The sequence below is a fragment of the Salmo trutta genome, chromosome 19 (assembly GCF_901001165.1).
Source record: "Salmo trutta chromosome 19, fSalTru1.1, whole genome shotgun sequence".
Lineage (NCBI taxonomy): Eukaryota > Metazoa > Chordata > Actinopteri > Salmoniformes > Salmonidae > Salmo > Salmo trutta.
This window is the reverse complement of record NC_042975.1, coordinates 1,633,543-1,777,721: the sequence shown is the minus strand read 5'-3', so window position 1 is coordinate 1,777,721 and position 144,179 is coordinate 1,633,543.

Genomic DNA, 144,179 nt, shown 5'->3' with positions numbered 1-144,179 from the left:
GAGGCTATATACAGTAGATAGGCTATATACAGTAGAGAGGCTATATACAGTAGAGAGGCTACATATAGTAGAGGCTATATACAGTAGAGAGGCTATATACAGTAGAGAGGCTATATACAGTAGAGAGGTTATATACAGTAGAGAGGCTATATACAGTAGAGAGGCTATATACAGTAGAGGTTATATACAGTAGAGAGGCTATATACAGTAGAGAGGCTATATACAGTAGAGAGGCTATATACAGTAGAGAGGTTATAACAGTAGAGAGGCTATATACAGTAGAGAGGTTATAACAGTAGAGAGGCTATATACAGTAGAGAGGCTATATACAGTAGAGAGGCTATATACAGTAGAGAGGTTATATACAGTAGATAGGCTATATACAGTAGAGAGGCTATATACAGTAGAGAGGCTATATACAGTAGAGGCTATATACAGTAGAGAGGTTATAACAGTAGAGAGGTTATATACAGTAGAGAGGCTATATACAGTAGAGAGGCTATATACAGTAGAGAGGCTGTATACAGTAGAGGCTATATACAGTAGAGAGGCTATATACAGTAGTGAGGCTATATACAGTAGAGAGGCTATATACAGTCACCGGTTAGTCAGGCTGATTGAGGTAGTATGTACATGTAGATATGGTTAAAGTGACTATGCATATATGATGAACAGAGAGTGGCAGCAGCTTAAAAGAGGGGTTGGGGGGGCACACAATGTAAATAGTCCAGGTATCCATTTGATTCCCTGTAGCAGTAGCGTAAAAAGAGGGGTTGGCGGGTGGTGGGACACAATGCAGATAGCCCGGTTAGCCAATGTGCGGGAGCACTGGTTGGACGGGCCAATTGAGGTAGTATGTACATGTAGATATGATTAAAGTGACTATGCAGGTATGATGAACAGAGAGTGGCAGCAGCTTAAAAGAGGGGTTGGGGGGGCACACAATGTAAATAGTCCAGGTATCCATTTGATTCCCTGTTCAGGAGTCTTATGGCTTGGGGGGGTAATACAATTTGATTTGATTTGATCCTTGTTTGAAACCAGAAACCAGTAACCAGTGAGGGGGGCAGTGGACGTGATAGAGTCAAGACGGGGTACAGCGGACGTGATAGAGTCAAGACGGGGTACAGCGGACGTGATAGAGTCAAGAAGGGGGCAGTGGACGTGATAGAGTCAAGAAGGGGTACAGCGGACGTGATAGAGTCAAGACGGGGTACAGCGGACGTGATAGAGTCAAGAAGGGGACAGTGGACGTGATAGAGTCAAGAAGGGGGGTAGTGGACGTGATAGAGTCAAGACGGGGTACAGTGGACGTGATAGAGTCAAGAAGGGGACAGTGGACGTGATAGAGTCAAGACGGGGTACAGCGGACGTGATAGAGTCAAGAAGGGGACAGTGGACGTGATAGAGTCAAGAAAGGGTACAGTGGACGTGATAGAGTCAAGACGGGGGGTAGTGGACGTGATAGAGTCAAGACGGGGTACAGCGGACGTGATAGAGTCAAGAAGGGGTACAGTGGACGTGATAGAGTCAAGACGGGGTACAGCGGACGTGATAGAGTCAAGAAGGGGACAGTGGACGTGATAGAGTCAAGACGGTGTACAGCGGACGTGATAGAGTCAAGAAGGGGGGTAGTGAACGTGATAGAGTCAAGACGGGGTACAGCGGACGTGATAGAGTCAAGACGGGGTACAGCGGACGTGATAGAGTCAACACGGGGTACAGCGGACGTGATAGAGTCAAGACGGGGTACAGCGGACGTGATAGAGTCAAGACGGGGTACAGTGGACGTGATAGAGTCAAGAAGGGGACAGTGGACGTGATAGAGTCAAGAAGGGGACAGTGGACGTGATAGAGTCAAGACGGGGTACAGCGGACGTGATAGAGTCAAGAAGGGGGGTAGTGAACGTGATAGAGTCAAGAAGGGGACAGTGGACGTGATAGAGTCAAGACGGGGTACAGCGGACGTGATAGAGTCAAGAAGGGGACAGTGGACGTGATAGAGTCAAGACGGGGTACAGCGGACGTGATAGAGTCAAGACGGGGTACAGCGGACGTGATAGAGTCAAGACGGGGTACAGCGGATGTGATAGAGTCAAGAAGGGGGGTAGTGGACGTGATAGAGTCAAGACGGGGTACAGCGGACGTGATAGAGTCAAGAAGGGGGGTAGTGGACGTGATAGAGTCAAGACGGGGTACAGCGGACGTGATAGAGTCAAGACGGGGTACAGCGGACGTGATAGAGTCAAGAAGGGGGGTAGTGAACGTGATAGAGTCAAGAAGGGGTACAGCGGACGTGATAGAGTCAAGAAGGGGGGCAATACCCCACAATACCACATCACACCATATTCAACATGAAATCATAAGGCTCAGTCCACAGCTACAAACCAACTTATTTTCAATGTTGACAAAGTGTTCTGACAAGAAGAAGCCCACCCCACTACCTGGCAGACATCTCAGCTTGGGTGTCAGCCCACCCGACTACCTGGCAGACATCTCAGCTTGTATGCCAGCCCACCCCACTACCTGGCAGACATCTCAGCTTGGGTGTCCGCCCACCACCTCACGCTCAACCTCGACAAGACAGAGCAGCTCTTCCTCCCGGGGAAGGCCTGCCTGCTCCAAGACCTCTCCATCATGGTTGACAACTCCACGGTGTCCCCCTCCCAGAGTGCAAAGAACCTTGGCGTGACCTTGAACAGCACCCTGTCGTTCTCTGCCAACATCAGAGCAGTGACTCGCACCTGCAGGTTCATGCTCTACAGCATCCGTAGAGTACAACCCTACCTCACACAGGAAGCGGTGCAAATCCTAATTCTAGACACTTGTCCTGTCCCGTTTGAGGTACTGCATCTCGCTCCTCTCTTGTGCCATCAAACCGCTGCAATTTATCCAGAACGCTGCAGCCCACCTGGTTTTCAACCTTCCCAAGTTCTCTCATGTCACCCTGCTCCTCTGCACACTCCACTGACTTCCAGTCAAAGCTCGCATCGACTACAAAACCACAGTGCTTACCTATGGAACAGCAAGAGGAACTGCCCCTCGCCATACCTTCAGGCTCTGCTCAAACACTACACCCCAACCTGAACACTCCGTTCTGCCACCTCTAGTCACTTCGCCTTCCAAGCTCTTCTCTGTCTTGGCACCCCGATGGCGGAACCAGCTAGGACAGCAGAGTCCCCCCCTCCTCCCATGAAGCTAGGACAGCAGAGTCCCTACACCACCCCCTCACCCTCTCCTCCCATGAAGCTAGGAGAGCAGATTCCGGGCTCTGTGATGTCACAACATTCTCTCTGGGCTCTGTGATGTCACAACATTCTCTCTGGGCTCTGTGATGTCACAACATTCTCTCTGGGCTCTGTGATGTCACAACATTCTCTCTGGGCTCTGTGATGTATTCACTAACTAATTTTGAGTTCGGATGTTAACACCACCTTTTCACATGAGGAGAATTACATGATTCACCTCACGTCTCAAAAAAAATCACACTTGAAAAATCACATTTGCAGTTTTTTGTTTGTCGCACCATTCTCGGTAAACCCTAGACACTGCTGCGTGTGAAAAGCCCAGGAGGCCGATTCTGAGATACTGGATGTGGCGCACCTGGCACTGATGACCATACCACCCTCAGTCACTTAGGTCCATACCATCCTCAGTCACTTAGGTCCATATCATCCTCAGTCACTTAGGTCCATATCATCCTCAGTCACTTAAGTCCATACCATCCTCAAAGTCACTTAGGTCCATATCATCCTCAGTCACTTAGGTCCATATCATCCTCAGTCACTTAGGTCCATATCATCCTCAAAGTCACTTAGGTCACTGATTTTGCCCATTGTTACATTCAATGGAACAGTAACTGAATGCCTTGATGCCCGTCTGCCTGCTTTACATAGTAAGGCCACCAGCCATGTGACTCACTGTCTGTAGGAGCGATCCATTTTGGTGAATGGGGGAGGTGTACCTAATAAACTGAGTATAGGTATGTAAGATTGAGACATATTTATGTAGTATTACTCATAACTGAACAGTAATCACAAAACATCCACACTGTCTGTCTTTAAAATCCCAATGTATCATTACCATGAGTAATTCCACTGTTAATTAATAGATACATCTGTCTGAAATGAACACTGTTAGATTAATAACAGAATCATTCATTTTCACAACACACACACACACACACACACACACACACACACACACACACACACACACACACACACACACACACACACACACACACACACACACACACAGAAACACACACACACACAGAAAAACACACACACACACCACAGACACACACACACACACCACAGACACACACACACACACACACACACACACACACACACACACACACACACACACACACACACACACACACACACACACACACACACACCACAGACACACACACACACACACCACAGACACACACACACACACACACACACACACACACAGCGACGTATTCAACACGTCAAAATGATCTGCTAGTGAGACATTAATATTCCTTCAGCAGATGTTTTTTCTACGGGGAGAAGAATAAAGGCTGGTTAGAAAAGGAAGCCAGTTGGAAAGAGAAAACTAATGGACAGAAAGTGACCCAATACTCACAATGAATTACAATTACCTGTCGTGCTACAGAAAGACACACATACAAATACACCAATCTATTACAAACTGTTATGAGATTTGTAGAAAAGGTGTGTTTCCATACAAGGACCTGACAGGCATGTTAGCACCACACTAATGCCACAAAGGCATGGAATCCTAATGATACACCTCCATCTCTTTAACTCTCTATCCCTCCTGTCCCTACAGCCCTATAGCTCTCCTTTCCTCTGTCACAGTGGCATGTCGTGCCTGAGGAGGTAAACAGAGGACAGGAGATGAGAGAGGGAAGGTAAAGAGCGGACAGGATATGAGCGAGAAGAGAGTAGGCCAAGGAAACAGAGAGGAGAGGGGAATAGAGAGAAGGCCAAGCAAACAAAGAGAGGAGAGGAAAGAGGAGAGTTGAGAGTAGACCAAGGAAACAGAGCGAGAAGAGGAGAGTAGAGAGTAAGCCAAGGAAACAGAGAGGAGAGAGTAGAGCAGAGAGAAAGCCAAGTAAACAGAGAGAGGAGAGGAGAGAGGGGAATAGAGAGTTGGCCAAGGAAACAGAGAGAGGAGAGGAGAGGAGAAAGAAGACCAAGGAAACAGAGAGAGGAGAATAGAGAGAAGACCAAGGAAACAGAGAGGAGAGGAGAGAGAAGACCAAGGAAACAGAGGAGAGGAGAGAGGGGAGTAGGGAGCAGGCCAAGGTAACAGAGGAGAGGAGAGAGGGGAGTAGGGAGCAGGCCAAGGTAACAGAGGAGAGGAGAGAGGGGAGTAGGGAGCAGGCCAAGGTAACAGAGGAGAGCAGAGAGGGGAGTAGGGAGCAGGCCAAGGTAACAGAGGAGAGGAGAGAGGGGAGTAGGGAGCAGGCCAAGGAAACAGAGGAGAGGAGAGAGGGGAGTAGGGAGCAGGCCAAGGAACCCTGTTACATGAACTGAACTCTGTTATTATTGTGACTATTCCATTTTAAAAATGTTTTTCTAAAGAAACATTGAACATCTAATAGTCAGATCATAGTGTTAAAGCAGGTGATGTTAAAGCAGGTGAGCTGGTTCGACGCAAACGCCCCATCAAGTTTCAAGTTTCAAGTTTTGAATGTTAAATGCACAAGTACAGCGAAATGCCTTTATTGCAGCTTTAACCCCTATTAGAGATCATCCTGACCAATTTGCCCTCTAAATACACCTCTGCTGTCTTCAACCAGGATCTCAGCGATCACTGCCTCATTGCCTGCGTCCGTAATGGGTCTGTAGTCAAACGACCACCCCTCATCACTGTCAAACGCTCCCTAAAACACTTCAGCGAGCAGGACTTTCTAACCGACCTGGCCCGGGTATCCTGGAAGTATCTTGACCTCATCCCGTCAGTAGAGGATGCGTGGTTGCTCTTTAAAAGTGCTTTCCTCACTATCTTAAATAGGCATGCCCCTTTCAAAAAATGTAGAACTAGGAATAGATATAGCTCTTGGTTCACTCCAGACCTGACTGCCCTCGACCAGCACAAAAACATCATGTGTTGTACTGCATTAGCATCGAATAGTCCTCGTGATATGCAACTTTTCACGGAAGTTAGGAACCAATATACACAGGCAGTTAGGAAAGCAAAGGCTAGCTTTTTCAAACAGAAATGTGTTTCCTGTAGCAGTAATTCCAAAAGGTTTGGGACACTGTAAAATCCATGGAGAATAAGAGCACCTCCTCCCAGCTGCCCACTGCACTGAGGTTAGGAAACACTGTCACCACCGATAAATCTACGATAATCAATCATTTCAATAAGCATTTTTCCACGGCTGGCCATGCTTTCCACCTGGCTACCCCGGCCAACACCTCAGAACCCCCTTCAGCAACATGCCCAAACCCCCCGCTTCTCCTTCACCCAAATCCAGATAGCTGATGTTCTGAAAGAACTGCAAAATCTGGATCCCTACAAATCAGCCGGGCTAGACAATCTGGACCCTCTCTTTTCTAAAATTATCAGACGAAATTGTTGCAACCCCTATTACTAGCCTATTCAACCTCTCTTTCGTATCGTCTGAGATACCCAAAGATTGGAAAGCTGCCGCGGTCATCCCCCTCTTTAAAGGGGGAGACACTCTAGACCCAAACTGTTATAGACCCATATCCATCCTGCCTTTCTAAAGTCTTCGAAAGCCAAGTTAATAAACAGATCACTGACCATTTCGAATCCCACCGCACCTTCTCCTCTGTGCAATCCGGTTTCTGAGCTGGTCATGGGTGCACCTCAGCCACGCTCAAGGTCCTAAACGATATCATAACCGCCATCGATAAAAGACAGTACTGTGCAGCCGTCTTCATAGACCTGGCCAAGGCTTTCGATTCTGTCAATCATCACATTCTTATCGGCAGACTCCACAGCCTTGGTTTCTCAAATGACTACCTCGCCTGGTTCACCAACTACTTCTCAGATAGAGTTCAGTGTGTCAAATTGGAGGGCCTGTTGTCAGGACCTCTGGCAGTCTCTATGGGGGTGCCACAGGGTTCAATTCTCAGGCCGACTCTTTTCTCTGTATATATCAACAATGTCGCTCTTGCTGCTGGTGATTCTCTGATTCACCTCTAAGCAGACGACACCATTCTGTATACATCTGGCCCTTCTTTGGACACTGTGTTAACTAACCTCCAGACGAGCTTCAATGCCAAACAACACTCCTTCGGTGGCCTCCAACTGCTTTAAATGCTCGTAAAACTAAATGCATGCTCTTCAACCGATTGCTGCCACCACCTGCCCGCCCGTCCAGCATCACTAGTCTGGACGGTTCTGACTTAGAATATGTGGACAACAACAAATACCTATGTGTCTGGTTAGACTGTAAACTCTCCTTCCAGACTCATATTAAGCATCTCCAATCCAAAATTAAATCTAGAATCGGCTTCCTATTTCGGAACAAAGCCTCCTTCACTCAGACGCCAAACATACCCTCGTAAAACTGACTATCCTACCGATCCTCGACTTCAGTGATGTCATCTATAAAATAGCCTCCAACACTCTACTCAGCAAATTGGATGCAGTCTATCACAGTGCCATCCATTTTGTTACCAAAGCCCCATATACTACCCACCACTGCGACCTCTATGCTCTCATTGGCTGGCCCTCACTACTTATCCGTCGCCAAACCCACTGGCTCCTGGTCATCTACAAGACCCTGCTAGGTAAAGCCCCGCCGTATCTCAGCTCATTGGTCACCATAGCAACACCCACCTGTAGCACGCTCTCCAGCAGGTATATTTCACTGGTCAATCCCCAAAGCCAATTCCTCTTTGGCTGCCTCTCCTTCCAGTTCTCTGCTGCCAATGACTGGAATGAATAGCAAAAATCTCTGAAGCTGGAGACTTATATATCCCTCTCTAACTTTAAGCATCAGCTGTCAGAGCAGCTTACCGATCATTGCACCTGTACATAGCCCATCTGTAAATAGCCCACCCAACTACCTCATCCCCATATTGTTATTTATTTTTGCTCTTTTGCACCCCAGTATCTCTACTTGCACATCATCATCTGCACATCTATCACTCCAGTGTTAATGCCTCTAGGGCCTATTTATTGCCTTACCTCCCTACTCTTCTACATTTGCACACACTGTAAATAGATTCTTTCTATTTTTGTTTTGTTTTGTGTTATCGACTGTACATTTGTTTATGTGTAATTCTGTGTTGTTTTTGTCGCACTGCTATGCTTTATCTTGGCCAGGTCACATGTAAATGAGGACTTTTTCTCAACTGGCCTACTTGGTTAAATAAAGGTAAAATAAATGTAATAAAATCCCAACAATGTAATCAATACTACAAATAACAAGGTAGAACAAAAACACACAAGAAAATAAATAAGAAATAAGAAGAACACGATAAGTAAGTAATCAGACTATATACAGTTCCAGTACCATATTAACAAGGAGGTAGGTATGTATAGGGGTAAGGTGACTATATACAGTTCCAGTACCATATTAACAAGGAGGTAGGTATGTATAGGGGTAAGGTGACTATATACAGGGTCAGTTCCATATTAACAAGGAGGTAGGTATGTATAGGGGTAAGGTGACTATATACAGTTCCAGTACCATATTAACAAGGAGGTAGGTATGTATAGGGGTAAGGTGACTATATACAGGGTCAGTTCCATATTAACAAGGAGGTAGGTATGTATAGGGGTAAGGTGACTATATACAGTTCCAGTACCATATTAACAAGGAGGTAGGTATGTATAGGGGTAAGGTGACTATATACAGGGTCAGTACCATATTAACAAGGAGGTAGATATGTATAGGGGTAAGGTGACTATATACAGGGTCAGTTCCATATTAACAAGGAGGTAGGTATGTATAGGGGTAAGGTGACTATATACAGTTCCAGTTCCATATTAACAAGGAGGTAGGTATGTATAGGGGTAAGGTGACTATATACAGGGTCAGTTCCATATTAACAAGGAGGTAGGTATGTATAGGGGTAAGGTGACTATATACAGTTCCAGTACCATATTAACAAGGAGGTAGGTATGTATAGGGGTAAGGTGACTATATACAGTTCCAGTACCATATTAACAAGGAGGTAGGTATGTATAGGGGTAAGGTGACTATATACAGTTCCAGTACCATATTAACAAGGAGGTAGGTATGTATAGGGGTAAGGTGACTATATACAGTTCCAGTACCATATTAACAAGGAGGTAGATATGTATAGGGGTAAGGTGACTATATACAGGGTCAGTACCATATTAACAAGGAGGTAGGTATGTATAGGGGTAAGGTGACTATATACAGTTCCAGTACCATATTAACAAGGAGGTAGGTATGTATAGGGGTAAGGTGACTATATACAGGGTCAGTTCCATATTAACAAGGAGGTAGGTATGTATAGGGGTAAGGTGACTATATACAGGGTCAGTTCCATATTAACAAGGAGGTAGGTATGTATAGGGGTAAGGTGACTATATACAGGGTCAGTTCCATATTAACAAGGAGGTAGGTATGTATAGGGGTAAGGTGACTATATACAGGGTCAGTACCATATTAACAAGGAGGTAGGTATGTATAGGGGTAAGGTGACTATATACAGGGTCAGTTCCATATTAACAAGGAGGTAGGTATGTATAGGGGTAAGGTGACTATATACAGTTCCAGTACCATATTAACAAGGAGGTAGGTATGTATAGGGGTAAGGTGACTATATACAGTTCCAGTACCATATTAACAAGGAGGTAGGTATGTATAGGGGTAAGGTGACTATATACAGGGTCAGTTCCATATTAACAAGGAGGTATGTATAGGGGTAAGGTGACTATATACAGTTCCAGTACCATATTAACAAGGAGGTAGGTATGTATAGGGGTAAGGTGACTATATACAGTTCCAGTACCATATTAACAAAGTAGATATGTATAGGGGTAAGGTGACTATATACAGTTCCAGTACCATATTAACAAGGAGGTAGGTATGTATAGGGGTAAGGTGACTATATACAGGGTCAGTTCCATATTAACAAGGAGGTAGGTATGTATAGGGGTAAGGTGACTATATACAGTTCCAGTACCATATTAACAAGGAGGTAGGTATGTATAGGTGTAAGGTGACTATATACAGTTCCAGTACCATATTAACAAAGTAGATATGTATAGGTGTAAGGTGACTATATACAGGGTCAGTTCCATATTAACAAGGAGGTAGATATGTATAGGGGTAAGGTGACTATATACAGTTCCAGTTCCATATTAACAAGGAGGTAGGTATGTATAGGGGTAAGGTGACTATATACAGGGTCAGTTCCATATTAACAAGGAGGTAGGTATGTATAGGGGTAAGGTGACTATATACAGTTCCAGTACCATATTAACAAGGAGGTAGGTATGTATAGGGGTAAGGTGACTATATACAGGGTCAGTTCCATATTAACAAGGAGGTAGATATGTATAGGGGTAAGGTGACTATATACAGTTCCAGTACCATATTAACAAGGAGGTAGGTATGTATAGGGGTAAGGTGACTATATACAGTTCCAGTACCATATTAACAAGGAGGTAGGTATGTATAGGGGTAAGGTGACTATATACAGGGTCAGTACCTTATTAACAAAGTAGATATGTATAGGGGTAAGGTGACTATATACAGGGTCAGTACCATATTAACAATGTACAGGGATACTGGAGTGATGGAGGTAGATATGTATAGCGGTAATGTCACGTCCTGGCCAGTATAAGGGTTAATTGTTATTGTAGTTTGGTCAGGACGTGGCAGAGGGTATTTGTTTTATGTGGTTCAGGGTGGTGTTTTTGTTGTAAGGGCATTTGATTTAGTATTCCGGGGTTTTTGGGCACTGTTTGAGTTTCACGTATTTCTATGTTGATCTAGTTAGTTGTATGTCTATGTTTGGTTATTGGGGCGGACTTCCAATTGCAGGCAGCTGTGTGGTGTTGCCTTTGATTGGAAGTCCTATATTAGTTGGGTGTGTTTGCCTGTTTAGGTGTGGGAGATTGTTTCTTGTTTTGCCGAGTGAGCCTTTCAAGACTGTGTCGTTGTTCGTAAGTTCGTTTCGTTTTGTTGTTTTTGGTGTTCACTTAGTTTGTAAATAAATACACAAGATGAGCATCAACATTCCTGCTGCGTTTTGGTCCTCCTTAACCCACGACAACCGTGACAGGTAAGGTGACTATATACAGGGTCAGTACCATATTAACAATGTGCAGGGATACTGGAGTGATGGAGGTACATTTATACACAATAAAAAAACAGAAGGATAACATACATAAGTATTCAGACAGTACTTTGTTGAAGCACCGTTGGCAGCGGTTACAGCCTCAAGTCTTACATTTACATTTTACTCATTTAGCAGACACTCTTATCCAGAGTGACTTACAGTAGTGAATGCATACATTTCCTACATTTTTTTTTTCTGTACTGGTCCCCCGTGGGAATCGAACCCACAACCCTGGCGTTGCAAACACCATGCTCTACCAACTGAGCCACACTCTTCTTGGATATGATGCTACAAGCTTGGCACACCTGTATTTGGGGAGTTTCTCCCATTCTTCTCTGCAGATCCTCTCAAGCTCTGTCAGGTTGGATGGGGAGCGTTGCTGCACAGCTATTTTCAGGTCTCTCCAGAGATGTTAGATTGGGTTCAAGTCTGTCCTCTGGCTGGGGCACTAAAGGACATTCAGACAGTTGTCCCGAATCCACTCCTGTGTTGTCTTTGCTTAGGGTCGTTGTCCTGTTGGAAGGTGAACCTTCATCCCAATCTGAGGTCCTGAGCGCTGGTTTTCATCAAGGATATCTGTGTACTTTGCTCCGTTCACCTACCCTCATACCTGACTAGTCTCCCAGTCCCTGCCGCTGAAAAACATCCCCACCACCATGCTTCACCGTAGGGATGGTGCCAGGTTTCCTCCAGACATGACGCTTGGCATTCAGGTTCAATAGTTCAATCTTGGTTTCATCAGACCAGAGAATCTTGTTTCTCATGGTCTGTGAGTCCTTTAGGTGCCCTTTGGCAAACTCTAAGGGACTGTAATGTGCCTTTTACTGAGGACTGGCTTCTGTCTGGCCACTACCATAAAGGCCTGATTGATGGAAGAGGACTGGCCACCTCTCAGAGCCTAGCCACCGTACTTCTACATCTGCATTGCTTGCTGTTTGGGGTTTTAGGCTGGGTTTTTGTACAGCACTTTGAGGCATCAGCTGATGTAAGAAGGGCTTTATAAAAAAAATGATTGATTGATTGATTGATTGATTGGTGGAGTGCTGCAAAGATGGTAGTCCTTCTGGAAGGTTCTTCCATCTCCACAGAGTAACTCTGGAGCTCTGTCAGAGTGACCATCAGGTTCTTGGTTTCTCCTCCGATTTAAAACTTTCCACCTTCTCCACTACTGTCCCGTCGATGTGGATAGGGGGGTGCTCCCTCTGCTGTTTCCTGAAGTCCACGATCATCTTCTTCGTTTTGTTGATGTTCAGGGAGAGATTATTTTCCTGGCAACATTCCGCCAAGGCCCTCACCTTCTCCATGTAAGCTGTCTCGTCATTGTTAGTAATCAGGCCTACTACTGTTGTGTCGTCTGCAAACTTGATGATTGAGTTAGAGGCGTGCATGGCCACGCTGTCGTGGATGAACAGGGAGTACAGAAAGGGGCTGAACACGCACCCCTGAGGGGCCCCAGTGTTGAGGATCAGTGTAGCAGAGGTGTCGTTTCCTACCTTCACCACCTTAGTCACCGTGTCCGTGTCGATGTTATTCTCAGAGGCAACCCAGAATATATCCCAGACCACGTGATCAAAACAATCTTAAAGCATGGATTCTGATTGGTCAGACCAGCATTGAATGGAGCTTACCACGGGTACTTCCTGTTTGAGTATCTGCCTATAGGAAGGGAGGAGCAGAATGGAGTCGTGATCTGATTTGCCGAAGGGAGGGCCTTGTAGCCTCCCGGAAGGGGGAGTAACAACGACCGAGAGTTTTCCCAATGGGGTTTTTGCTGCGCGAGTGCTACAGGCAATGTGGTTTTTGCTGCGCGAGTGCTACAGGCAATGGGGTTTTTGCTGAGCGAGTGCTACAGGCAATGGGGTTTTTGCTGAGCGAGTGCTACAGGCAATGTGTTGATTGAACTTCGGTAGCGTTTTCCTCAAATTTCCTTTCTAAAAAATGTTTTTATGGCAGAATGTACACTTCTCAAAAGGCACCAGAGGAGAAGATAGGAAAGAATAGGGCAGGGAGAGAGAGGAGAGAGAGAGGGGAGGAGAGAGTAGGGCAGGGAGAGAGGGGAGAGAGGGGAGGAGAGAGTAGGGCAGGGAGAGAGAGGAGAGAGAGAGGAGAGAGTAGGGCAGGGAGAGAGGGGAGAGAGGGGAGGAGAGAGTAGGGCAGGGAGAGAGAGGAGAGAGAGAGGAGAGAGTAGGGCAGGGAGAGAGAGGAGAGAGAGAGGAGAGAGTAGGGCAGAGAGAGGAAAGAGAGGGAAGGAGAGAGTAGGGCAGGGAGAGAGAGGAGAGAGAGAGAGAGGAGAGAGTAGGGCAGGGAGAGAGGAGAGAGAGGGGAGGAGAGAGTAGGGCAGGGAGAGAGGGGAGAGAGGGGAGGAGAGAGTAGGGCAGGGAGAGAGAGGAGAGAGAGAGGAGAGAGTAGGGCAGGGAGAGAGGGGAGAGAGGGGAGGAGAGAGTAGGGCAGGGAGAGAGAGGAGAGAGAGAGGAGAGAGTAGGGCAGGGAGAGAGAGGAGAGAGAGGAGAGAGTAGGGCAGAGAGAGGAAAGAGAGGGAAGGAGAGAGTAGGGCAGGGAGAGAGAGGAGAGAGGAGAAGAGAGGGTAAAGGAGAGAGGAGAAAGCAGGGCAGGGAGAGAGAGGAGAGGATAGATGAGAAGAGAGGGTAGCGGAGAAAGGAGAAAGAAGGGCAGGGAGAGGAGAGAGGAGAAAGAGGAGGGAGTAGGGCAGGGAGAGAGAGGAGAGATGAGAAGAGAGGGTAGCGGAGAAAGGAGAAAGAAGGGCAGGGAGAGGAGAAAGAGGAGGGAGAAGGGCAGGGCGTGTATTAATGAATTAGCATGCATGGGTGATCCCTGACAATAGCCAGCTCAGGGAGCAAACTGACACAGAAACACTGAAACCAGAAGTGAAACCCCACATTATTATCTTTCCATTATACACATTAGCCTTTCTACACCTCTCTCTCTCTATCTCCTTCTGCCTCATCCTCTCTCTCGTCTCCCTCCCTCTATCTCTCTCTCATTCTCAGTCTTTGTGGTGTTGTGGAGGAAGGATGGTGTTGCCACTCTCCCTCTTTCTAGCTCATTCTCAGAAGGAAGATGTTTTCTCTCTCTCTGTCTCTTGTCCCCCTCCCTCCTTATATCTCACTCTCATTCTTAGTCTTGTGGTATTGTGGAAGAGGGATGATGTTGACTCTCTCTCTCTCCCTCCCCCTCTCTCCCTCCCTCTCTCTCCCTCCCCCTCTCTCTCTCCCCCTCTCTCTCTCCCCTCCCTCTCTCTCCCTCCCCCTCTCTCCCTCCCCCTCTCTCCCTCCCTCTTTCTAGCTCATTCTCAGAAGGAAGATGTTGCCTCTCTCTCTGTCCCTCACTCCCTCGCTCACAAACACACACACACACACACACACACACACACACACACACACACACACACACACGCACACACACTATTAACACCCTATTAACACACTATTAACACAATATTAATACACTATTATCACACTATTGACACACTATTAACACTACTAACACACTATTAAAACACTATTAAAACGCTATTAACACCCTATTAACACACTATTAACACACTATTAACACACTATTATCACACTATAGACACTATTGACACACTATTAACACTATTAACACACTATTAACACACCATTAACACACACACTATTAACACACTATTAACACACACACTAACACACTATTAAAACACTATTAACACACTATTAAAACGCCATTAAAACACAATTAATACACTATTAAAACACAATTAATACACTATTAAAACACAATTAATACACTATTAAAAAGCTATTAAACCACAATTAACACACTATTAACCTGTTGAGGTATAGGGGCAGTATTTTCACTTTTGGATGAAATGCTTGCCAATAGTAAACTGCCAAATACTCAGGCCCAGAGTCAAATATTTGCATATTATTAGTAGATTTGGATAGAAAACACTCTAAAGTTTCTAAAACTGTTTGAATGATGTCTGTGAGTATAACAGAACTCATATGGCAGGCCAAAACCTGAGAGGTATCCAACCAGGAAGTGGGAACTCTGAGGCTTGTAGTCTTTTCAAATGATTGTCTATACAAACTACAGTGTCTGTGATGTCATATTGCACTTCCTAAGGCTTCCACTAGATGGCAACAGTCTTTAGAACCTTGTTTGAGGCTTCTACTGTGCAATTTGATTGAATAACAGCCGGAACAAGAAGTGGCCTGGCTGGGGTCACTTTAGTTACCTCATGCGGGGTCACGCAGGGCTAGCCATTTTTTCTTTTTCTTCTGTAATGAATACGCTATTGTTCGGTTGGAATATTATTGAAGTTTTATGTTAAAAACACCCTAAAGATTGATTGTAAACATGGTTTGACATGTTTCTACAAACGCTAAGTGAACTTTATAACTTTTCGTCTATGATGGATGGACACGCATCATGCCTTTTGGAATAGTGATCTGGACGCATGAACAAAACTGATTTATTTGGACATAACTAATGGACTTTATCGAACAAATGAACATTTCTTGTGGAAGTGGGAGTCCTTCCGAGTGCATTCCGCCGAAGATCAGCAAAGGTAAGAAAATATTTATAACAGTATTTTAGAGTTTTGACGACGCCGTGGCTTGACGGCTAACTGTATAGCTTGCATTGATGGCCGAGCTCTGTACTCAGAATATTGAACAATGTGCTTTCTCCGTAAAGTTATTTTGAAATCTGACACAGCGGTTGCATTAAGGAGTAGTTTAACTATAAATCTTTAAATAATTGTTTTATATTTTGTCAACGTTTATGATGAGTATTTCTGTAAATTGATGTGCTGATCCACCGGAGGGTTTTGGGAGGAATACATTTTCTGAACGTCACTCGCCAATGTAAAATGGGTTTTTTGGATATAAATATGAACTTGATCGAATAAAAAATGCATGTATTGTGTAACATGATGTCCTAGGAGTGTCATCTGATGAAGATCGTCAAAGGTTAGTGCATAATTTTAGCTGGTTTTCTGGTTTTGTGACGCCTGTCCTTGCTAGGAAAATGGCTGTGGTTTTTCTTGTGTTGGCACTGTCCTAACATAATCTAACTTTATGCTTTCGCCGTAAAGCCTTTCTGAAATCGGATAATGTAGTTGGATTAACCTCTTATGGCTAGGGGGCAGTATTTTCACGGCTGGATAAAAAACGTACCCGATTTAATCTGATTATTAGTCCTGCCCAGAAACTAGAATATGCATATAATTATTAGCTTTGGATAGAAAACACTCCAAAGTTTCTAAAACTGTTTGAATGGTGTCTGTGAGTATAACAGAACTCATTTGGCAGGCCAAAACGTGAGAAGATTCTGTACAGGAAGTACCCTGTCTGACCATTTCTTGCTCTTCTTTGTCATCTCTATTCATTACAAAGGATCTCTGCTGTTACGTGACACTTCCTACGGCTCCAATGGGCTCTCAGAGCCCGGGAAAAACCTGAATGACGTAATTCAAAGCCCTGGCTGAAACACACGAGCGCTTTTGCTAAGTGGTATATCAGAGGACAAAGGGCTTCATGCTCGTGCACTGGCCGCCCCCGCCTTTCTGTTTTTCCCTCTATTTACCGAAACACAGATTCCCGGTCGGAATATTATCTCTTTGTTACGAGATAAATAGCATAAAATTGATTTTAAACAGAGGTTGACATGCTTCGAAATACGGTAATGGAATATTTAGAATTTTTTTGTCACAAAATGCGCCATGCGCCCAACCCTGATTTACCATTTCGGATAGTGTCTAGAACGCACAAACAAAACGCCGCTGTTTGGATATAACGATGGATTATTTGGGACCAAACCAACATTTGTTATTGAAGTACAAGTCCTGGGAGTGCATTCTGACGAAGAACAGGAAAGGTAAGACCATTTTTCTTATAGTAAATCTGATTTTGGTGAAGGCTAAACTTGCCGGGTGTCTAAATAGCTAGCCCGTGATGGCTGGGCTATGTACTTAGAATATTGCAAAATGTGCTTTCACCAAAAAGCTATTTTAAAATCGGACATATCGAGTGCATAGAGGAGTTCTGTATCTATAATTCTTAAAATAATTGTTATGCTTTTTGTGAACGTTTATCGTGAGTAATTTAGTAAATTGTTAGTAAATTCCCCGGAAGTTTGCGGGGGGTATGCTAGTTCTGAACGTCACATGCTAATGTAAAAAGCTGTTTTTTGATATAAATATGAACTTGATTGAACAAAACATGCATGTATTGTATAACATAATGTCCTAGGTGTGTCATCTGATGAAGATCATCAAAGGTTAGTGCTGCATTTAGCTGTCTTCTGGGTTTTTGTGACATTATATGCTAGCTTGAAAAATGGGTGTCTGATTATTTCTGGCTGGGTACTCTGCTGACATAATCTAATGTTTTGCTTTTGCTGTAAAGCCTTTTTGAAATCGGACAGTGTGGTTAGATTAACGAGAATCTTGTCTTTAAAATGCTGTAAAATAGTCATATGTTTGAAAAATGGAAGTTTTCGGATTTTAGAGGAATTTGTATTTCGCGCCACGCCCATCATTGGATATTGGAGCAGGTTTTCCGCTAGCGGAACATCTAGATGTAAGAGGTTAAGGAAAGGTTTATCTTTAAAATGGCGTAAAATAGTTGTATGTTTGAGAAATTTGAATTATGACATTTTGTTGTTTTGAATTTGCCGCCCTGATATTTCACTGGCTGTTGAATAGTGTGAACCGTGGGTGGGACAGTAGCGTCCCACGCAGCCCTGAGAAGTTAACACACTATTAACACACTATTAAAACACAATTAACACACTATTAACACACTATTAACACACTATTAACTTCTCTAGGGTAGGGGGCAGTATTTTGACGTCCGGATGAAAGGCGTACCCAAAATAAACTAGTTGCTACTCAGGCTCAAAAGGTAGGATATGCATATTATTAGTGGATTTGGATAGAAAACACTCTGAAGTTTCTAAAACTGTTTGAATGATGTCTGTGAGTATAACAGAACTCATATGGCAGGCAAAAACCTGAGAAAAATTCAACCAGGAAGTGTGGAAATCTGAGGTTTGTAGTTTTTCAAGTGATTTCCACTAGATGTCAACAGTCTTTAGAACATTGTTTCATGCTTCTACTGTGAATATGGAGCGAAGAAGAGGGCCTGGAAGTAGATGAGTGAGAAAATGACATGAGCTCAGAGGGGTGCGATGACATGAGAGTTAGCTGTGTTCCTTTTCTTTTCTGAAGACATTGGAATTGTCCGGTTGGAATATTACTGAAGATTTATGTTAAAAACGTCCTAAAGACTGATGCTATACATCGTTTGACATATTTCTACGAACGTAAATAGAATTGTTTTTGACTTTTCGTCGTGAGATTTGCGTGCACTTCCTGCATTTGGAGTAGTGGACTGAACGCGTGAACAAAAGGAGGTATTTGGACATAAATAATGGACTTTATCGAACAAAACAAACATTTATTGTGGACCTGGGATTCCTGGGAGTGCATTCTGATGAAGATCATCAAAGGTAAGTGAATATTTATAATATTATTTCTGAGTTTTGTTGACTCCACAAAATGGCGGGTTTGGTTTCGTGTCTGAACGCTGTACTCAGATTATTGCAAAATTTGCTTTCGCCGTAAAGCTTTTTTGAAATCTGACAGCGGTTGCATTAAGGAGAAGTGTATGTATAATTCTTTGAATAACTGTTGAATATTTTATCAATGTTTATGATGAGTATTTCTGTAAATTGATGTGCTCATTCACCGGAAGTTTTGGGAGGCAAAACATTTCTGAACATTACACGCCAATGTAAAATGTGGGTTTTGGATATAAATATGAACTTTATCGAGCAAAACATACATGTATTGTGGAACATGAAGTCCTATGAGTGCCATCTGATGAAGATCATCAAAGGTTAGTGATAAATTTTAGCTGTATTTCTGGTTTTCTCCTTGCTTGGAAAATGGCTACCCCAGAGAAGTTAACACAGTATTAACGCACTATTAAGACACTATTAACACACTATTAACACACTATTAAAACACTATTAACACACTATTAAAACACTATTAACACACTATTAACACACTATTAAAACACTATTAACACACTATTAACACACTATTAACACACTATTAAAATGCTATTAAAACACTATTAACACACCATCTCGGTTTACAACAGTCTTCCACAGTTTATAATAGTGTTTCACGGATTATAATAGTGATATAATAGTGGTTTAATAGTGGTATAATAGTGGTGTAATAGTGGTGTAATAATGGTGTAATAGTGGTGTAAAAGTGGTATAATAGTGGTATAATAGTGGTATAATAGTGGTGTAATAGTGGTGTAATAGTGTTATAATAGTGTTATAATAGTGTTGTAATAGTGGTAAAATAGTGGTGTAATAGTGGTATAATAGTGGTATAATAGTGGTATAAGTGTTATAATAGTGGTGTAATAGTGTTATAATAGTGGTGTAATAGTGGTGTAATAGTGGTATAAGTGGTATAATAGTGGTGTAATAGTGGTATAATAGTGGTATAATAGTGTTATAATAGTGTTATAATAGTGGTGTAATAGTGGTGTAATAGTGGTGTAAGTGGTATAATAGTGGTATAACAGTGGTGTAATAGTGGTATAATAGTGGTGTAATAGTGGTATAATAGTGGTATAATAGTGGTATAATAGTGGTGTAATAGTGGTATAATAGTGGTGTAATAGTGGTGTAATAGTGGTATAAGTGGTGTAATAGTGGTGTAAGTGGTATAATAGTGGTATAATAGTGGTATAGTGGTGTAATAGTGTTATAATAGTGGTATAAGTGGTATAATAGTGGTATAATAGTGGTATAATAGTGTTATAATAGTGGTGTAATAGTGATATAATAGTGGTGTAATAGTGGTATAATAGTGGTGTAATAGTGGTATAAGTGGTATAATAGTGGTGTAATAGTGGTATAATAGTGGTGTAATAGTGGTATAAGTGGTATAATAGTGGTGTAATAGTGGTATAAGTGGTATAATAGTGGTGTAATAGTGGTATAATAGTGGTGTAATAGTGGTATAAGTGGTATAATAGTGGTATAAGTGGTATAATAGTGGTGTAATAGTGTTATAATAGTGGTATAAGTGGTATAATAGTGTTATAATAGTGTTGTAATAGTGGTATAATAGTGGTATAAGTGTTATAATAGTGGTATAATAGTGGTGTAATAGTGGTATAATAGTGGTATAATAGTGTTATAATAGTGGTATAATAGTGGTGTAATAGTGTTATAATGGTGGTGTAATAGTGGTGTAATAGTGGTATAAGTGGTATAATAGTGGTATAAGTGGTATAATAGTGGTATAATAGTGGTATAAGTGGTATAATAGTGGTGTAATAGTGGTATAATAGTGGTATAATAGTGGTATAATAGTGGTGTAATAGTGGTGTAATAGTGGTATAATAGTGGTATAATAGTGGTATAATAGTGGTGTAATAGTGGTGTAATAGTGGTATAATAGTGGTATAAGTGGTATAATAGTGGTATAATAGTGGTGTAATAGTGGTGTAATAGTGTTATAATAGTGGTGTAAGTGGAATAATAGTGGTATAATAGTGGTATAATAGTGTTAAAATAGTGGTGTAATAGAGATATAATAGTGGTGTAATAGTGTTGTAATAGTGATATAATAGTGGTGTAATAGTGTTATAATAGTGGTATAAGTGGTGTAATAGTGATATAATAGTGGTATAACAGTGGTATAATAGTGGTGTAATAGTGGTGTAATAGTGTTATAATAGTGTTATAACAGTGGTATAATAGTGGTATAATAGTGGTGTAATAGTGTTATAATAGTGTTATAATAGTGTTATAATAGTGTTGTAATAGTGGTATAATAGTGGTGTAATAGTGGTGTAATAGTGGTATAAGTGTTATAATAGTGGTGTAATAGTGGTATAATAGTGGTGTAATAGTGGTATAATAGTGGTGTAATAGTGGTGTAATAGTGTTATAATAGTGTTATAATAGTGGTATAATAGTGGTGTAATAGTGGTATAATAGTGGTGTAATAGTGGTATAATAGTGGTGTAATAGTGGTATAATAGTGGTATAAGTGTTATAAGTGGTGTAATAGTGGTATAATAGTGGTATAAGTGTTATAATAGTGGTGTAATAGTGGTATAATAGTGGTGTAATAGTGGTGTAATAGTGGTGTAATAGTGGTGTAATAGTGGTATAATAGTGATATAATAGTGGTATAATAGTGGTATAGTGATTAGTGTTATAATAGCAATATAATACTGTTTCACAGTTTAAGTGTTGTAAAAGTCTTATAATAGTGAAACAATAGTGTTACAGTTTATAACACTGTTATATTAGTGTTCCAAGGTTTATAATAGTGTTTCAAGGATTCCATTTTTTTTTCACAGATTACAACAGTCTTCCACGGTTTATAATTTGGTTTCACGGTTTATAATTTTGTTTCTGGGTTTATAATAGTGTTTTACATTTTCAAATATATTTTTTCAGTTTCTAATAGTGTTTAACAGTTTATAATAGTGTTTAACAGTTTATAATTGGTATTGGTATCGAAGTCAATACTCTGGTAGGGTGACAATAGTTTCTATATCTTACATAAACAGTACTTGCTGTGTGGCTAAGTACGTTACATCAGATTTCCCACAGCAGGATATACAGTTCCCAGACAAAGGAGGAGGAGGATGATGAAGAGTAGAGGAGGAGAGGAGGAGGAGATGATGAGGAGATGAGGAGGAGATGAGGAGATGAGGAGGAGGAGATGAGGAGATGAGGAGAGGAGGAGATGAGGAGGAGATGAGGAGATGAGGAGGAGATGATGAGGAGATGAGGAGATGAGGAGGAGAGGAGGAGATGAGGAGGAGATGAGGAGATGAGGAGGAGGAGATGAGGAGATGAGGAGAGGAGGAGATGAGGAGGAGATGAGGAGATGAGGAGGAGATGATGAGGAGATGAGGAGATGAGGAGGAGAGGAGGAGATGAGGAGGAGATGAGGAGGAGATGAGTGTAGACAGAGGGTTCTACAATGTCAGTTCCATGTGTGGGCTCCCTGCCTGTGCCATTAAACCCCTACAACTCATCCAGAACGCCGCAGCCCGTCTGGTGTTCAACCTTCCCAAGTTCTCTCACGTCACCCCGCTCCTCCGCTCTCTCCACTGGCTTCCAGTTGAAGCTCGCATCCGCTACAAGACCATGGTGCTTGCCTACGGAGCTGTGAGGGGAACGGCACCTCCGTACCTTCAGGCTCTGATCAGGCCCTACACCCAAACAAGGGCACTGCGTTCATCCACCTCTGGCCTGCTCGCCTCCCTACCTCTGAGGAAGCACAGTTCCTGCTCAGCCCAGTCAAAACTGTTCGCTGCTCTGGCACCCCTATGGTGGAACAAGCTCCCTCACGACGCCAGGACAGCGGAGTCAATCACCACCTTCCGGAGACACCTGAAACCCCACCTCTTTAAGGAATACCTAGGATAGGATAAAGTAATCCTTCTAACCCCCCCCCTTAAAAGATTTAGATGCACTATTGTAAAGTGGTTGTTCCACTGGATATCATAAGGTGAATGCACCAATTTGTAAGTCGCTCTGGATAAGAGCATCCACTAAATGACTTAAATGTAAATGTAATTCTAAAACCAGGGAGAAGTGGAAGATGAGGGGAAGAAGAGAGGAGAGGAGGAGCAGGAGTTAGATGAGTGTAGAGAGGAGAGGGAGATAAGGATAAGAGAGGAGAGAGAGAGAGATAAGGAGGATGAGGAGGAGAGAGAGAGATAAGGAGGATGAGGAGGAGAGAGAGAGATAAGGAGGATGAGGAGGAGAGAGAGAGATAAGGAGGAGGAGAGAGAGAGAGATAAGGAGGATGAGAGAGGAGAGAGAGAGATAAGGAGGATGAGGAGGAGAGAGAGAGCGATAAGGAGGTAGAGGAAGAGAGAGAGATAAGGAGGATGAGGAAGAGAGAGAGAGATAAGGAGGTTGAGGAAGAGAGAGAGAGAGATAAGGAGGATGAGGAGGCGAGAGAGTGAGAGATAAGGAGGATGATGATGAGGAGAGAGAGAGATAAGGAGGATGAGGAAGAGAGAGAGATAAGGAGGATGAGGAAGAGAGAGAGAGAGATGAGGAGGCGAGAGAGTGAGAGATAAGGAGGATGATGATGAGGAGAGAGAGAGATAAGGAGGATGAGGAGAGAGAGAGAGAGATAAGGAGGATGAGGAGAGAGAGAGATAAGGAGGATGAGGAGAGAGAGAGATAAGGAGGATGAGGAAGAGAGAGAGATAAGGAGGAGGATGAAGAGTAGAGGAAGAAGAGAAAGAGACAGATACATTATATTTTCAGGTGTTTTTGTACTTTATTGTAGAAGATGGTATTCTGTCTGAAAATCTACTAGGTTTAAAACCTGTTAAGGAGCCACGCCTTTTCTTAATTTTCGAGTAAAATGACCAACCCAAATCTAACTGCCAGTAGCTCAGGCCCTGAAGCAAGGATATGCATATTCTTGGTACCATTTGAAAGGAAACACTTTACATTTTGACATGTGTGGAAATGTGAAAGGAATGTAGGAGAATATAACACATAGATCTGGAAGAAGATAATACAAAGAAAAAATCAACCGTTCTTTTGCATTTTTTTGTACCATCTTTGAAATGCAAGAGAAAGGCCATAATGTATTATTCCAGCCGAGGTGCAATTTAGATGTTGGCTACTAGATGGCAGCAGTGTATGTGCAAAGATTTAGACTGATCCAAGAACCATTGCACATCTGTTCAAAATGTTGTATCGAGACTGCCCAAATGTCCCTAATGCGTTCATTAATAACTTTTCATGTTCAAAATTGGGCACTCTCCACAAAAAATAGCATGACACTGTAATAGCTACTGTAAATTGGACAGTGCAGTTAGATAAACAAGAATATAAGCTTTCTGCCAATATCAGATATGTCTATGTCCTGGGAAATGTTCTTGTTACTTACAACCTCATGCTAATCGCATTAGTCTACGTTCGCTCAACCGTCCCGTGTACGGGACACCGATCCCGAAGAATTAAAGAGTAGTATGTAGCTAGTTCTAAACTTCCAGCGCACCACCCTGAATCCCACTGCTTGCCTCTGAAGCTAAGCAGGGTTGGTCCTGGTCAGTCCCTGGATGGGAGACCAGATGCTACTGGAAGTGATGTTGGAGGCACTCTGTCCTCTGGTCTAAAAATCCCAATGCCCCAGGGCAGTGATTTGGGACATTGCCCTGTGTAGGGTGCCGTCATTCGGATGGGACTTTTAAATAGGTGTCCTGACTCTCTGTGGTCATTATAGATCCCATGGTACTTATCATAAGAGTAGGGGTGTTAAACCCCGGTGTCCTGGCTAAACTCCCAATCTGGACCTCATACCATCATGGCCACCTAATCATCCCCAGCTTCCAATTGGCTCATTCATTCCCCCTCCTCTCCCCTGTAAGGATTCCCCAGGTCGTTGCTGTAAATGAGAATCTCAGTTCTCAACTGACCTGGTAACATAAGGAAGTAGACTCCTGACCTCAGCGACACTTTTCACTGTCTTTTGAGAGAGATATGAACGTAAACCATGGCAACAAAGTGGCAGTTGTGCTTTGAAAACATTTATTTTGACATTTACCGTACCTGCTATTAGATACACGAGCACAAATGCCGACACACACACACACACACACACACACACACACACACACGCCGACAGACACGCGCAAACACACACACGCACACACACAAACACACACACACACACACGGCAGGATGTCAGGAGACACATTAGTGTGTTGTGGTTGAGTCAGAACACTAATAGAATCTGTCTTCAACTACCTTGATTACCTGAGGTTAATCAACCCTGTCCCCGACCTTAATGAGGTTAATCAGCTCTATCCCCAACCTTAATGAGGTTAATCAGCTCTATCCCCAACCTTAATGAGGTTAATCAGCTCTATCCCCAACCTTAATGAGGTTAATCAACTCTATCCCCAACCTTAATGAGGTTAATCAACTCTATCCCCAACCTTAATGAGGTTTATCAACCCTGTCCCCAACCTTAACTCAAACAATAGGAAGTAATACCTAAACGGTTAACCAATTGGAAATAACGTCTTAACTTAACCCCCGAGTTGTTTCTGTAACCCTTAACCCCCGAGTTGTTTCTGTAACCCTTAACCCCCGAGTTGTTTCTGTAACCTTTAACCCCCGAGTTGTTTCTGTAACCCTTAACCCCCGAGTTGTTTCTGTAACCCTTAACCCCCGAGTTGTTTCTGTAACCCTTAACCCCCGAGTTGTTTCTGTAACCTTTAACCCCCGAGTTGTTTCTGTAACCTTTAACCCCCGAGTTGTTTCTGTAACCCTTAACCCTACAGTTGTGTACCTAATATAATAAATACAGGGCGTCGTCCTAGGGGTCCATTGCCTCTAAGTAGCCTTGGGTTTTGCGATGTGGATGGGTGTGGAGGATAGGTGTAATTTGCGAGCTCTGGATCCGAGGGTTGCATATTCAATCCCAGTGAAAGGGACTTGTTCTTACAACTTCTAAATTTGACATTTGGAGAAATATGGATAAACATCTAATTTTGCAGTAAGCCAGAGCTTGTTGCTTATACACTATGTGTTAGCATCATCATATCAGCGTCTGGTCTGGTCTGGTCTGGTCTGGTCTGGTCTGGTCTGGTCTGGTCTGTCTGTCTGTCTGTCTGTCTGTCTGTCTGTCTGTCTGTCTGTCTGTCTGTCTGTCTGTCTGTCTGTCTGTCTGTCTGTCTGTCTGTCTGTCTGTCTGTCTGTCTGTCTGTCTGTCTGTCTGTCTGTCTGTCTGTCTGTCTGTCTTCTGTCTGTCTGTCTGCCCTACTAGCCTGCTGATAGCCAGTCGTTGTGCTGTACTCCACCAAACCAAAGACCAACCTCTGAGCTCCCCAGGACACACACACACACACACACACACACACAGTTTTAAAAAGTGTATAATGACAGCTAGATATTAGTATTGAGACTAATATAATCCCTTTAGAGAGAGACCAGGGAAATTCACTCACCAAGCTGGAGGAGAGGACAGACAGACAGACAGACAGACAGACAGACAGACAGACAGACAGACAGACACAGCAGAATTTACCCCCTTTAGACAGCAGAATGTACCCCCTTTAGACAGCAGAATGTATCCCCCTTTAGAAAGCAGAATGTACCCCCTTTAGACAGCAGAATGTACCCCTTTAGACAGCAGAATATACCCCCCTTTAGACAGCAGAATGTACCCCCTTTAGACAGCAGAATGTACCCCCTTTAGACAGCAGAATGTACCCCCCTTTAGACAGCAGAATGTACCCCCCTTTAGACAGCAGAATGTACCCCCTTTAGACAGCAGAATGTACCCCCTTTAGACAGCAGAATGTATCCCCCTTTAGACAGCAGAATGTACCCCTTTAGACAGCAGAATATACCCCCCTTTAGACAGCAGAATGTACCCCCTTTAGACAGCAGAATGTACCCCCTTTAGACAGCAGAATGTACCCCCCTTTAGACAGCAGAATGTATCCCCCTTTAGACAGCAGAATGTACCCCCTTTAGACAGCAGAATGTATCCCCCTTTAGACAGCAGAATGTACCCCCCTTAGACAGCAGAATGTATCCCCCTTTAGACAGCAGAATGTATCCCCCTTTAGACAGCAGAATGTACCCCCTTTAGACAGCAGAATGTACCCCCTTTAGACAGCAGAATGTACCCCCTTTAGACAGCAGAATGTACCCCCCTTTAGACAGCAGAATGTACCCCCCTTTAGACAGCAGAATGTACCCCCTTTAGAAAGCAGAATGTACCCCCTTTAGACAGCAGAATGTACCCCCTTTAGACAGCAGAATGTACCCCATTTAGACAGCAGAATGTATCCCCTTTAGACAGCAGAATGTACCCCCTTTAGACAGCAGAATGTACCCCCTTTAGACAGCAGAATGTATCCCCCTTTAGACAGCAGAATGTATCCCCCTTTAGACAGCAGAATGTACCCCCTTTAGACAGCAGAATGTATCCCCCCTTTAGACAGCAGAATGTATCCCCCTTTAGACAGCAGAATGTACCCCCTTTAGACAGCAGAATGTACCCCCTTTAGACAGCAGAATGTACCCCCTTTAGACAGCAGAATGTACCCCCCTTTAGACAGCAGAATGTACCCCCTTTAGACAGCAGAATGTACCCCCTTTAGACAGCAGAATGTACCCCCCTTTAGACAGCAGAATGTACCCCCTTTAGACAGCAGAATGTACCCCCTTTAGACAGCAGAATGTACCCCCTTTAGACAGCAGAATGTACCCCCCTTTAGACAGCAGAATGTACCCCCTTTAGACAGCAGAATGTACCCCCCTTTAGACAGCAGAATGTACCCCCTTTAGACAGCAGAATGTACCCCCTTTAGACAGCAGAATGTACCCCCCTTTAGACAGCAGAATGTATCCCCCTTTAGACAGCAGAATGTACCCCCTTTAGACAGCAGAATGTACCCCCTTTAGACAGCAGAATGTACCCCCCTTTAGACAGCAGAATGTACCCCCTTTAGACAGCAGAATGTACCCCCTTTAGACAGCAGAATGTATCCCCCTTTAGACAGCAGAATGTACCCCCTTTAGACAGCAGAATGTACCCCCCTTTAGACAGCAGAATGTACCCCCTTTAGACAGCAGAATGTACCCCCCTTAGAACAGCAGAATGTACCCCCTTTAGACAGCAGAATGTACCCCCTTTAGACAGCAGAATGTATCCCCTTTAGACAGCAGAATGTATCCCCCTTTAGACAGCAGAATGTACCCCCTTTAGACAGCAGAATGTACCCCCCTTTAGACAGCAGAATGTACCCCCTTTAGACAGCAGAATGTACCCCCTTAGACAGCAGAATGTACCCCCTTTAGACAGCAGAATGTATCCCCTTTAGACAGCAGAATGTATCCCCTTTAGACAGCAATATGTATCCCCCTTTAGACAGCAGAATGTATCCCCTTTAGACAGCAGAATGTACCCCCTTTAGACAGCAGAATGTACCCCCTTTAGACAGCAGAATGTACCCCCTTTAGACAGCAGAATGTACCCCCTTTAGACAGCAGAATGTACCACCTTTAGACAGCAGAATGTACCCCCTTTAGACAGCAGAATGTACCCCCTTTAGACAGCAGAATGTACCCCCTTTAGACAGCAGAATGTACCCCCTTTAGACAGCAGAATGTACCCCCTTTAGACAGCAGAATGTACCCCCCTTTAGACAGCAGAATGTACCCCCTTTAGACAGCAGAATGTACCCCCTTTAGACAGCAGAATGTACCCCCCTTTAGACAGCAGAATGTATCCCCTTTAGACAGCAGAATATACCCCCCTTTAGACAGCAGAATGTACCCCCTTTAGACAGCAGAATGTACCCCCCTTTAGACAGCAGAATGTATCCCCCTTTAGACAGCAGAATGTATCCCCCTTTAGACAGCAGAATGTACACCCTTTAGACAGCAGAATGTATCCCCCTTTAGACAGCAGAATGTACCCCCTTTAGACAGCAGAATGTACCCCCCTTTAGACAGCAGAATGTACCCCCTTTAGACAGCAGAATGTACCCCCTTTAGACAGCAGAATGTACCCCCTTTAGACAGCAGAATGTACCCCCCTTTAGACAGCAGAATGTACCCCCTTTAGACAGCAGAATGTACCCCCCTTTAGACAGCAGAATGTACCCCCTTTAGACAGCAGAATGTACACCCTTTAGAAAGCAGAATGTACCCCCTTTAGACAGCAGAATGTACCCCCTTTAGACAGCAGAATGTACCACCTTTAGACAGCAGAATGTACCCCCCTTTAGACAGCAGAATGTACCCCCCTTTAGACAGCAGAATGTACCCCCTTTAGACAGCAGAATGTACCCCCTTTAGACAGCAGAATGTACCCCCTTTAGACAGCAGAATGTACCCCCCTTTAGACAGCAGAATGTACCCCCTTTAGACAGCAGAATGTACCCCCTTTAGACGCAGAATGTACCCCTTAGACAGCAGAATGTATCCCCCTTTAGACAGCAGAATGTACCCCCTTTAGACAGCAGAATGTATCCCCCTTTAGACAGCAGAATGTACCCCCTTTAGACAGCAGAATGTATCCCCTTTAGACAGCAGAATGTACCCCCTTTAGACAGCAATATGTATCCCCCTTTAGACAGCAGAATGTACCCCCTTTAGACAGCAGAATGTATCCCCCTTTAGACAGCAGAATGTACCCCCTTTAGACAGCAGAATGTATCCCCCTTTAGACAGCAGAATGTACCCCCTTTAGACAGCAGAATGTATCCCCCTTTAGACAGCAGAATGTATCCCCCTTTAGACAGCAGAATGTACCCCCTTTAGACAGCAGAATGTATCCCCCTTTAGACAGCAGAATGTATCCCCCTTTAGACAGCAGAATGTACCCCCTTTAGACAGCAGAATGTATCCCCCTTTAGACAGCAGAATGTATCCCCCTTTAGACAGCAGAATGTATCCCCCTTAGACAGCAGAATGTATCCCCCTTTAGACAGCAGAATGTACCCCCTTTAGACAGCAGAATGTACCCCCTTTAGACAGCAGAATGTATCCCCCTTTAGACAGCAGAATTATCCCCCTTTAGACAGCAGAATGTACCCCCTTTAGACAGCAGAATGTACCCCCTTTAGACAGCAGAATGTACCCCCTTTAGACAGCAGAATGTATCCCCCTTTAGACAGCAGAATGTACCCCCTTTAGACAGCAGAATGTACCCCCTTTAGACAGCAGAATGTTCCCCCTTTAGACAGCAGAATGTACCCCCTTTAGACAGCAGAATGTATCCCCCTTTAGACAGCAGAATGTATCCCCCTTTAGACAGCAGAATGTATCCCCTTTAGACAGCAGAATGTACCCCCTTTAGACAGCAGAATGTACCCCCTTTAGACAGCAGAATGTATCCCCTTTAGACAGCAGAATGTACCCCCCTTTAGACAGCAGAATGTACCCCCTTTAGACAGCAGAATGTACCCCCTTTAGACAGCAGAATGCACCCCCTTTAGACAGCAGAATGTACCCCTTTAGACAGCAGAATGTATCCTCCTTTAGACAGCAGAATGTATCCCCCTTTAGACAGCAGAATGTATCCTCCTTTAGACAGCAGAATGTACCCCCTTTAGACAGCAGAATGTACCCCCTTTAGACAGCAGAATGTACCCCCTTTAGACAGCAGAATGTACCCCCTTTAGACATCATCTTCCTCTCTCACACACACTTACACACAGTGGGAGTAGAGTCTCTCTCTCTGTGTGTGTGTGTGTGTGTGTGTGTGTGTGTGTGTGTGTGTGTGTGTGTGTGTGTGTGGTGTGTGTGTGTGTGTGTGTGTGTTGTGTGTGTGTGTGTGTCTGGGGAAAGCAGCTCTGTGATCATTTAATAGCCCTGGCTCCTGACAGGCACTCAGCTCGTCAGCCTGTGTCACTACCAAAGCTGACCCCGAGGAGACATTTTAAACCTGCATGGCTATACAGTGTGTCTGTAGTTGCACGCAGCCTGGGAAAGGGATGCTGGGAAAGACGGCCACTGTGGATGATGTGAGTGAGTGAGTGAGTGAGTGAGTGAGTGAGTGAGTGAGTGAGTGAGTGAGTGAGTGAGTGAGTCGGGCGGGCGGTCAGTCTCTCTCGCTCTCTCTCATCATCATGTCCTTACGTAACCAGTCTCAATGTTCATATCATCAGATACACACACACATGCTTATGTAAGTGACAACCACTGTAGGAGATATCTGTCCTCTCGAGTCCGTGCATCCATCCCTCTAGCATAACTCAGCAGAGGAGGGAGAGAGGGGGATGAAAGAAGTGGATTAAGTGATCATAAGCCATCATTAATGCTGAGTCCTGAAGAGAGAGAGAGAGAGAGAGAGAGAGAGAGAGAGAGAGAGAGAGAGAGAGAGAGAGAGAGAGAGAGAGAGAGAGAGAGAGAGAGAGAGAGAGAGAGAGAGAGAGAGAGAGAGAGAGAGAGAGAGAGAGAGAGAGAGAGAGAGAGAGAGAGAGAGAGAGAGAGAGAGAGAGAGAGAGAGAGAGAGAGAGAGAGAGAGAGGCTTGAAAGAGATGATTATAGACTGTTGGAATAAACAGAGTGAATGAGAGAAGATGAGGATTGATTCCTCAACGTGGTAAAAGTCATGCTAGAAGGAGGAGGAAAACAGGTTATCAGAATACTCTATTAGGTTAACTGGGCTGAGAGATGGAGAGAGATACTCTATTACGTTAACTGGGCTGAGAGATGGAGAGAGATACTCTATTAGGTTAACTGGGCTGAGAGAGATACTCTATTAGGTTAACTGGGCTGAGAGATGGAGAGAGATACTCTATTAGGTTAACTAGGCTGAGATATACTCTATTAGGTTAACTGGGCTGAGAGATGGAGAGAGATACTCTATTAGGTTAACTGGGCTGAGATATACTCTATTAGGTTAACTGGGCTGAGAGGTACTCTATTAGGTTAACTGGGCTGAGAGATGGAGAGAGATACTCTATTAGGTTAACTGGGCTGAGATATACTCTATTAGGTTAACTGGGCTGAGAGAGATACTCTATTAGGTTAACTGGGCTGAGAGATGGAGAGAGATACTCTATTAGGTTAACTGGGCTGAGAGATGGAGAGAGATACTCTATTACGTTAACTGGGCTGAGAGATGGAGAGAGATACTCTATTAGGTTAACTGGGCTGAGAGAGATACTCTATTAGGTTAACTGGGCTGAGAGATGGAGAGAGATACTCTATTAGGTTAACTGGGCTGAGAGAGATACTCTATTAGGTTAACTGGGCTGAGAGATGGAGAGAGATACTCTATTAGGTTAACTGGGCTGAGAGATGGAGAGAGATACTCTATTAGGTTAACTGGGCTGAGAGAGATACTCTATTAGGTTAACTGGGCTGAGAGATGGAGAGAGATACTCTATTAGGTTAACTGGGCTGAGAGATGGAGAGAGATACTCTATTAGGTTAACTGGGCTGAGAGATGGAGAGAGATACTCTATTAGGTTAACTGGGCTGAGAGAGATACTCTATTAGGTTAACTGGGCTGAGAGAGATACTCTATTAGGTTAACTGGGCTGAGAGAGATACTCTATTAGGTTAACTGGGCTGAGAGAGATACTCTATTAGGTTAACTGGGCTGAGAGAGATACTCTATTAGGTTAACTGGGCTGAGAGAGATACTCTATTAGGTTCACTGGGCTGAGAGATGGAGAGAGATACTCTATTAGGTTAACTGGGCTGAGAGATGGAGAGAGACACTCTATTAGGTTAACTGGGCTGAGATATACTCTATTAGGTTAACTGGGCTGAGAGATGTACTCTATTAGGTTAACTGGGCTGAGAGAGATACTCTATTAGGTTAACTGGGCTGAGATATACTCTATTAGGTTAACTGGGCTGAGAGATGTACTCTATTAGGTTAACTGGGCTGAGAGAGATACTCTATTAGGTTAACTGGGCTGAGAGAGATACTCTATTAGGTTAACTGGGCTGAGAGGTACTCTATTAGGTTCACTGGGCTGAGAGAGATACTCTATTAGGTTAACTGGGCTGAGATATACTCTATTAGGTTAACTGGGCTGAGAGATGGAGAGAGATACTCTATTAGGTTAACTGGGCTGAGAGATGGAGAGAGATACTCTATTAGGTTAACTGGGCTGATAGAGATACTCTTTTAGGTGTACTGGGCTGAGAGATGGAGAGAGATACTCTATTAGGTTAAATGGGCTGAGGGATGGAGAGAGTTACTATATTAGGTTAACTGGGCTGAGGGATGAGACGGGAGAGAGATTAGAGATATGGAGGTATGAATGGAGGAGAGAGAGCAAAGAGAGAGAGAGTGAGGTAGTGATGGAGGAGAGAGCAGAGAGATTGAGGTAGTGATGGAGAGAGCAGAGAGATTGAGGTAGGGATGGAGGAGAGAGCAGAGAGAGCAGAGAGATTGAGGTAGGGATGGAGGAGAGAGCAGAGAGATTGAGGTAGGGATGGAGGAGAGAGCAGAGAGATTGAGGTAGTGATGGAGAGAGCAGAGAGATTGAGGTAGGGATGGAGAAGAGAGCAGAGAGAGCAGAGAGATGGAGGGATAGAGAGAGTAAAGAGAGATATTGAAGGATAGAGGAAAGAGGGAATAGAAACCCAAAGAAACCTAAAGAAACCCATGAAAAATGACCCCTTTTACAAACCCAATACTGTGTTACTTAGATGTTCTTATCTGAGCCCAAAGTAGACCATAAATTATATTGCTCTTTCTGTTCCACTGGATATATCTCATTCACATCCTCTGTCGCCTCTTCATCATTTCGTTTTTTCTACAAAGCATCTCTTATCACTTCTAATTCAGGTGACATAGTGGGTAGAGAGTAGGAACGAGAGCAAGAGAGAGAAGAGGAGGCATGTTAACTTCTTTGGGATAGGGGGCAGTATTTTCACGGCCGGATAAAAAACATACCCGATTTAATCTGGTTACTACTCCTGCCTATAAACTAGAATATGCATATAATTAGTAGATTTGGATAGAAAACACTCTAAAGTTTCTAAAACTGTTTGAATGGTGTCTGTGAGTATAACAGAACTCATATGGCAGGCCAAAACCTGAGAAGATTCCATACAGGAAGTGCCCTGTCTGACAATTTGTTGTCCTTCTGTTGCATCTCTATCAACATTACATGTTGTGCTGTAAGGTGACATTTTCTAAGGCTTCCATTGGCTCTCTAAAGCCGCCAGAAAGTGGAATGGGGTGTCTGCTGTCTCTGGGCAAAGTATAGGAGCAGAGTTTGTAAGTGGTCAGCTTAGGGACAGTGACACTGGAGATGCGCGGTCATGAGAACTCGCAATGTTTTTCTTTCAGTCTTTGAATGAATACAACGTTGCCCGGTTGGAATATTATCGCTATTTTACGAGAAAAATAGCATAAAAATTTATTTTAAACAGCGTTTGACATGCTTCTAAGTACGGTAATGGAATATTTTGAACTTTTTTGTCACGAAATGCGCACGAACAAAACGGAGGTATTTGGATATAACTATGGATTATTTGGAACCAAAACAACATTTGTTGTTAAAGTAGAAGTCCTGGGAGTGCATTCTGGCGAAGAACAGCAAAGGTAATCCAATTTTTCTAATAGTAATTCTGAGTTTAGGTGACCCCGAAGTTGGCGGATGTCAAAATAGCTAGCCGTGATGGCCGAGCTATGTACTCAGAATATTGTAAAATGTGCTTTCGCTGAAAAGCTATTTTAAAATCGGACATAGTGATTGCATAAAGGAGTTCTGTATCTATAATTCTTAAAATAATTGCGGAATGTCTGTCCTCAACAGGTTAATGTACAGGAGAGGAGAGAGAGACACAGCGAGAGAGAGACAGAGAGACACAGCGAGAGAGAGACAGACAGAGAGAGAGAGAGAGACAGAGAGACACAGCGAGAGAGAGACAGACAGAGAGAGAGAGAGAGACAGAGAGACACAGCGAGACAGAGAGACACAGCGAGACAGAGAGACACAGCGAGACAGAGACAGACACAAAGAGAGAGAGAGAGAGAGAGAGAGAGAGAGAGAGAGAGAGAGAGAGTGAGAGAGAGAGAGAGAGAGAGAGAAGGAGCTCTGTCACACGCTGGGTCTGTACATAGTCAACGGTAGACTTCGAGGGGACTCCTATGGTAGGTACACCTATAGCTCATCTCTTGGCAGTAGTACTGTAGACTACTTTATCACTAACCTCAACCCAGAGTCTCTCAGAGAGTTCACAGTCAGTCCACTGACACCCCTATCAGACCACAGCAAAACCACAGTCAACTAGAACAGAGCAATACTCAATCACGAGGCATCAAAGCCCAACAAACTTCATACTATTAAAAAATGCTATAGATGGAAGGAAACCATAAAACAATTAGGCAACAACAAATTCAATCCCTTTTAGAGAACTTCCTGGACAAAACGTTGCACTGTAATAGTGAAGGTGTAAACTTGGCAGTAGAATATCTAGACAGTATATTTGACCTTTCAGCTTCCCTATCAAATCTAAAAATGTCAACCTAGGAAAATGAACAACAATTCTTTTTTTTACCAGGTAAGTTGACTGAGAACACATTCTCATTTACAGCAACGACCTGGGGAATAGTTTCAGGGGAGAGGAGGGCCAATTGTAATGAGCCAATTGTAAGCTGGGGATGATGAGGTAACCATGATGGTATGAGGGCCAGATTGGGAATTTAGCCAGGACACCGGGGTTAACACCCCTACTCTTATGATAAGTACCATGGGATCTATAGAGACCACAGAGAGTCAGGACACCCGTTTAACGTCCCATCCGAAAGACAGCACCCTACACAGGGCAATGTCCCCAATCACTGCCCTGGGGTATTGGGATATTTTTTTAGACCAGAGGAAAGAGTGCCTCCTACTGGCCCTCCAAAACCACTTCCAGCAGCATCTGGTCTCCCATCCAGGGACTGACCAGGACCAACCCTGCTTAGCTTCAGAAGCAAGCCAGCAGTGGGATGCTGCTGCCTAACAATAACAAATTGTTTGATGAAGAATGCACAAACCTAAAAAGGAAATTGAGGAACCTATCCAACCAGAAACCCAGACTCTGACAACCCCCAAATATCCACTGAGGACAGACAAAAGCCAGTGATTGTGCCCCTCTTTGACTCAAATGGGAAATACATTCAAGAGAATTAACATTTTTCCAAACACAAAAGTGGCTAAACTCTGGTGCCCAAACACTAGGCATGCCCTGGAGCTGTTGTCAGGGGACAGACTAGCCACATCATAATTCACACGGGCACAAACAATCTGAGGGCTCAGCTGGAAAGGGTGGCCACAGCACTAAAGGGAGTGATTGAAAACACTTTCCTCAACACACAAGTGGTTATCGCCACCCTGCTACAATACAGCGGGTCAATGCAAGCATTTCCCGGGACTGTGCTTCAAAACCTAATGCCCACCACTACACCCTGGACTTGAACAGCCTTTTATGACCAGGTCCACCTCTACAAAGAAATCCCAACTTTTGCCAGGACCCTGAAGGACATCACCCTCAACCGCAGCCCCAGCACCTCATACAAGAGCATCAGAACAACAGACATCCCGCTCAGACCAGCGAGACCCCTTTCCGAAGGTCCTACACTGAGAGAACCCACGGCTAGAGGACCTACTGGATACCCAGACCGCAGTATCACAACCCCCCGAACAGCAAACTCCAGCCACAGCCTACAGTGCATTCGAAAAGTATTCAGACCCCTTGACTTTTTCCCACATTTATTTACGTTCCAGACTTATTCTAAAATGGATTAAATTGTTTTTTTCCCCATCATCAATCTACCACATTACAACATAATGACAAAGCGAAAACAGGTTCTTATAAATGTATGCACATTTATTACAAATAAAAAACTGAAACATCATATTTACATAAGTATTCAGACCCTTTACTCAGTACTTTGTTGATGCACCTTTGGCAGTGATTACAGCATCGAGTCTTCTTGGGTATGACGCTACAAGCTTGGCACACCTGTATTTGGGGAGTTTCTCCCCATTCTTCTCTACAGAACCTCTCAAGCTCTGTCAGGTTGGATGGGTAGTGTGCTGCACAGCTATTTTCAGGTCTCTCCAGAGATGTTCGATCGGGTTCAAGTCCGGGCTCTGGCAGGGCCACTCAAGGACATTCCTGCATTGTCTTGGCTGTGTACTTAGAGTCGTTGTCCTGTTAGAAAGTGAACATTCACCCCAGTCTGAGGTCCTGAGTTCTCTAGAGCAGATTCTCATCAAGGATCTCTTTGTACTTTGCTCCGTTCATCTTTCCCTTGATTGCCAATCGTTGGTTGAAAACTGTTTTCAGACCCTTCCAAAAGATAGAATTTTGTAGATAATTGGTCCTTTTTCTGGGACTCACCCACAAACAGGACCAACCCTGGCCTGTTGAGGAGTGACGGACTCCATCCTAGCTGGAGGGGTGCTCTCATCTTATCTACAAACATAGACAGGGCTCTAACTCCTCTAGCTCCACAATGAGATAGGGTGCAGGCCAGGCAGCAGGCTGATAGCCAGCCTGCCAGCTTAGTGGAGTCTGCCATTAGCACAGTCAGAGTAGTTAGCTCAGCTTTCCCCATTGAGACCGTGTCTGTGCCTCGATCTAGGTTGGGCAAAACTAAACATGGCGGTGTTCGCCTTAGCAATCTCACTGGAATAAAGACCTCCTCCATTCCTGTCATTGTTATTTTGAAATCTGTCACAGCGGTTGCATTCAGGAGATGTTAGTCTATAATTCTATGAATAACAATTTCATATTTTATCAATGTTTATGATGAGTATTTTTTTGTAAATTGTTGTGCTCATTCACCGGCAGTATTGGAGGCAAAATATTTTCTGAACATCATGCGCCAATGTTAAATGCTGTTTTTGGATATAAATATCAACTTGATCGAACAAAAAATGCATGTATTGTGTAACATGATGTCCTAGGAGTGTCATCTGATGAAGATCGTCAAAGGTTAGTGCATAATTTTAGCTGGTTTTCTGGTTTTTGTGACGCCTGACCTTGCTAGGAAAATGGCTGTGTGGTTTTTCTTGTGTTGTACCTGTCCTAACATAATCTAACTTTATGCTTTCGCCACAAAGCCTTTTTGAAATCGGACAATGTGGTTAGATTAAGGAGAAGTGTACCTTTAAAATTGTGTAAAATAGTCGTTTGTTTGAGAACTTTGAATTATGACATTTTTTTGGTTTTTGAATTTGGCGCTCTGATTTTTCACTGGCTGTTGAATCGTGTGTCCCGTTGGTGGGACGATAGCGTCCCACCTGCCCGAGAGAGGTTAAGCCTGATGAATTTGGTTACACTAGTGACCATATCCCCCGTGCATTCCGCAAAGGCGGAGGTGTTGCTAACATTTATGATAGCAAATTTCAGTTTGAGCTTCTAGTCATGAAATCTATGCAGCCTACTCAATCACTTTTCATAGCTACTGTTTACAGGCCTCCTGTGGTGTATACAGCGTTCCTCACTGAGTTCCCTGAATTCCTATCGGACCTTGTAGTCATGGCAGATAATATTCTAATTTTTGGTGACTTTAATATTCACATGGAAAAGTTCACAGACTCACTCCAAAAGGCTTTCGGAGCCATCATCGACTCAGTGGGTTTTGTCCAACATGTTTCCGGACCTACTCACTGCCACAGTCATACTCTGGAACTAGTTTTGTCCTGTGGAATAAATAAATAAATCCTGGACTATCGGACCACCATTTTATTACGTTTGCAATCACAAATAATCTGCTCAGACCCCAATCATCAAAAGTCGTGCTATAAATTCTCGGACAACCCAAAGATTCCTAGATTCCCTTCCAGACTCCCTCCACCTACCCAAGGACATCAGAGTACAAAAATCGGTTAACCACCTAACTGAGGAACTACATTTAACCTTGCGCAATACACTAGATGCAGTCGCACCCCTAAAAACTAAAAACATGTATTATAAGAAACTAGCTCCCTGGTATACAACAGAAAATACCTGAGCTCTGAAGCAAGCTTCCAGAAAATTGGAACGGAAATGGCGCTACACCAAACTGGAAGTCTTCCGACTAGCTTGGAAAAGACAGTACCGTGCAGTATCGAAGAGCCCTCACTGCTGCTCGATCATCCTATTTTTACAACTTAATTGAAGAGAATAAGAACAATCCTGTCACGTCCATCACATCCTCCTGTCGCGTGACAGGGGGTTTTGTCTAGTTTAAATTTTCTATGTTGTGTGGTTCTAGTTTCTGTTTTTCAATGTGTTTTTTTTGGGATGATCTCCAATTAGAGGCAGCTGGTCATCGTTGTCTCTAATTGGGGATCATATTTAAGTTGTTGTTTTTCCCCACTAGGTTTTGTGGGAGATTATTTTGAGTTAGTGTATGTTGCACCTCTTCGTCACGGTTTGTTATACCATCAAGGCAAGCACGAGAGGCAGACCCCAAAAAAATTGTTGGGGGGGGGCACACGTGGAGATTGGCAGAGTTCAGACTTGAGCCAACTCCCCGTGGTTACCGTGGGGAGCATGTGACCAGTCGGGCACCGTGTTATGTGGTGATGCACACTGTATCTCCAGTGCGCCTCCACAGCCTGGTGCACTCGTTGCCAGCGCCCCGCATTTGCCAGGCTAGAGTGAGCATTCAGCCAGGAAGGGTGGTGCCACCTCAGCGCTCCTGGTCTCCTGTATGCCTCCTCGGTGCAGGATATCCTGCACCGGCTCCGCGCACTGTGTCGCCAGTGCGCATTCACAGCCCGGTGCGTCCTGTGCCAGCGCACCGCATTTGCCGGGACGGGTTGTGCCAGCTCTACGCTCAAGACCTCCGGTGCGCCTCCACGGCCCAGTATATCCTGTACCTGCCCCACGCACCCGGCCTCCAGTGAGTCTATCCAGCCTGGTACGCCCTGTGCCTGCTCCTCGCACTTGTCCTGAGGTGCGTGTCACCAGTTCGGCTCCGCCAGCCCCACGCATCAGGCCTCCAGTGCGCCTGCCCAGTCCGCTGTGTCCTGTTCCTGCCCTGAGGTGCGTGTCACCAGTCTGGCTCCACCTGTGCCAGCCCCACGCATCAGGCCTCCAGTGCGCCTTCCCAGTCCAGAGCTTCCGGCGACAGTTCCCAGTCCAGAGCTTCCGGCGACAGTTCCCAGTCCAGAGCTTCCGGCGACAGTTCCCAGTCCAGAGCTTCCGGTGACATTTCCCAGTCCAGAGCTTCCGGCAACGTTTTACAGTCTGGAACCTCCTGAGATGGCGCTTTGGTCTCCTTCATCATACGACAAAAGTGACAAATCCTAAATGTATTTTTGATACTGTCGCAAAGCTAACTAAAAAGCAGAGGAAAGCTATTCACTTCAGCAGTAATAAATTCCTGAACTTCTTTGATGAATAGATCATTAGAAAGCAAATCACGGGTCCTCTTTAAGTCTGTGTATTCCTCCAAAGCTCAGTTGTCCTGAGTCTGCAGAACGCTGCCAGGACCTAGGATCAAGGGAGACACTCACATTTTGTAATAATATATCTCTTGACACAATGATGAAAATAATCATGGCCTCTAAACCTTCAAGCTGCATACTGGACCCTATTCCAACTAAACTACTGAAAGAGCTGCTTCCTGTGCTTGGCCCTCCTATGTTGAACAAAATAAATGGCTCTCTATCCACTGGATGTGTACCAAATTCACTAAAAGTGGCAGTAACAAAGCCTCTCTTGAAAAAGCCAAACCTTGACCCAGAAAATATAAAAAACTATTGGCCTATATCGAATCTTCCATTCCTCTAAAATTTTTGAAAAAGCTGTTGCGCAGCAACTCACTGCCTTCCTGAAGACAAACAATGTATACGAAACGCTTCAGTCTGGTTTTAGACCCCATCATAGCACTGCGACTGCACTCGTGAAGGTGGTAAATTACATTTTAATGGTGTCAGACCAAGGCTCTGCATCTGTCTTTAGGTACCTTTTGGCAAACTCCAAGCGAGCTGTCATGTACCTTTTACTGAGCAGTGGCGAATTTACCATGGAGGTCTGATTGGTGGAGTGCTGCAGAGATGGTTGTCCTTCTGAAAGGTTCTCCCGTCTCCACAGAGAAACTCTGGAGATCTGTCAGAGTGACCACCGAGCTCTTGGTCACCTCCCTGACCAAGGCCCTTCTCCCCTGATTGCTCAGTTTGGCTGGGCTGCCAGCTATAGGTAGAGTGTTGGTGGTTTCAAACGTCTTCCATTTAAGAAGGATGGAGGCCACTGTTCTTGGGGACCTTCAAACTTGCAGATATGTTTAGGTACCCTTCCCCAGATTGGTGCCTCAACTAAATTCTATCTCTGAGCTCTACGTACAATTGCTTCGACCTCATGGCTTGGTTTTTGCTCTGACATGTACTGTCAACTGTGGCACCTTATAAAGACAGGTGTCTGCCTTTCCAAATAATTTACCACAGGTGGACTCCAATCAAGTTGTAGAAACATGAAAGATAATCAATGGAAATGCACCTGAGCTCAATTTCGAGTCTCATAGCAAAGTGTCTGAATACTTATGTAAATAAAGGTTTTTATTTTTTATTTTTCCTACATTTGCAAAAATGTCTAAAAACGTATTTTAACGTTGTCATTATGAGGTATTGTGTGTAGATTGCTGAGGATAACTGTTTTTAATCCATTTTAGAATAAGGCTGTATGTAACAAAATGCGGAAAAAGTCAAGTGGTTCTGAATACTTTCCGAAGGCACTGCATATAGGCCCCCCTAGATCAGACATATGCCCCTTCTGCCCACCCCCATGCCCTCTGCCCCTGCAGGCGTGATATGACCTCAACATGACAGCTGGACATATGCCCAGGGCGTGAGCAGAGCAACAGGCCCAACCCCCACTATTACACCTGCCTAATCCCCATCCTACAACCTAAGAGGTATGTATCAGATGCTCAACATGCTCTGCTCACACCTACTGTGATGGTCCGGGGCCTAAACCACACAAAAACAACACTAGACACTATGGAACACAAAGTGTTTACCATCTCATTCTGGAATATACAAGGTCTGAGGTCATCTGCCATTGGCCTATAGAGCAGGAACCCAGACTTCATCAAATAAATTGGAAGTACAGACATTGTCATCCTACAAGAAACCTGGTATAAAGGAGACAGACCCACTGGTTGCCCTCTAGGTTACAGAGAGCTGGTAGTCCCATCCACCACACTACCAGGTGGGTGGTATAGAGGAGACGGACCCACTGGTTGACCTCTAGGTTACAGAGAGCTGGTAGTCCCATCCACCACACTACCAGGTGGTATAGAGGAGACGGACCCACTGGTTGCCCTCTAGGTTACAGAGAGCTGGTAGTCCCATCCACCACACTACCAGGTGGTATAGAGGAGATGGACCCACTGGTTGTCCTCTAGGTTACAGAGAGCTGGTAGTCCCATCCACCACACTACCAGGTGGTATAGAGGAGATGGACCCACTGGTTGCCCTCTAGGTTACAGAGAGCTGGTAGTCCCATCCACCACACTACCAGGTGGGTGGTATAGAGGAGACGGACCCACTGGTTGTCCTCTAGGTTACAGAGAGCTGGTTAGTCCCATCCACCACACTACCAGGTGGGTGGTATAGAGGAGACGGACCCACTGGTTGCCCTCTAGGTTACAGAGAGCTGGTAGTCCCATCCACCACACTACCAGGTGGTATAGAGGAGATGGACCCACTGGTTGTCCTCTAGGTTACAGAGAGCTGGTAGTCCCATCCACCACACTACCAGGTGGTATAGAGGAGACGGACCCACTGGTTGCCCTCTAGGTTACAGAGGGCTGGTAGTCCCATCCACCATACTACCAGGTAGGTGGTATAGAGGAGATGGACCCACTGGTTGTCCTCTAGGTTACAGAGAGCTGGTAGTCCCATCCACCACACTACCAGGTGGGTGGTATAGAGGAGACAGACCCACTGGTTGCCCTCTAGGTTACAGAGGGCTGGTAGTCCCATCCACCATACTACCAGGTAGGTGGTATAGAGGAGATGGACCCACTGGTTGTCCTCTAGGTTACAGAGAGCTGGTAGTCCCATCCACCACACTACCAGGTGGGTGGTATAGAGGAGATGGACCCACTGGTGGCCCTCTAGGTTACAGAGGGCTGGTAGTCCCATCCACCAAACTACCAGGTGTGAAAAAGGGAAGAGACTCAGGGAGTATGCTCATTTGATATAGAGCAAACCTAAGCCAATCTTTTAAATTAGTCAAAACAGGAACATTTTACATCTGGCTAGAAATTAATAAGGAAAGGATCTCAGAGAAAAATGCCCTCATGTGTGCTACCTAAATATGTAACGTCTGCTTCCAACTCACACTCTCAAACACGTAGATCCCCTGAACACAGCTCCCTCCAGATCCCAATCACCTGAATTCTGATCACCTGTTCACACACCTGTATGTCATTATCACACACTATTTAGTTCAGTTCTTTGCACCCCATCGTTGTGAGGTATTGTTTGTTTTGTGACACATGTCTTTCAGAGCTCTGTTTTTCCCCGTAATGGACTCTTCCCGTGTATGATAGTCTTTGCCTGCCTCACTAACGACGCCTTTTGCCTATTCCCTGCCTGCACCTTAGCCTATCGGATTTCCTGTTTTCAACCTATTGCCTGATCTCCTAGATTACGTTACTAGCCTTTTCCCTACCTGTACTGTTACCTTGTTGGACCCCCTGTGTATGACCTTCTGCCTGCCCCTGGACCCAGCTACCTGCCTCCTCCTGTGTATGACCTTCTGCCTGCCCCTGGACCCAGCTACCTGCCTCCTCCTGTGTATGACCTTCTGCCTGCCCCTGGACCCAGCTACCTGCCTCCTCCTGTGTATGACCTTCTGCCTGCCCCTGGACCCAGCTACCTGCCTCCTCCTGTGTATGACCTTCTGCCTGTCCCTGGACCCAGCTATCTGCCCCTGGACCCAGCTACCTACCTCCTCCTGTGTATGACCTTCTGCCTGCCCCTGGACCCAGTTACCTACCTCGTCCTGTGTATGACCTTCTGCCTGCCCCTGGACCCAGCTACCTGCCTCCTCCTGTGTATGACCTTCTGCCTGCCCCTGGACCCAGCTACCTGCCTCCTCCTGTGTATGACCTTCTGCCTGCCCCTGGACCCAGCTACCTCCTCCTGTGTATGACCTTCTGCCTGCCCCTGGACCCAGCTACCTGCTTCCTCCTGTGTATGACCTTCTGCCTGCCTGCGGCTCTGGTCTAAATTAGTGCACTATATAGGGTGCCATAGGGATCTGGTCTAAAGTAGTACACTATATATAGGAAATAGGGTGCCATAGGGCTCTGGTCTAAAGTAGTGCACTATATATAGGGAATAGGGTGCCATAGAGATCTGGTCTAAAGTAGTGCACTATATAGGGAATAGGGTGCCATAGGGCTCTGGTCTAAAGTAGTGCACTATATAGGGAATAGGGTTCCATAGGGCTCTGGTCTAAAGTAGTGCACTATATAGGGAATAGGGTTCCATAGGGCTCTGGTCTAAAGTAGTGCACTATATATAGGGAATAGGGTGCCATTTGGAATGCAGTCCTCAATGTGTTTTCACAGTTGTTCTATTTCTTGTTTGACCAACTGGGTAGCCAACCACGGTGGTGTAAATTAGCTAACTGAGCTTGAGCCTCGGTATTAGTAGCTAGCACAAGTCTTTAGGGCTCAGCACCTAAACATCTCTGCAGATGGTTAGGTTTACACTTTCCAGTCTAATGGCTTTTAGAAAATTAATGGATTTCGTTGCACAGTTAGACGGTATGAGACAGGAGAGAGAGGTAGGAGAGAGAAAGAGAGAGGTAGGAGAGAGAGGTAGGAGGGGGAAAGAGAGAGAATGAGAGGAAGGGAGAGAGAATAAGAGAGAGGTAGAAGGGAGAAAGAGAGAGGTAGGAGGGAGAAAGAGAGAATGAGAGGAAGGGAGAGAGAGGTAGGAGGGAGGAAGGGAGAGAGAATAAGAGAGTGAATGAGTGAGAGAGAGAGAAACCTTTAAATGGAAATCTAATAGCAGTAGATGTATTTCCTGTTGTTTTCTCCGTCTATTCTATTAAAGAGACAGTGGGAAGTTTCCCAAATGCCACCTGTAAAAAAATATTTAAAAAGATGCTGATTCAACGAACAATTGTAACACAACCAGGTGCAAAAAAAGGATTGTGAGTTTGGTCAACAACATTTTTTTGTTGATCAAATTCACAGTCCTATTGCAGCTGGTTACCTTACAATTGATTTCCTAAATGTGCAATCCTAAAAAGGAGGGGTGTGACTGGCCCCTGGAGACGCTGTCCTCGCCCAGAGGAAATGTAATTAGCATAACGCCAAATCCCCATCAAAATCCGTCTGTTTTAAACTAGATATATCTTTATTTGCATGGCTCAATCCACCGCATCCGCCAATGTCAGCATTTTGCATCTGCGGTGGAAGGTGGCCTAGCTACAGCCAGGGCCGGTTCTAGGCATAAACAAAATAATAATCGGTTGCTTAGGGCCCCCCCCCCCCAGACCGCAAGAGGACCCCCGAAAAATAATATTGATTATTACATTTTTGTTGTGAAACTCAGTCAGGGTCTCAACTTACTATAGAGAGTTAGAATAGTAGAATAGAATACACAAGGTGACATTTCTAAATATAAATATTCATCAGAAGTTTTTCTCTTGTTATGTCAGTCACTGATAGTCACAGACAGTCACTGACAGTCACAGACAGTCACTGATAGTCACAGACAGTCACTGATAGTCACAGACAGTCACTGATAGTCACAGACAGTCACTGATAGTCACAGACAGTCACTGACAGTCACTGACAGTCACTGACAGTCACTGATAGTCACAGACAGTCACAGACAGTCACTGACAGTCACTGATAGTCACAGACAGTCACTGATAGTCACAGACAGCCACAGACAGTCAGTGATAGTCACAGACAGTCACTGATAGTCACAGACAGTCACAGACTGGTAATTGGTAATTGGTAATTGATCTATCCACTTATCTAAACTTGTTGTTATCATGTCTGAATACCGACCGGACTCGCAGGGCACGTGCACAGGGTCCCTGACCACCAGGGGGGTCCCTGACCACCAGGGGGGTCCCTATTGATTTTGTTAGTCATTCATATTAATATGGCATTAGTCAAAATTGTTTTATTTAACATTTATTCAACTAGGAAAGTCAGTTAAGAACAAATTCTTATTTTCAATGATGGCCTAACGGGGAACAATGGGTTAACTGCCTTGTTCAGGGGCAGAATGACACATTTTTATCTTGTCAGATCAGGGATTCAATCTAGCAACCTTTCGGTTACTGGCCCAATGCTGTAACCACTAGGCTACCTGCAACCCCAAAATGTGCAGAATTAAAGGAAATTTGCTTTAAAACAGTAAAAAGTATATCTTTGCCCCATGGCAAAATTAGTAGAATTGCAGAAAATGTGATTTAAAAAGGTCCAATGCAGCCAGTAAAAAAATAAAAACATCAAATTATTTCTGGGTAACAGATACAGAGCCTTCAGAAAGTATTTCATTGACTTATTCCACATTTTGTTGTGTTACAGCCTGAATTCAAAATGGATTAAATAGATGTTTTTCTAACTAACATCCAAACACAATATTCATGAAAACGAAATACAAGAAATATCTCATTTAATTAAGTATTGAAACCCCTGAGTCAATGCATGTTAGAATCACCTTTGGCAGCGATTACAGCTGTGAGTCTTTCTGGGTAAGTCTCTAAGAGCTGTGAGTCTTTCTGGGTAAGTCTCTAAGAGCTGTGAGTCTTTCTGGGTAAGTCTCTAAGAGCTGCGAGTCTTTCTGGATAAGTCTCTAAGAGCTTTGCACACCTGGATTGTACAATATTTTCACATTATTATTACAAAAATTCTTCAAGCTCTGTCAAGTTAATTGTTGATAATTGCTAGACAGCAATTTTCAAGTCTTACCATAGATTTTCAAGACGATTTAAGTCCAAATTGTAACTCGGCCACTCAGGAACATTCAATGTCGTCTTGGTAAGCAACTCCAGTGTATATTTGTCCTTGTGTTTTAGGTTATTGTCCTGCTGAAAGGTGAATTTGTCTCCCAGTGTCTGTTGGACAGCAGATTGAATCAGGTTTTCCTCTAGGATTTTGCCTGTGCTTAGCTACATTCCGTTTCTTTCCATCCTAAAAAACTCCCTTGCTGATGACAAGCATACCCATAACATAATGCAGCCACCACCATGCTTGAAAATATGAAGAGTGGTACTCAATAATGTGTTGGGTTTGCCCCAAAGATAAAGCTTTGTATTCAGGAAATAAAGTGAATTCCTTTGCCCCTTTTTTTGCAGTATTACTTAAGTGCCTTATTGCAACTGGAAGCATGTTTTGGAATATTTTTATTCTGTACAGGCTTCCTTCTTTTCACTCTGTCATTTAGGTTAGTATTGTGGAGTAACTACAATGTTGTTGATCCATCCACAGTTGTCTCCTATCACAGCCACTCTGTAACTGTTTTAAAATCACCATTGGCCTCATGGTGAAATCCCTGAGAGGTTTTCTTTGTCACCGGCAACTGAGTTAGGAAGGACGCCTGTATCTTTGATGTGACTGGGTGTATTGATACACCATCCAAAGTGTAATTAATAACTTCACCATGCTCAAAGGGATATTCAATGTCTGCTTTTTAACATTTTACCCATCTACCAATAGGTGCCCTTCTATGCGAGGCATTGGAAAACCTCCCTGGTCTTTGTGGTTGAATCGCTGTTTGAAATACACTATTCGACTGAGGGACCTTACAGATAATTGTATGTGTGGGGTACAGAGATGAGGTAGTCAGTTGAAAATCACGTTAAACACTATTACTGCACACAGATTGAGTCCTTGCAACTTACGTGCACTACAGTACACATCAGTACACTACAGTACACATCAGTACACTACAGTACACTACAGTACACTACAGTACTCTACAGTACACATCAGTACACTACACTACACATCAGTACACTACACTACACATCAGTACACATCAGTACACATCAGTACTCTACAGTACACATCAGTACACATCAGTACACATCAGTACACTACAGTACACTTCAGTACACATCAGTATACATCAGTACACTACAGTACACTACAGTACACTACAGTACACTACAGTACACATCAGTACACTACAGTACACATCAGTACACTACAGTACACTACAGTACTCTACAGTACACATCAGTACACTACACTACACATCAGTACACTACACTACACATCAGTACACTACAGTACACTACAGTACACATCAGTACACTACAGTACACTACAGTACACTACAGTACACGTCAGTACACTACAGTACACTACAGTACACATCAGTACACTACAGTACACTACAGTACACATCAGTACACTACACATCAGTACACATCAGTACACTACAGTACACTACAGTACACATCAGTACACGTCAGTACACGTCAGTACACTACAGTACACGTCAGTACACGTCAGTACACTACAGTACACGTCAGTACACGTCAGTACACTACAGTACACATCAGTACACTACAGTACACATCAGTACACTACAGTACACATCAGTACACTACACATCAGTACACTACAGTACACGTCAGTACACTACAGTACACTACAGTACACTACAGTACACATCAGTACACTACAGTACACTACAGTACACTACAGTACACGTCAGTACACTACAGTACACTACAGTACACATCAGTACACTACAGTACACTACAGTACACATCAGTACACTACACATCAGTACACATCAGTACACTACAGTACACTACAGTACACATCAGTACACGTCAGTACACGTCAGTACACTACAGTACACGTCAGTACACGTCAGTACACTACAGTACACGTCAGTACACGTCAGTACACTACAGTACACATCAGTACACTACAGTACACATCAGTACACTACAGTACACATCAGTACACTACACATCAGTACACTACAGTACACGTCAGTACACTACAGTACACGTCAGTACACTACAGTACACATCAGTACACATCAGTACACATCAGTACACTACAGTACACATCAGTACACATCAGTACACTACAGATAAGAGACAGGCCCTGATTCAGTGAAACAGAAGTATGGAACTGGTGGGAGGAGCCATATAAGCTACTCCGTCTCTCTCTCTTCCAGACCATAATACCAGTAGCTTGTTTACAGTGTCTGCGGTGTTGACTAAATGAAATCATATGACCCATAAGTCAGTGGGATAATTGAGGTTGGATCTTCCTGGCTGTCGAGACTGTAGCTAATCGACCCCCCCCCCCCCCCCCCCCCCCCCCCCCCCCACACACACACACACACCAGCTATAACAGGAGAGCTACTATTGCTCAGTTCAGATAAGAGAGTACACTACACTACTCTACACTACACTGCACTACTCTACACTACACTACTCTACACTACTCTACACTACACTACACTACACTACACTACACTAAACTACACTAAACTACTCTACACTACACTACAGTAAACTACAGTAAACTACAATACACTACACTACACTACAGTAAACTACACTACAGTAAACTACACTACAGTAAACTACACTACACTACTCTACACTACAGTAAACTACACTACACTACAATACAGTAAACTACAGTAAACTACACTACTCTACACTACAATACACTACACTACAGTACAGTAAACTACTCTACACTACACTACAGTAAACTACAGTAAACTACACTACACTACACTACAGTAAACTACACTACACTACAGTAAACTACACTACAGTAAACTACTCTACACTACACTACAGTAAACTACAGTAAACTACACTACACTAAACTACACTACACTAAACTACACTACAGTAAACTACACTACAGTAAACTACACTACTCTACACTACACTACTCTACACTACACTACACTACAGTAAACTACAGTAAACTACAATACACTACACTACAGTAAACTACAGTAAACTACACTACACTAAACTACACTACAGTAAACTACACTACAGTAAACTACACTACTCTACACTACAATTAACTACACTACACTACACTATAGTAAACTACTCTACAGTAAACTACTCTACACTACACTACAGTAAACTACACTACAGTAAACTACACTACTCTACACTACACTACACTACACTACTCTACACTACACTACACTAAACTACAGTAAACTACTCTACACTACAGTAACCTACACTACAGTAAACTACACTACACTACAGTAAACTACAGTAAACTACACTACACTACAATAAACTACACTACACTACAGTAAACTACACTACACTACAGTACACTACAATACACTACACTACACTACAGTAAACTACTCTACACTACACTACAGTAAAACTACACTACACTACAGTAAACTAGAGTAAACTACACTACAGTAAACTACAGTAAACTACACTACACTACAGTAAACTACACTACACTACAGTAAACTACACTACACTACTCTACACTACAGTAAACTACACTACACTACACTACAGTAACCTACACTACAGTAAACTACTGTACACTACACTACAATACACTACAATACACTACACTACTCTACACTACACTACACTACAGTAAACTACACTACAGTAAACTACAGTAAACTACTCTACACTACAATACACTACACTACACTACTCTACACTACACTACAGTAAACTACTCTACACTACAAATAACTACACTACACTACACTATAGTAAACTACTCTACAGTAAACTACTCTACACTACACTACAGTAAACTACACTACAGTAAACTACACTACTCTACACTACACTACACTACACTACTCTACACTACACTACACTAAACTACAGTAAACTACTCTACACTACAGTAACCTACACTACAGTAAACTACACTACACTATAGTAAACTACAGTAAACGACACTACACTACAGTAAACTACACTACACTACACTACAGTAAACTACAGTAAACTACACTACACTACAATAAACTACACTACAATACAGTAAACTACACTACACTACAGTACACTACAATACACTACACTACACTACAGTAAACTACTCTACACTACACTACAGTAAAACTACAATACACTACACTACACTACAGTAAACTAGAGTAAACTACACTACAGTAAACTACAGTAAACTACACTACACTACAGTAAACTACACTACACTACAGTAAACTACACTACACTACTCTACACTACAGTAAACTACACTACACTACACTACAGTAACCTACACTACAGTAAACTACTGTACACTACACTACAATACACTACTCTACACTACAATACACTACACTACTCTACACTACACTACAGTAAACTACACTACAGTAAACTACTCTACACTACAATACACTACACTACACTACTCTACACTACACTACAGTAAACTACTCTACACTACAATTAACTACACTACACTACACTATAGTAAACTACTCTACAGTAAACTACTCTACACTACACTACAGTAAACTACACTACAGTAAACTACACTACTCTACACTACACTACACTACACTACTCTACACTACACTAAACTACAGTAAACTACTCTACACTACAGTAACCTACACTACAGTAAACTACACTACACTACAGTAAACTACAGTAAACTACACTACACTACAATAAACTACACTACACTACAGTAAACTACACTACACTACAGTACACTACAATACACTACACTACACTACAGTAAACTACTCTACACTACACTACACTACAGTAAAACTACAATACACTACACTACACTACAGTAAACTAGAGTAAACTACACTACAGTAAACTACAGTAAACTACACTACACTACAGTAAACTACACTACACTACACTACAGTAAACTACACTACACTACTCTACACTACAGTAAACTACACTACACTACACTACAGTAACCTACACTACAGTAAACTACTCTACACTACACTACAGTAAACTACAGTAAACTACACTACACTAAACTACACTACACTAAACTACACTACAGTAAACTACACTACAGTAAACTACACTACTCTACACTACACTACTCTACACTACACTACACTACAGTAAACTACAGTAAACTACAATACACTACACTACAGTAAACTACAGTAAACTACACTACACTAAACTACACTACAGTAAACTACACTACAGTAAACTACACTACTCTACACTACAATTAACTACACTACACTACACTATAGTAAACTACTCTACAGTAAACTACTCTACACTACACTACAGTAAACTACACTACAGTAAACTACACTACTCTACACTACACTACACTACACTACTCTACACTACACTACACTAAACTACAGTAAACTACTCTACACTACAGTAACCTACACTACAGTAAACTACACTACACTACAGTAAACTACAGTAAACTACACTACACTACAATAAACTACACTACACTACAGTAAACTACACTACACTACAGTACACTACAATACACTACACTACACTACAGTAAACTACTCTACACTACAGTAAAACTACAATACACTACACTACACTACAGTAAACTAGAGTAAACTACACTACAGTAAACTACAGTAAACTACACTACACTACAGTAAACTACACTACACTACTCTACACTACAGTAAACTACACTACACTACACTACAGTAACCTACACTACAGTAAACTACTGTACACTACACTACAATACACTACTCTACACTACAATACACTACACTACTCTACACTACACTACACTACAGTAAACTACACTACAGTAAACTACAGTAAACTACTCTACACTACAATACACTACACTACACTACTCTACACTACACTACAGTAAACTACTCTACACTACACTACAGTATACTACAGTAAACTACACTACACTACAGTAAACTACACTACAGTACACTACAGTAACCTACACTACACTACACTACAGTAAACTACACTACAGTACACTACACTACAGTAAACTACAGTAAACTACACTACACTACAGTAAACTACACTACACTACACTACAGTAACCTACACTACAGTAAACTACTGTACACTACACTACAATACACTACTCTACACTACAATACACTACTCTACACTACACTACAGTAAACTACACTACAGTAAACTACAGTAAACTACTCTACACTACAATACACTACACTACACAACTCTACACTACACTACAGTAAACTACTCTACACTACACTATACATTTTCCTGTTTTCCTGTTTCCTGTTTTCCTGTTTCCTGTTTCCGGTCACAACTTGCAGACTTGTTTACGCTGTTGTGCGTTTTTGTTGCCGTTTTTACTTTGCTACCTGACGGTTTTTACTTTTTCATTACCGTATATTTTTACTTTTTCCCTCACTCAACTTTTTTTTTCATTCAACTTTCCTACCCCGGAGGTTTTATCTGGACATGGTTCGTCAGGACTTCAAACAGCCGAAGCTAAGTAACATTAACATGATGCCTTCTAATTGCAGTCGTTGTACTCATAATATACAGGAGAACGATCGCCTTACGGCAAGGATAGCTGTGCTGCAAGCCCAGCTTCAGACGCAATCGTTAGGCAAGGGTCATTTCAGTGTAGGAAAGGATGAAACAGCGTCTGTGCCACCAGCAAGTACAGATAGAAACGTTAGTATAAACCCCCTCGCACGGTCCCCGCAGCCGGACATCTTTCTCATGGTTTCTGGAGGGAAACGCTGTAGGAATGCTCAACCGGTGTCGCTTATTCAGCCGACAGAAACTTTCAACCGGTTCTCCCCATTAAGCGAGTCGGAGTCGGAGGCCGAGACTTCTCTGGTCTCTGCTCCTCCCGTTGTGGGGTCTGAGACGCCGACGGCTCCCACCATTAGCTCTGACAAATTGAAAACCCTAGTCATTGGCGACTCCATTACCCGCAGTATTAGACTTAAAACTAATCATCCAGCGATCATACACTGTTTACCAGGGGGCAGGGCTACCGACGTTAAGGCTAATCTAAAGACGGTGCTGGCTAAAGCTAAAACTGGCGAGTGTAGAGAGTATAGAGATATTGTTATCCACGTCGGCACCAACGATGTTAGGATGAAACAGTCAGAGGTCACCAAGCGCAATATAGCTTCAGCGTGTAAATCAGCTAGAAAGATGTGTCGGCATCGAGTAATTGTCTCTGGCCCCCTCCCAGTTAGGGGGAGTGATGAGCTCTACAGCAGAGTCTCACAACTCAATCGCTGGATGAAAACTGTTTTCTGCCCCTCCCAAAAGATAGAATTTGTAGATAACTGGCCCTCTTTCTGGGATTCACCCACAAACAGGACCAAGCCTGGCCTGCTGAGGAGTGACGGACTCCATCCTAGCTGGAGGGGTGCTCTCATCTTATCTACGAACATAGACAGGGCTCTAACTCCTCTAGCTCCACAATGAAATAGGGTGCAGGCCAGGCAACAGGCTGTTAGCCAGCCTGCCAGCTTAGTGGAGTCTGCCACTAGCACAGTTAGCGTAGTCAGCTCAGCTTTCCCCATTGAGGCCGTGTCTGTGCCTCGATCTTGGTTGGGCAAAATTAAAAATGGCGGTGTTCGCTTCAGTAATCTTACTAGTATAAAGACCTCCTCCATTCCTGCCATTATTGAAAGAGATTGTGATACTTCACATCTCAAAATTGGGTTACTTAATGTTAGATCCCTCACTTCCAAGGCAGTTATAGTCAATGAACTAATCACTGATCATAATCTTGATGTGATTGGCCTGACTGAAACATGGCTTAAGCCTGATGAATTTACTGTGTTAAATGAGGCCTCACCCCCTGGTTACACTAGTGACCAAACCCCCCGTGCATCCGGCAAAGGCGGAGGTGTTGCTAACATTTACGATAGCAAATTTCAATTTACAAAAAAAAAAACAATGACGTTTTCGTCTTTTGAGCTTCTAGTCATGAAATCTATGCAGCCTACTCAATCACTTTTTATAGCTACTGTTTACAGGCCTCCTGGGCCATATGCAGTGTTCCTTACTGAGTTCCCTGAATTCCTATCGGATCTTGTAGTCATAGCAGATAATATTCTAATTTTTGGTGACTTTAACATTCACATGGAAAAGTCCACAGACCCACTCCAAAAGGCTTTCGGAGCCATCATCGACTCAGTGGGTTTTGTCCAACATGTCTCTGGACCTACTCACTGCCACAGTCATACTCTGGACCTAGTTTTGTCCCATGGAATAAATGTTGTGGATCTTAATGTTTTTCCTCATAATCCTGGATTATCGGACCACCATTTTATTGCGTTTACAATTGCGACAAATAATCTGCTCAGACCCCAACCAAGGAAGATTAAAAGTCGTGCTATAAATTCTCAGACAACCCAAAGATTCCTTGATGCCCTTCCAGACTCCCTCTGCCTACCCAAGGACGTCAGAGGACAAGAATCAGTTAACCACTTAACCGAGGAACTCAATTCAACCTTGCGCAATACCCTAGATGCAGTTGCACCCCTAAAAATTAAAAACATCTGTCATAAGAAACTAGCTCCCTGGTATACAGAAAATACACGAGCTCTGAAGCAAGCTTCCAGAAAATTGGAACGGAAATGGCGCCACACTAAACTGGAAGTCTTCCGACTAGCTTGGAAAGACAGTACCGTGCAGTATCGAAGAGCCCTCACTGCTGCACGATCATCCTATTTTTCCAACTTAATTGAGGAAAATAAGAACAATCCGAAATTTCTTTTTGACACTGTCGCAAAGCTAACTAAAAAGCAGCATTCGCAAATGGAGGATGGCTTTCACTTCAGCAGTAATAAATGTATGAACTTTTTTGAGGAAAAGATCATGATCATTAGAAAGCAAATTACGGACTCCTCTTTAAATCTGGGTATTCCTCCAGGGCTTCATTGTCCAGAGTCTGCACAACTCTGCCAGGACCTTGGCTCAAGGGAGATACTAAAGTGTTTTAGTACTATATCTCTTGACACAATGATGAAAATAATCATGGCCTCCAAACCCTCAAGCTGCATACTGGACCCTATTCCAACTAAACTACTGAAAGAGCTGCTTCCTGTGCTTGGCCCTCCTATGTTGAACATAATAAACGGCTCTCTATCCACCGGATGTGTACCAAGCTCACTAAAAGTGGCAGTAATAAAGCCTCTCTTGAAAAAGCCGAATCTTGACCCAGAAATTATAAAAAACTATCGGCCTATATCGAATCTTCCATTCCTCTCAAAAATTTTAGAAAAAGTTGTTGCGCAGCAACTCACTGCCTTCCTGAAGACAAATAATGTATACGAAACGCTTCAGTCTGGTTTTAGACCCCATCATAGCACTGAGACTGCACTTGTGAAGGTGGTAAATGACCTTTTAATGACGTCAGACCGAGGCTCTGCATCTGTCCTCATGCTCCTAGATCTTAGTGCCGCTTTTGATACCATCGATCACCACATTCTTTTGGAGAGATTGGAAACCCAAATTGGTCTACATGGACAAGTTCTGGCCTGGTTTAGATCTTATCTGTCGGAAAGATATCAGTTTGTCTCTGTGAATGGTTCGTCCTCTGACAAATCAATTGTAAATTTCGGTGTTCCTCAAGGTTCCGTTCTAGGACCACTATTGTTTTCACTATATATTTTACCTCTTGGGGATGTCATTCGAAAACATAATGTTAAATTTCACTGCTATGCGGACGACACACAGCTGTACATTTCAATGAAACATGGTGAAGCCCCAAAATTGCTCTCGCTAGAAGCCTGTGTTTCAGACATAAGGAAGTGGATGGCTGCAAATTTTCTACTTTTAAACTCGGACAAAACAGAGATGCTTGTCCTAGGTCCCAAGAAACAAAGAGATCTTCTGTTGAATCTGACAATTAATCTGGATGGTTGTACAGTCGTCTCAAATAAAACTGTGAAGGACCTCGGCGTTACTCTGGACCCTGATCTCTCTTTTGAAGAACATATCAAGACTGCTTCAAGGACAGCTTTTTTCCATCTACGTAACATTGCAAAAATCAGAAACTTTCTGTCCAAAAATGACGCAGAAAAATTAATCCATGCTTTTGTTACTTCTAGGCTCGACTACTGCAATGCTCTACTTTCCGGCTACCCGGATAAAGCACTAAACAAACTTCAGTTAGTGCTAAATACGGCTGCTAGAATCCTGACTAGAACCAAAAAATTTGATCATATTACTCCAGTGCTAGCTTCCCTACACTGGCTTCCTGTTAAGGCAAGGGCTGATTTCAAGGTTTTACTGCTAACCTACAAAGCATTACATGGGCTTGCTCCTACCTATCTTTCCGATTTGGTCCTGCCGTACATACCTACACGTACGCTACGGTCACAAGACGCAGGCCTCCTAATTGTCCCTAGAATTTCTAAGCAAACGGCTGGAGGTAGGGCTTTCTCCTATAGAGCTCCATTTTTATGGAATGGTCTGCCTACCCATGTGAGAGACGCAGACTCAGTCTCAACCTTTAAGTCTTTACTGAAGACTTATCTCTTCAGTAGGTCCTATGATTAAGTATAGTCTGGCCCAGGAGTGTGAAGGTGAACGGAAAGGCTGGAGCAACGAACCGCCCTTGCTGTCTCTGCCTTGTCGGTTCCCCTCTTCCCACTGGGATTCTCTGCCTCTAACCCTTTTACAGGGGCTGAGTCACTGACTTACTGGTGTTCTTCCATGCCGTCCATGGGAGGGGTGCGTCACTTGAGTAGGTTGAGCCACTGACGTGGTCTTCCTGTCTGGGTTGGCGCCCCCCCCTTGGGTTGTGCCGTGGCGGACATCTTTGTGGGCTATACTCGGCCTTGTCTTCGGACGGTAAGTTGGTGGTTGTAGATATCCCTCTAGTGGTGTGGGGGCTGTGCTTTGGCAAAGTGGGTGGGGTTATATCCTGCCTGTTTGGCCCTGTCCGGGGGTATCATCGGATGGGGCCACAGTGTCTTCTGATCCCTCCTGTCTCAGCCTCCAGTATTTATGCTGCAGTAGTTTATGTGTCGGGGGGCTAGGGTCAGTCTGTTACATCTGGAGTATTCTCTTGTCTTATCCGGTGTCCTGTGTGAATGTAAATATGCTCTCTCTAATTCTCTCTTTCTTTCTTTCTCTCGGAGGACCTGAGCCCTAGGACTACCTGGCATGATGACTCCTTGCTGTCCCCAGTCCACCTGGCCATGCTGCTGCTCCAGTTTCAACTGTTCTGCCTGCGGCTACGGAACCCTGACCTGTTCACCGGACGTGCTTGTTGCACCCTCGACAATTACTATGATTATTATTATTTGACCATGCTGGTCATTTACGAACATTTTAACATCTTGACCATGTTCTGTTATAATATCCACCCGGCACAGCCAGAAGAGGACTGGCCACCCCTCATAGCCTGGTTCCTCTCTAGGTTTCTTCCTAGGTTTTTGGCCTTTCTCAGGAGTTTTTCCTAGGGAGTTTTTCCCAGCCACCGTGCTTCTTTCACATGCATTGCTTGCTGTTTGGGGTTTTAGGCTGGGTTTCTGTACAGCACTTTGAGATTTCAGCTGATGTACGAAGGGCTATATAAATAAATTTGATTTGATTTGATTTGATACACTACACTACACTACAGTAAACTACAGTAAACTACACTACACTACAGTAAACTACACTACAGTACACTACATTAACCTACACTACACTACACTACAGTAAACTACACTACAGTACACTACACTACAGTACACTACAGTAACCTACACTACACTACACTACATTAAACAACACTACAGTACACTACACTACACTACAGTAAACTACAGTAAACTACACTACACTACAGTAAACTACACTACACTACAGTAAACTACACTACACAACAGTAAACTACACTACAGTACACTACACTACACTACACTACAGTAAACTACACTACACTACAGTAAACTACACTACACTACAGTAACCTACACTACAGTAAACTACTCTACACTACACTACAGTAAAACTACAATACACTACACTACAGTAAACTACACTACAGTAAACTAGAGTAAACTACACTACAGTAAACTACACTACAGTAAACTTCACTACACTACAGTAAACTACACTACACTACAGTACACTACACTACACTACAGTAAACTACACTACACTACACTACACCACACTACAGTAAACTACACTACACTACACTACAGTAAACTAGAGTAAACTACTCTACAGTAAACTACTCTACAGTAAACTACACTACAGTACACTACACTACACTACTCTACACTACAGTACACTACACTACAGTAAACTACACTACACTACACTACACTACTCTACACTACACTACATTACAGTAAACTACACTACACTACTCTACACTACAGTAAACTACACTACACTACTCTACACTACAGTAAACTACACTACACTACACTACTCTACACTACTCTACACTACTCTACACTACACTACACTACACTACACTACACTACTCTACTCTACACTACAGTAAACTACACTACTCTACACTACACTACACTACTCTACACTACAGTAAACTACACTACAGTAAACTACTCTACACTACACTACAGTAAACTGCCATAAGATGAGGGACAGTTTCTGATAGACCAACCAACCTGCATATACTCTCCTATGCCGTTGTTATTGTCCATTGTATGGTTATCTGTACCCTGATTATTGTTGTTACTGTGGTCCCGTTGACAATGTATATATTGTAAATTATTCACTTAAATTACATCATGCTCATAAAGCAATTATAGAATTCCGAGAGAGAGAGAGAGAGACAGACGAAGTGGATGAGGAAGCTTAAAGATACTGATGAAGTGGATGAGGAAGTGTGTGTGTGTGCAGCCAGGTCACTCCAGATCCACTGCAAAATTAGGCATTTGTCCAGGTAAGCAAGACGTCAGGAGATTACTTCAAAACTGGCCACTAGTGACAACGGTGAGCGCTATAACGATTTAGTAGGCTTGGGTTTTGTTGGGGCGCTATGGACAAGGATGGGCCATGGCTTTACTACCATCTAGTAGCCTTGGGGTTTTGTTGGGGCGCTATGGACGAGGATGGGCCATGGCTTTACTACCATCTAGTAGCCTTGGGGTTTTGTTGGGGCGTTATGGACGAGGATGGTGGATATGCCGAAAACTACGGCTCCTAGGGTCACACGTTCAATCCCATTGCTAGGCACTAGTTTTAATTATTTTGTTTGTTTTAACCCAATACCTAAACCCTTAACCCCTGTCAATGTAAATAGTCCGGGTGGCCATTTGATCAATTGTTCAGCAGTCTTATGGCTTGGGGGAAGAAGCTGTTAAGGAGCCTTTTTGTCCTAGAATTGGCGCCCTGGTACTGCTTGCCGTGCTGTAGCAGAGAGAACAGTCTATGACTTGGGTGACTGGAGTCTTTAACAATTTTTAGGACCTTCCTCTGACACCGCCTGGTATAGAGGTCCTGGATGGCAGGAAGCTTGGCCCCAGTGATGTACTGGGCTGTACGCACTACCCTCTGTAGCGCCTTACGGTCGGATGCCGAGCAGTAGCCATACCAGGCGGTCAGGATGCTCTCGATGGTGCAGCTGTAGAACCTTTTAGGATCTGGGGACCCATGTCAAATCTTTTCGGTATCCTGAGGGGGAAAAGGTGTTGTCATGCCCTCTTCACGACTGTCTTGGTGTGTTTGGACCATGTTAGTTTGTTGGTGATGTGGACACCAAGGAACTTGAAACTCTCGACCCGTCGATGTGAATGTTCCGCCCTCCTTTTCCTGTAGTCCATGATCAGCTCCTTTGTCTTGCTCACGTTGAGGAATAAGTTGTTGTTCTGGCACCACACTGCCAGTTATCTGACCTCCTCCCTATAGGCTGTCTCGTCGTTGTCGGTGATCAGGCCTACCACTGTTGTGTCGTCACCAAACCTAATGATGGCTATGCAGTCATGGGAAAATAGGGAGCACAGGAGGGGACTAAGCACTCACCCATGAGGGGCCCCCGTGTTGAGGATCAGCATGGCAGATGTGTTGTTACCTACCTTTACCACCTGAGGGCGGCCCATGAGGAAGTCTAGGATCCAGTTGCAGAGGGAGGTGTTTGGTCCTTAGCTAAGTCATGAACTTTGTAGGCACTATGGTGTTGAATGCTGAGCTGTAGTCAATGAACAGCATTCTCATATAGGTGTTCCTTTTGTCCCTGTGGGATAGGGCAGTGTGGAGTGTGATTGAGATTGCGTTATCTGTGGATCTGTTCGGGCGGTATGCGAATTGGAGTGCCTCAAGACTTCCTTAATATTAGACATCGCGCACAAGCTGTTATTGATAAATAGACACACAACCCCACCCTTCATCTTACCAGACGTAGCTGTTCTGTCCTGCCGATGCAGGGAAAACCCAGCCAAGTGTATATTATCCATGTAGTCGTTCAGCCACGACTCGGTGAAACATAAGATATTACAGTTTTTAATGTCCCGTTGGTTGGATGGTCTCGAATGGAGATTATCCAGTTTATTCTCCAGTGATTTCACGTTGGCTAATAGAACAGATGGTAGATGCGGGTTACCCACTCGCCGACAACTTATCACAAGGCACCCCGATTTCTGCCCTCTGTATTTCCGTCTTTTCTTCACGAATGACGGGGATTTGGGCCTGGTCTTGGAGAAACAGTATATCATTCGCATCGGACTCATTAAATTCTTTGGGAAAGGGGGGAAGTATTGAGTAGCTTGGATGAAAAGTGTGCCCAAATTAAAATGCCTGCTACTCAGGCCCAAAAGCTAGAATATGCATATAATTAGTAGATTTGGATAGAAAACACTCTGAAGTTTCTAATACTGTTTGAATTATGTCTGTGAGTATAACAGAACTCATATGGCAGGCAAACACCTGAGAAAAAATCCAACCAGGAGGTGGGAAATCTGACGTTTGTAGTTTTTCAAGTGATTGCCTCTCCAATATACAGTGTCTGTGGGGTCATATTGCACTTCCTAAGGCTTCCACTAGATGTCAACAGTCTTTAGAACGTTGTTTCAGGCATCTACTGTGAATAGGGAGAGAATAAGAGCTGATTCAGTCATGTGTCTGGAAAATTGGCATGAGCTCAAACATGCACGCGGCCGTGAGAGCGAACTGCCTTTCCTTCAATTCTAAAGACAAAGGAATTGTCCGGTTGGAATATTATCGAAGATTTATGTAAAAACATCCTAAAGATTGATTATATACATCGTTTGACATGTTTCTACAAACTGTAATGTAACTATTTAGACTTTTCGTCTTGACTAAACTCGCGCGCTTAGTGAATTTGGAATGCTGGACTAAACGCCCAAACAAAATGGAGGTATTTGGACATAAACATGAACTTTATTGAACAAAACAAACAGTTATTGTGGAACTGGGATTCCTGGGAGTGCATTCCGATGAAGATCATCAAAGGTAAGTGAATATTTATAATGCTATTTCTGACTTTTGTTGACTCCACAACATGGTGGGTATCTGTATGGCTTGTTTTGGTGTCTGAGCGCTGTACTCAGATTATTGCAAAATGTGCTTTCGCCGTAAAACTTATTTGAAATCTGACACAGCGGTTGCATTAAGGAGAAGTTTATCTTTAATTCTGTGCATAACACTTGAATTTTTTATCAACGTTTATGATGAGTATTTCTGTAAATTGATGTGCTCATTCACAGGAAGTTTTGGAGGCAAAACATTTATGAACATTACACGCATGTAAAATGGGGGGTTTGGATATAAATATGAACTTTATCGAGCAAAACTTACATGTATTGTGTAACATGAAGTCCTATGAGTGCCATCTGATGAAGACCATCAAAGGTTAGTGATTAATTTTAGCTGTATTTATGGTTTTTGTGACGCCTCTCCTTGCTTGGAAAATGGCTGTGTGGTTTTCCTTGTCTAGGTGCTGTCCTAACATAATCTAATGCTATGCTTTCGCCGTAAAGCCTTTTTGAAATCGGACACTGTGGTTGGATGAACGAGAAGTCTATCTTTAAAATGGTGTATAATACTTGTATGTATGAGAAATTTGAATTATGAGATTTTTGTTGTTTTGAATTTGGCGCTCTGCTATTTCACTGGCTGTTGGCGGGGTGGGACGATACGTCCCACATTTCCCAGAGAGGTTAAATAAAACATCTTCCTCTAGTTCAAGGTGAGTAATTGCTGTTCTGATATTCAGAAGCTCTTTTCGGTCATAAGAGACGGCGGCAGAAACATTATGTACAAAATAATTTACAAATAATGCAAAAGAAATAGCAGCACAGTTGGTTAGGAGCCAGTAAAACGGGAGCCGTCCCCTCTGGCACCATTGTAATCAAGCTTAACCTCTGTGTGCGAGTGCGTGTTTTTTTGCCTCATTTCCTGAATGTCTCATGCATGGCTGCTGTTCTTTTTTTGGCATTTTTCTGTGTCTTCTTTTTTACCCTCGTTCTTTCTGTCTCTGCTGTTCTCTCTCTCTCTCTCTCTCTCTCGTTCTTTCTGTCTCTGCTGTTCTCTCTCTCTCTCGTTCTTTCTGTCTCTGCTGTACATTCTCTCTCTCTCTCTCTCTCTCTCGTTCTTTCTGTCTCTGCTGTACATTCTCTCTCTCTCTCTCTCTCTCTCTCTCTCTCTCTCTCTCTCGTTCTTTTTGTCTCTGCAGTAGATTCTCTCTCTCCCTCGTTCATTCTCTCTGACAGTGGAACAGCTGTGATATAGTACTCCCCCCCATCTCCTCACCACATGTTGTCACTCTCAATGACCTCTCCCCTGTCATTCTCCATCCTGTCAACCCCCCCCCCCCCCCCACCAATCCCCCCAGTCATTCTAGGGCTGGGCGATATGGCCTAAAAAGCATCTTGATTTTCTTCAAACTCAATTCAATTCAAAATATATATCTAAAAAAAAGTATCAAAAGCTTTTGACAAAATCTAAAACAAGCATGGTAGCACAATTCTTTCTATCATCGAATGGTTTTTACAACAAGCATGGCAGCACAATTCTTTCTATCATCTAATGGTTTGGCAGCCGTAGTGGTGCTACTGTATGTTTACGTCTGAATCTGGGTTGATTCACATTTAAGAATACCATTTACAGATAGATAATAATGTTGCTGTCTGATGACCAATGATTCTAGGATTTTCGTAAGACGAGGGAGCCTGGAAATGGGTTCAATAACTATCAGGGTCATTACAATCTCCACCCTTTATGGAGTCGCAGCACAACAGCTGATTTCCACACCTTTTTTGGGAATATTTCCTGCCACTAAAGTTAAATATAAAATGTGTGTTACTGAGCCAGCAATGAGTGGCGCTGCATACTTAAGCAAAGACAGGTCTAAACTGTCAGCTGCTAATGGACTTCCTGGTGTCAATAAGCTAATAAGACAGCAAGAACTTCTGTTTCTGTGAGTTGCCCCCCCCCAAAAAAACGAAAAGGCCAAGTCACGTGATGTTGACTGATCATCCATCGAGGCAACTACAGGCTGTATGGGGGAAGAACAGACAACTGGAGGCTGTATGGGGGAAGAACAGACAACTGGAGGCTGTATGGGGGAAGAACAGTCAACTGGAGGCTGTATGGGGGAAGAACAGACAACTGGAGGCTGTATGGGGGAAGAACAGACAACTGGAGGCTGTATGGAGGAAGAACAGTCAAATGGAGGCTGTATGGGGGAAGAACAGACAACTGGAGGCTGTATGTGGGAAGAACAGTCAACTGGAGGCTGTATGGGGGAAGAACAGACAACTGGAGGCTGTATGGGGGAAGAACAGTCAACTGGAGGCTGTATGGGGGAAGAACAGTCAACTGCCTGGCCAAGACCAGTATAACCACCATGTTTTTCAAATCGGAAAACCAGCTGAGATAAAATGCTGGTTAAAAGCATCACAAATCTTAACTTTTTCAGTAATGAGTCTAAAACGACTTGCTTAGGCAAGGAAGTAGAGGAATTACCCCACTTCAGTGAATTAATGGTTTTCCAGAATTTAGAGGGATCACTAACAGTCTGGCATAGTGCTAACAAAGTAGTTGATTTGGCCTGTTTAACCCATGGCAGTGGATCTATTTCTCAATTGCATAAATGGCGGCCCATCAGCTAAGGAGCCAGTTTGTCTAGCCTATATTTAATTTCTTATTAAGAGGAGGTCTGAGAGTACAGGAGAGTACCATGGATTAGTTAATTTTTTTACACCGAGTTGCTTGAAAGGGGAATGTGTATCAGCCAGAGGTAAAAATGGATGAGAAAAATTAAAGTGCCAAAACAGGGTCTGGTATGTAGAAAAAAAGCACTGAATAATATAGAGCATGAAGGAACAACTGGGACGAGAATTTCTTAAAATGCCTCTTCACAATTATACGAGGGTCAGAGTGTTTCAATTTGGTATCTCTAGTGCAATAGGCCAGTGGTCGCTGACATCATTTGCCAAAACACCACTAGCTAAATTCTTATGGGAACGGTTAGTCAGGAAAAGGTCAATCAATTAGTTTTTTTTACATTAATCCGAGTGAGTTTCGTTATCAGCTGAGTCAAGGTGAACTCAAGACAGATATTCTTAAACTTCTACAACCAACAGCTCACACTTTTAGGAGACAGAGATGCTAAGATGGCATGATGCCGTAACCCCCCCCCCCCCTTTTTTTGGGGTCTATCAAGCAATCCTTATTCATAATCAAATTATTCAGCCAGGTCTCTGAGATAACCATAACATCTGGGCTAGTGTCATGCACCCAGTCATTCAGAAAGTCTAGATTAGACATCAGGCTCTGCGAGATTTCAAAAACAGCAAGAGTATCCATGGTGACACAAGAGTAAATAGATCTGGATGAGCTAGCCACTATGGGTAATCCTGATAGGATTCAAAGTTGCAGAACACAAAGTAGAATTCAGGTAAATGTATACAAAACGTTTTCTATTGACAATACCCCGCTATGCTTATGAGCACATGCAGCAAAACGATAGCTTGATATTCAATTATTAATAGCATAAAGTGTCGCTAACAACAGTGGGTTCCTTACGGGAGCTAACAGAGCTGTCAATGGACATTAAATTAACAGGCACAGAATTACTATTTACAATACCCGTATCAACATGGGAAGCTGTGGCGGAATGATATCGCTGTGATTTAATAGGAGTAAATACATTTGAGGAACGTGATTTGATCAGTCATTTGCCTCAGCGCTGCCTTGTAAAAAATGTACATAAGTCACATAACAAGCTGCCGAAGTCGATGCCTCTCCTTGTTCGGCGGTCGACGTCGCTGGTCTTCTAGCCATCACCGATCAATTTTTTCATTTTCCATTTGTTTTGTCTTGTTTTCCTACACACCTGGTTCTCATTTCCCTCATTATGTGTTGTGTATTTAACCCTCTGTTTTCCCCATGTCTTTGTGTGGTGTTGTTTATCTATCTGTTCATGTATGCGCACGTTAGGCTGGGTTATGTTAAACTCGTATTTGTATTTCGTGTTAGTTTGTGCCGTGGGCTTTTGGGTCGCCAAATAAAAGGCTCCGTTTTGCTACCAACTATCTGCTCTCCTGCGCCTGACTTCCTACAGCCCTTCACGCATACCATTACAGAATACCACACCGTCATGGACTCACTCTATGTGCAATAATAGTGTTGAACAGAACTTTTTGAATGACTACCTCATCTCTGTACCCCACCAGAAAAACTGCAAAAAATATGGCAAAGAAATTACCTTTATGTCCTGAATACAAAGCGTAATGTTTGGGGTAAATCCAACACATTACTGAGTATCACTCTTCATATTTTCTAAAGTTATACTGCAAAAGATGTGGCAATATATTAGTATATAATATAATATTTTAACTTGAACAGTATACACACTGTATATGTAAGGTTTTCATCCTTTACGTTGTGTAGGAAATGTCAAAGATGATGATAATGTTCTTGTTGGAATGTGATTTTAGTTTTCTAATGAGATCATAGTTTTGATGATACTTTGCCCCAGTAAGTAGCCACGCACGAGGGAGCTCAGAGAGCGTGTCAGCAAGACGGAATGCCCTCTTTTTGCCAGGGTGTATAAAGGATGAGTTGAGAATTAACATACCAGACCAGAAGGACCCAAGCTGCAGCTTAGGTCTTCATTGGTTACGACCCTGAAAATCAACACGAGGTGAAGACGACAAAGTAGCCTCTCTAACAATCAATGTTATGGCTGAATAGCTGTTCTAAGTACTGTATCTAAGAAAGTGAATTTAAGTAGGACCATCCTGTTATTCTATTCAAATCATCATCAACTATGCTGCTCTCATCACCCCACTGGGGATCATTGACGTGGCTAATTAGAGGAACAGTCTTCCAGAACAGGTGAAAATAAACACCATCCTGTTAGTTCTGCTTAAGACTACAGGACAAGGCATTGAAACCACGGACAACTAAGAAGAAGGACATTGTGACCTCTTGTGGACAATCAGAGCCTTACACTTAAGAGCTCGGGAACACTTTTCACATAGGCTTGGGTCCAACACAAATACAGGACAAAGGAAGACATTCAAACACATAAATACATTCATTATTTCTTACCCCAAACGGGCGGCGGTTCGGGGCAAAGTATTACGATAACTAATGAGCGTAGTTCCAAGTGTATAAGTTTGTCTCTCTTTCTTTCTCCCTTTCTTCCTCTTTACTCCTCCCTTTTTGATAAACAAGCAGTCATGTTGTCGTTAGTCCGCTAGTCCATCGTATTAAGTTTCTAATCAATGACCTATACCGTGTGTGTGTGTGTGTGTGTGTCCTGTGTTATCATTTAGTTAGATAGTAAATAAATAATTAAAACATTTGTGTGGTACAGAATGATCAGTAAAGCTGGTGTTTGTGCAGGTGCAAGGAGTATGCGACGTTCAGAATGATGAGACTGATATGAGGGAATGATTAATAACTGACTGTTATCAATATATAACTTATATATCATCTAGAGTTGAATTCGGGAGATGGTAACTCATTAAACCACTTCTTCCGTGGTGCCCCAAATCCTAATGAGTTAATTGTTACATGATTAATTTAATAGAGTAACAATTAAACCTAGCTAGTTGATTAGAAAAATAAGTAATCAGATTAATTAGTCAAGTCACGACACTAGCTAGCTGTATACCATCTGTAAATACAAATAAATTACGAGCCTAGTAGGTTTAGCCATGGAAAAAGACAGGAACCTTCATGATTGGCTGAGAAAATGAGTGTGCTGGACATGCCGAGAGATGAATTCGGATTGGTCTGCCATGTAGCTCGCTTTTGTCTATAATATGAGCTGCTCAGTATGTGTAGATAATCCTTGCTACCGCAGCTTTTTCTAAAGATATAACGTTAGCCATGGAGAACTATGTGTTGCTACTGCTCTCAAAAACATTGCTGCCCTGAATTTAGCAGGTGCTATCGACAAAGATCAGTGGGAAAAAGTTGTGAACTTTCTGAAAACGGTCAGTGTGAACCGGAGTGACTTGACACAACAGGCCAATCAAGCTGTAGCTACAAAAAAACGTAAATGACACAAATTCTTACTCAGATTACACAGACCCACAAAATAATTCTACAAACAAATCCAAACTCCCTTATCTATTGGGTGAAAGACCACAGTGTTCCATCACAGCAGCAAGATGTGTGACCTGTTGCCACAAGAAAATGGCAACCAGTGAAAAACAAACACCAGATACTCTTCCTGGGGTTTATTATGGATTCTTATTAGTTCATATTATGGATTCCCATTAGTTCCTGCCAAGGCAGCAGCTACTCTTCCTGGGGTTTATTATGGATCCCCATTAGTTCCTGCCAAGGCAGCAGCTGCTCTTCCTGGGGTTTATTATGGATCCCCATTAGTTCCTGCCAAGGCAGCAGCTACTCTTCCTGGGGTTTATTATGGATCCCCATTAGTTCCTGTCAAGGCAGCAGCTACTCTTCCTGGGGTTTATTATGGATTCCCATTAGTTCCTGCCAAGGCAGCAGCTACTCTTCCTGGAGTTTATTATGGATCCCCATTAGTTCCTGCCAAGGCAGCAGCTACTCTTCCTGGAGTCTGGTAAAATGAAGGTAGTTATACAATTTTAAAAACATTACAGTACATTCATTACAGAATTCACAACACACTAAGTGTGTGCCCTCAAGCCCATACTCCACTACCACATATCTACAACACAAAATCCATGTGTACGTGTGTGTATAGTGCGTATGTTATCATGTGTGTGTGTATGCATGTGGCTGTGCCTGTGTTGGTGTTGCTTCACAGTCCCTGCTGTTCCATAAGGTGTATTTTATCTGTTTTTTTATCTGCTTGCATCAGTTACTTGATGTGGAATAGAGTTCCATGTAGTCATGGCTCTATGTAGTACTGTACGCCTCCCATAGTCTGTTCTGGACTTGGGGACTGTGAAGAGACCTCTAGTGGCATGTCTTGTGGGGTATGCATGGATGTCTGAGCCGTGTGCTTGTCGTTTAAACAGACAGCTTGGTGATTTCAACATGTCAATACCTCTCACAAATACAAATAGTTATGAAGTCAATCTCTCATGTTTGCTCTCTGTGTACATCCAAGGGCCAGCCCTGTTCTGAGCCAATTGTAATTTTCCGAGGTCCCTCTTTGTGGTACCTGACCACATGACTTAACAGTAGTCCAGGTGCGACAAAACTAGGGCCTGTAGGACCTGCCTTGTTGATAGTGCTGTTAAGAAGGTAGAGCATTGCTTTATAATGGACAAACTTCTCCCCATCTTAGCTACTGTTCTATCAACATGTTTTGACCATGACAGTTTAGTCACCTCAACTTAATCAGTTTCCACATTATCTATTACAAGATTTAGTTGAGGTTAAGGGTTTAGTGAATAATTTGTCACAAATACAATGCTTTTAGTTTTTGTAATATTTAGGACACACCATGTTGCGTTCTTGTTTCCACCTTTCTGCAAAGCTGCCACGTAGACAAAATTAGTTTGTACTTTTTCTATAAGAGGAGAGGGACAACTCTGTTCGTTGGGCTTTCTTCCTAACTGATTGAATGGTTTTTATTGATTGCTTCCTTTTTTTCAAATCTTATAAAATTGCTATTTGAAATGATCTGCAGTCTCTCTTCCTACAGCATTTCTCTAACATGACACAACGGTAGGGATTAACTGAGTACTCATTGTCTCAGCGCAGTTTGTCAGTTTGTCCTGAAACAAAGTGTAGTAGATACAGCTACTACAGCACTGGAACACAGTGGTCTGGTTTATCCTGAAACAGATCGTAGTAGATACAGCTCCTACAGCACTGGAACCATTCATTTACCTCTCCAGACAAAGAGGGCTCCATTGGAAAACTAATCAGGGACTAACTTCGTTAGCTTGATGGCTAACGTTAGCACCTTAGCTAGGTTAGCGGATGTGTCAAGCAGACTTTATCCTGTCAGTTCAGCGGGATTCTGGGACAAGATATAGCGGTCCTAGCTGTTAAAAGCTAACCGCGTCGCGGAATCCACGCAGAAATAAGTTCGGTATTCATGTTTAACAAAGATTGGTTGTTTTAGTTAAAATAACAAAGCGAGTGTTTCCAGTATGCAGTGTTCAGCTGCGCACTTTGATGATGTCAGAGTAAAGTGTGACAAATGTTAATTTTTGTTTTGTTTTTTTATCTATTTAATTTGCTTTGGCAATGTAAACATATGTTTCACAACATGGCAATAAAGCCCCTTAAATTGAAATGTAATTGAGAGAGAGAGAGAGAGAGAGAGAGAGAGAGAGAGAGAGAGAGAGAGAGAGAGAGAGAGCATGAGGAACTCAGATTACACATTGACTGCTGTTGTGCTGAGGAGTGAGCTAACTATTTAAGAACACACACTTGCAAACACATACATACACACACACAGAGACACTCAGACACACACACACACACAGACGCAAACACACACAGATAAACACACAGAGACAATCAAACACACACACAGACAGACACAATGTGGGAACGCTACTGCGCTGCCAAAGAGACTTTTCATCCAGAACCCAGTGACAGACACAGCTTGATAAATGGCCACAGAGAGAGGCGTAAACACACACACACACACACACACACACACACACACACACACACACACACACACACACACACACACACACACACACACACACACACAGTCATACACAGTCACACCGTGTTAACAGACAGAGAGTGATATAGAGGCAGTGACAGGCTTTCAATCAACAGCGTCTTCAATGCCAAGTCATTACCCACTGGGACCTTCACAAACATAGTTTGGAAGAAGTCAACATTATTTCCCACACTGGGTTAAACTCTCAGGATCATACCATGGCTTCATGTATGTTAGTGTATTTGAGGCAGTGAGAAAGGAGGTAACTATGACAGGGGATGTGAGAGAGATGGTTGTTAGTCACTGACTGCCCTCAGAGAAATATCCTCTCTCTCTCTCTCTCTCTCTCTCTCTCTCCCTCTCCCACTCTCTCCCTACAGTGTCGTGGCACGTCACAGCCCCGATCACCACTCCTTGACTTTGTCACACAGACACACACTGCTGAAACACACACACACACTGCTGAAATACACACACATTACTGAAACACACACAGTGACAAACAGACAAACACTCTCCACATGACACCCCCCCTGGCTCTCCACCAAGCTCTCCATCTGGCTCTCCACCTGGCTCTCCACCTGGCTCTCCACCAGGCTCTCCACCAGGCTCTCCACCAGGCTCTCCACCAGGCTCTCCACCTGGCTCCCCCCCAGGCTCTCCACCTGGCTCTCCACCTGGCTCTCCAGCAGGCTCTCCACCAGGCTCTCCACCTGGCTCTCCACCTGGCTCTCCACCTGGCTCTCCACCTGGCTCTCCACCAGGCTCTCCACCTGGCTCCCCCCCAGGCTCTCCACCTGGCTCTCCACCTGGCTCTCCACCAGGCTCTCCACCAGGCTCTCCACCTGGCTCTCCACTCTCCTGTTCACACTTGTGCCTGGAGTTGTATCCCATTCTATCTATGTTCTATCCATGTTCTATCCCATTCTATCCATGTTCTATCCCTTTCTATCCATGTCCTATCCATGTTCTATCCATATTATATCCATGTTCTATCCATGTTCTATCCATGTCCTATCCATGTTCTATCCATATTCTATCCATGTTCTATCCATATGCTATCCATGTTCTATCCATGTTCTATCCCATTCTATCCATGTTCTATCCATGTTCTATCCAGGTTCAATCCATGCTCAACCCATGTTCTATCCATGTTCTATCCATGTTCTATCCAGGTTCAATCCATGCTCAACCCATGTTCTATCCATGTTCTATCCATGTTCTATCCATCTTCTATCCCATTCTATCCATGTTCTATCCATGTTCTATCCATCTTCTATCCCATTCTATCCATGTTCTATCCATGTTATATCCCATTCTATCCATGTTCTATCCATGTTCTATCCAGGTTCTATCCAGGTTCAATCCATGCTCAACCCATGTTCTATCCATGTTCTATCCATGTTCTATCCCATTCTATCCATGTTCTATCCTTGTTATATCCATCTTCTATCCCGTTCTATCCATCTTCTATCACTGTTCTATCCATCTTCTATCCATGTTATATCCATGTTCTATCCATGTTCTATCCCATTCTATCCATCTTCTATCACTGTTCTATCCATCTTCTATCCATGTTATATCCATGTTCTATCCATGATCTATCCCATTCTATGCATGTTCTATCCATGATCTATCCCATTCTATGCATGTTCTATCCGGTTCTATCCATCTTCTATCCCTGTTCTATCCCATTCTATCCATGTTATATCCCATTCTATCTATGTTCTATCCATGTTCTATCCATGTTCTATCCAATTCTATCCATGTTCTATCTATGTTCTATCCATGTTCTATCCCATTCTATCCATGTTATATCCCATTCTATCTATGTTCTATCCATGTTCTATCCATGTTCTATCCAATTCTATCCATGTTCTATCTATGTTCTATCCATGTTCTATACCATTCTATCCAAGTTTTGCCCTGTTCTATCCATGTTCTATCCATGTTCTATCCATGTTATATCCCATTCTATCCATGTTCTATACCATTCTATCCAAGTTTTACCCTGTTCTATCCATGTTCTATCCATGTTCTATCCCATTCTATCCATGTTCTATCTATGTTCTACCCATATTCTATCCATATTCTATCCATGTTATATCCCATTCTATCCATGTTCTATCTATGTTCTATCGATGTTCTATCCATATTCTATCCATGTTATATCCCATTCAATCCATGTTCTATCCATGATCTATCCATGTTCTATCCATGTTCTATCCATGTTCTATCCATGTTCTATCCATGTTCTATCCATATTCTATCCATGTTCTATCCATATTCTATCCATGTTATATCCCATTCTATCCATGTTCTATCCATGTTCTATCCATGTTCTATCCATGTTCTATCCATATTCTATCCATGTTCTATCCATATTCTATCCATGTTATATCCATGTTCTATCCATGTTCTATCCCATTCTATCCATGTTCTATCCATGTTCTATCCATCTTCTATCCCGTTCTATCCATGATCTATCCCATTCTATGCATGTTCTATCCCATTCTATTCATGTTATATTCATGTTCTATCCGGTTCTATCCATCTTCTATCCATGTTATATCCATGTTCTATCCATGATCTATCCCATTCTATGCATGTTCTATCCCATTCTATCCATGTTATATTCATGTTCTATCCGGTTCTATCCATCTTCTATCCCTGTTCTATCCATATTCTATCCATGTTCTATCCCATTCTATCAATGTTCTATCCATGTTCTATACCATTCTATCCAAGTTTTACCATGTTCTATCCATGTTCTATCCAATTCTATCCATGTTATATCCATATTCTATCCATGTTTTACCCTGTTCTATCCATGTTCTATCCAATTCTATCCATGTTCTATCTATGTTCTATCCATGTTCTATACCATTCTATCCAAGTTTTACCCTGTTCTATCCATGTTCTATCCCATTCTATCTATGTTCTATCGATGTTCTATCCATATTCTATCCATGTTCTATCCCATTTAATCCATGTTCTATCTATGTTCTATCCATTTTCTATCCCATTATATCCATGTTATATCCCATTCAATCCATGTTCTATCCATGATCTATCCATGTTCTATCCATGTTCTATCCCATTCTATCCATGTTCTATCCATGTTCTATCCATATTCTATCCATGTTATATCCCATTCTATCCATGTTTTATCCATGTTCTATCCCATTCTATCCATGTTCTATCCATGTTCTATCTATGTTCTGTCCATGTTCTATGTTCTATCCATGTTCTATCCATGTTCTATCCATGTTCTATCCATTTTCTATCCCATTCTATCCATGATCTATCCATGTTCTATCCATGTTATATCCCATTCTATCCATGTTCTATCCATATTCTATCCATGTTCTATCCCATTCTATCCATGATCTATCCATGTTCTATCCATATTCTATCCATGTTATATCCAATTCTATCCATGTTCTATCCATGTTCTATCTATGTTCTGTCCATGTTCTATGTTCTATCCATGTTTTATCCATGTTCTATCCCATTCTATCCATGTTCTATCCATGTTCTATCTATGTTCTGTCCATGTTCTATGTTCTATCCATGTTCTATCCATGTTCTATCTATGTTCTATCCATTTTCTATCCCATTCTATCCATGTTATATCCATATTCTATCCATGTTTTACCCTGTTCTATCCATGTTCTATCCAATTCTATCCATGTTCTATCGATGTTCTATCCATGTTCTATCGATGTTATATCCCATTCAATCCATGTTCTATCCATGTTCTATCCATGTTTTATCCATGTTCTATCCATATTCTATCCATGTTATATCCCATTCTATCCATGTTCTATCCCATTCTATCCATGTTCTATTCATGTTCTATCCCATTGTATCCATGTTCTATCCATGTTCTATCTATGTTCTATCCATGTTCTATCCATGTTATAACCCATTATATCTATGTTCTATCTATGTTCTATCCATGTTCTATCCCATTCTATACATGTTCTATCCATATTCTATCCATGTTATATCCCATTCTATCCATGTTCTATCCATGTTCTATCCCGTTCTATCCATGTTCTATCCCATTATATCCATGTTCTATCCATGTTCTATCCCCTACTATCCATGTTATATACAATTCTATCCATGTTCTATCCATGTTCTATCCCATTATATCCATGTTATATACCATTCTATCAATGTTCTATCCATGTTCTATCCATATTATAGCCATGTTATATACCATTCTATCTATGTTCTATCCATGTTCTATCCATGTTCTATCCATGTTCTATCCATGTTCTATCCATGTTCTATCCTGTTCTATCCTGTTCTATCCATGTTCTATCCATGTTCTATCCCATTCTATCCATGTTATATACAATTCTATCCATGTTCTATCCATGTTCTATCCATATTCTATCCATGTTATATACCATTCTATCCATGTTCTATCCATATTCTATCCATGTTATATACCATTCTATCCATGTTCTATTCATATTCTATCCATGTTATATACCATTCTATCCATGTTCTATCCATGTTCTATCCATGGTTTACCCTTTTCTATCCATGTTCTATCCCATTCTATCCATATTCTATCCATGTTCTATCCCATTCTATCCATGTTCTATCCATGTTCTATCCCATTCTATCCATGTTCTATCCCCTTCTATCCATGTTCTATCCATGTTCTATCCATGTTCTATCCATGTTTTACCATGTTCTATCCATGTTCTATCCATGTTCTATCCCCTTCTATCCATGTTATATACAATTCTATCCATGTTCTATCCATGTTCTATACCATTCTATCCATATTCTATCCATGTTATATACCATTCTATCCATGTTCTATCCATGTTCTATCCCATTCTATCCATGTTCTATCCATGTTCTATCCATGTTTTACCCTGTTCTATCCATGTTCTATCCATGTTCTATCCATGTTTTACCCTGTTCTATCCATGTTCTATACCATTCTATCCATGTTTTACCCTGTTCTATCCATGTTCTATCCATGTTCTATGTTCTATCCCGTTCTAATAATTTTCTCATTCTATGATAGAACTTCTCTCCATGCTCTGTCCACTCTCCTGTTAAACCGTCTATTAGGGCACTGAGTAACAGTGCTAAACATTCACCGAGCCTATAAAAAATCCCAAGTCCTGCTGCGCATACTGTAGCCCTGACTACAGCAGTTACAAGCACGGCTAAAGGCTGAGATGCTTTACAGTGAAGTCCTTATCTGAATGTCTGTCCGCATTAGAAGAAAACTGTTTTCTTTATATAGCCTACTATGCAGTTTCCTCCATTTGTTTTCACATGATTCATAATGAACCAATAATGGTGTGTGAGTTGTTATTGTTGCTCACCAGGGAAGATGCCAAGCCTCTTTGTGAGGTGTGTTTTGTGCACTCTGAACTGTTTACCGTTAATTTCTCCATTGAACACACAGAAAGCAAGCGAGCACAACAGGTCCCATAGGCACCCAAATCATCCAACAAATGATGCACATTATATTACGTTCATTCCAAATGCATTAGCACGTATATCTGGGACCCTTGTGGGTGACAGGGCAGCCCAGCAATCAAAAAACACACAGACACACGCGAGACAAGGCAACGCCTCCCAGGCGCAGGATGAAAATAATCCCCCCTGCAAGTCACCCATGAGACACTCCATCTCCTTGTGTACTCTCCATTACTTCACTCTCACACACAGCAAATGTGCAGGGTGTTAAAATCTCGGTGTAAAAAAAAAAAGAAGTTATATCTGAGAGTTTATTCTAGTGCAGTTAACCCCCATGTCGGGGTTTGAATTTGACGCCACTTGCGGTGAACAAATGAAGTGTTAAATCGACAGTGTTGGATTATTGTGTTGAGTTAATGTCTGTTAAAACTCTCTCAGAGTGAAAAGGACTGGGGAGGCCCCTTTCTTACCACATTTTCAAGGTTGTTATTTAGAATTGTTTTAATACTTGTTTTTATTAAGAGTGCATTTGTGTGTGAGAGATATATATATATATATAACCTCAGATCAGATATACCCTGGTATTATGGAGCCATGAGGAGACAGACCACCAGATATACCCTGGTATTATGTAGTCATGAGGAGACAGACCACCAGATATACCCTGGTATTATGTAGTCATGAGGAGACAGACCACCAGATATACCCTGGTATTATGTAGCCATGAGGAGACAGACCACCAGATATACCCTGGTATTATGTAGTCATGAGGAGACAGACCACCAGATATACCCTGGTATTATGTAGCTATGAGGAGACAGACCACCAGATATACCCTGGTATTATGTAGTCATGAGGAGACAGACCACCAGATATACCCTGGTATTATGTAGTCATGAGGAGACAGACCACCAGATATACCCTGGTATTATGTAGCTGAGGAGACAGACCACCAGATATACCCTGGTATTATGTAGTCATGAGGAGACAGACCACCAGATATACCCTGGTATTATGTAGTCATGAGGAGACAGACCACCAGATATACCCTGGTATTATGTAGTCATGAGGAGACAGACCACCAGATATACCCTGGTATTATGTAGTCATGAGGAGACAGACCACCAGATATACCCTGGTATTATGTAGCCATGAGGAGACAGACCACCAGATATACCCTGGTATTATGTAGTCATGAGGAGACAGACCACCAGATATACCCTGGTATTATGTAGCCATGAGGAGACAGACCACCAGATATACCCTGGTATTATGTAGTCATGAGGAGACAGACCACCAGATATACCCTGGTATTATGTAGTCATGAGGAGACAGACCACCAGATATACCCTGGTATTATGTAGCCATGAGGAGACAGACCACCAGATATACCCTGGTATTATGTAGCCATGAGGAGACAGACCACCAGATATACCCTGGTATTATGTAGTCATGAGGAGACAGACCACCAGATATACCCTGGTATTATGTAGCCATGAGGAGACAGACCACCAGATATACCCTGGTATTATGTAGTCATGAGGAGACAGACCACCAGATATACCCTGGTATTATGTAGCCATGAGGAGACAGACCACCAGATATACCCTGGTATTATGTAGCTGAGGAGACAGACCACCAGATATACCCTGGTATTATGTAGCTGAGTGATGAGGAGAAAGTGAAATGTTTTTTTGTCCGTTATGTATTTCCATTTGCGGAATGTTTAGATAAAACCAGGAATAAAAGAAAAAGGGCAACCTATAATTAAATTGTAAAAATATTTATCCTCTATGTGGTAAATGGTAGGTGTGTTTATAGATTGTATATAGGCTTGTCTCCCATATGACTCTTCTATGTGGTAAATGGTAGGTGTGTTTATAGATTGTATATAGGCTTGTCTCCCATATGAATCTTCTATGTGGTAAATGGTAGGTGTGTATATAGATTGTGTGTATAGGCTTGTCTCCCATATGACTCTTCTATGTGGTAAATGGTAGGTGTGTATATAGATTGTGTGTATAGGCTTGTCTCCCATATGAATCTTCTATGTGGTAAATGGTAGGTGTGTATATAGATTGTGTGTATAGGCTTGTCTCCCATATGAATCTTCTATGTGGTAAATGGTAGGTGTGTATATAGATTGTGTGTATAGGCTTGTCTCCCATATGACTCTTCTATGTGGTAAATGGCACGTGTGTATATAGATTGTGTGTATAGGCTTGTCTCCCATATGACTCTTCTATGTGGTAAATGGCACGTGTGTATATAGATTGTGTGTATAGGCTTGTCTCCCATATGACTCTTCTATGTGGTAAATGGCACGTGTGTATATAGATTGTGTGTATAGGCTTGTCTCCCATATGAATCTTCTCTTTGTGACAGACTGGGTTCAAATGCCTAAAGTTACATTTTTTCCGTATTCATTTATTTGTATATGTTATGTATGTACATATGTATGCATGTATGTGTATATATATTATTTTACTGCTCTAGGGATATCAATATTGTTTGGATTAATTAATATATACAGAGTGTATGTATATATATATTATTTTACTGCTCTAGGGATATCAATATTGTTTGGATTAATTAATATATGCAGAGTGTATGTATGTATATACTAGTGGTGTGGGGGCTGTGCTTTGGCAAAGTGGGTGGGGTTATATCCTGCCTGTTTGGCCCTGTCCGGGGGTATCATCGGATGGGGCCACAGTGTCTTCTGATCCCTCCTGTCTCAGCCTCCAGTACTTATGCTGCAGTAGTTTATGTGCCGGGGGGCTAGGGTCAGTCTGTTTCATCTGGAGTATTCTCTTGTCTTATCCGGTGTCCTGTGTGAATTTAAATATGCTCTCTCTAATTCTCTCTTTCTCTCTTTCAGTCTTTCTCTCGGAGGACCTGAGCCCTTGGACCATGCCTCGGGACTACCTGGCATGATGACTCCTTGCTGTCCCCAGTCCACCTAGCCATGCTGCTGCTCCAGTTTCAACTGTTCTGCCTGCGGCTACGGAACCCTGACCTGTTCACCGGACATGCTTGTTGCACCCTCGACAACTACAATGATTATTATTATTTGACCATGCTGGTCATTTATGAACATTTTAACATCTTGACCATGTTCTGTTATAATATCCACCCGGCTCAGCCAGAAGAGGACTGGCCACCCCTCATAGCCTGGTTCCTCTCTAGGTTTCTTCCTAGGTTTTTGGCCTTTCTAGGGAGTTTTTCCTAGGGAGTTTTTCCTAGCCACCGTGCCTCTTTCACATGCATTGCTTGCTGTTTGGGGTTTTAGGCTGGGTTTCTGTACAGCACTTTGAGATTTCAGCTGATATACGAAGGGCTATATAAATAAATTTGATTTGATTTTGATTTGATTTGATATATATATATATATATATTATTTTACTGCTCTAGGGATATCAATATTGTTTGGATTATCTAATGTATTATTATGTATTTTTTCACTCTTTCTGCGATGTGCAATGCAGAGAACAGACGAAGAAGAATTGTCAGTTAATTAGCAGTGAATTATTGTAATGTTTGTTTATGTGTCAATTAATCCCATAAGGGATGGTTTGCCAATTGTCGACTTGACACAAAAAAATTACATTTTCATTAATTAATTCACTAACATGTTTCTGTATGCACACCCATTGATGAATTGATCTTATACTTTCACAAATATAAATAACATACCTTTTTTCAAAACTAATCCAAATTGTAAGTGGTTGTATTTATTTCACCTCTTACTGAGATGGTTATTCCAGTTAAGATGGTTTAGGAAGTCTAATTTATCAATTTTCCCTACCATGGCAATCATTGCAGGTGATTTAAAAAGTTTTGAATTGTTTGCTATCCGAACTGTGGCTGGATTCCAATAGGATTTATATTTATATAACTCTTGCAAGCCAGCATAACGTGGATTGCCGATGTGGCCTGCAAACCAGGAGTTTCAGACCACTGTGTTAGCGTTAAACTAGGCTGTTGAAGTATGGCATTGTCAAAAAATAAAGTAATGCAAAAATATATATATATATATATATATAAACAATTAAATATCTCCCCTAGGAACTTGCTTGGTGTAGGCTACAGGACTAACAACCATTGAATGCAACAATTATGTCTCTGTCACTAGAAAACACAGTCATGGGTGGTACGGGTACGTATCAAATTCACCTGAAAGGCACCCTGGGAAATAAATTACGCATATAAGGCGTTACACCCTACGGTGTTAAAACAACACCCTAAAAAAAAACGAGTGACTAACACAACAAGTGTTATTTCCCAAAGACTAGAGAAAGTGTAACAGCTCTAATAAAGTCTTAATTTAAGTCAGAATTCCAACACCCATGGGTGTTCGGGATAGCACAGGCCTGGGTTATTAGTTCATCAACACTTTGGAGAAAAAAAAGTGTTCGTTTATTAACACTATTTGTAAATGGTCAGATACAATTTCTAAGAAGATTTGAAATGACACACTGTGGGTGTAAAATTCTGATTGCAAATGTGCTATACACACACACAAACACCAAAATCCTTTCTCGGTAGAAGTTCCAAAACGGACTTACCTTTTAGCAGGATCCCGTAGACTGCGCACAGTGTCAGAACCAAGTGATGCTTGGGAATCATCCTCTCTTCTCCGCTCTCTTTACTAGCCTTACCGAAAGCTCTCCGTTCAACGTTAAACGGTTTGTTATCCAGGTGGGGTGGGTGGCCTCGTCAGTCCTCGTGTTGCTGTGAGATCCGTATATATATGGGCTCCTCGTGCGTACCGATCGGTAATAACGTTTTCCTCCTTTTATTCGGTTTAGTCCCCTTGGGTGGCCTAGAAGGTATCCAGGGAATTGGGTAGCGCGCAGATTACATGTAACTGCTCCGTAGCTCTATAGCTGTGATAATGATTCGTAGTGTTTCCTCCGGTAAGAAGAAGAGATGCTGCCGTATTCCGCTCTTCCTCACTTTGCTCTCACGCACAGAATCGGTAAAGTGCTGCTCTTGAGCTCGGGAGGCAGGAGGTGCGTGTGTTAGTCCCGCCCACACAGTGGTGACTGATAGGATTGGTTAACCAATCAGGGCCGTCCGTAGTTGAGCACTTTGTGTGTGTGTGTGTGTGTGTGTGTGTGTGTGTGTGTGTGTGTGTGTGTGTGTGTGTCGCGGGAGGTTATGCGAGGAATCGGGGGGTTTCTATTCGCCGAGCAGCGGGAGACCTCTAGCCGAGGAGAGAGTTTGTGTTTAAATCCCGAACAGCAATTGACAGCAGATCTGGGCGGATTTCAATTATCCTAAACTGAAGGCTACTGGTCTATGGAGGAAAGCAGGACTGGAGGAGCGCCTTTCTCAACTGAACAGTTATCAGCATGGTGCACTGTCCAGAAACATACATGCTTCTACACCTGCATTACTTGCTGTTTGGGGCTTTAGGCTTGGTTTCTGTACAGCACTTTGAGATATCAGCTGATGTAAGAAGGGCTTTATAAATACATGTGATTTGATCTAATTTATATATAATAAAAGTTTGCATTTTCTAACTATTTTTTATTTTCTTTTGGAAGGCCTTTTGCATGGGAAAACACAGAGTCCTAGTAAATTACTACACGTGCTTAATGACGTCACTTTTGTTTTGAGCGGACTTCACCGTGTGCCTTTTGAACCCGGTCCCTGGCTCATGCGCCGGGAAGCAGCCCGGTTCCCAAATCAGAATGCAATCAACTTTCGGCAGATGCAAACACGTGTAACAGATGTTAATCGTACTCTCCTTGCGTTGTGTTTTGTTCAAATAAATCACCCCAGTCAGTGGTCCCAGTTGAGCAATATTTATTATCTGGATTGAAACAGGAAACATCACGTTAGTTGAGCAGGGCTTAATGATGATGATGGCTGTCGATGGTTAAAATCTGTAGGATGAACACAACTCTTTTAGCAGTGGACTTATCTGACCATTACGTCGGTGTATGCTAGCTAACACACTTATTTACAGCAATCATATACCAAAGCACATCCCAGAAAGCCCCTCAATCCCTAACAGGTACCATATACCCACACATGTATAAATCAGTAACGTACAGCAAACTTGTACACATTATAAAATAGAAACCAGTATTCAGAACTATTCCTACCCCTTACATCACATTTTCATACTAGGGAGACCTGACGTTCGCGATCTCCCCCTATCTGCAAGCGCGGCCAATAACAACACACCTTATTGTCATCGGAATTGAACCAACCAATAAGAATGCTTTAACATTAAGTACACCTTTCTTTAGAGGCTAACCAACCCTGTTACACACACCTTCTTTGACTACACCCTTTTGGAATCAGGAGTCAACTAACCTGGAGTCCAATCAACGAGACGAGATTGGAGATGTCGGTTAGAGCTTCCTTGCCCTATTAAAAACACTCACAACATTTTTGTTTGCTATTCACTAGAAGCATTGCCTGATGTGAACCACGCCTCGAACAAAAGAGATCTCAGAAGACCTAAGATTAAGAATTGTTGACTTGCATAAAGCTGGAAAAGGTTACAAAAGTATCTCTAAAAGCCTTGTTCATCATGTTCATCATTCCACGGTAAGACAAATTGTCTATAAATTGAGTTAGTTCAGCACGGTTGCTACTCTCCCTAGGAGTGGCCATCCTGCAAAGAGGACTGCAAGAGCACAGCGCAGAATGCTCAATGAGGTTAAGAAGAGTCCTAGAGTGTCAGCTAAAGACTTACAGAAGTCTCTGGAACATGCTAACATCTCTGTTGACAAGTCTACGATACGTAAAACACTAAACAAGAATGGTGTTCATGGGAGGACACCACGGAAGAAGCCACTGCTGTCCAAAAAAAAAACATTGCTGCACGTCAGAAGGTTGCAAAAGTGCACCTGGATGTTCCACAGCGCTACTGGCAAAATATTCTGTGGACAGATGAAACTACAGTTGAGTTGTTTGGAAGGAACACACAACACTATGTGTGGAGAAAAGAAGGCACAGCACACCAACATCAAAACATCATCCCAACTGTAAAGTATGGTGGAGGGAGCATCATGGTTTGGGGCTGCTTTGCTGCCTCAGGGCCTGGACAGCTTGCTATCATCGACGGAAAAATGAATTCCCATGTTTATCAAGACATTTTGCTGGAGAATGTTATGCTATCTGTCCGCCAATTGAAGTTTAACAGAAGTTGGGTGGTACACCAGGACAACGACCCAATACACAGAAGTAAATCAACAACAGAATGGCTTCAACAGATGAAAATGACCTCAATCCGATTGAGATGCTGTGGCATGACCTCAAGATAACAGTTCACACCAGACATCCCAAGGATATTGCTGAACTGAAACCGTTTTGTAAAGAGGAATGGTCCAAAATTCCTGCTGACCGTTATGCAGGTCTGTCACGTCCGGACCATAGAAAGATGTTATTTTCTAGGGTAGAGTAGGTCAGGGCGTGACAGTTTTTTCCTCTTCTATGTTTTCTATTTCTATATTGTCAGGGTCTAGTTTTGTATTTCTATGTGGGGGTTTTGTTTGGGATGATCTCCAATTAGAGGCAGCTTGTCCTCGTCTCTAATTGGAGATCATACTTAAGTAGGGTTTTTTTCCACGTGAGTTTGTGGGAGATTATCTTTGAGTCAGTGTATGTTTCACCTCTGCGTCACGGTTTGTTGTTTATGTCATTCAGTTTATTTATGTATTGCATAGTTTCACAGTGTAAATAAAATGTGGAACGACACGCACGCTGCACTTTGGTCCGCTTCTACTTACGACAGCCGTTACAGAATCTCCCACCACGAAAGGACCAAGCAGCGTGCCCAGGAGAAACAGGAATGGACTTGGGAGGAAATTCTGGACGGGAAAGGACCCTGGAGTCAGGCTGGGGAGTATCGCCGTCCTAAGGAGGAAATTGAGGCAGCTAAAGCGGAGCGGCGATATTACGAGGCACTATACCAGCCACGAGGCAAGTGCGAGAGGCAGTCCCCATTTTTTTGGGGGGGGGCACACGGGGAGATTGGCAGAGTCAGATTGGAGACCTGAGCCAACTCCCCATGCTTACCATGGGGAGCGAGTGATGAAGCAAGCACCGTGTAATGCGGTGATGCGCACTCTGTCGCCAGGGCGCATTCACAGGCCAGTGCAATCTGTGCCCTCGCCCCGCATTTGTCGAGCTAGCTTGAGCATCCAGCCAGGGCGGGTTGTGCCAGCTCTATGCTCGAGATCTCCAGTGCGCCTCCACGGCCCAGTATATCCTGTGCCTGCCCCAGGTATCGGACCTCCAGTGAGTCTATTCAGCCTGGTACGCCCTGTGCCTGCTCCTCGCACTTGCCCTGATGTGCGTGTTACCAGTCTGGTGCCACCTGTGCCAGCCCCACGCATCAGGCCTCCAGTGCGCATTCCCAGTCCAGAGCTTCCGGCGACAGTTCCCAGTCCAGAGCTTCCGGCGACAGTTCCCAGTCCAGATCTTCCGGCGACAGTTCCCAGTCCAGAGCTTCCGGCGACAGTTTCCTGTCCAGAGCTTCCGGCGACGCTTTACAGTCCGGAACCTCCTGAGACGGCCTACAGTCCGGAACCTCCTGAGACGGCCCACAGTCCGGACCCTCCAGCGACGTTCCCCAGTCCAGAGTCTTCAGCAACGGCCCGCAGTCCAGAGTCTCCCTTTTTTTTGTTGGTTATTTTGTTGTCAGTGCGTTCGGAGTCCGCACCTTTTGGGGGGGGGGGGGGGTACTGTCACGTTCTGACCATAGAAATATGTTATTTTCTAAGGTAGAGTAGGTCAGGGCGTGACAGGTTATTTTTTCTATGTTTTCTATTTCGATGTTGTCAGGGTCTAGTTTTGTATTTCTATTTTGGGGTTTTGTTTGGGATGATCTCCAATTAGAGGCAGCTGGTCCTCGTTGTTTCTAATTGGAGATCATACTTAAGTAGGGTTTTTTTCCACCTGGGTTTGTGGGAGATTATCTTTGAGTCAGTGTATGTTTCACTTCTGCGTCACGGTTTGTTTTTGTCATTCAGTTTATTTATATGTATTACATAGTTTCACAGTGTAAATAAAATGTGGAACGACACACACGCTGCACTTTGGTCCGCTTCTCCTTACGACAACTGTGACAAGGTCTGATCCGCAACTACAGAAAACGTTTAGTTGAGGTTATTGCTGCTAAAGGAGGGTCAAACAGTTATTAATTCCAAGGTTTCAAAACCTTTTTCCACCCAGCACAGTGAATGTTTACATGGTGTGTTCAATAAAGATATGAAAAATGTTACTTTTTGTGTTATTAGTTTAAGCAGACTTTGTTTGTATATTGTTGTGACCTAGAAGTTCAGATCAAATTTAATGATCAAAATATGCAGAACTCCAGGTATTTCCAAACGGTTCACATACTTATTCTTGACACTGTATAAATCCCTCCTAGTAGTGGTAATGTGTATTATATCCATCCTAGTAGTGGTAATGTGTGTATTATATATCCCTCCTAGTAGTGGTAATGTGTATTATATCCCTCCTAGTAGTGGTAATGTGTGTATTATATATCCATCCTAGTAGTGGTAATGTGTGTATTATATATCCCTCCTAGTAGTAGTAATGTGTATTATATATCCCTCCTAGTAGTGGTAATGTGTATTATATCCCTCCTAGTAGTGGTAATGTGTGTATTATATATCCATCCTAGTAGTGGTAATGTGTGTATTATATATCCCTCCTAGTAGTGGTAATGTGTATTATATATCCCTCCTAGTAGTGGTAATGTGTGTATTATATCCCTCCTAGTAGTGGTAATGTGTATTATATCCCTCCTAGTAGTAGTAATGTGTGTATTATATCCCTCCTAGTAGTGGTAATGTGTGTATTATATCCATCCTAGTAGTGGTAATGTGTGTATTATATATCCATCCTAGTAGTGGTAATGTGTGTATTATATATCCATCCTAGTAGTGGTAATGTGTGTATTATATATCCCTCCTAGTAGTGGTAATGTGTGTATTATATATCCCTCCTAGTAGTAGTAATGTGTGTATTATATATCCCTCCTAATAGTGGTAATGTGTGTATTATATCCCTCCTAGTAGTGGTAATGTGTATTATATATCCCTCCTAGTAGTGGTAATCTGTGTATTATATATCCCTCCTAGTAGTGGTAATGTGTGTATTATATATCCCTCCTAGTAGTGGTAATGTGTGTATTATATCCATCCTAGTAGTGGTAATGTGTGTATTATATCCATCCTAGTAGTGGTAATGTGTGTATTATATATCCCTCCTAGTAGTGGTAATGTGTATTATATCCCTCCTAGTAGTGGTAATGTGTGTATTATATATCCCTCCTAGTAGTGGTAATGTGTGTATTATATCCCTCCTAGTAGTGGTAATGTGTATTATATATCCCTCCTAATAGTGGTAATGTGTATTATTTCCCTCCTAGTAGTGGTAATGTGTATTATATCCCTCCTAGTAGTGGTAATGTGTGTATTATATATCCCTCCTAGTAGTGGTAATGTGTGTATTATATCCATCCTAGTAGTGGTAATGTGTGTATTATATATCCCTCCTAGTAGTGGTAATGTGTATTATATATCCCTCCTAGTAGTGGTAATGTGTGTATTATATCCCTCCTAGTAGTGGTAATGTGTGTATTATATCCCTCCTAGTAGTGGTAATGTGTATTATATATCCCTCCTAGTAGTGGTAATGTGTATTATATATCCCTTCTAGTAGTGGTAATGTGTGTATTATATATCCCTCCTAGTAGTGGTAATGTGTGTATTATATCCCTCCTAGTAGTGGTAATGTGTATTATATACTGAAATTCGTATGACTGACATTCCCAAAGTAAGCTGCCTGTTACTCAGGCCCAGAAGCTAGGATATGCAAATAATTGGTAGTATTGGATAGAAACCACTCTGAAGTTTCTGAAACTGTTAAAATAATGTCTGTGAGTATAACAGAACTGATATGGCAGGTGAAAACCCGAGGAGAATCCATTCAGAATTTATTTTTATTTGAGGTCACCACCATTTAAAATGCCTGTCTATGGGAAAATCAAAGGAATATATCCTAGATTGCAGTTCCTGTGGCTTCCACTAGATGTCAACAGTCTTTAGAATGGGTTTCAGGCTTGTTTTTGGAAAAATAAGCAAGAATTTGTAGTTTTTCTTGGTGGCTCCCATTTTGACTGTTGTGTTGTGGCGCTGGTGGATGAGGGCGCACACTTCGTTATTTATCTCCGGTAATGAACATACTATTCTCCGTCTTAAATTGTATCATTTATTTACATATTAGGGTACCTGAAGATTGATCAGAAACGTTGTTTGTTTGGACGAAGTTGTTTGGACGAAGTTTATTGATAACTTTTGGGATTCTTTTGTATGCATGTTGAACTAGTGGAACGGGTGGATTACTGAATCAAACGTGCCAACTAAACTCACTTTTTTGGGTATAAAGGACTTTATCGAACAAAACGACCATTTGATGTGTAGCTGGGACCCTTGGGATTGCAAACAGAGAAAGATCTTCAAAGGTAAGTGATTTATTTTATAGCTATTTCTGACTTTTGTGACGGCTGTGCTGGTTTGGAAAATGTTTTTAACCTCTCTCGGGTATGTGGGACGATTTCGTCCCACCTACGTAACAGCTACTGAAATTCCAGTGGCGCGATTTTTGAATCGTTAGAAATACTATTACTTCAATTTCTCAAACATATGACTATTTTACAGCTATTTAAAGACAAGAATCTCGTTAATCTAACCCCACTGTCCGATTTCAAAAAGGCTTTACAACGAAAGCAAAACATTAGATTATGTCAGCAGAGTGCCCAGCCAGAAAAAATCAGACAGCCATTTTTCAAGCTAGCATATAATGTCACAAAAACCCAAACCACAGCTAAATGCAGCACTAACCTTTGATGATCTTCATCAGATGACACACCTAGGACATTGTGTTATACAATACATGCATGTCTGTTCAATCAAGTTCATATTTATATCAAAAAACAGCTTTTTGCATTAGCATGTGACGTTCAGAAAACGCATAACCCCCGGCAAACTTCCGTTGAATTTACTAACAGTTTGCTAAATTACTCACGATAAACGTTCACAAAAAGCATAACAATTATTTTAAGAATTATAGATACATTACTCCTCTATGCACTCGATATGTCCGATTTTAAAATAGCTTTTCGGATGAAGCACATTTTGCAATAATCTAAGTACATAGCCCGGCATTACAGGGCTAGCTATTTAGATACCCACCCAGGTCAGCATCCACCAAAATCACATTTCCTATAAGAAAAATGTTCTTACCTTGCTTGTTCTTCATCAGAATACACTGCCAGGACTTCTACTTCAATAACAAATGTTGGTTTGGTCCCAAATAATCCATCGTTATATCCAAACAGCGACGTTTTGTTCGTGAGTTCTAGAATGCTTATTCACGGTCTCGCGCATGGCGCATTGGCGTGTCAAAAATGTCTAAATATTCCATTACCGTACTTCGAAGCATGTCAACCGCTGTTTAAAACCAATTTTTATGCCATTCAACTCGTAGATTAGTGATAATATTCCGACCGGGAGTATGCATTGAGCCTAAACAGCCGAATAAAATTTCTCCTCAGAAGCGACTCATGCACGCGCATCATTCAAAGGTCCTCGGAGCAGCCACTTACAAAAGGCGATAATCTGTTTCAGCCTGAGGCTCCCTCGTAAACCTTCAGTTATTTCGCGGGCTCTGAGAGCCTATTGGAGCCCTGGGAATTGTCACGTTACAGCTAAGATCCTTACTTTTCAATAAAAAGATGCAAGACGCACGACTCCTTGTCAGACAGTTTACTTCCTGCTTGAAACCTTGTCAGGTTTTTGCCTGCCATAGGAGTTCTGTTATACTCACAGACACCATTCAAACAGTTTTAGAAAATTCAGAGTGTTTTCTATCCAAACCTGAACAATAATATGCATATTCTAGCTTCTGAGTTGGTGTAGGAGGCAGTTAAAAATGGGAACATATTTTTTCCAAAATTCTCAATACTGCCCCCTACCCCAAACAGGTTAATGCTTTTGTGTGTGGGGCGCTGTCCTCAGATAATCGCATGGTAGGCTTTCGCCGTAAAGCCTTTTTGAAATCTGATAAGGTGGCTGGATTAACAAGAAGTTAAGCTATTAAATGATGTAGGACCCTTGTATTTTCATGAATGTTTAATATTACGATTTTGTATTTTGAATTTGGAGCAGTCCAATTTCATCGGATGTTGTCGAATTTGATCCCGCTTGCGGGATCTCCGCACTATTAAGGCTTTCATGAGTGCAAGTCATATAAAACCCCAAATATTCATAAATATGCTGTAATATACAAATAGCTAGCAGTTAACCTGTTCTGGTATAGGGGGCAGTATTTTCACGGCCGGATGAAAAAACGTACCCGATTTAAACTGGTTACTACTCTTGCCCAGAAACGAGAATATGCATATTATTAGTATATTTGGATAGAAAACACTATAAAGTTTCTTAAACTGTTTGAATGGTGTCTGTGAGTATAACAGAACTCATATGGCAGGCAAAAACCTGAGAAACTTCCAAGCAGGAAGTGGCCTGTCTGAGAACTGTAGTTCTACTTTTGAATCCCTAGAGAAACTACAAATACTTATGAGTCACGTTGCACTTCCTAAGGCTTCCATTGGCTGTCTAAAGCCTTCAGAACGTGGATTGAGCCGTCTCCTGTCTCTGGGCAGAGTTAAGTAGCTCAGTTTGTCAGTGGTCTGCCTGGGGACAAAGAGATTGGATATGCGCATTCACGTGAACACGCAGTTTTTTCTTTTCCTCTTTGAATGAATACACTATTGTCCGGTTGGAATATTATCGCTATTTTACGAGAAAAATACCATAAAAATTGATTTTAAACAGCGTTTGACATGCTTCTAAGTACGGTAATGGAACATTTTGAATTTTTTTGTCTCGAAATGCGCTCGTGCGTTACCCTTTGGATAGTGACCTGAATGCACGAACAAAATTGAGGTATTTGGACATAACTATGGATTATTTGGAACAAAAACAACATTTCTTGTGGAAGTAGCAGTCCTGGGAGTGCATTCTGACGAAGATCAGCAAAGGTAATACAATTTTTCTAAGACTAATTCTGAGTTTAGTGTGTTCCAAACTTGGCGGGTGTCAAAATAGCTAGCCGTGATGGCTGAGCTATGTACTCAGAATATTGAAAATGTGCTTTTGCCGAAAAGCTATTTTAAAATCTGACACAGTGATTGCATAAAGGACTTGTGTATCTATAATTCTTAAAATAATTGTTCTGTATTTTGTCAACATTGAAGAGTATTTTGAAGAGTATTTTTGTAAATTCACCGGAAGTTTGTGGTGGGAAATACATTTTCTGAACATCACGCGCCAATGTAAAAAGCTGTTTTTGGATATAAATATGAACTTGATTGAAGAAAACATATATATATTGTATAACATAATGTCCTAGGAGTGTCATCTGATGAAGATCGTCAAAGGTTAGTACATAATTCAGCTGTGTTTTCGGTTTCTGTGACATATACCCTTGCTTGGAAAATGGCTGTGTGATTATTTGTGTCTTATTTGTGTCTATGTACTCTCCTAACATAATCTAATGTTTTGCTTTCGCTGTAAAGCCTTTTTGAAATCAGACAATGTGGTTAGATTAACGAGAGTCTTATCTTTAAAATGGTGTAAAACAGTTGATTGGTTGAGAAAATGTAATTGTGGTATTTTAGCTGGTTTTGTATTTCGCTGTTGGCTGTATTTATTCTGAGCTGTGCTTCAATAGGTTGGTCGTAGATGGAAGGCCGTGTTGCCCAACAGAGATCTCCCTTGTCCTTTGAAGAATATGTCTTGTGGTAGAACAGATTCTTTGTAGTACCGTCATCGTGTGGTAGACAGATACTTTGTCCGTCCTTTCCTAGCCCACGTTTACAGCTGCTGCTGCTAACTCAAAGGCTAGGAGGTATCACTTCTTTAGTGAATAAGAGCTCAAATTTCATACCAAGTTGCTCACGCTGAAGTTGGCTTAGGTCTGTAGTTTGATATTAGCCATTTTAACGTGTGGACCGTCGTCCTCACGTCCTCGGGAACACAAATGTAAAATTGAAAAAAAAAAAAAAAGTGTTTCAAACTTCACAACCAATGTCTGTTCACATGGGCGGGGCCACTGAGTTGAGCCTTGTTCACTTATGAAAACCAATTTTCTCATTTAGAAGCTAAAATTACATTTCATCTGTTCAAAAATAGTTTCATATTTAAACATTTAAATTGCACAACAATTCCATGTAAATCTGAAAACTATAACGTGTAGACTTTCCCAGATACAGTTTATGTCGTCCTGTCATCAGTCATAATGTCTCAGATGACAACCGAACTGACATCATATTCCTTCAGTACCAACTGGTTGGATTACCGAAATACGGTTCTGTTCACCACCCTTTTGATGTTACCAGACTCTCTATGTTAACCAAGGGCTTTTTCAAGAGTCACTCTGTAGAGTAGAGAGAGAGGAAAGGGGGAAAGGTATTTATGGGGTTCATAAACCTCACCAACAGGCCGACGTCATGACAACTAATAAGAATAATTGATCAGATATTAAAATATCTGTAAAGTACCAATGCTACAATTACAGTAGCATTTACTTTCCTATAGTATATTAGGCTAATGTTACAGCATTGTACTGAATAGTTCTCTGATATTACAGTAACTTACAGGAAGATGGTGGAAAGTTACTGTGAATATTATAGTAATGTACTATCCAGAGATGGCTTCTGTGCTGCCAGTATTTTACAGTAAATTTACAGTAACCTACTGGCTACTGTTTTACATTTGTATCTCTGCTGATAACTCTGTGTTTGTAGTTATGTTATAGAGAGCCTTCAGTCTTTTAGCACCACTTTGGCAGAGTGGCTATGAACACTTAGTAAGTGGGGGTGGCCACACACACACACACACACGCACACGCACACGCACACGCACACACACACACCCAGAAGAGCTGCCTCTTTTAGGACCTCTATGGCAATACGTCAGAGAACACAAAGAACAGCGTTTTTGCAGCTCAATACTAAATGACGATGAAATAGATGAGAGAAATAGAGAGGATGAATTTTGCTTTTAAGGGGGTTGAGGAGAGTGAGAAAGTGGAAGAGAGAAAGAGAAGAGAGAGAGAGGAGGAGAGGGAGAGGGATGGGCAGAGAGAGAAAGAGACAGATGGAGACTGCGTCTGAGAGAGAGATAGAGAGAAGGGGGAGAGAGAGGGGGTGAGGGTGAGAGGAGAGAGAGAGAGAGAGAGGGAACGTTGGAGAGAGAAACTGAGGGACAATGAGCGAGAGAGTACTCTGTGATTTTCAGGAGGATGTGGGAGAGAGAGAGAGAGAGAGAGAGAGAGAGAGAGAAAGAGAGAGCGGGAGAGAAATAAATAAAAAAGTGGAGAGTGGGAGAAAATGTCTCATAGCCCAAATGTTTTTTTGGCAGGGTAGATGGAAATCCTAACTAGTAGACGTAGAACTGGACAGCTCTGGAAGCAGCGAGTGAGTACTCAGAGAGAGAGAGAGAGAGAGTGTGTCTGTGCGTGTGTGCGTGTGCAAGTGAAACAGACATCAGTTTAGCTTCCTCCACTGTCCCTGTGATACTCTGCACAACACACTTGACCACCCTCATTGACAACATACCAACTGAATGATCTACTAGACAAAAGATCTAACCCTCAACACGGGGGCTCCTCAGGGGGGCGTGCTTAGTCCCCTCCTGTATTCTCTGTTCACCCACAACTACTTGGCTCCTACAGCATCGTTATTAAGGTTGCTGACGACACAACGGTGGTAGGCCTGATCACCGACAACAATGAGACGGCCTATAGAGAGGAGGTCAGAGACCTGGCAGTGTGGTGCCAGGACAACAACTTCTCCCTCAACGTCAGCAAGATAAAGGAGCTGATCGTGGACTACAGGAAACAGAGGGCCGAGCACGGCCCCCAATCATCCACATCGACGGGGCTGTAGTAGAGCAGGTCGAGAGCTTCAAGTTCCTCGGTGTCCACATCAATAAGGAATTATCATGGTCCACATACACCAACACAGTCGTGAAGAAGGCACAACAAGGATTTCCCCTTTAGGAGACTGAAAAGATTTGGCATTGGTCGTCAGATCCTCAAAAAGATCTACAGCTGCACCATTGAGAGCATCTTGACTGGCTGCCTCACCGCTTGGTAAGGCAACCCCTTGGCATCCGACCACAAGATGCTACAGAGGGTAGTGCATACGGACGGACCCGTACATCAATGGGGCCAAGCTCCCTGCCATCCAGGACCTCTATACCAGGCGGTGTCAGAGGAAGGCCCTAAAAATGATCAAAGACTCCGGCCACCCAAGTCATAGACTGTTCTCTCTGCTACCACACGGCAAGCGGTACCGATGCACCAAGTCTGGAACCAACAGGACCCTGAACATCTACCCTCAACCCTTAAGACTGATAAATAGTTAACCAAATAGCCACCCAGACGAACTATTTAATTAACTATTTAACTATCTGCATTGACCCTTTTTGACTCATCACATACGCTGCTGTTACTGTCTATTATCTATCCTTTACCCCTACCTACAGTATACTGCTGTTACTGTCTATTACCTATCCTTTACCCCTACCTACAGTATACTGCTGTTACTGTCTATTATCTATCCTGTTGCATAGTCACTATCCCTACCTACAGTATATGTACATGTCTACCTCAACTACCTCGTACCCCTGCACATGGACTCAGTACTGGTACTCTGTGTATATAGCTAAGTTATCATTACTCAGTACTGGTACTCTGTGTATATAGCTACGTTATCATTACTCAGTACTGGCACTCTGTGTATATAGCCAAGTTATCAATACTCATTGTGTATTTATTCCTAGTGATATTATTTTTCTGTTACTTCAAGTTTTTCTCTCTGAATTGTTGGGAAGGGCCCGTAAGCCTTTCACTGCTCGCCTATACCTGTTGTTTACGAAGCAAAAGACAAATACAATTTGATTTGGAATTCACCGAGGAAGAATGGCAGTTCACCGAGGAAGAATGGCAGTTCACCGAGGAAGAATGACAGTTCACTGAGGAAGCATGGCAGTTCACCGAGGAAGCATGGCAGTTCACCGAGGAAGAATGACAGTTCACTGAGGAAGCATGACAGTTCACCGAGGAAGAATGACAGTTCACCGAGGAAGAATGGCAGTTCACCGAGGAAGCATGGCAGTTCACTGAGGAAGAATGACAGTTAACTGAGGAAGAATGACAGTTCACTGAGTAAGCATGGCAGTTCACTGAGGAAGCATGGAAGTTCACCGAGGAAGAATGACAGTTCACCGAGGAAGAATGGCAGTTCACCGAGGAAGCATGGCAGTTCACTGAGGAAGCATGGAAGTTCACCGAGGAAGAATGGCAGTTCACCGAGGAAGCATGGCAGTTCACCGAGGAAGCATGGCAGGTCACCGAGGAAGCATGGCAGGTCACAGTATGGTATGGTATGGTATAGCAGGGTATAGTAGGGTATAGTACGTATTGTGAAGTATGACATGGTATAGTACGGTTGAGTTTAGTATGGTATAGCATAGTATATAATGGTATGATATTGTATCCAATGTGACTTACATTAGTGAGTGAACACATTTTCATACTTTTCCCACCAAGGGAATCAAACTCACAATCCCTGCATTGCCAGCACCATGCTCTACCAACTGACCCATACAGGACTATATGGCATGCTATAGTATGGTATTTTATGGTATAGTATGGTATATTATGGTATTTTACAGTAACGTATGGCAATGTATAGTATGGCATTTTATGGTATAGTATGGAATAGTATGGTATAGTATGGTATATTATGGAATAGTATGGTATTTTATGGTATAGTATGGAATAGTATGGTATTATATGGTATATTATGGTATAGTATGGCATGGTATAGTATGGTATATTATGGTATAGTATGGCATTTTATGGTATTTTATTTACATTTACATTTAAGTCATTTAGCAGACGCTCTTATCCAGAGCGACTTACAAATTGGTGCATTCACCTTATGATATCCAGTGGAACAACCACTTTACAATAGTGCATCTAAATCTTTTAAGGGGGGGGTTAGAAGGATTACTTTATCCTATCCCAGGTATTCCTTAAAGAGGTGGGGTTTCAGGTGTCTCCGGAAGGTGGTGATTGACTCCGCTGTCCTGGCGTTGTGAGGGAGCTTGTTCCACCATTGGGGTGCCAGAGCAGCGAACAGTTTTGACTGGGCTGAGCGGGAACTGTGCTTCCTCAGAGGTAGGGAGGCGAGCAGGCCAGAGGTGGATGAACGCAGTGCCCTTGTTTGGGTGTAGGGCCTGATCAGAGCCTGAAGGTACGGAGGTGCCGTTCCCCTCACAGCTCCGTAGACAAGCACCATGGTCTTGTAGCGGATGCGAGCTTCAACTGGAAGCCAGTGGAGAGAGCGGAGGATCGGGGTGATGTGAGAGAACTTGGGAAGGTTGAACACCAGACGGGCTGCGGCGTTCTGGATGAATTGTAGGGGTTTAATGGCACAGGCAGGGAGCCCAGCCAACAGCGAGTTGCAGTAATCCAGACGGGAGATGACAAGTGCCTGGATTAGGACCTGCGCCGCTTCCTGTGTGAGGCAGGGTCGTACTCTGCGAATGTTGTAGAGCATGAACCTACAGGATCGGGTCACCGCCTTGATGTTAGTGGAGAACGACAGGGTGTTGTCCAGGATCACGCCAAGGTTCTTAGCACTCTGGGAGGAGGACACAAGGGAGTTGGTAACCATGATGGCGAGATCATGGAACGAGCAGTCCTTCCCCGGGAGGAAGAGCAGCTCCGTCTTGCCGAGGTTCAGCTTGAGGTGGTGATCCGTCATCCACACTGATATGTCTGCCAGACATGCAGAGATGCGATTCGCCACCTGGTTATCAGAAGGGGGAAAGGAGAAGATTAATTGTGTGTCGTCTGCATAGCAATGATAGGAGAGACCATGTGAAGATATGACAGAGCCAAGTGACTTGGTGTATAGCGAGAATAGGAGAGGGCCTAGAACAGAGCCCTGGGGGACACCAGTGGTGAGAGCACGTGGTGCGGAGACAGATTCTCGCCACGCCACCTGGTAGGAGCGACCTGTCAGGTAGGACGCAATCCAAGCGTGGGCCGCGCCGGAGATGCCCAACTCGGAGAGGGTGGAGAGGAGGATCTGATGGTTCACAGTATCAAAGGCAGCAGATAGGTCTAGAAGGATGAGAGCAGAGGAGAGAGAGTTAGCTTTAGCAGTGCGGAGAGCCTCCGTGACACAGAGAAGAGCAGTCTTAGTTGAATGCCCAGTCTTGAAACCTGACTGATTAGGATCAAGAAGGTCATTCTGAGAGAGATAGCAGGAGAGCTGGCCAAGGACGGCACGTTCAAGAGTTTTGGAGAGAAAAGAAAGAAGGGATACTGGTCTGTAGTTGTTGACATCGGAGGGATCGAGTGTAGGTTTTTTCAGAAGGGGTGCAACTCTCGCTCTCTTGAAGACGGAAGGGACGTAGCCAGCGGTCAAGGATGAGTTGATGAGCGAGGTGAGGTAGGGGAGAAGGTCTCCGGAAATGGTCTGGAGAAGAGAGGAGGGGATAGGGTCAAGTGGGCAGGTTGTTGGGCGGCCGGCCGTCACAAGACGCGAGATTTCATCTGGAGAGAGAGGGGAGAAAGAGGTCAAAGCACAGGGTAGGGCAGTGTGAGCAGGACCAGCGGTGTCGTTTGACTTAGCAAACGAGGATCGGATATCGTCAACCTTCTTTTCAAAATGGTTGACGAAGTCATCCGCAGAGAGGGAGGAGGGGGGGGGGGGGGGGGGGGGAGGAGGATTCAGGAGGGAGGAGAAGGTAGCAAAGAGCTTCCTAGGGTCAGAGGCAGATGCTTGGAATTTAGAGTGGTAGAAAGTGGCTTTAGCAGCAGAGACAGAAGAGGAGAATGTAGAGAGGAGGGAGTGAAAGGATGCCAGGTCCGCAGGGAGGCGAGTTTTCCTCAATTTCTGCTCGGCTGCCCGGAGCCCTGTTCTGTGAGCTTGCAGTGAGTCGTCGAGCCACGGAGCAGGAGGGGAGGACCGAGCCGGCCTGGAGGATAGGGGACAGAGAAAATCAAGGGATGCAGAAAGAGAGGAGAGGAGGGTTGAGGAGGCAGAATCAGGATATAGGTTGCAGAAGGTTTGAGCAGAGGGAAGAGATGATAGGATGGAAAAGGAGAGAGTAGCGGGAGAGAGAGAGCGAAGGTTGGGACGGCACAATACCATCCGAGTAGGGGCAGAGTGAGAAGTGTTGGATGAGAGCGAGAGAGAAAAGGATACAAGGTAGTGGTCGGAGACTTGGAGGGGAGTTGCAATGAGATTAGTGGAAGAACAGCATCTAGTAAAGATGAGGTCAAGCGTATTGCCTGCCTTGTGAGTAATGAGGAAGGTGAGAGGGTGAGGTCAAAAGAGGAGAGGAGTGGAAAGAAGGAGGCAGAGAGGAATGAGTCAAAGGTAGACGTGGGGAGGTTAAAGTCACCCAGAACTGTGAGACGTGAGCCATCCTCAGGAAAGGAACTTATCAAGGCGTCAAGCTCATTGATGAACTCTCCAAGGGAACCTGGAGGGCGATAAATGATAAGGATGTTAAGCTTGAAAGGGCTGGTAACTGTGACAGCATGGAATTCAAATGAGGAGATAGACAGATGGGTCAGGGGAGAAAGAGAGAATGTCCACTTGGGAGAGATGAGGATTCCAGTGCCACCACCCCGCTGGCTCGATGCTCTAGGGGTATGCGAGAACACGTAGGCAGACGAGGAGAGAGCAGTAGGAGTAGCAGTGTTATCTGTGGAAGTCCATGTTTCCGTCAGCGCCAGGAAGTCTAGGGACTGGAGGGTAGCATAGGCTGAGATGAACTCAGCCTTGTTGGCCGCAGACCGGCAGTTCCAGAGGCTGCCGGAGACCTGGAACTCCACGTGGGTCGTGCGCGCTGGGACCACCAGGTTAGAGTGGCAGCGGCCACGCGGTGTGAAGCGTTTGTATGGCCTGTGCAGAGGGGAGAGAACAGGGATAGACAGACACATAGTTGACAAGCTACAGAAGAGGCTACGCTAATGCAAAGGAGATTGGAATGACAAGTGGACTACACGTCTCGAATGTTCAGAAAGTTAAGCTTACATTGCAAAAATCTTATTGACTAAAATGACGAAAATGATACAGTACTGCTGGCTGGTGGAGTAGGCTAGCTAGCAGTGGCTGCGTTGTTGACTTTGTTTGAACGTGTAGCTGGCTAGGTAACCTCGATAGTTTCAGTACTACACCTTGTCATGATACAAAAGCAACTTTGTAGCTAGCTAACATAACACTAATCAAGACGTTCCTTTGTAATGTATTTAGTTTCTACAATGCTGCTCGTCGGTAATAGTTGGCTAGGTTTGGAAAAATGGCGTCGCGGGGGACGGAAATAGCTGGCTAGCTAACCTCTATAATTACTAAACTACACAATTATCAAGCTATGACAAAGACAACTATGTAGCTAGCTAGCTAACACTGCACTAGTCAAATAGTTCCGTTGTAATGTAGTGTAGATATGCCTATTTGTCAAATCAATATGGACACAAAGGTATCTTTGTTGGAGGGAGCCCTATTCAAAAATAAGAGGTAGCCTAGGTCTCTAGTGGTGCGTTCAAAACACCATAATATACCATACTATGGTATAGTATGGTATATTATGGCATGGTATAGTATGGTATATTTTTGTATAGTATGGCATGGTATAGTATGGGATATTATGGTATAGTATGGCATGGTATATTATAGTATAGTATTGTATAGTATGTTATATTATGGTATATTATGGTATATTATGGTACAGTACGGTATATTATGTGTTTTGCAGAGGGGTCAAATACTTATTTCCCTTATTAAAATGCAAATCAATTTATAACATTTTTGACATGCGTTTTTTCTGGATTATTTTGTTGTTATTCTGTCTCTCACTGTTCAAATAAACCTACCATTAAAATGATAGACTGATCATTTCTTCGTCAGTGGGCAAACGTACAAAATCAGCAGGGGATCAAATACTTTTTTCCCTCACTTTATGGTATGGTATAGTATTGTTTGGTATAGTATGGTGTGTTCTAGTATGGTTTGGCAAAGAATGGTATGGTATAGTATGGTATAGTACAGTATGCTCTAGTAAAGTATAGCATTGTATGGTATAGTACGGTATTACATTTACATTTTAGTCATTTAGCAGACGCTCTTACCCAGAGCGATTTACAGTAGTGAATGCATACATTTCATAATTATTTTTCTCCGTACTGGCCCCCCGTGGGAATTGAACCCACAACCCTGGCTTTGCAAACACCATGCTCTACCAACTGTATGCTCTAGTATGGTTTGGTAAAGTATGGCATGGTATAGTATAGTACAGTATAGTATAATATAGTATGGTATAGTATGGTGTGGTATAGTATGGTTTGGTACGGTATACTATGGCATAGTATGGTAAAGTATAGTATGGCATAGTCTAGTATGGTATAGTATGGCTTGGTATTGTATGGTATTGTATGGTATTGGATAGTATGGTATAGAATGGTATGGTATAGTATGGTATAGTATGGTATTTTATGGTATAGTTTTTTATGGTATAGTATGGTATTTTATGGTGTAGTACATATGGTAAAGTACGGTATGGTATGGTATAGTATAGTACAATATGGCATTATATAGTATAGTACACTCTGGCATATTGTGGTATAGTATGCTATGTTTTAGTAAAGTATAACGTGGTGTGGTATGGTATAGTATAATATAATATCGTATATTATGGTATAGGGTGGTATGGTATGGTACAATATGATATAGTATGGTAAGGTATAGTACAGTTTGGTAAGGTATAGTACAGTACAAGTATGGTTTGGTATGGAATATTATGGCATAGTATGGTAAAGTATAATATGGTATAGTCTAGTATGGTATGGTTTGGTATTGTACGGTATAGGATAGTATGGTATAGAATGGTATAGTGTCGCTTGGTATTGTATATTATGGTATAGTGTCGCTTGGTATTGTAGGGTATAGTATGGTATGGTATGGTATAGTATTTTATGGTATAGTATGGTATTGTATGGTTTAGTATGGTATAGTATTTTATGGTATAGTATGGTATTGTATGGTGTAGTACATATGGTAAAGTACGGTTTGGTATGGTATAGTATAGTTTAGTTTGGTATGTTACAATATGGTATATTATGGTATAGTAGAGTGTGGAATAGTATGGTATAATATGATATAGTGTGTTATGGTACAGTGTGGTATGATATAGTACATTACAATATGGTATGGTATAGTACAATATGGTATGGTATGGTATAGCATAGTACAATATGGTATTGTATAGTCTAGTATAGTATAGTACACTCTGGCATATTGTGGTATAGTATGCTATGGTTTAGTAAAGTATAACATGGTATTGTATGGTATAGTATAGTATAACAGTGTATATTATGGTATAGGGTGGTATGGTATAGTACAATATGATATAGTATGGTAAGGTATAGCATAGTACAATATGGTATAGTATAGTATATTCTGGTATAGTATAGGATGGTATGGTAGTATTGTATAGCATAGCATCGTATAGTATGGTATAGTATAGGATGGTATGGTAGTATTGTATAGCATAGCATGGTATAGTATAGGATGGTATGGTATAGGATGGTATGGTAGTATTGTATAGCATAGCATGGTATAGTATAGGATGGTATGGAATGGCATAGTATAGTTCACTATGGCATGGTATGGTATAGTATCATATCGCATTGTATTGTACCGGATAGTATAGCATGTTATAGTATAGGATGGCATGGTATAGTATATTACACATTGGTATGGTATTGCATAGTATAGTATAGTATGATACGGTATAGTATAATACAACATGGTATGGTATAGTATGGTATAGTATGGTATTGTATAGTGCGGGGTGGTACAGTATATTAATGAATGGTATATTAACGAATGGTATAGTATAGGATGGTATGGTATGGGATGGTATGGTAAAGTATAGTATAGGATGGTATAGTATAGGATGGTATAGTATAGGATGGTATGGTATAGTATAGGATGGTATAGTATAGGATGGTATAGTATAGTATAGGATGGTATAGTATAGGATGGTATAGTATAGGATGGTATGGTATAGTATAGGATGGTATAGTATAGGATAGTATGGTATAGTATAGTATAGGATGGTATGGTATAGTATAGTATAGGATGGTATAGTATAGTATAGGATGGTATAGTATAGTATAGGATGGTATAGTATAGTATAGGATGGTATAGTATAGGACGGTATAGTATGGTATAGGATGGTATTGTATGGTATAGGATGGTATGGTATAGGATGGTATGGTATAGGATGGTATGGTATAGTATGGTATGGTATAAGATGGTATAGTATAGGATAGTATGGTATAGTATAGTATAGTATAGTATAGGATGGTATGGTATAGTATAGTATGGTATGGTAAAGTATAGTATAGGATGGTATGGTATAGGATGGTATGTTATAGTATGGTATAGTATAGTATTGTAAAGTATAGTATAGGATGGTATAGTATGGTATGGTATAGGATGGTATGGTAAAGTATAGTATAGGATGGTATAGTATAGTATGGTATGGTAAAGTATAGTATATGATGGTATGGTATAGTATGGTATAGTATAGTATGGTATGGTAAAGTATAGTATAGGATGGTATAGTATGGTATGGTATGGTATAGGATGGTATGGTAAAGTATAGTATAGGATGGTATGGGATGGTATATTATAGGAAGGTATAGTATGGTGTAGAATGGTATGGTATAGTATAGTATAGTATAATATGGTATGGTATAGTATGGGATGGTATGGTAAAGTATAGTATAGTATAGGATGGTATAGTATAGTATAGTATAGGATGGTATGGTATAGTATAGTATAGGATGGTATGGTATAGTATGGTATAGGATGGCATGGTATCGTATAGGATGGTATGGTATAGTATATTATGGTATAGTATAGGATGGTATGGTATAGTATAGTATAGTATGGTATGGTATAGTATAGTATAGGATGGTATGGTATAGGATGGTATGGTATAGTATATGATGGTATGGTAAAGTATAGTATAGGATGGTATGGTATAGTATGGTATAGGATGGCATGGTATCGTATAGGATGGTATGGTATAGTATAGTATGGTGTAGTATAGGATGGTATAGTATAGTATAGTATGGTATAGAATGGTATGGTATAGTATATGATGGTATGGTATAGGATGGTATGGTATAGTATATGACGGTATGGTAAAGTATAGTATAGGATGGTATGGTATAGTATGGTATAGGATGGTATAGTATGGTATAGGATGGTATGGTATAGTATATGATGGTATAGGATGGTATGGTATAGTATATGATGGTATGGTAAAGTATAGTATAGGATGGTATGGTATAGGATGGTATGGTATTGTATAGTATAGGATGGTATGGTAAAGTATAGTATAGGATGGTATGGTATAGGATGGTATGGTATAGTATGGGATGGTAAAGTATAGTATAGGATGGTATAGTATGGGATGGTATATTATAGGATGGTATAGTATGGTATAGGATGGTACGGTATAGTATAGTATAGTATAGGATGGTATGGTATAGTATAGTATAGGATGGTATGGTATAGTATAGTATGGTATAGTATAGGATGGTATGGTATGGGATGGTATGGTATAGTATGGTATAGTATGGTATAGTATAGGATGGTATGGTAAAGTATAGTATAGGATGGTATGGTATGGGATGGTATATTATAGGATGGTATAGTATGGTATAGGATGGTATAGTATTGTATAGGATGGTATGGTATAGGATGGTATGGTATAGTATAGTATGTTATAGTATAGGATGGTATGGTATAGTTTAGTATAGTATAGTATAGGATGGTATGGTATAGTTTAGTATAGTATAGGATGGTATAGTTTAGTATAGTATAGTATAGGATGGTATGGTATAGGATGGTATGGTATATTATAGGATGGTATAGTATGGTATAGGATGGTATGGCATAGGATGGTATGGTATAGGTTGGTATAGGATGGTATAGGATAGTATAGTATAGTATAGGATGGTATGGTATATTATAGGATGGTATATTATAGGATGGTATAGTATAGTATAGTATAGTATAGTATAGTATAGGATGGTGTGGTATAGTTTAGTATAGTATAGTATAGGATGGTATGGTATAGGATGGTATGGTATATTATAGGATGGTATAGTATGGTATAGTATAGGATGGTATAGTATGGTATAGGATGGTATGGTATAGGATGGTATGGTATATTATAGGATGGTATAGTATGGTATATTATAGGATGGTATAGTATGGTATATTATTATATGGTATAGTATGGTATAGGATGGTATGGTATATTATAGGATGGTATATTATAGGATGGTATAGTATAGTATAGTATAGGATGGTGTGGTAAAATGTAGTATGTTTATTGTAGGATGGTATAGTATAGTATAGGTTGGTATGGTATAGTACAGTATAGTACAGTATAGGATGGTATGGTATAGTACAGTATAGTACAGTATAGGATGGTATATTATAGGATGGTATAGTATAGTATAGGAGGGTATGGTATAGTTTAGTATAATAAAGGCTTTTGATTTTTTTTCCTGTTTGCATTGACTTTTCTGATAAATCCTTTGTTCAAGGAAAATGCATTCATATGATTTGTACATGTTGCTGTCTCACCTGGCTGTCTTAATAAGATGAACACAATAATTGTAAATCTCTCTGGATAAGAGTATCTGCTAGATGACTAACATGTAAATGTATCTGTGACGGTCAGTGATGATGAGGGAAGACATGGCCTTATTTCTTTCACAGCATATTGAACAACTGTCATTCATATTCCATTCACCCAGCTCAAAGTAACATCGATAGGTTTAGGATATTACATGATACTACAATTTTCCCTAAACCCATCATGAGGTTGCTCCAATCTAACCTATGAATGAAAGTTTACAATGTACTGTAGGTGCACAGGTCGAGAGAAAAATGTGAGTAATCATGGTGACAGAAAGTGACACATTCCGTACCGCCTTGCACACTCTGGCCTGCATCTAGCTGATTTAGGGTGTAGTCATTAGTCCAACAGTTGCAAACGAGAGTTTCCATTGGACAAATGAAGGTTACGTTTATCCCCGTTTCGTTCCTTTTGCTTCCGTTTTAGAAATGTTTTTCAACCGAATCTGGGGAATGAATACACCCCTGATCACACACAAATACTGATCACATTTATAACAGCCACATACGAACAGCATGACCATTTTGCTCATTGTGTAATTCTTTCCTGCATCTACGCACTCTCCTCTCAGTTTTTCCCTTCAATTGTGGACTTCAGTGCACAACACATCTGCTGTCTTTGACCAGGCGAAAAAAAACTTTCCAAACCTTCATATCATAACCGCTAACCGCTACACACAGCCTACGTCATTTTCACCATTATTAGCTAACGTTACTGTAAATAAGAATGTGTTCTTAACTGACTTCCCTAGTTAAATAAAAAAAAATTTAAGAATCCAACACTGGAACTCTCCCAAGTCAAGGTACACTTTTGGTTTTATTTGTTTATTGACATAAACAAATAAAACCCGCCGGCCTTCCCTGTGGCTCAGTTGGTAGAGCATGGTGTTTGCAACGCCAGCATGGTGTTTGCAACACCAGGGTTGTGGGTTTGATTCCCACGGAAGGCCAGTAGAAAAAAAAAAGAAAAGCATAATATGAAATGTATGTATTCACTACTGTAAGTCGCTCTGGATAAGAGCGTCTGCTAAATGACTAAAATGTGAAATTTAACTGCTAAACTGCTTGCTCACTTTACACTGTACTGCATGATTGTAGATGTCACGTATCTCAAGGGGCAGGAAACGGGTGAGTCAGGCGCATGAGACGAAATGTCCGTAGAATAATTATTTAATAATGTCCAGAGTGAATACAACGACTAGGCAGGGTGCAAACCACAACCAAGAGGGAGAACAGCTCCAAACCCCAAAAATACACGGGGCGCAGCCCGGCAACCCTATAGCCTATCAACAATGTTGTGTAAATAAAACACATAGGAAAAATCATCCAGCCCTTAACCTCAACGTAACACAGAACAATCCCGCACAAATCCCTAACAAGAAACAGACAAACTAAATACCCCCCCACTAATTACAAACAAGGAACAGGTGCGTACTAAACAGACATAACCAACAGACACATGAAACATGGATCGGTGGCAGCTAGTAGGCCGGCGACGACGACCGCCGAGCGCCGCCCGACCGGGGAGTGGCGCCACCTTCTGTGGACGTTGTGACAGAGGGTTTACTAACGATAGTTCTAGTAGATATTTTGACTATGACAGCCTAGCGAGAAACAGTGGGTTAACTGCCTTGTTCAGGGGCAGAACGACAGATTTTTTGTTTCGGTGATTCGATCAAGCAACCTTTTGATTACTGGCCCAACGCTCTAACCGTAGCCAGCTAGCTAACATAGCATCCCTCTCTACTAGCTACATTCACTAGCAAAGTGACAGTGAAAAAAATATAACAAAATATCTCTCTCTCTCCCTTAATTCTCATTCATTTTAAAATATATACATTTGTTGAAAACTGTTACACTGCTGTCTTTCACTCTCTTGGAGTCAACAACTCACCATATTTTATAGACTGTAGTGCTAGCTGGAGCATATGCTTTCAGCACTAGATTCATTCCCTGATCCTTTGATTGGGTGGATAACATGTCAGTTCATGCTGCAAGAGTTCTGATAGGTTCGAGGATGTCCTCTGGAAGTTGTCATAATTACTGTGTAAGTCTATGGAAAGGGGTGAGAACCATAAGCCTCCTTGTCACTCCAGCTCCCGTCTCTGGCGCACGAGGGCGCCAGGCTACCCTTCATTAAGCACACCTGTCACCACCTGTCACCATCATTACCTGGACTCCTTCCCTTTGTTGATTGCCTAACCTATTTCTGTCTGCTCTTCCATTGGTTCCCCCGGTGTCAGCGTTAATGTCGTTATGTTTTCATGTCCAGATGCTGTCCTGTGCTGTTCAATGTCCGTGTCACGTCCTGACCATAGAGAGCTCTTATTTTCTATGTTACTGTAGGTCAGGGCGTGACTGGGGGGGTTTATTCTAGTTTTATTTTTCTATGCTGTTTGGTTCTAGTTTCTGTTTTTCTATGTTGGGTTTTTTGGATGATCCCCAGTTAGAGGCAGCTGGTCACCATGAAATTCACTGAGGAGGAGGGTCCTCCCCTTCCTCCTCTAAGGAGCCTCCACTGAACTGAGGACAATATCTCAGAACTCACAATGTTCTCTATGTCACGCTTGTTGTAGTAAATAGACCAAAGCGCAATACTCCGTCTGTAGGAAGTATTGTGTCTGTAGCTAACCACCTCTAGAAATGTACTGGCAAAAACAGAAACATGTAGTTACTTTTCCTGTAGTACTTCAGAAAATGACAAGATGATATCCTCATCTCTTCTCCTCCTTAAAACCTGTTCCCGTTCGGATCCCGATTACGGGATTGCTAGACAAGATACAACGCGCGAAATTCAAAACAGAATAAATCGAATAATTAAAATTTCTCAAACAATCAACTATCTTACACCCTTTGAAAGATAAACATCTCCTTAATCTAACCACGTTGTCCGATTTCAAAAAGGCTTCATGGCGAAAGCATAAAGTTAGATTATGTTAGGACAGTACATTGAAAATAGCTGTGTGTAATGTTTTGTCAAAGCAAAAACAGGCATCACCAAAAGCAGAAAACCAGCTAAAATGATGCACTAACCTTTGACAATCTTCATCAGATGACACTCCTAGGACATTATGTTAGACAATACATGCATTTTGTGTTCTATCAAGTTCATATTTATATCCAAAAACAGCATTATTAAAAAATTGAAAGAATATGGCACCAGAACAAACCTGCCAAGTGAGGGCCACCCACCAAAACTCACAGACCAGGCAAGGAGGGCATTAATCAGAGAGGCAAAAAAGAGACCAAAGATAACCCTGAAGGAGCTGCAAAGCTCCACAGTGGAGATTGGAGTATCTGTCCATAGGACCACTTTAAGCCGTACACTCCATAGAGCTGGGCTTTCCAGAAGAGTGGCCAGAAAAAAAGCCATTGCTTAAAGAAAAAAATAAGCAAACACGTTTGGTGTTCTCCAAAAGACATGTGGGAGACTCCCCAAACGTATGGAAGTAGGTACTCTGGTCAGATGAAACTAAAATTGAGCTTTTTGGCCATCAAGGAAAACACTATGTCTGGTGCAAACCAAACACCTCTCATCACACGAGAACACCGTCTCTCATCATGCTGTGGTGATGTTTTTAATTGGCAGGGACTGGGAAACTGGTCAGAATTGAAGGAATGATGGATGGTGCTAAATACAGGGAAGTTCTTGAGGGAAACCTGTTTCAGTCTTCCAGAGATTTGAGACTGGGACGGAGGTTCACCTTCCTGCAGGACAATGACCAAGGCATACTGCTAAAGCAACACTCAAATGGTTTAAAGGGAAACATTTATATGTCTTGGAATGGCCTAGTCAAAGCCCAGACCTCAATCCAATTGAGAATCTGTGGTATGACTTAAAGATTGCTGTACACCAGCGGAACCCATCCAACTTGAAGGAGCTGGAGCAGTTTTGCCTTGAAGAATGAGTAAAAATCCCAGTGGCTAGATGTGCTAAGCTTATCGAGACATACCCCAAGAGACTTGCAGCTGTAATTGTTGCAAAAACTATGGTGAATAGTTATGCACGCTCAAGTTTTCTGTTTTTTTTATTTATTTCTTGCTTGTTTCACATTACAACATATTTTGCATCTTCAAAGTGGTAGGCATGTTGTGTAAATCAAATGATACAAAACCCCCCAAAAACCCAGTTTAATTCCAGATTGTAAGGCAACAAAATAGGAAAAATGGGGTGAATACTTTCGCAAGACACTGTATATCTACCTCTCTCTCATCTCTGCAATCCTTCCTGCATCTCTCCTACAGTATCTCCTCTCTCATCTGTCCACCCTCTTATTCCTGTATGTAGTGCCTTAATAACTGCAGCCTCTTATGTTAAATTTTGAGATAGCTCTAAAGAGCTGTAATGTACATTCACACAAAATGCATCCATCAATAACGGTTCTGGGCATAACAACAAATTACAGGTTAAATAATTATGAAGTCTGACAGCAGTGGTTAAGGTCAAACATTTTTCTGTCTATTTGTCCCTGCATTGATGCTGGCAAGTTGGTTAAAGTTGCAGAGGACTACCCGTTTCTGTGGTAGTAGACGGTGTAGAGGGTCCAGTACTGTCTCCTCTTCTCTGTGGTAGTAGATCATGGAGAGGGTCCAGTTCTGTCTCCTCTTCTCTGTGGTAGTAGATCATGTAGAGGGTCCAGTTCTGTCTCCTCTTCTCTGTGGTAGTAGATCATGTAGAGGGTCCAGTTCTGTCTCCTCTTCTCTGTGGTAGTAGATCATGTAGAAGGTCCAGTTCTGTCTCCTCTTCTCTGTGGTAGTAGATCATGTAGAGGGTCCAGTTCAGTCTCCTCTTCTCTGTGGTAGTAGATCATGTAGAGGGTCCAGTTCAGTCTCCTCTTCTCTGTGGTAGTAGATCATGTAGAGGGTCCAGTTCTGTCTCCTCTTCTCTGTGGTAGTAGATCATGTAGAGGGTCCAGTTCTGTCTCCTCTTCTCTGTGGTAGTAGATCATGTAGAAGGTCCTGTTCTGTCTCCTCTTCTCTGTGGTAGTAGATCATGTAGAGGGTCCAGTTCAGTCTCCTCTTCTCTGTGGTAGTAGATCATGTAGAGGGTCCAGTTCAGTCTCCTCTTCTCTGTGGTAGTAGATCATGTAGAGGGTCCAGTTCTGTCTCCTCTTCTCTGTGGTAGTAGATCATGTAGAGGGTCCAGTTCTGTCTCCTCTTCTCTGTGGTAGTAGATCATGTAGAGGGTCCAGTTCTGTCTCCTCTTCTCTGTGGTAGTAGATCATGTAGAGGGTGTTTAGGTTGGTGCATGTCATTGACCAATCTTACTGCTGCGTGTAGCGGTGGAACGGTCATTGGGATGTCTCTGTTTCCTGAAGCCTAGACTCTGATATAATGAGGGGCGGCAGGTAGCCTAGTGGTTATATTGTTGGACCAGTATCCGAAAGGTTGCTTGATCAATTCCTGGAGCTGACAAGGTAAAAATCTGTTGTTCTGATCCTGAACAAGGCAATTAACCCACTGTTCCTAGGCCGGCAATGTAAATAAGTATTTGTTCTTAATTAACTGATTTGCCTAGTTAAATAAAGCTTAAATTTAAAAAAATAATAATAATTGAGGCTTGTTCCCTGAAGCCAAGACTCTGATAAAATGAGACTTGTTCCCTGAAGACTGATGTAATGAGGTATATTCCCTAAAGATTCTACTGTAATGAGGTCTGTTCTCTGAAGCCTAGCCTCTGATGTAATGAGGTCTGTTCTCTGAAGCCTAGACTCTGATGTAATGAGGTCTTTTCTCTGAAACCTAGACTCTGATGTAATGAAGTCTGTTCTCTGAAGCCTAGACTCCGATGTAATGAGGTCTGTTTCTCTGAAGCCTAGACTCTGATATAATGAGGTCTGTTCTCTGAAGCCTAGACTCTGATGTAATGAGGTCTGTTCTCTGAAGCCTCTGATGTAATGAGGTCTGTCCTCTGAAGCCTCTGATGTAATGAGGTCTGTTTCCTGAAGCCTAGACTCTGATGTAATGAGGTCTGTTCTCTGAAGCCTAGACTCTGATTTAATAAGGTCTGTTCTCTGAAGCCTAGACTCTGATGTAATGAGGTCTGTTCTCTGAAGCCTAGACTCCGATGTAATGAGGTCTGTTCTCTGAAGCCTAGACTCTGACGTAATGAGGTCTGTTCCTTGAAGCCTAGACTCTGATGTAATGAGGTCTGTTCTCTGAAGCCTAGACTCTGATGTAATGAGGTCTGTTCTCTGAAGCCTCTGATGTAATGAGGTCTGTTCCCTGAAGCCTAGACTCTGATGTAATGAGGTCTGTTCTCTGAAGCCTCTTATGTAATGAGGTCTGTTCTCCGAAGCCTCTGATGTAATGAGGTCTGTTTCCTGAAGCCTCTGATGTAATGAGGTATGTTCTCTGAAGCCTAGACTCTGATGTAATGAGGTCTGTTCTCTGAAGCCTAAACTCTGATATAACGAGGGGCGGCAGGTAGCCTAGTGGTTTATATTGTTGGACCAGTATCCGAAAGGTTGCTTGATCAATTCCTGGAGCTGACAAGGTAAAAATATGTTGTTCTGATCCTGAACAAGGCAATTAACCCACTGTTTCTAAGCTGTCAATGTAAATAAGTATTTGTTCTTAACTGATTTGCCTAGTTAAATAAAGGTTACATTTAAAAAAATATATATAATAATTGAGGCTTGTTCCCTGAAGCCAAGACTCTGATAAAATGAGACTTGTACCCTGAAGACATATGTAATGAGGTATATTCCCTAAAGATTCTACTGTAATGAGGTCTGTTCTCTGAAGCCTAGACTCTGATGTAATGAGGTCTGTTCTCTGAAGCCTAGACTCTGATGTAATGAGGTCTGTTGCCTGAAGCCTAGACTCTGATGTAATGAGGTCTGTCCTCTGAAGCCTAGACTCTGATGTAATGAGGTCTGTTCTCTGAAGTCTAGACTCTGATGTAATGAGGTCTGTTATCTGAAGCCTAGACTCTGATGTAATGAGGTCTGTTCTCTGAAGCCTAGACTCTGATGTAATGAGGTCTGTTCTCTGAAGCCTAAACTCTGATGTAATGAGGTCTGTTCCCTGAAGCCTAGACTCTGATGTAATGAGCTCTGTTCTCTGATGTAATGAGGTCTGTTCTCTGAAGCCTAGACTCCGATGTAATGAGGTCTGTCCTCTGAAGCCTCTGATGTAATGAGGTCTGTTCTCTGAAGCCTAGACTCTGATGTAATGATGCCTGTTCTCTGAAGCCTAGACTCTGATGTAATGAGGCCTGTTCTCTGAAGCCTAGACTCTGATTTAATGAGGTCTGTTCTCTGAAGCCTAGACTCTGATGTAATGAGGTCTGTTCTCTGAAGCCTAGACTCTGATGTAATGAATTTTTCCCCCAGGTTTATTTCCATGAGGGGAATATCTGACCCCTGGAACTCGCTCGTTTTTTTTGTCTGTTTGTTTTCGGCTCTATCCTCAATATAGACATATTGAGTCTATCCTCGATATAGACATATTGAGTCTATCCTCGAAATAGACATATTGAGTCTATCCTCGATATAGACATATTGAGTCTATCCTCGATATAGACACATTGAGTCTATCCTCAATATAGAGATATTGAGTCTATCCTCGATATAGACATATTGAGTCTATCCTCGATATAGACATATTGAGTCTATCCTCGATATATAGACATATTGAGTCTATCCTCGATATAGACATATTGAGTCTATCCTCGATATAGACATATTGAGTCTATCCTCGATATAGACATATTGAGTCTATCCTCGATATAGACATATTGAGTCTATCCTTAATAAAGAGATTAAACTCCTGTATAGACATTGAAGAGAGACATTGAAGAGAGATGAAACAGACTTTAAAGTGAGGAGAATCGCTAAGTGAGAGCTTTCAGCAGCCCTCAAACAGCTAATTAGACACATTTTACACTGCTTTAACCCGGAGGTACACACACACACACACACACACACACACACACACACACACACACACACACACACACACACTCGAGGGGCTTTAAAAATGTGCAAGTGCTTGCGTGTGTGTGTCTGTCTGAAAGTTAGACACAGAGGAATAGACGCATAGCAGTAAATATACCCTGAGTATACAAACATTAAGAACACTGCTCTTTCCACGACTGACCAGGTGAATCCAGGTGAATCCAGGTGAATCCAGGTGAAAGCTATGATCTCTGATTTGAAGTTCACTTGTTATTAAATCCACTTCAATCAGTGTATATGAGAGGGGAGGACAGGATTTTTAAGGCTTGACGCAATTGAGACAAGCAGTGTGTACATGTGCCATTCAGAGAGTGAACGGGCAAGACAAAATATTTCAGTGCCTTTGAACGGGGTAGTAGGTGCCTGTTTGAGTCTGTCAAGAAACGTATGTATCAAGAATGGGTCCACTACCCAAAGGACATCCAGCCAACATGACACAACTGTGGGAAGCATTGGGGTCAACATGGGCCAGCATCCCTGTGGAACGCTTTCCACACATTTTAGAGTCCATGTCCTGACGAATTCAGGCTGTTCTAGGGGGCAAAAGGGGAAGGGGGGTGCAACTCAATATTAGGAAGGTGTTCCTAATGTTTGGTATATGCAGTGTACATGAAAACTGACACACGGATGACAGTCAGTTTAAGATGAAATACAGAAACATCAATCAAATCAAATCAAATCAAATGGATTTATATAGCCCTTCTTACATAAGCTGATATCTCAAAGTGCTGTACAGAAACCCAGCCTAAAACCCCAAACAGCAAGCAATGCAGGTGTAGAAGCATGGTGGCTAGGAAAAACTCCCTAGAAAGGCCAATACCCAGGAAGAAACCTAGAGAGGATCCAGGCTATGAGGGGTGGCCAGTCCTCTTCTGGCTGTGCCGGGTGGAGATTATAACAGAACATGGCCAAGATGTTCAAATGTTCATAAATGACCAGCAGGGTCAAATAATAATAATCATAGTAGTTGTTGAGGGTGCAACAAGTCAGTAACACAAGAGTAAGTGTCAGTTGGCTTTTTCATAGCCGATCTTTGAGAGTATCTCAGCGCTCCTGCTATCTCTAGAGAGTTGAAAACAGCAGGTCTGGGACAGGTAGCACGTCCGGTGAACAGGTCAGAGTTCCAGCAGGTCTGGGACAGCAGGTCTGGGACAGGTAGCACGTCCGTGAACAGGTCAGGGTTCCATAGCCGCAGGCAGAACAGCTGGAACTCGAGCAAAAGCACGGCCAGGTAGACTGGGGACAGCAAGGAGTCATCATGCCAGGTAGTCCTGAGGCATTGTCCTAGGGCTCAGGTCCTCCTCCGAGAGAGAAAGAGAGAATTAGAGAGAGCTTATTTAAATTCACACAGGACACCGGATAAGACAAGAGAAATACTCCAGATGTGACAGACTGACCCTAGCCCCCCGACACATAAACTACTGCAGCATAAATACTGGAGGCTGAGACAGGAGGGGTCAGGAGACACTGTGGCCCCATCCGATGATAGGACAGGGCCAAACAGGTAGGATATAACCCCACCCACTTTGCCAAAGCACAGCCCCCACACCACAGGAGGGATATCTTCAACCACCAACTTACCATCCCGAGACAAGGCCGAGTATAGCCCACAAAGATCTCCGCCATGGCACAACCCAAGGAAATGAAGCTGTTACATTGTCAAACTGCTGTGGAATGAAAGTCCTGCTTCAGTACTACTCCACATTGAACCACAGCCAGAGGATGGCTACATTACTACTCCACATTGAACCACAGAGGATGGCTACATTACTACTCCACATTGAACCATAGAGGATGGCTACATTACTACTCCACATTGAACCATAGAGGATGGCTACATTACTACTCCACATTGAACCACAGAGGATGGCTACATTACTACTCCACATTGAACCACAGCCAGAGGATGGCTACATTACTACTCCACATTGAACCACAGAGGACGGCTACATTACTACTCCACATTGAACCACAGCCAGAGGATGGCTACATTACTACTCCACATTGAACCACAGAGGATAGCTACATTACTACTCCACATTGAACCACAGCCAGAGGATGGCTACATTACTACTCCACATTGAACCACAGCCAGAGGATGGGTACATTATTTTCAGTCTATCTAAGAGGAAACGCCAACGAAAAGAGGCAGGAGAGGGGATCCCTGTCGAGTTTAAGGTGAAGGAAAAACTGGGCACTTTCCATTCTATTGCCGAATGTACAGTCTGTTGATAATAAGATGAATGACCACCGATCGCGGGATTGCTATTAACTGCAATATTCTCTGCTTTTCTGAAACATGGATTTCAAATTAGATTACCTCCATGGCTGTCCATTCTCGATGGATTCTCCATTCGCTGAGCACACTGAATTCAGTTAAATTGATATGGGGACGCGTACGCCTCTGACTCTAACGCAGTGGAAGTCTCCACCCATTGTTCACCCATTTTCTTCTGATGGTCAAATGCTGACCAATGTACAATGCATTCAGAAAATATTCAGACCCTTTGACTTCCACATTTTGTTACGTTACAGCCTTGTTCTAAAATGTATGAAACAATATATAATTATCCATAACGCAAAGCAGAAATTGTTTAAGAATTTTTTTTTGCAAATGTATATAAAAAAAACTGAAAATATCACATTTACATAAGTATTCATACCTTTTACTCAGTACTTTATTGAAGCACCTTTATCAATGATTACAGCCTCCAGTCTTCTCGGGTATACATTTTACATTTTACATTTTAGTCATTTAGCAGACGCTCTTATCCAGAGCGACTTACAGTAGTGAATGAATACATTTCATGCATTTTTTTTTTTTTTTTTTTTTGTGCTGGCCCCCATTACATTTACATTTACATTTAAGTCATTTAGCAGACGCTCTTATCCAGAGCGACTTACAAATTGGTGCATTCACCTATAATATCCAGTAGAACAAACACTTTACAATAGTGCATCTAAATCCTTTAAAGGGGGGGGGGGGGGGTTAGAAGGATTACTTTATCCTATCCCAGGTATTCCTTAAAGAGGTGGGGTTTCAGGTGTCTCCGCAAGGTGGTGATTGACTCCGCTGTCCTGGCATCGTGAGGGAGATTGTTCCACCATTGGGGTGCCAGAGCGGCGAACAGTTTTGACTGGGCTGAGCGGGAACTGTGCTTCCTCAGAGGTAGGGGGGCGAGCAGGCCAGAGGTGGATGAACGCAGTGCCCTTGTTTGGGTGTAGGGCCTGATCAGAGCCTGAAGGTACGGAGGTGCCGTTCCCCTCACAGCTCCGTAGGCAAGCACCATGGTCTTGTAGCGGATGCGAGCTTCAACTGGAAGCCAGTGGAGAGAGCGGAGGAGCGGGGTGACGTGAGAGAACTTGGGAAGGTTGAACACCAGACGGGCTGCGGCGTTCTGGATGAGTTGTAGGGGTTTGATGGCACAGGCAGGGAGCCCAGCCAACAGCGAGTTGCAGTAATCCAGACGGGAGATGACAAGTGCCTGGATTAGGACCTGCGCCGCTTCCTGTGTGAGGCAGGGTCGTACTCTGCGAATGTTGTAGAGCATGAACCTACAGGATCGGGTCACCGCCTTGATGTTAGTGGAGAACGACAGGGTGTTGTCCAGGATCACGCCAAGGTTCTTAGCACTCTGGGAGGAGGACACAAGGGAGTTGTCAACCGTGATGGCGAGATCATGGAACGGGCAGTCCTTCCCCGGGAGGAAGAGCAGCTCCGTCTTGCCGAGGTTCAGCTTGAGGTGGTGATCCGTCATCCACACTGATATGTCTGCCAGACATGCAGAGATGCGATTCGCCACCTGGTTGTCAGAAGGGGGAAAGGAGAAGATTAATTGTGTGTCGTCTGCATAGCAATGATAGGAGAGACCGTGTGAGGATATGACAGAGCCAAGTGACTTGGTGTATAGCGAGAATAGGAGAGGGCCTAGAACAGAGCCCTGGGGGACACCAGTGGTGAGAGCACGTGGTGCGGAGACAGCTTCTCGCCACGCCACCTGGTAGGAGCGACCTGTCAGGTAGGACGCAATCCAAGCGTGGGCCGCGCCGGAGATGCCCAGCTCGGAGAGGGTGGAGAGGAGGATCTGATGGTTCACAGTATCAAAGGCAGCAGATAGGTCTAGAAGGATGAGAGCAGAGGAGAGAGAGTTAGCTTTAGCAGTGCGGAGAGCCTCCGTGACACAGAGAAGAGCAGTCTCAGTTGAATGCCCAGTCTTGAAACCTGACTGATTAGGATCAAGAAGGTCGTTCTGAGAGAGATAGCAGGAGAGCTGGCCAAGGACGGCACGTTCAAGAGTTTTGGAGAGAAAAGAAAGAAGGGATACTGGTCTTTAGTTGTTGACATCGGAGGGATCGAGTGTAGATTTTTTCAGAAGGGGTGCAACTCTCGCTCTCTTGAAGACGGAAGGGACGTAGCCAGCGGTCAAGGATGAGTTGATGAGCGAGGTGAGGTAGGGGAGAAGGTCTCCGGAAATGGTCTGGAGAAGAGAGGAGGGGATAGGGTCAAGTGGGCAGGTTGTTGGGCGGCCGGCCGTCACAAGACGCGAGATTTCATCTGGAGAGAGAGGGGAGAAAGAGGTCAAAGAACAGGGTAGGGCAGTGTGAGCAGGACCAGCGGTGTCGCTTGACTTAGCAAACGAGGATCGGATGTCGTCAACCTTCTTTTCAAAATGGTTGACGAAGTCATCCGCAGTGAGGGAGGAGGGGGGGGAGGTGGAGGAGGATTCAGGAGGGAGGAGAAGGTAGCAAAAAGCTTCCTAGGGTTAGAGGCAGATGCTTGGAATTTAGAGTGGTAGAAAGTGGCTTTAGCAGCAGAGACAGAAGAGGAAAATGTAGAGAGGAGGGAGTGAAAGGATGCGAGGTCCGCAGGGAGGCGAGTTTTCCTCCATTTCCGCTCGGCTGCCCGGAGCCCTGTTCTGTGAGCTCGCAGTGAGTCGTCGAGCCACGGAGCAGGAGGGGAGGACCGAGCCGGCCTGGAGGATAGGGGACAGAGAAAATCAAAGGATGCAGAGAGGGAGGAGAGGAGGGTTGAGGAGGCAAAATCAGGAGATAGGTTGGAGAAGGTTTGAGCAGAGGGAAGAGATGATAGGATGGAAGAGGAGAGAGTAGCAGGAGAGAGAGAGCGAAGGTTGGGACGGCGCAATACCATCCGAGTAGGGGCAGAGTGAGAAGTTTTTGATGAGAGCGAGAGGGAAAAGGATACAAGGTAGTGGTCGGAGACTTGGAGAGGAGTTGCAATGAGATTAGTGGAAGAACAGCATCTAGTAAAGATGAGGTCAAGCGTATTGCCTGCCTTGTGAGTAGGGGGGGAAGGTGAGAGGGTGAGGTCAAAAGAGGAGAGGAGTGGAAAGAAGGAGGCAGAGAGGAATGAGTCGAAGGTAGACGTGGGGAGGTTAAAGTCACCCAGAACTGTGAGAGGTGAGCCATCCTCAGGGAAGGAACTTATCAAGGCGTCAAGCTCATTGATGAACTCTCCAAGGGAACCTGGAGGGCGATAAATGATGAGGATGTTAAGCTTGAAAGGGCTGGTAACTGTGACAGCATGGAATTCAAATGAGGAGATAGACAGATGGGTCAGGGGAGAAAGAGAGAATGTCCACTTGGGAGAGATGAGGATTCCAGTGCCACCACCCCGCTGGCTCGATGCTCTAGGGGTATGCGAGAACACGTGGCCAGACGAGGAGAGAGCAGTAGGAGTAGCAGTGTTATCTGTGGTGATCCATGTTTCCGTCAGCGCCAGGAAGTCTAGGGACTGGAGGGTAGCATAGCATAGGACGCCCCCCGTGGGGTATGACGCTACAAGCTTGGTACACCTGTACTTGGGTAGTTTCTCCCATTTTTCTATGCAGATCCTCTCAAGCTCTGTCAGGTTGGATGGGGAGCGTCATTGCACAGCTATTTTCAGAGATGTTCGATCAGGTTCAAGTTTGGGATCTGGCGGGTCCACTCAAGGCCATTCAGAGACTTGTCCCGAAGCCACTCCTGTGTTGTCTTGGCTGTGTGCTTAGGGTCGTTGTCCTGTTGGAAGGTGAACCTTCACCCCAGTCTGAGGTCCTGAGAGCTCTGGAGCAGGATTTCATCAAGGATCTCTCTGTACTTTGCTCAGAGAATCTTGTTTATCATGGTCTGAGTGCCCTTTAGGTGCCTTTTGGCAAACTCCAAGCGGGCTGTAATGTGCCTTTTAATGAGGAGTGGCTTCTGTCTGGCCATAAAGGCCTGATTGATGGAATGCTGCAGAGATGGTTGTCCTTCTGGAAGGTTCTCCCATCTCCACAGAGGAACTCTGGAGCTCTGTCAGTGTGACCATTGGGTTCTTGGTCCCCTCCCTGACCAAGGCCCTTCTCCCCCGATTTCTCAGTTTGTCAGGGCGGCCAGCTCTTGGTGGTTCCAAACTTCTTCCATTTAAGAATGATGGAGGCCACTGTGTTCTTGGGGACCTTCAATTTCAATTCTGCAGACATTTTTTGGCACCCTTCCAAGACAAAATCCTGTCTTGACACAATCCTGCCTCGGAGCTCCACGGACAATTCCTTCGACCTCATGGGACCTTATATTTGTGTCTTTCCAAATCATGTCCATTCAACTGAATTTACCACAGGTGGACTCCAATCAAGTTACAGAAACATCTCAAGGATGATCAATGGAAACAGGATGTACCTGAGCTCAATTTAGAGTTACATTGTAAGTGACAGCCAACTTTCCAGGACATAGACAGGGTCAGAAAGCTTAAATTAATTTGAATCTAACTGTAGTGTCCGATTTACAGTAGGTTTTACAGTGAAAAAATACCATGCTATTGTTTGAGGAGAGTGCACAACAACAAAACCCTTTTATCATGGCAACTGGTTTGATACATTCACCTCTGAAGGTAAATAATGTACTTACATTCAGTAATCTTGCTCTGATTTGCCATCTTGAGTGTCCCTGAGATAAAATTTAGCACAGTTTTGTTTGATATATTCAAATGTAGGAAATGGGTTCTACAGTTTGAACCCCTGCTGTCTAATTTCACATTTCCACAAACTTCAAAGTGTTTCCTTTCAAATGGTACCAAGAATATGCACATCCTTGATTCAGGTCCTGAGCTACAGGCAGTTAAATTAAAATGTCATTTTTGGCGAAAAGGCATACTTCGCTCCATTATTCATTGAATCTGATGGCTCATTCATCACAAAACACACTGATATGCTACTACTTTAATAATTTTTTTAATCAGCAAGATTAGCAAACAGGCATGCCAGCAACAAACACTGACACTACACATCCAAGTATAACTGACCAAATTATGAAGACAACATTTGTAATTTTGATTTCTGTAAAGTGAGTGAAAACATTATTGTTGTCTATCAACAATGACAAGCCACCAGGGTCTGACAACTTGCATGGAAAATACTCAGGATAAAACTGGACGTTGTTGCCACTATTGCACACGGTTATAGGGAAGGACATTCAACAAGCACAGCACCTGCAAAAATTACTGATGATTGTCTGAGAGAAATGTATGATAAAATATTGTGGGGGCTGTTTTGTTGGACTTCAGTGCGGCTTTTGACATTATCGATCATAGTCTGCTGCTGGAAAAACGTATGTGTTATGGCTTTAACACCCCCTGCTATTATGTGGATAAAGAGTTACCTGTCTAACAGAACACAGAGGGTGTTCTTTAATGGAAGCCTCAAATATAATCCAGGTAGAATCAGGAATTCCCCAGGGCAGCTGTTTAGTCCGCTTTCTTATTTCAATCTTTACTAACGACATGCTTTGAATAAAGCTATGTATGCAGATGACTCAACACTATACATGTCAGCTACCACAGCGACTGAAATGACTGCAACGCTTAACAAAGAGCTGCAGTTAGTTTTAGAATGGGTAGCAAGGAATAAGTTAGTCCTAAATATTACTGTTATATTACTGTTCAGTAGTGTGGTCAGGTGGTCTCTTCACAGTCCCCAAGTCCAGAACAGACTATGGGAGGCACACAGTGCGACATAGAGCCATGACTACATGGAACTCTATTCCACATCGGGTAACTGATGCAGCAGTAGAATCAGAGTAAAAAACAGATAAATATACACCTTATGGAACAGCGGGGACAGTGAAGAGACACACAGGCACACATACACATGATAAGACACACTCTACACACACATACACATGGATTTTGTATTGTAGATATGTGATGGTAGAGTAGTGGCCTGAGGAAACACACTTAATGTGTTCTGAAAAGTGTTCTGAAATATTTTAAATTGTAAAAAAAAAATCAAGCATTCACTTTGTAATAGCAGAGAATCCCCTCCAGGATCAAGAGCCTTGATGTCTAATATTTGTTTTTTGCATGCAGCAAACTGTGAGTAGCATTTTTGAGTTACTTGTATATTTGTATAGTTTAGGTCAAATGTTTGCAATGCGATTGTTAGCATTAAGTTAGCATTCTCTATGGGATTGTACATATACTTGTTAGCATTGCTAACCTTTGGACTACAGAGAAAGGTTTGAAAACAGCGCCCCTTGTGTTCAGTGCCATTATTACCAAATATCCCAGTAAGGCACAAGTTTGGTGTGAAGGTATGACAATCTAGATACTGCCGAAGCCTACTTAAAACATGTGTTGGTCGCGCACTGATGTCAGCGGCATCATGTAGCTTTGAGGTTAGAGGGTTGGGCCAGTAACCAAAAGGTTGCTGGTTCAAATACCGGAACCAACAAGATGAAAAACAAAAAAAAAAGATTTGCCACTGTGCCCTTGAGCAAGGCACTTAATCCTAATTGCTCCAAGGGTGGCCGTGACCCCACTCCCTGCGGGTGATTTTAAAAATATGTAAATATTTAACCTTTAACTAGGAAAGTCAGTTAACTAGGGTAGGGGGCAGCATTTGGAATTTTGGAAGAAAAGTGTGCCCATATTAAACTGCCTGCTACTCAGGCCCAGAAGCTAGGATATGCATATAATTAGTAGATTTGGATACAAAACACTCTAAAGTTTCCAAAACTGTTAAGATAATGTCTGAGTATAACAGAACTGATATGGCAGGCGAAAACCTGAGGAAAATCCATCCAGGAAGTACTATTATTTTGAAAGGCTGTTTTTCCATTGAAAGCCTATCCACCATACAAAGACTTAGGACCCAGTTCATGATCTCTATGGCTTCTTCTACATGTGGCCAGTCAGGCTTTTACTCTGAAAAATGAGGGAGATACAGCACTTTCAATGAGTGGACAGTGGAAATTTCCAGACATGAGTCCAGCACGTGATCGGGAGCGCACCTTTCTTGTTTCTCCTTTTCTATTGACAAAGCTTTTGTCTGGTTGAAATATTATTGATTATTTATGACAAAAACAACCTGAGGATTGATTTTAAACATAGTTTGACATGTTTCTACGAACTTTTATTGTACTTTTTTATTTTTCGTCCGTCTGTTGTGACCGCACTTTGTTCCAATGGATTGCTGAACAAAAACGCACCAACAAAAGGGAGGTTTTTGGACTTAAAGAGGGACATTATCGAACAAAACGAACATTTATTGTGTAACATGGAGTCTTCGGAGTGCAACCATATGAAGATCATCAAAGGTAAGTGATAAACTTTATTTTTAGGTACTGAACGGTAGTGTATGTGTTATGGCTTTACACCCCCTGCTATAATGGCTTTACACCCCCTGCTATAATGTGGATAAAGAGTTACTTGTCTAACAGAAGACAGAGGGTGTTCTTTAATGGAAGCCTCTCCAACATAATCCAGGTAGAATCAGGAATTCCCCAAGGCAGCTGTTTAGATCCCTTACTTTTTTCAATCTTTACTTATGACATGCCACTTTGTGAAAAGCCAGTGTGTCTATATATGACTCAACACTATACATGTCAGCTACTACAGAGAGTGAAATTAATTAATTAAATTAATGCAACACTTTACAAGAGCTGCAGTTAGTTTCAGAATGGGTAGCAAGGAATAAGCTAGTCCTAAATACGTTAAAAAAATAAAAATTAAAGCATTGCATTTGGGACAAATCATTCACTAAAACCTAAAACCCCACTAAATATTGTAATGAATAATGTGGAAATTGAGCAAGTTGAAAAAAACTGAACATCTTGAAACAACAGCAGAAACAACAGAAGTTAAAACGGGCAGAAAAATTTCCATAATAAAGCACCTTTCTGCCTTCTAAACAACACAATCAACAAGGCAGGTCCTAGTTTTGGTCCTAGTTTTGTCGCACCTGGACTAAGCAGTAAAATTTGATTTAAAAAACAGATAAAAATACACCTTATGGAACAGTGGGGACTGTGAAGACACACAAACACAGCCACAGACACATGCATACACACACATGATAACATACGCACTACATGTACACATGGGTTTTGTGTTGTAGATATGTAGTAGTAGAGTAGTGGCCTGAGGCCAAATGTAACCGATGTGAAATGGCTAACTAGTTAGCAGGGTGCGTGCTAATAGCGTTTCAATCGGTGACATCACTCGCTCTGAGACCTTGAAGTAGTTATTCCCCTTGCTCTGCAAGGGCCGTGGCTTTCGTGGAGCGATAGGTAACGCTGCTTTGAGGGTGGCTGTCGTCGATGTGTACAGAGGGTCCCTGGTTCAAGCCCAGGTAGGGGCGAGGAGAGGGTACGGAAGTTACACAAACACTTAATGTGTTGTGAAATCTGTTGTGAATGTATTGTAATGTTTTAAAATTGTATAACTGCCATGCTGGAACCCAGGAAGAGTAGCTGCTGCCTTGGCAGGAACTTTTTAATTTTTAATTTGACCTTTATTTAACCAGGTAGGCTAGTTGAGAACAAGTTCTCATTTTCAACTGCGACCTAGCCAAGATAAAGCAAAGCAGTTCGACACGTACAACAACACAGAGTTACACATGGAATAAACAAACATAGTCAATAATACAGTAGAAAAAATATATATACAGCATGAGCAAATGAGGTAGGATAAGGGAGGTAAGGCAATTAAATAGGTCATGGTGGCGAAGTAATTACAATATAGCAATTAAACACTGGAATGGTAGATGTGCAGAATATATATATATACATACATACATGAATGTGCAAGTAGAGATACTGGAGTGCAAAGGAGCAAGATAAATAAATAAATACAGTATGGGGATGAGGTAGGTAGATTGGCTGTTTACAGATGGGCTACGTACAGGTGCAGTGATCTGTGAGCTGCTCTGACAGCTGGTGCTTACAGCTAGTGAGGGAGATATGAGTCTCCAGCTTCAGTGATTTTTGCATTTCATTGCAGTCATTGGCAGCAGAGAACTGGAAGGAAAGGCGGCCAAAGTAAGAATTGGCTTTGGGGATGACCAGTGAAATATACCTGCTGGAGCGCGTGTTACGGTTGGGTGTTGCTATGGTGATTATTAATATGGGATCCATAATAAACCCCAGGAAGAGTAGCTGCTGCTTTGGCAGGAACGAATGGGAATCCATAATAAACCCCAGGAAGCGTAGCTGCTGCCTTGGCAGGAACTAATGGGAATCCATAATAACCCCAGGAAGAGTAGCTGCTGCCTTGGCAGGAACTAATGGGGACCCATAATATGAACTAATGGGGATCCATAATAAACCCCAGGAAGAGTAGCCGCTGCCTTGACAGGAACTAATGGGGATCCATAATAAACCCCAGGAAGAGTAGCTGCTGCCTTGGCAGGAACTAATGGGGATCCATAATAAACCCCAGGAAGAGTAGCCGCTGCCTTGACAGGAACTAATGGGGATCCATAATAAATCCCAGGAAGAGTAGCTGCTGTCTTGGCAGGAACTAATGGGGATCCATAATAAACCCCAGGAAGAGTAGCTGCTGTCTTGGCAGGAACTAATGGGGATCCATAATAAACCCCAGGAAGAGTAGCCGCTGCCTTGACAGGAACTAATGGGGATCCATAATAAATACAATTTGAAATACAAACACTAACTCCTTTAACACTAACCTCCTTAGGAACATAATCTAAACCTTTACTTCTGAGTGTAGTTCTCTCTCTCTCTCTTTCACCCACTCTCTAATGTTGTCTCTCTCTCTCTCTCTCTCTCTCTCTCTCTCTCAATTCAATTCCCTTTCTCTCTCTCTGCCTCTCTCTAGTTCTCTCTTTTCTCTCTCTCTGCCTTTCTCTGTCTCTGTCTCTTTCTATCTCTCTCTCTCTTTATATATATATATATGTATATATATATATCTCCTTTCTGTTTCTCCTTTTGTATCTCTCCTCTCTATTCTGTCTCTCTTCCTCCTCCATCTCTCTCCCTCTCGTTCTCATCTCTCTCTTTCTCTCTCCTCTCTCTCCCCCCTGTTTTTCCTGCCTCATTTCACTAACAGCCCATGAGGTCTCAAAGTGTTTAAAAAATACTAAAAACCTCCTGAACCCCTGTGGTGTATTTTTCCTTCACTGATTTACCCCCCTCCACCGGCCCCTTCAACCACATCCCCTGGAGACAGACACACAGCCCCTGCAGATATGACATTACGTAGTTGAGAGAGGAAAGCCATTATCTCAGGTAATTAATACCCTGGGTAGAGAGAGAAGAGAGAGAGAAAAACTAGACAAGTCTTCTCTGTCCCCCAGGGAGGAAGAGAAGAGAGAGGGGGAGAGAGAGAGAGAGAGAGGAGAGAGGGATGGATGGATTGAATGAGGGAGAAAGGGATGGAGGAGATAAAGGGAGGGGTGAGGGAGAGGAATGGAGGGAGGAGAAAGGGAGAGAGAGAGAGGAGAGAGGGATGGATGGAAGGAGGGAGAAAGGGATGGAGGAGATAAAGGGAGGGGTGAGGGAGAGGAATGGAGGGAGGAGAAAGGGAGAGAGAGAGAGGAGAGAGGGATGGATGGAAGGAGGGAGAAAGGGATGGAGGAGATAAAGAGAGGGGTGAGGGAGAGGAATGGAGGGAGGAGAGAGGGAGAGAGAGAGAGAGGAGAGAGAGGGATGGATGGATGGAAGGAGGGAGAAAGTGATGGAGGAGATAAAGAGAGGGGTGAGGGAGAGGAATGGAGGGAGGAGAGAGGGAGAGAGAGAGAGAGGAGAGAGAGGGATGGATGGATGGAAGGAGGGAGAAAGGGATGGAGGAGATAAAGAGAGGGGTGAGGGAGAGGAATGGAGGGAGGAGAGAGGGAGAGAAGAAGATAATTCTCTTTAAAGTGTTTTAATTGGAGGGGCCAGGCTTTCAAGGCTGCATGCATAAACACACACACAGGCAATAACACACACAGACTAACATAGACTAACACAGGCACACACACCATGCAGCATTCTGCCAGCCACCAATTTTGAATTCGTTAAGTGAACACTTGGATTACTTAACGTTACAGGCTAAATTTAAAACGATCAACAACCTACCAAAAAACAAATGCATGAACAAGCAAGGTAAGGATTTTAGCTTTTAAAGTTTTTATGCTTTTATGTGAAGATTGTGTAAAGAATGTGTGCCGCTTGATTTTCTCAATATGCATTAAATCAAGTAAAATCTCATTTTTATTGGTCACGTGAAACATATTTGCAGATGTTATCGAAAGATGCTTTTGTTTCTGCAGTAATACCTAGCAAAGAAAAACAATACATACAAATCCCAAAAAATGTAAAGACAGAAATGAAGAAATATCAAAACTAGCTATGGGTTCGGAATATGCAGAGCCTTCAGAAAGTACTCAGTCTCCATGACATGCCAACTGGTGTGAGTCTTTCCAAATCATGTCCAATCAATTGAATTTATCACTGTTGGACTCCGATCAAGTTGTAGAAACATCTCAAGGATGATCAATGGAAACAGGATGCACCTGAGCTCAATTTAGAGTCTCATAGCAAAGGGTCTGAATATGTATCTAAATAAGTTATCTCTGTTTTTGATTTTTAATAATACATTTGCAAACATTTTCTAAAAACCTCTTTTCACTTTGTCATTATGGGCCATTGTGTGTAGATTGCTGAGGATTAAAAAAAAAATCCATTATAGAATAAGGCTATAACGTAACAAAATGTGGAAACAGTCAAGGGGTCTGAATACTCACCAAATACACTGTACTTTCCGATGGCATTGTATAAAACATATTTACAGTACCAGTCAAAAGTGTGGACACACCTAATCATTCAATGGTTTTTCTTTATTTTACATTGCAGAATAATAGTAAAGACACCAAAACTATGAAATAACACATATGGAATCAAGTAGTAACCAAAAAAGCGTTAAACAAATTTTAGATTCTTCAAAGTAGCCACCCTTTGCATACTCTTGGCATTCTCTCAACCAGCTTCATGAGATAGTCACCTTGAATGCATTTCAATTAACAGATGTGCCTTGTTAAAAGTGAATTAATGAAAATTATTTCCTTCTTAATGCAATTGAGCCAATCAGTTGTGTTGTGACAAGGTACGGTTGGTATACAGAAGATAAAAAAAGACCAAGTCCATATTATGGCAAGAACAGCTCAAATAAGCAAAGAGAAATTACAGTCCATCATTACTTTAAAACATGAAGGTCAGTCAATATGTAACATTTCAAGAACTTTGAAAGTTTCTTCAAGTGCAGTCGCAAAAAACCATCAAGCGCTATGATGAAACTGGCTCTCATGAGGACCGCCACAGGAAAGGAAGACACAGAGTTACCTCTGCTGCAGAGGATACGTTTATTAGAGTTACCAGCCTCATGAGGACCGCCACAGAAAAGGAAGACCCATAGTTTCCTCTGCTGCGAAGGATACGTTCATTAGAGTTACCAGCCTCAGAAATTGCAGCCCAAATAAATGCTTCACAAAGTTCAAGTAACAGACACATCTCAACATCAACTGTTCAGAGGAAACTGTGTGAATCAGGCCTTCATGGTCAAATTGCTGCAAGGAAACCTCTACTAAAGGACACCAACAAGAAGAAGAAACTTGATTGGGCCAAAAAACATGAGCAATGGACATTAGACTGGTGGAAATCTGTAACATAACATGTCCACATAGGCCTATCAGAATATCTAATGAGTAAATATCTGGCCATACCATATATGAGAGGGAGGGATCAAAGAAAAATATGGACTTCATACTTGATATTTGACTAATTCTAGAGCATGTGCTGAAAATTCAGAAATGCATCAAAAATTGTCCTTATTTTCTGCATATCATAAAGCATATCAAAGATCCGGATATGGACCTCAGCCAAGAGAAGCATATGTGACCAACCGGTTTGATTTGTCTTATGTAGCAACATTTGAAATTGTGTTTTTTACATTGGATAAAAGTAGACTCAGAGCTACAAAATGGTATATCATACATTACAGTTGAGGAACAATGGGAATAAATTCTGCTTTGAAGTTGATCAACTTGTAAATTCACTTTTGAGAAAATGGCCTTTGAATGTTTTGGTACCTGCTGGAGATTATTCTTTATTTACGCCCATTCAGCACCGTTCACACCCTCTTAAGCCTTAGCCCCACCCAGCGTTGGTGACTGAAACTGTGCTGCTGGCAACAATTGAATTACACTTTTTTTGCCAACGTTTACTGACACCGTCCATATTCAGCAGGTGTTGAGCGTTGTAAATGTGTCAGTTATTCTGCACTCTGGCACACTCAGATGAGAGTTCTCTGAAATCGGAGTAGATAGCCAGAGCAAATTTCCCAGCTACGTCTGTCGACAGTTGTCACAATGACAATGACATCATGAACATTCTATTGAAATTTTCTTTTATAGCGGAGTCATTTGTTTAGACATGTAGCTAGCTAGCTTCTTTGGGCTAGGGGGCAGTATTCGGAAGTTTGGATGAATGAGGTGCCCAAAGTACACTCCCTGTTACTTTGGCCCAGAAGCTAGGATAGGCATATGGTATTGATAGTATTATTGGATAGTAGTATTGGATAGAAAACATTCAAAAATTTCCAAAACTGTTAAAATAATGTCTGTGAGTATAACAGAAACTGTAGACTGTTTTCTATCCAAATCTACTAATAATATGCATATCCTAGCTTCTGGGCTTGAGTAGCAGGCAGTTTACGCTGTGCACGCTTTTCATCCGAGCGTGAAAATACTGCCCCGTAGCCCAAAGAGGTTAAAACGCCCAAGACGCTGCCAGACCCCTCATGGGTACACCGCTAGGTAACCCTTGCCACTATATGCCTACAATGTAGTAGGAGAGACGAAGTCACGAGAGTGTGAATCTCATAGTATGTTGGACCTTGTTTCCCTTCTTCAGGAAACAGTAGTTATAGTCAAAACATTATGTTTTAAATCCCAAAATATCAACACCATGACCAGAGTAGAAGCGCTACTAAGGTACACAATAGCACATTTTGGTAGGCAGAAGGTGTTCTTTGGTAAAAGGGGTGAATTGGACATCAAAAAGTAAGGAGGACCAAGGCACTCTTCTTATAATTAAGTGTTATACAGTCAGCTCTGCTCTGATTGGGTTCAGATCAACCTATCATCTTATTGTTATACAGTCAGCTCTGCTCTGATTGGGTTCAGATCGACGTATTATCTTATTGTTATACAGTCAGCTCTGCTCTGATTGGGTTCAACAACAGCCCCTTCACATTACACTCCATGCAGTTTGGCTTCAGAGCGAAACACTCCACAGAAACGGCCGACTGCTTTCTTCTGGAAAATGTGAAGTCCAAGATGGACAAAGGGGGCATTGTTGGGGCTGTGTTTCTGGACCTAAGGAAGGCTTTCGATACTGTTAACCATGAGATTCTCATCACAAAATTGTCCAAGTTCAACTTTTCCCCTGGTGCCTTGAGATGGATGAAATCATACCTTGAAGGCAGAACTCAGTGCGTCAGAGTGAGCAATGAGCTGTCGCCCACTCTTAGCTATGATGTGGGCGTGCCCCAAGGGTCAATACTGGGGCCCCTCCTGTTCAGCCTGTACATTAATGATCTGCCTTCTGTCTGTACTGGGTCTGAAGTTCAAATGCATGCAGATGATACAGTGATATATGTGCATGCAAAGAGCAAACAACAAGCTGCACAAGAGCTCACTACTGTAATGGTCCAGGTTACAAAGTGGCTCAGTGACTCGTGTTTGCATCTCAATGTGAAAAAAACTGTCTGCATGTTCTTCACAAAGAGGGCAACAGATGCTACTGAACCAGACGTCTGTGTGTCAGGGGAGAAGCTCCAAGTGGTATCTGATTTTAAGTACCTTGGCATCATACATGATTCCAACCTCTCTTTTAAAAAGCATGTGAAAAAGGTAATTCAAATTACCAAATTCAACCTAGCTAATTTCCGATTTATACGAAATTGTTTGACTACAGAGGTAGCAAAACTGTACTTCAAATCTATGATACCCTCCCCATTTAACATACTGCTTGACTAGTTGGGCCCAGACTTGCTGTACAACATTAAAACCTATTCAGTCTGTCTACAAACAGGCTCTCAAACTGTTACATCCTCAGAAAGCATAAGCTCCTGAGTTGGGAAAATCTGGTGCAATACACCGACGCATGTCTTGTATTCAAGATCCTAAATGGCCTAGCTCCCCCTCCACTCAGCATTTCTGTTAAACAGAAAACCCAAACATATGGCAGCAGATCCACAAGGTCTGCCAAGAGAGGTGACTGTATAGTTCCCTTAAGGAAAAGCACCTTTAGTAAATCCGCTTTCTCTGTGACAGCTTCCCATGTCTGGAATACACTACCATCAGACACACATAACTGCACCACATATCACACTTTTCACAAAATGCATGAAGACATGACTAAAGGTCAGTCAGATTTGTGAACATAATCCCTAGCTGTGTATTGCCGCTTTCCATGTTGTCTGTTGTCTGTAGCTTGTGAGGTGTGGAAACACTTTGTTGTTTTTATGGATTTTGTCTTGTTGCTTTTTGTTCTATGTTGCTTTGTCTGTATGCTACATCTTGCTTGTCCTATGTTGCTCTGTCTGTATGCTATGTATTGCTTGTCCTATGTTACTCTGCGTGTGCTCACTGCTCAATGATTGTCTATATTGTAATTGTTTTTAATAGCCTGCCCAGGGACTGCGGTTGAAAATTAGCCGGCTGGCTAAAACCGGCACTTTTACTGAAACGTTGATTAATGTGTAAAAATAAAGTAAACTCAAACAGAGCAACCGATCATCTTATTGTTATACAATAATTGGGTTCAACAACAGCCCCTTCACAATAGATCTTGAAGATTGAGACCTCATAGTTCTCCGTAACCTGCTATGAAAAGTCAATTTTGATAAAAGATGTATCCCTTCCAGACAAAACCTTGTTTTCAGGGTGGAGCTCATTAGAATATTACTCAGCATCCTTTGCAATTGTATATTTTTACATATACATGTCTATACGCTTCGAGATTTCTTCGATCACGTGGACTGGGATATGTTCCGGATAGCATCGGACAATAACATTGATGTATACGCTGATTCGGTGGGCGAGTTTATTAGCAAGTGCATCGGTGATGTGGTACCCACAGTGAATATTAAAACCTTCCCCAGCCAGAAAGTGTGGATTGATGGCAGCATTTCCACAAAACTGAAAGCGTGAACCACTGCTTTTAAACATGGCAAGGCAACCGGAAACGTAACCGAATACAAACAGCATAGCTATTCCCTCCGCAAGGCAATCAAAAAAGCTAAGCGTCAGTATAGAGACAAAGTACAGTCGCAATTCAATGGCTCAGACACGAGACGTATGTGGCAGGGTCTACAGTCAATCGGATTACAAAAATAAAACCAGCCCCGTCGCGGACACGGTTGTCTTGCTCCCAGACCAACTAAACAACTTCTTTGCTCGCTTTGAGGACAATACAGTGCCACTGACACGGCACACTCCTTCACCACAGCCAACGTGAGTAAAACATTTAAACGTGTTAACCCTTGCAAGGCAGCCGGCCCAGACGGCATCCCTAGCCGCATCCTCAGAGCATGCGCAGACCAGCTGGCTGGTGTGTTTACAGACATATTCAATCAATCCTTATCCCAGTCTGCTGTTCCCACATGGTTCAAGAGGGCCACCATTGTTCCTGTTCTCAAGAAAGCTAAGGTAACTGAGCTAAATGACTAACACCCCGTAGCACTCACTTCCATCATAATGAAGTGCTTTGAGAGACTAGTCAAGGATCATATCACCTCCACCCTACCTGACACCTTAGACCCACTCCAATTTGCTTACCACCTCAATAGGTCCACAGACGACGCAATCGCAATCACACTGCACACTGCCCTAACCCATCTGGACAAGAGGAATACCTATGTAAGAATGCTGTTCATTGATTACAGCTCAGCATTCAACACCATAGTACCCTCCAAACTCGTCATTAAGCTTGAGACCCTGGGTCTCGACCCCGCCCAGTGTAACTGGGTCCTGGACTTCCTGACGGGCCGCCCCCAGGTGGTGAGGGTAGGTAACAACATCTCCACCCCGCTGATCCTCAACACTGGGGCCCCACAAGGGTGCATTCTCAGCCCTCTCCTGTACTCCATGTTCACCCATGACTGCGTGGCCATGCGCGCAGTCATGGCCACGCAGTCATCAACTCCAACTCAGTCATCAAGTTTGCAGATGACACAACAGTGGTAGGCTTGATTACCAACAACGACGAGACGGCCTATAGGGAGGAGGTGAGGGCCCTCGGAGTGTGGTGTCAGGAAAACAACCTCTCACTCAACGTCAACAAAACAAAAGAGATGATCGTGGACTTCAGGAAACAGCAGAGGGAGCAGCCCCCCATATCGACATCGAGGGGACAGTAGTGGATAAGGTGGAAAGTTTTAACTTCCTCGGCGTACACATCACGGACAAACTGAAATGGTCCACCCACACAGACAGCGTGGTGAAAAAGGAGCAACAGCGCCTCTTCAACCTCAGGAGGCTGAAGAAATTTGACTTGTCACCAAAAACACAGACAAACTTTTACAGATGCACAATCGAGAGCATCCTGTCAAGCTGTATCACCGCCTGGTACGGCAGCTGCTCCGCCCACAACAGTAAGGCTCTCCAGAGGGTAGTGAGGTCTGCACAACGCATCACCGGGTGCAAACTACCAGCCCTCCAGGACACCTTCACCACCCAATGTTACAGGAAGGCCAAAAAGATCATCAAGGACAACAACCACCCGAGCCACTGCCTGTTCACCCCGCTATCATCCAGAAGGCGAGGTCAGTACAAGTGCATCAAAGCTGGGACCGAGAGACTGAAAAACAGCTTCTATCTCAAGGCCATCAGACTGTTAAACAGCCATCACTAACATTGAGTGGCTGCTGCGAACATACAGACTCAATCTCTAGCCACTTTAATAATTCATAATTGGATGTAATAAATGTATCACTACCCACTTTAAACAATGCCACTTTATATAATGTTTACATACCCTACATTACTCATCTCATATGTATATACTGTACTCTATACCATCTACTGCATCTTGCCACTGCCGTTCGGCCATCACTCATCCATCTATTTTTATGTACATATTCTTAATCATTCCTTTACACTTGTGTGTATAAGGTAGTTGTTGTGAAATTGTTAGTTGAAGATATACTGGCCATCTCTACCCACACGCCACAAAACCATCATGTAGAATAAATACTGGCCATCTCTGCCCACACGCCACAAAACCATCATGTAGAATAAATACTGGCCATCTCTGCCCACATGCCACAAAACCATCATGTAACAGAAATACTGGCCATCTCTGCCCACACGCCACAAAACCATCATGTAGAATAAATACTGGCCATCTCTGCCCACACGCCACAAAACCATCATGTAGAATAAATACTGGCCATCTCTGCCCACATGCCACAAAACCATCATGTAACAGAAATACTGGCCATCTCTGCCCACACGCCACAAAACCATCATGTAACAGAAATACTGGCCATCTCTGCCCACACGCGACAAAACCATCATGTAGAATAAATACTGGCCATCTCTGCCCACACATCACAAAACCATCATGTAGAATAAATACTGTCCATCTCTGCCCACACGCCACAAAACCATCATGTAACAGAAATACTGGCCATCTCTGCCCACACGCCACAAAACCATCATGTAGAATAAATACTGGCCATCTCTGCCCACACATCACAAAACCATCATGTAGAATAAATACTGGCCATCTCTGCCCACACGCCACAAAACCATCATGTAGAATAAATACTGTCCATCTCTGCCCACACGCCACAAAACCATCATGTAGAATAAATACTGTCCATCTCTGCCCACACGCCACAAAACCATCATGTAGAATAAATACTGTCCATCTCTGCCCACACGCCACAAAACCATCATGTAGAATAAATACTGTCCATCTCTGCACACACGTCACAAAACCATCATGTCACATCACAATAGAAAGACAGAGGAATTTAGTTTTTCCTCCTAAAATCACAAAAATCAATGTCTTTATTGCCTTCTGTCGCTCTTTATTTTCTTTGTCAATTCATCCATCTCTTTTCTTCTCCTCTCTTTATCTGAGTGGTAATCCCTTTATTATGTCAGTCAGTCAGTCAGTCGGTCAGTCGGTCAGTCGGTCAGTCGGTCAGTCAGTCAGTCAGTCAGTCAGTCAGTCAGTCAGTCAGTCAGTCAGTCAGTCAGTCAGTCAGTCAGTCAGTCAGTCTGTCTGTCTGTCTGTCTGTCTGTCTGTCTGTCTGTCTGTCTGTCTGTCTGTCTTTATGCCTGCCTGGGATTAACAACTCAACACAGAGAGAAGGAGAGTGCCCAATATGCCCCAGACACAACTACAACAAAACAATGAAACAAAAACAGATCACAACTCCTGCAGCTCTGTCGCACACTGTGTCTGTACATAGTCAATGGTAGGCTTTGAGGGGACTCCTACGGTAGGTACACCTATATCTCTTCTCTTGGCAGCGGTACTGTAGATTACTTTATCACTGACCTCAACCCAGAGTCTCTCAGAGCGTTCACAGTCAGCCCACTGACACCCCTATCAGATCACAGCAAAATCACAGTCTATTTGAACAGAGCAATACACAACTATGAGGCATCAAAGCCGGACAAACTGCATACTATTAAGAGATGCTATAGATGGAATGAAAGTAGTGTGGAAACCAACCAGAAAACAGTCATCAACAGATTCAAACCTTTTAGACAACATCCTGGACAAAACGTTTCACTCTAATAGTGGTTGGACATTTAGCAGTAGAAAGCCTAAATTGTATATTTTACCTCTTAGCTTCCCTACCAAATCTAAAAATGTCCATCAGACAACCTAAGAAAATGTAACACAATGACAAATGGTTTGATGAAGAATCCAAAAGCCTAAAAAAAGAAATTGAGGAACCTGTCCAACCAGAAACACGGAGACCCAGAAACCCTGAGCCTACGCCTTCACCATGGTGGAAGATGGCGCCGTTCCGGAATGACAGCCTTCTTGAACTTTGCTATTTTGTGATTATTTTTGTTTTTTATTTTTTGTCTATGTTCACATAATGTATCCAAAATTATTTCTTATAACCGACAAGTACTCTGGAACACCAGATCGGAAGTTACATCACCCCAATTCCGTCTTCTACTTCCACCATTTTCCCTGAGCTCTACCTATAACTCCAACCATTTTCCCTGAGCTCTACCTATAATTCCAACCATTTTCCCTGAGCTCTACCTATAATTCCAACCATTTTCCCTGAGCTCTACCTATAATTCCAACCATTTTCCCTGAGCTCTACCTATAATTCCAACCATTTTCCCTGAGCTCTACCTATAATTCCAACCATTTTCCCTGAGCTCTACCTATAATTCCAACCATTTTCCCTGAGCTCTACCTATAACTCCAACCATTTTCCCTGAGCTCTACCTATAATTCCAACCATTTTCCCTGAGCTCTACCTATAATTCCAACCATTTTCCCTGAGCTCTACCTATAATTCCAACCATTTTCCCTGAGCTCTACCTATAATTCCAACCATTTTCCCTGAGCTCTACCTATAATTCCAACCATTTTCCCTGAGCTCTACCTATAATTCCAACCATTTTCCCTGAGCTCTACCTATAATTCCAACCATTTTCCCTGAGCTCTACCTATAATTCCAACCATTTTCCCTGAGCTCTACCTATAATTCCAACCAATTTTTTTGGGGCTACCCAAGTGGAAACGCCGGTGTTACAGAGGCAAGAGAGGGGGGATCCTGGTGAGATTAAGGGAAAACCGGCCACCTCTTCCCTCCATTCTACTAGCTAATGTACAGTCACTTGATAATGACCTCTGATAGTGGATTTACTACCAACGGGACTCTCGGGAACTGCAATATTCTTAGCTTTTCAGAAACATGGCTCTCAGACAAGATACCCCCCATGGCTATCCAACTCCTTTGATTCTCCATTCACCAGGCAGACAGGACAGTGGAGTAGTTGGATTCTCCATTCACCAGGCAGACAGGAGTCTCCATTAACCAGGCAGACAGGACAGTGGAGTAGTTGGATTCTCCATTCACCGGGCAGACAGGACAGTGGAGTAGTTGGATTCTCCATTCACCGGGCAGACAGGACAGTGGAGTTGTTGGATTCTCCATTCACCGGGCAGACAGGACAGTGGAGTTGTTGGATTCTCTATTCACCGGGCAGACAGGACAGTGGAGTTGTTGGATTCTCTATTCACCGGGCAGACAGGACAGTGGAGTCGGGGAAATCGAAGGGGGGGGGGTCCCTTTTCATCAACTCCACCTGGTCTGCTAATTCCAGCGATTTGCTCCGTTGAGAAAAGGTCACCAGAATCAGAGGGTAGTTTCTCTTTCTGAAGGGGCATGACTTGGTTCTTACTGTGGGCTACATCCATAGGCTACAACCAGAGGCTACATCCATAGGCTACAACCAGAGGCGTTATCCATAGGCTACATCCATAGGCTACAACCAGAGGCTACATCCATAGGCTACATCCATAGGCTACATCCATAGGCTACATCCAGAGGCTATATCCATAGGCTACAACCAGAGGCTACAACCAGAGGCTACATCCATAGGCTACATCCATAGGCTACATCCAGAGGCTACATCCATAGGCTACATCCATAGGCTACATCCAGAGGCTACATCCATAGGCTACATCCATAGGCTACAACCAGAGGCTACATCCACAGGCTACATCCATAGGCTACAACCAGAGGCTATATCCATAGGCTACATCCATAGGCTACATCCAGAGGCTACATCCATAGGCTACATCCAGAGGCTACATCCATAGGCTACATCCATAGGCTACATCCATAGGCTACATCCATAGGCTACAACCAGAGGCTACAACCAGAGGCTTCAGGACTGCTTTGCTAGAGCTGATGGGAGTATGTTTCGAGACTCTGCCGATAACATCGACGAGCCAACCACTTCCATCACCGGCCTCGTTAGAAAAAACGCATCGGCGACGATGTCCCCTCGGTGAGGGTTCAGTGTTTCCCCCAATCAAAAGCCCTGGATTAATACAGAGGTTGGTGCTAAACTAAAGAGCAGGGCTAGCACACACAGTGCTGTCACAGACAACCCTAAGGCCAAAGACAGGAAGAAGAACAAGAAGGCCCGTTATGACGTCCGCAGAGTGAAATCAAATGAGCAAAAGGACAATATAGGAATAAGGTGGAAACCTATTACACCGACTCCGCCGCCTGCCGCATGTGTCAGGGGGCTACAGTCTATTATGGATTACAAAGGAAGACTAAACTGTGATTGCCCTCTACCAGACAAACTCTATGCATTTCGCTCTCTGAGGCCGACGTGAGAAGGGTCATTAATCAGGTCAACACCAGGTCAACACCAGGTCAACACCAGGTCAACACCAGGTCAACACCTGGTCAACACCAGGTCAACACCAGGTCAACACCTGGTCAACACCTGGTCAACACCTGGTCAACACCAGGTCAACACCAGGTCAACACCAGGTCAACAACAGGTCAACACCTGGTCAACACCAGGTCAACACCAGGTCAACACCTGGTCAACACCTGCAAGGCTGCGGGCCCGGATGGTATTCAAGGGCGCATTCTCAGAGCATGCACACAGCTGGCAGGCATATTCACGGTCATTTTCAACCTCTCCTTGCCCCAGTCTGTGATCCCCACATGTTTTAAAATGACCACTATCATCCCTGTTCCTAAAAACTCCAAGGCTTCATGCCACAATGATTACTTCCCAGTAGCACTCACTTCTATAATCATGAAGTGCTTTGAGAGTCTGGTTATGGCACAAATCAACTCCACCATCCCAGACACCCTAGACCCACTGCAATTTGCATACCGCCCCAACAGATCCAAAGATGACGCAATATCAATTGCTCTGCACACTGCCCTCACCCACCTAGACAAGAGGAACACCTATGTGAGAATGATGTTTATTGACTACAGCTCAGCGTTCAACACCATAGTACCCTCCAAACTCATCGTTAAGCTTGAGGCCCCATTGTCACCTCCTAGCTCGTCACCAAGTTTAGGACTCTGCGTCTGAACACCTCCCTTCTGCAACTGGATCCTGAACTATCCTGAACTATCTGACGGACCGACCCCAGGTGGTAAGAGTAGGCAACATCACCTCAACCACGCTGACCCTTAACACGGGGGCCAAACAGGGGTGTGTGCTTAGTCCCTTCCTGTACTCCCTGTTCTCCCTGTTTTCTTCTGCCGCACAACAAGAGGTACCGGTTCATCAAGTCTGACACCAACAGGCTCTTGAACAGCTTCTATCCCCAAGCAATAGTTTTGAGATTATGCTACGGGAGGAGGTAATTTGTGGTTTAGTATGGTACCCTGCGTCACTGCTTCAGACCACCACAAGGGAGAGTTCAAATCGAATCAAGTCAAAGTTTATTTGTCACGTGTGCCGAATACAACAGGTGTAGTAGACCTCACAGTGAAATGCTGAATACAACAGGTGTAGTAGACCTCACAGTGAAATGCTGAATACAGCAGGTGTAGTAGACCTCACAGTGAAATGCTGAATACAACAGGTGTAGTAGACCTTACAGTGAAATGCTGAATACAACAGGTGTAGTAGACCTTACAGTGAAATGCTTACTTACAGGCTCTAACCAATAGTGCGAAAAAAAGGTGTGTGTGTGTGTGTGTGTGTGTGTGTGTGTGTGTGTGTGTGTGTGTGTGTGTGTGTGTGTAGGTAAGTAAAGAAATAAAACAACAGTAAAAAGACATTTGAGAATAACAGTAGCAAGGCTATATACAGTCACCGGTTAGTCAGTCTTATTGAGGTAGTATGTACATGTAGATATGGTTAAAGTGACTATGCAGGTATGATGAACAGAGAGTAGCAGTAGCGTAAAGAGGGGTTGGTGGGTGGTGGGACACAATGCAGATAGGCCGGTTAGCCAATGTGCGGGAGCACTGGTTGGTCGGTCCAATTGAGGTAGTATGTACATGTAGATATGGTTAAAGTGACTATGCATATATGATATACAGAGAGTAGCAGCAGCGTAAAAGAGGGGTTGGGGGGGTGGGTTAGAGCACTGATTATGCTTTTGCGTCCTACTGTGTCTCTAACTGACAATGAATCGGCGGCATAAACCTCAATAGAAACTGATAATTGTGCAAGACTTCAGTATTTCTTACTAAAACTGTTTTTATTATGGGCCTCTGTACGCCTATGTAAAAATTCCATTAAAAATCAGCCGTTTCCAGCAACAATACTCCTTTACAACACTAAAAATGTCTACACTGTATTTCTGATCAATTTGATGTTATTTTAATGGACAAAAAATGTGCTATTCTTTTCAAAAAACAAGGACATTTCTAAGTGACTCCAAACTTTTGAACGGTAGTGTACCTAGCTAGTTATATGTATAAAATGTCTTACCGAGCTTTTCCATAGGTCCAGTCCAGTTTCATCAGCTGTCTTCTGACTGTGATTAGAGCAGATGTAGATGTTGTGTGGTATTGCCAGCAGATTACAGATGGCCTTTTTCCGAGCGCTCATCATCTTCATTCATCAGTGAGTCGATCCCTTGAATGGTCTCGCTAGAAATGGAATACAATGTAAAAATGTGCAGCAGACAGTAAAGACCAACAGTAGATTTATTTAAGCATAATTTAAAGCTTTATTAGGCCTACAGTACAGTATTGTCGTCTACTGTACCTGTTCCTTTTCGCGGGCTATCGCGTTCGGCGTAACACAGGTATCTGATGTCAAAAACTCCAACCACCCCAGTCATAGACTGTTCTCTCTGCTACTGCACGGCAAGCAGTACCGGAGCGCCATGTCTAGGTCCAAGAGGCTTCTAAACAGCTTCTACCCCGAAGCCATAAGACTCATGAACAGCTAATCACATGGCTACCCAGACTATTTGCATCCCCCCTGCCCCCATCGTTTTCATCAAGCCAGCTTCTTTCTATGGTGCTACCCAACTGCTCACTTTCGGTTGTTTGAAAAGGAAATAATCTCCAAAATATAATTATTTTTTAAACAAGCCTTAGAAAGTTGGTTGCAATTTCAATTTAATCCAGCAGAAAAGACAGAACAAATAATACAACAAATTGTCACGTCCTGACCCTTGTAAGAGGTCATTTGCCATAGTAGAGTGGTCAGGGCGTGACAGGTGGTTGTTTTGGGTGGTTTTGGGGTTTTCTGTTAATATGTGGGATTTTTCTAGAATTCTATTTCTATGTTTGTTTTCTATGTTTTGGCCGGGTATGGTTTCCAATCAGAGGCAGGTGTCTATCGTTGTCTCTGATTAGGAACCATACTTAGGCAGCCTGTTTTTCCTTTGGGTTTTGTGGGTAGTTGTTTTCTGTTTTGTTCCTTGTAACCTGACGGAACTGTTGACGGTCGGTTTTGTTGTTTTTGATTTAGTGTTTCATTAAAGTAAAATATGAGCACTTCACAAGCCGCGCCTTGGTCCCCTTTGTATGACCCTCGTTACAGAACTACCCACCATGACTGGATCAAGCAGCGTGCCCGGGCAGAGATGGACACCTGGTCACACATGGAATGGATGGAGAGGAGAAACTGGACTTGGGGGCAAGTCGTTGACAGATATCGGAGCCTACCGGGGAAGAACGAGAGGCAGCACATGGGTAGTTTGGCTGGGCCAGGGGTGAGCCCTGAGCCAACCCTCGTTACACAAATATTGTGGTTAAACTAAAATATACTAATAGATAAAACAATTATCAATTGGAACCTTTAAAGGTATTATTATTATTTTTAACCCTGCTAATCACAAGCGTAGCTATTAGCAGGACAATATATACTGGTCATATTAGTCATGGCTCCCAAGGGATGACTGGTCTAAGGCACTGCATCTCAGTGCAAGAGGCATTACTACAGTCCCTGGTTCAAACCAGGCTGTATCACATCCGACCATGATTGGGAGTCCCATAGTGTGGCTCACAATTGTCTCAGCATCGTCCGCGTTAGGGGAGGGTTTGGCCCGACGGGATGTCCTTGTCCAAAAAAATAGGCACGGTCGGCTTTTTGGTTTCTCTCCCTCTTACAACAGAAATATTTTGGCCTTTATAAATATTATTTTGACCTTTATTCAGATTACAATCGCTCACTTTTGTTTATTTGAAAACAAAATAATTGATAAAATATCGTTCTTTTTTAAACAAAGCGATTATTATTAATATTATTAATTGATTTAGAATTACATAAAAGCCCCTTAGATATTCTCACAGATATAATATAATAAAAAATTCCCCTTAGATATTAATGTAGAATCCTCCAATCCTCTAAATGTAATTATTTAGTCACGTCATTGAAAAAATATTTTTATTTTTACTATAGGCCTACTGTAAGCGACATGAGTCTCATTAGTGTTAAATAATGTGCTGTTAAAAGTGTGTAGGTCTTTATTTATTTTTTTTAAAACATATTGAAGCAATAGGATTTGAAGCAGTAGCATTCGCGTGCTCAACTATTTCAGAACCATTACGCGCTGCTCTGAGACAAGGGGACTGGTGTTGATAAACCAATTAGATTTTTATTTTCACTGAATATCCGTTTGGGTATTGGTTAGCCTCTTATGGACAGACGTTCCGCTAGCGGAACGCCTCACCAATATACAATGGTAGCGCCTGCCGCGAAATACGAAAAACCTTAAAAATGCAATAATTTCAATTTCTCAAACATATGACTATTTTACACCATTTAAAAGACAAGACTCTCCTTTATCTAAGCACATTGTCCGATTTAAAAAAGGCTTTACAGCGAAAGCAAAACATTAGATTATGTCAGGAGAGTACCCAGCCAGAAATAATCACACAGCCATTTTTCAAGCAAGCAAATATGTCACCAAAACCACAGCTAAATACAGCACTAACCTTTGATGATCTTCATCAGATGACACTCCTAGGACATTATGTCATACAATACATGCATGTTTTGTTCAATCAAGTTCATATTTATGTAATAAACCAGCTTTTTACATTAGCATGTTTTGTTCAGAACTAGCATACCCACCGAAAACTTCCGGTGAATTTACTAAATTACTCACGATTAACGTTCACAAAATACATAACAATTATTTTAAGAATTATAGATACAGAACTCCTTTATGCAATCGCGGTGTCAGTTTTTAAAATTGCTTTTCGGTGAAAGCACATTTTGCAATATTCTAAGTAGATATCACGGCTAGCTAATTTGACACCCACCAAGTTTGGCCCTCACCAAACTCAGATTTACTATAAGAAAAATTGGATTACCTTTGCTGTTCTTCATCAGAATGCACTCCCAGGACTTCTACTTCAACAACAAATGTTGTTTTGGTTCGAAATAATCCATAGTTTTATCCAAATAGCTTCGTTTTGTTCGTGCGTTCAAGACAATATCCGAAGGGTGACGCGCCGGCGCATTTCGTAACAATTTTTTTTCAAATATTCCATTACCGTACTTCGAAGCATGTCAAAAGCTGTTTAAAATACATTTTTATGCTATTTTTCTTGTAAAATAGCGATAATATTCCAACTGCGCGACATTGTATTCGTTCAAACACTGAAAGAAGAAAATGGAGTCGTCTCGTGCATGCGTGCTCCAGTGTCAAAAACCCCTGCTGTTTTTCGCCCAGAGACTGGAGAGCTCTCATTCCACTTTCTGGCACCTTCCTAGAGCCAATGAAAGCCTTAGAAAATGTCACGTTACAGCAGAGATGATGTATTTTTGATAAAGATGCCCTAGAAGGACAAGAAATGGTCAGACAGGGCACTTCCTGTATAGAATCTTCTCAGGTTTTGGCCTGCCATATGACTTCTGTTATACTCACAGACACCATTCAAACAGTTTTAGAAACTTTAGAGTGTTTTCTATCCAAATCTACTAATTATATGCATATTCTAGTTTCTGGACAGGAGTAGTAACCAGATTAAATCGGGTACGTTTTTTATCCGGCCGTGAAAATACTGCCCCCTATCCCAAACATTAAACTAGAATTAGGATGTGGAAATGTTAGGATTATTTTGCTCTTACTGTAGAGCACTGCCGACTGGTCACGTTGTACAGAGCCATATTTTCCTAACGGGAAACCCTGAGGGTTTCGTTTTTCATTTTCTTGGAATAGAAACACCATAATGTTAATCAAATTAATGAAGTTACATTTCTTAAAATCAATCCCATATACTATGTTCTTACAAAAAAGGTTTAAATTCTATAGTACAGCCACTATTGAAGACTATCAAATGCTTCTCAAAGAGGCCCTCTGGTGGTCAAACTACCACGAACTAGTTTTAATAGCAACAATGCTGACAATATAATAACGTACCAAAGAATTCTGCGGTAATTTTGTAATTTTTTTATTGGGATCCCCATTAGCTAATGCCGTAACGCTAACTAATCTTCCTGTGGTCCAACATCAATTAACAAGACATTACAAACAACCACAATCAAGACTTCACCAACATTCAACAAGTAGACAATACAGATAATGAAAATACCTGACAGGAAACACATTTAACATTCAGTTGATGCTTTCCATTTAATGCAGTATCATGCAACTTTTACAGGAAGAACCACTGTATGCACTCTGACAGGACTCTACACTCTGACAGGACTCTACACCCTGACAGGACTCTACACCCTGACAGGACTCTACACACTGATAGGACTCTACACACTGACAGGACTCTACACACTGACAGGACTCTACACACTGACAGGACTCTACACACTGATAGGACTCTACACACTGACAGGACTCTACACACTGACAGGACTCTACACTCTGACAGGACTCTACACGCTGACAGGACTCTACACTCTGACAGGACTCTACACACTGACAGGACTCTACACCCTGACAGGACTCTACACCCTGACAGGACTCTACACACTGACAGGACTCTACACACTGACAGGACTCTACACTGACAGGACTCTACACCCTGACAGGACTCTACACACTGACAGGACTCTACACACTGACAGGACTCTACACACTGACAGGACTCTACACGCTGACAGGACTCTACACGCTGACAAGACTCTACACGCTGACAGGACTCTACACACTGACAGGACTCTACACTGACAGGACTCTACACACTGATAGGACTCTACACACTGACAGGACTCTACACACTGACAGGACTCTACACTGACAGGACTCTACACACTGACAGGACTCTACACACTGATAGGACTCTACACACTGACAGGACTCTACACACTGACAGGACTCTACACACTGACAGGACTCTACACGCTGACAAGACTCTACACGCTGACAGGACTCTACACACTGACACACACACTCACACCATCATCTGCTCACTCACACATAATATGCACATACATTTATGCTGACTCTACACATCCACACACATACCAGCTGCTGGTACTCTGTTTATCTGATATCCTGATGCCTAAACACACAGTGCAATTGGAAAGTATTCAGACCCCTTTCCCTTTTCCATATTTTGTTACGTTACAGCCTTATTTTAAAATGGATCAAATACATTTTTGATGAACGGAGCAAAGTACAGAGTGATCCTTGATGAAAACTTACTCCAGAGCTCTCTCAGGACCTCAGACTGGGGCGAAGATTCACCTTCCAACAGGACAGCGACACTAACGCGGGAGTGGCTTCAGGACAAGTCTCTGAATGTCCTTGAGTGGCCCAGCCAGAGCCTGATCCTAAGCCCAAACATTCACATCGACGGGGAATGTAGTGGAGCAGGTCGAGAGTTTCAAGTTCCTTGGTG